The sequence below is a fragment of the Acinonyx jubatus genome, chromosome C1 (assembly GCF_027475565.1).
Source record: "Acinonyx jubatus isolate Ajub_Pintada_27869175 chromosome C1, VMU_Ajub_asm_v1.0, whole genome shotgun sequence".
NCBI classification, from domain to species: Eukaryota; Metazoa; Chordata; class Mammalia; order Carnivora; family Felidae; genus Acinonyx; species Acinonyx jubatus.
In genome coordinates, this window is record NC_069381.1 from 168,013,611 (window position 1) to 168,157,789 (window position 144,179).

The following is a 144,179-nucleotide window of genomic DNA, read 5'->3' on the forward strand; positions in this document are numbered from 1 at the left end:
CATTTATTTCCTTTTTCAATAATAATGCTTTTTCTTTTGGTTGGTTTCTGTGATGATGAAAATAGTGATTTATAAATTAAGACATACTACATCAGAATTTATACAATATTTAGTATTTTCACTAAAAGAATCTTTTAAACAGAAACAGGATTTTGGAGATCTTAAGTAGCTATTTTTTATGATACATATGTTATGATTGCAAAACACTGAACTTGTTAGAAGTCCCAACTCCAATAGCATGTAATATATATCCTTTCTAAATTAGTTACCTCATCTTTATATTCCCATAATAATCCTTGGCCAAATAATGAATATTAGTGGCTTGTAAATATCAAGGTAAAATAACTGTAAATTGTTGTTATTGGCCCCCTTTGTTGTTTCTTATTCAACTTTTTAATTATTTTCAAAACTATCCTATAGTAAAGTTGACTTGGTATTCAGTGCTGTGAGGTTTTTTGTTTTTGTTTTTTTTGACTTCTGTGAGTTTTAACATAATTATGATTCATGTAGCCACTTTTATAATAATAAAATTCTTAAAATTTGTATGTTTTTAAAAATTAAGATATACATAAAAGGATAACATTCTACTTTTTTAAAACAAAGGTTTAAGTAACACATTATCATAATATATGATTTACAGTGTTTATTTCTTTTAACCATGTGTTTTTCCAATAAGAGTTTACTACAGGACTGTCACACAAATCAACAACTTTAAATTGGAGGAAAGCTGATGTTTATATCTAGAATTTAGAATTGAACTGTAATACTAAGTATTAGATGAAACACACAAGCCAATTACCTGAAATCCATTTATGCTAACTAAAATTGTTTCCCCACACTATTAACACTAATATAATTTTATTATTTGAAAAGGCAGAGCACAGAAGTTGTATTTTTTTTTTTTTTGGCTTCAAGAATACTAAATTTGTTTCAATATGGTTCATATTCTGGAAGGGACTTTCAAAATGGGGTAGCTAATTCTGAAATATATAATCAACCTGTTCTGTTTGGTGTATGTTGTTCAATGGAAATGATCTAAGTATCCAGCTTTGATAAGTGTAATAATGATGGTTTAGGGTTCGAAGAAAGAATTTCATTTATTCATGTTTTTTTGTTTTTTTTTTTTTTGCTATTGTAAGAAATAGGCAGAGTGGAATTAATTATTATTTAAAAGATGATATGTATTTAATTTATTTGAAGCCATTTTTCCCCTGGAGGTGGTTAGGACTTCCTGCAGAAAATTGAGAAATTATTTTTTTAATTTAAGTATTTCAAATGTGTAGAAAATTACAGACAATAATATAACAGCTGCATATCCACCATCCAGCTTTAACAGATATTAATATTTTCATAGGCTAACTTTTAAGTATAAAGTTAAATGTAGGCTCAGTAAGGAGCCCGCGAGTTTCCGATTACCAATTACCAGGGGAATATTGGCCAACCAGTGGATTTGCTGGCTTTTCAGCTACCTAAAATCAGTTAACAGAAGCTGGCAGATTCCCCAGATAGGTAAGAAAAACATTGTTTATGGAAATGGATCCTAATCTAGAGAAGTAAAATACTTGAAATCTTTAAAAAAGAAATGCCCTATATTTTTCAATTGTGTAACTCACTTTAACTAATAATCTCATGTTTAAACTTGGTTATTAGCTAGAGTCATTTTCCAAGTTTGGTAGATATGGGGAGCCAACTTTAACAGGAGGAAGCTGTAAAAGGGGATAGCCCTATTGGTGCAGGGAATGTGGGTGGAATCTATAAACCCAGCAGTGTTTGCTCTAAGCTATTAGATATTCCTAAACCAGAGTCATTTTGTGGGTGTTTTTTTAACATCTTTTTTTAAGTTACAAAAGTTGTAGATATTGGGGTGCCTCAGTGGCTTAGTTGGTTAAGCATCTGACTCTTGATTTTGGCTCAGGTCATGATCTCACGGTTCTTGAGTTTGAGCCCCATGTTGGGCTCTGCTCTGACAGCACAGATCTCTCTGCCCCTCCCCTGCTCTCTCTCTGACTCTCAAAATAAATAAATATTAAAAAATCTTTTTAAAAGAAATAGATATGTAGTGTAAAAATACAAATGAGTGTAAAGAAGAAAATCACCTGTAATCCCACTATCAACATTTTGTTCTATATCCTTCCTGTTCATTTTTAGGCATATACGTATTTTTTGTTTTCACAGAAATGGATGATGGTGTTTTGTAATATAATAGTATTATCACCTAATATGTTGAGAATATATTTCCATGCCATAAATATTCTTCTACATTCTTGTTTGTTTGTTTTAAGTAAACTCTGCTCTCAGCGTGGGGCTCAAACTCATGACTACAAGAGTCACATGCTTTACCAATGAGCCAGCCAGGTGCCTGAGCATTTTCATTTTAATGGGTGTATGTATTTAACTACATAATAGTATCATATTTTATTTAACCCAACCCCTATTATTAGGCTTTTTGTTGTTTTTTACTCGTTTTGAGGGTTTGGAGTTTTTTTTTGTATTATAAACAATACTACAATGAACATCCTGATGGCTAACCTTTGCAACATCCAGGGCTTGCAAGAAATTGTTCGAAGTGAGATTTCAGAGTATGAGATATATATACAAGATGAATATTTTTTAATGAGTAGTTCCAAATTGTCTTTTAGAAAGTTGGAATTAGGTCCTCCCAAGTTGCATTTTTTATTTTTTATTTTATTTATATATTTTTTATCTTAGAAAGAATGCATGAGCATGAGCCGAGGAGAGGGACAGAGGAAGAGAAAGAATCTTTTTTTTTTAAATAATGTTTGTTTATTTTTGAGAGAGAGAGAGCACGCAAGTGGGGAAGGGGCAGAGAGAGGGAGACAGAGGATCCAAAGCAGGCTCTGTGCTGACAGCAGCAAGGCTGATGTGGTACTTGAACTAAAAAACCACGGCACCATGACCTGAGCTGAAGTTGGGCTCAACCGACTGAGCCACCCCGGTGCCCCATTTTTATTTTTATTTTTAAAAATTATTTATTTGCTTGTTTATTGAGAGATAGAATGAGAATCTTAAGCAGGCTCCACGCTGAGCACGGAACCTGACACAGGGCTCAATCCTATGACCCTGGGATCATGATCTAAGCCGAAATCAAGAGTCAGACATTCAACTGACTGAGCCATCCAGGTACTCTCCGAGTTGTATTTTTTAAAATAAATGAATAACTAATAGAATTCCTGCAAAAATTATATTAAAAGTCCGGATGATTATTTTCCTGTTGAAGGTGATATGATTTATTTCTTATAGGGTCACAAGATGCTGCTCACGATCTGGATACTCTGAAAAAGCACAAGGTAAAAATGCTTCAGGTCTGCAGCCATGTATAGAAAATATTTTAATTGTTACATTTTTTTAAATTTGAATTTTAATTTTTTTGAATATATTAAATTTTTAAAAAATAATTATTATTATTTTCTAAATTTACATCCCAAGTTAGCATATAGTGCAACAATGATTTCAGGAGTAGATGCCTTAATGCCTTTACCCATTTAGCCCATGCCCCCTCCCACTACTCCTCCAGTAACCCTCTGTTGTTCTCCATATTTATGAGTCTCTTCTGTTTTGTCCCCTCCCTGTTTTTGTATTATTTTTGCTTCCCTTCCCTTATGTTCATCTGTTTTGTATCTTAAATTTCTCACATGAATGAAATCATATGATATTTATCTTTCTCTAATTTAGCTTAGCATAATACCCTCCAGTTCCATCCACATAGTTGCAAATGGCAAGATTTCATTCTTTTTGATAGCTGAGTAATACTCCATTATATATATATACCACATCTTCTTTATCCTTTCATCCGTAGCTGGACATTTGGGCTCCTTCCATACTTTGGTTGTGGTCAATAGTGCTGCTGTAAGCGTTGGAGTTCATGTGCCTCTTTGAAACAGCATACCTGTATCCCTTGGATACACACCTACTAGTGCAATTGCTGGGTCATAGGGTTGTTCTATTTTTAATTTTTCGAGGAACCTCCATACTGTTTTCCAGAGTGGCTGCACCAGTTTGCATTCCCACCAGCAGTGCAAAGGAGATCCTCTTTCTCCACATCCTCGCCAACATCTGTTGTTGCCTGAGTTGTTATGGTTAGCCGTTCTGACAGGTGTGAGGTGGTAGCTCATGGTGATTTTGATGTGCATTTCCCTGATGATGAGTGATGTTGAGCATTTTTTCATGTGTCAGTTGGCCATCTGGATGTCTTCTTTGGAGAAGTGTCTATTCATGTCTTTTTCCAATTTCTTCAATGGATTATTTGTTTTCTGGGTGTTGAGTTGGATAAGTTTTTTATAGATTTTGGATACTAACCCTTTATCTGATAATGTCATTTGCAAATATCTTCTCGCATTCCATCGGTTGCCTTTTAGTTTTGCTGATTGTTTCTTTCACTGTGCAGAAGCTTTTTATTTTGATGAGGTCCCAGTATAGTTCATTTTTGCTTTTGTTTCCCTTGCCTCCAGAGACGTGTTGAGTAAGAAGTTGCTGCAGCTGAGGTCAAAGAGGTTTTTGCCTGCTTTTTCCTCTAGGATTTTTAAAAATTTTTATTAAAATTAATATTTTTTATTTACTTTTGAGAGAGAGAGACAGAGACAGTGCAAGCAGGGGAGGGGCAGAGAGAGAGGGAGACACAGGATCTGAAGCAGGCTTTAGGCTTGGAACTGTCAGCACAGAGCCCAACAACGGGGCTCGAAGTCAAGCCCACATGATCTCATGTGAGATCACAACCTGAGCCAAAGTCAGACACTTAACTGGCTGAGCCACCCAGGCACACCTCTTCTCTAGGATTTTGATGGCTTCTTGTCTTATGTTTAGGTCTTTCATCCATTTTGAGTTTATTTTTGTGTATGGTGTAAGAAAGTGGTCCAGGTTCGTTCTTCTGCATGTTACTGTCCAGGTTTCCCAGCACCACTTGCTGAAAAGACTATCTTTATTCCATTGGATATTCTTTCCTGCTTTGTCAAAGATAAGTTGACCATACGTTTGTGGATCCATTTCTTGGTTCTCTCTTCTGTTCCATTGACCTGAGTGCCTGTTTTCGTGCCAGTACCATACTGTCTTGATTACAGCTTTGTAATACAGCTTGAAGTCCAGGATTGTGATGCCTCCTGCTGTGGTTTTATTTTTCAAGATTGCTTTGGCTATTCCGGGTCTTTTCTGGTTCCATACAAATTTTAGGATTGTTTGTTCTAGCTCTGTGAAGAATGCTGGTGTTGTTTTGATAGGGATTGTATAATTGTTACATTTATTTAGGAAACTATTAGTCCATTTCAGAATTTAATTGGTAACATTCTGGCTGTCATTTTAATAAAGTTGCAAAAATTATTATACCTAATTAAATATATGGATTTATAATTCATCTTTCCAATTTTATATTCTCTCAGTCTCCCTTCATGGACCCTCACGAACCTGACTTTGAGGCATGTTTTCTTGCCTCTGCTTATGTACTTCCTTTGTGTGGGATGGACTTTCCTCTCTTCTCTTCTCATCCAAGACATACCCTGCCTGAGTCCCAACTCAAATACCACTTCTTCCCCAATGCCATCTTCCCCCACCCTTCCCGCACAACTGATGTGATTTATTACTTATTTTAGCCCTCTATTTTGTCCAGCAGTGTTTTGGCATCATGGAATTGCTGTGGTTTATTAACATGAAGCTTCTGGAGCAGAGGGTAGAGGAGAGAACAACAAATAAGCACCTTCAGTCCAGGGTATAATGTGCTTTGATGGGGAAATGCAGGTGCTACTGGAGAGCATGTGAGATGATGCCCTCCATGTTTGGATTGAGTTGGATTGGGTAGGGGATTGTAAGGTCAGGGAAGTGATGAAGGAAGTGCTATTGAAGTTTGCTCTGAATGGGGTGGGGAGGGAGCAGACAGAAAAGTGTTCAGATAAGAGAAGTGGTTTGTGTGCAGCCCCAGAAGAGAAAGGCTGACGTTTTCAGAGACGGAAAAAAAGTTCAGTAACCCTGGAATAGAGAGTGACAAAGAAGGATACCCAGAAACAAGGCCAGGGATGTAAGCATGAATCAGATCACAAAAATCCATGTAAGCCTGGGTAAACTGTTGGACTTTATCCAAAAGTATGTGAAAGTCTTTACCCAGGGAAGTAACAGGATCAAATTTGCAGTTTAGAAAGGTTGCTTGGTAGAGGCCATGTGGAAAATAGATCGGAGTGTTGCATAAACTAAAGATGGGGAGAGTAGTTACAAGGCAGTTGCAGTAACAGTTATAATAATAACTGGCTGACAAGAAGAGATAATAGCCTGGAATTGCATAAGGATATGAGAAGTACTGTGTTTCCTAATAGCATCCATCTTAGATCAATATTTTAACATAAGTAGGACAAGTTTCAGAGTCTTGTTTACACTAGCAAATTAATACTTCTCAGAGAAAAAATGGAAACTAGAAAAAATGATAAAATTTATTCATTGGCAAATGTTTCATTATCTATCCCCTTTTATGATACATTAGTTCAAATTCACTTTCATCTGGCGATGTGAAGCAAGCAGGTGTTTAAAAGATCCTCTTAAGGTAAACTGACCAGCTGAATAGAGGGTTTATTGAAAAATTTAGTGACTCTACAAAACATGATTATTGATTTAAATGCGTGGCACATTTCAAAGGCATATTATTCTAAGACTTAAGTGCTATAATTAATAGAAATTCTTTTGAGGATCATTTCAGAAATTTCATTAGGAATTTCATTTTAATGTTTAGATATAGTAATAATAGTTGCTTTGTTAATAAGGTACCCAAGTGCTTGGTGTGTGTCCAACAAAGTACTATGGAAGATAGAAAACTGAAACATAAAATGTCCCAAGTTACTTATTGTTGCATTGTTTATTAACAGCAAATCATTGACAAAAACTCACATGTTCATAGATAGGGAATTGGTTAAATAATAGTACACTCACACTACAGAACTATATAGCTATAAAAAAGAACACCAAAAAAAAAAAAAGAGTCTGTAAATACTAATCTAAAAAAATTTCCAGGACATTTATTTTTTATTTTATTTATTTATTTTTAATTTTTCTTATTCTTTATTTTTGAGAGACAGTGAGACTGAGTGTGAGTGGGGGAGGAACAGAGAGAGAGGGAGACACAGAATCCGAAGCAGGCTCCATGTTCTGAGCTGTCAGCACAGAGCCTGACACAGAGCTTGAACCCACTAACCGTGAGATCATGACCTGAGCTGAAGTCGGATGCTTAACCGACTGAGCCACCCAGGCAACCCTTACTTACATATCAATATCTATATCTATCTATCTATCTATCTATATCTATCTATATCTATAGATAGCATAGATAGCATATAGTGCAATAATGATTGCAGGAGTGGATTCCAGTGATTCATTCCCTAAGTATAACACCCAGTGCTCATCCCAACAAGTGTCTTCCTTAATGCCCCTTACCCATTAAGCCCATTTCCTCACCTACAACCCCTCCAACAACCCCCAGTTTATTTTCTATATTTAAGAGTTTATGTTTTGCCCCCCTTTCTGTTTTCATATTATTTTTGCTTCCCTTCCCTTATGTTCATCTGTTTTGTATCTTAAATTCCAGATATGAGTGAAGTCATGATATTTTTCTTTCTCTGACTAATTTTGCTTAGCATAATCCCCTTTAGTTCGATCCATGTAGTTGCAAATGGCAAGATTTCATTCTTTTTGATTGCTGAGTAATACTCCATTGTGTGTGTGTGTACATACATATACCACATCTTCTTTATCCATTCATCAGTAGATGGACATTTGACCTCTTTCCATACTTTGGCTATTGTAGGTAGCGCTGCTATAAACATTGGGGTGCGTGTACCCCTTCAAAATAGCACACCTGTATCCCTTGGGTAAATAACTAGTAGTGCAATTCCTGGGTCGTAGGATAGTTATATATTTAATTTTTTGAGGAACCTCCATACTGTTTTCCAGAGTGGCTGCACCAGTTTGCATTCCCACCAGGAGTTGAGCACATATTTAAATGAGAGGAGAACCCAGGGTGTTGTCTTTGTGTAGGAAAGGGAATAAACAAATTTGCCTGAAGATGCTCTAAAAGAATACACAAGACACCAACAAAGGTGGTTACCATTAAGGTAGGAGAAAACGGAGTAGATAGGGACAGGGTGAGATCAAAACTTCGTTTCTTTTTTATAATGTTCTGAGTTTTGAACCAGTTCACAATATGTAAGTTTACTAAAATTAGAAATAATAATGCCTATATGTGAGGATTAGGTGAGATAACTTATAGGCCTAGCATACATTAGGTTTGCAATAAAGTGGTTTTTCTTATTATCCCTATTACAAAGGGTATCCCAAGGGCAACCATTGTTAGGACCTCCATACCTACATTTTGGAAGTATGCTTAATTACTAGAAAGGGTTTTAGGCTGGGTCCCCATCACCACCACCACCTGTGATTCAGTACAATTCTTTTCTATCAGGCCCAGTCAATACACATATAAATTGCACTTCCCAACAGCTATACTACCCAGGCATTGGTAATCCATAATATTTGTAAAGCACTTTTACCTTTCAAGAGGTTTTCCTAAGATTCTCATTTGGTTTTCTTCATAATCGTGTGAAGATACATAGGTAATAGGTAATAAGTTATATATATCTTATATTGTGGGTGTGTGTGTGTGTGTATATATATATATATACACAATTTATAGATATAAATTTTATATATATATATATATATAAATTGTATATATATATATGCACATTGTATAAATAGATACAATATATATATTGTATTTATATATATTGTATATATTATCCAGGGCAGAATCATATAATCCTGGTCAGAAGTACACTGGCAATGAGTGAGTTGACATAGACAAGACTTCACTGGGGAAAGCAGAAGGACATTTCAGACTTTATCTTCTAAAAATGTTCTTACCTTTCTAGTTTCTCCCATCTCATCTCTATATAAGAATGTCTCTTGAGTAGACATTTGAGGTTTTTTCTGTTGTCTGTCTTCTACAAGGCAGTTAGGTCAGTAAATGAATGGCCTGTGGCTCTGTCTTCATGGGGCCTAGCTCCCGGAATGTTTTAATCAATGCTCTTTGGGTTGGGAGGCACAGAAACCCTAGCAAGAAAAGAGAATGTGTGTATAGTAATTTAGGGGGAATCTCTGGAATCTGAGGGCAGAGACTGGCTGTGCTAGAGAATAGAAGGCTCTCCAAGATGGTCCCTCTCTGCTGCTGGCATCATGGCCCCTTTCTGCACAGGTATCTACTCTGTTCTTATTTAGGAGCAGAAATTCTTCAGCTTCTTTGGGCACATAATAGAAAGCAGCTATCTTAGACCTCTCAAGTTTGCGGACCATTCAGCTGTCTTGTGTACCTATTTTAAATTTCTGAAAATAATTTGATCAGTGTTGTTTAAGTCTGGTGTCTGCCTCAATCTAGTTAGCTATACTAGGTGGAGAAGTGGGGCGCTGCCACAGCCATGTCTATGAGGGTAGTGGAGGCAAGAGAGGCAGAGCTGGAAGATACTCTAAAGTGTGTAAGGGGCACCTGGCTGGCTCAGTTGGTGGAATGTGTGGCTCTTGATCTCAGTATTGTGAGTTTGAGCCCCACTTTGGGTGTAGAGCTTATTTAAATAAATAAACTTAAATTTTTTTTTTTAACGTTTTATTTATTTTTGAGACAGGGAGAGACAGAGCATGAACAGGGGAGGGTCAGAGAGAGGGAGACACAGAATCCGAAACAGGCTCCAGGCTCCGAGCTGTCAGCACAGAGCCCGACGTGGGGCTCAAACTCACGGACCGCAAGATCATGACCTGAGCCGAAGTTGGCTGCCCAACCGACTGAGCCACCTAGGCACCCCTAAATAAATAAACCTTTAAAAAGTTTAAAAATTAAAAATAAAATACGTGTGAAATACACGAAAATATCGAGATCAGGTAAAACCGAACACCCATGCTAAGAAAGAGAATATGGTGAGGCATGTCATGACAAGAAACAGTGCCCTATTTTCTTTATCCATTTAACTTTTGGATTCTTTTAATTAACCTTCCACATGGCCCCTTCCATATGCTTGGTAGACTGTAGGAAAGAAGCTTAAATGCATAGATGGGTAGAAGGTTGCTTTTGTGGACCATTTGAAATAAATGACCATCCTTTCAACCAGACTAATTCATTGGAGTCTCTAGGTTTGAGGCCCTGTGGCACTGACATTTTAAAAGTTAACTGGGTGATTCTAATGTGCAGCCACACTTGAGAACCGTCATACTACTAAAGAATATGAAGGAAAATCGGAAAATAATTATTGAAAAAGAAGTCTGTGTTATTGATGTACTTCCCTTACTCAAGTTTTTTATATGCATATTCATTGATTTATCCAACAAATATTTTAAGTACTTTTTGTGCTAAGGTCATTGCTCACACACAGTGCTTACTCATAATACTGAAGAAGCCAAACATGGTTCCTCCCCTCATGGAGTTTCTAGTACCATGAGGGAGACAAATAATGTCAAAGTGGTAAGAGCTATAATTAGGGCAAGTAGAGGGTGCTGTGAGAGTGTACAGAATTAGCACTTCTGGTGAGGGATGAGGCAGTCAGAGGAAGCTTCCTGTAGGAAGTATTATTCAAGTGAGTCATGCTTAAATTGTTTGTTTATTCTTATTACAAATCTCAACATCTCATTCTCTTTTTAATTAACCTAATTTTAATTCATTAGAGAATTTTTAAAAATCATCTTTCTTTTTCCCCTTTAAGGTGACACATATTCTCAATGTTGCATATGGAGTTGAAAATACTTTCCTCAGTGACTTTATATATAAGACTATTTCTATATTGGATCTGCCTGAAACCAATATCCTGTCTTATTTTCCAGAATGTTTTGAATTTATTGAACAAGCAAAAATGAAGGTAAGTTTTATTTTGATCCACAGTTCTTCAAAGACAGCAATTTTAAAATACAGGTCCGTTATCTAAGCTTTATTCTTTTTCTGATTAATACATAGAGAACCATTATGAAATTTCCCCTCCAACAATCTTTTAATTCTTACAGCTCTTTAGTTCTCTGATATTTTTTTCTCAATGAGATAACTTATTTTTTATTTTTTAAGTAATCTCAATGCCCAACATGGGGCTTGAACTCATGATCCTGAGATCAAAAGTCACATGCTCTACTGACTGAGCCAGCCAGGAGTCACTCAATGAGTTACTCACTTTTAACCTTAATATATTATCTTCCTAGGGCTTCCTGAGAAATGTTAGGAGATAAAATTCTCCATTTACTGAATTTTCCTGTGTTTATGTTTACTTAGATTTCCTTTGATGGTTTATAACCACCTGCCGTATGTGATAGATACTAGTATTGTCCTTTTAGTGTATTTATGAAGATTAATATGCATTCATTTTTATGGCTGTGATAGGGACAGTGAATCTATGCATTTTTAACAATAGAAAATTATAGGGTACTCCAGGACTAAATGTATTGCTTTACTGAGATTGTGTGAAAATGCTGATCAGAAGCTGTCCATTGGTTCTCTGACTTTAAAAGACCAACAGATAATACTTCAACATTGGTAATAGATCCAGGTCAAACTGGGCTTCTAAGTTAGCTATTACCAGTAATTATACCTTGAAATGACACCATTTTAAAAAAAAATTTTTTTTTTTAACGTTTATTTATTTTTGAGACAGAGACAGAGCATGAACGGGGAGGGTCAGAGAGAGAGGGAGACACAGAATCTGAAACAGGCTCCAGGCTCTGAGCAGTCAGCACAGAGCCCGACGCGGGGCTCGAACCCACAAGCTGTGAGATCATGACCTGAGCCGAAGTCGGATGCTTAACCGACTGAGAAATGACACCATTTTTAGTTAGTATACAATTCTTACAAAACTTATGTGAGGTAAATAGATGGGAATGTAGAAGCACTTAGAAAAGTTTATTCTCCTAGAAGACCTAACAATTAATGACATGAACATTAGAATCCAGCTTAATTGAATTCTGGCTAATGATTTCCCTTCTACCTTTCTCCTCTCATTTCTCCGTCTCTCTCCCTTCCTTTTATTTAGTAATATTTAATGAATGCCTTACGTGCCCAGTACTATTCTAGGTACTTTCCTTTAGATTGTCTGAAAAATGTAGAACTATTCACCTCTACCTTTCAGCTTTGTTTAATAGCGGATATTTAGACTAAAGAAAACAAAGAGGTTTTCTAATTCAAGCCCTAATATTGGCCAGTGTTTTCTCTTATGAAAGATTTTATAGGGTCTAGATGATAACATTTCAGTGTGTCAGTTGATAGTGTCAGAAATAAAAATGATAATGTTTCTGTATTAGCTGCTTCCCTAAGGCGATGTGAGATAGGCCTTAAATGGTAAAAGAAAAATTTAGGCATAATCCATATTGATATTCATCATTAAAAGATACGTACATGTTGCAAGTAAAATGTGAAAAGGGTAATAGTTAATTAAAAGGGTCCTTTGCTTGGGTTTCCTAAAAAAACAGAACCTGAGACAAAGATTAGCAGCTGATGCTTCATTTGAGAGAATCCATGGGTGGTGAAAGTGGGAAGAACGGGAATCGATTCAGGGACTGATGAGAAGCAGCACGAGATGGTGTGTTCACCCTACTGAGCACAGCCGCACAGTTGAGCTGACGGTGAAATAGCTGTGTGCTCAGCATGTATACCTGCTTTACCACTTAAGGCATCTCCAGGCAGGGAGCACAAAGGAACTGTACCTCAGTATGGACTTTGGGAGGGAAAGAAGAGAGAATTTATCTGCCTGGCTCTCTGTCAGCTCCTGTTTTCCCCTGGGGAAAAGTTTACCCATGGGATGGTAACTAATCCCACAGTTCCAGGTTACAGCACTCCTCCAGCAGCTGCCTTGAAGCCAAATTCAGTGGCCTGTGGTGTAACTTTTCATCCAAGTTCAGAAGCAGCAAGAGAATCCAGAACTTGGGGTGTACTTGTCTATGCAGAGACCATAATAGGGAAGAGCCAGGCCTTCTTAGGCAAGCAAAACTCATTAGGCCTAAGGGGTGGTTCCACAGAAGTGGAGGCTGAGATGGAGCAAGCTTGGGGCCCATGAGATAATAACACTAAGAGAATCTGAGGAGGTACCTAAAATGTTTCTGCTACAAGACATATTAGAATTCCACAATTTGTTCCAATCTCTCAAGCGTTATATCTTACACTGCAGTTGTAACCTCAGCCAATATTTCCTTAGCCTGAAAATTCTTTACTGTTTAGATTAATACTTTCTAGTTTCAGCATTAGCATTCTTGAATTTTATTCATTTTTTGTTTTTTCTGGAAGAGATCTTTTCATAACCTTGTCTGTTGTATATGCAGGTTTTATTAAATGTGATTACTCAATGAATTACATATTTCAAAACTACTTTTCTAGGCCATAGTTTCTTGTTTTATCTTTTTATACACAGCTGCCAAATGGAATCTCTTCTATTTCCCCATGTCCTTCCTCATTCTGTAGTTGTAAAACCCTGTTGTTTGGTTTCTCTGTCTTCCTCTACCTCTGACCCCAACATCAGTTGTTAGGTATATGCCTTAAGTAACAGAAATACACATGAGAGGAAAGAAGCAGTGTAACTTCTATAGCCTCAGGAGTTCTTTTATGAAAATTTACTTGTCTTCCCCCCTTTTTTTAAGTTGTAAAAGGTTTTGTTTGTTAATATGAAAATGTGTTATTTGATATTCCAAGTTTACTTTATTACTCATTTTATAAGATGGGATTTCAAAGACATGATGTAAATAAGGTATGTCACTGAAGAAAAATTGGAGAATACAGATAAGTAGAAATTCGCCCTACTTAAATCATTTAGACATAACTACTGTTAGCAGTTTGAGAAATTTTTTTATATATCAGAAGACTCACTTAAAAAAGACCTACACTTGGCTCAGTTAATCTGCCAACAAATATTAATTACTTATTCTGAGAAGATATGAAGGATACATAGTGCTTCCCTCAAGGAGCTTGCAATCTAGTTGAAAAGCTACTCCTAACAGCACGAGAACACAGAACACTTGATAAAACAGGTACACTGTCACACAATTCCTGTCTGCCCGTGGCAAAATGGTGGTTCAAATTTTTAAGAGAACACTTCCTCCTTAGCAGAACAAAATTAATTTATTTTCTTAGCAAACATTTATGGAATATCCACTATGTGCCTAAAATTGATTAATTGATTATTCCATTCATTGCTCACAATGAATTGTATTTTGGTAATTGAATATGTTGAATCAAACAAATTGATAAAATGAATATTTTTATTTTATAATTTCAAGTAGTATAAGAATGTGCAACTGATTTAACAACTTTCTAGGTGAATAATGAAGATTTTTGATTGATTTTTATTGCAGGATGGCGTGGTTCTTGTTCATTGTAATGCAGGAGTTTCCAGGGCTGCTGCAATTGTAATAGGTTTCCTGATGAATTCTGAAGAAATCTCGTTCATCAGTGCTTTTTCTTTGGTGAAAAATGCAAGGCCTTCCATATGTCCAAATGCGGGCTTCATGGAGCAGCTTCGTACATACCAAGAGGGCAAGGAAAGCAATGAGTGTGACAACATACAGGAATTAGAAAAGGGTGACAGTTCATGAGTTACATTCCGGCAGATAATGGACAACTGTAATTTCTGAACTGGCCCCCACAGCCACCTGTCCGCATTTTTGAAGAGTAGACTAGTAAAAACTTCCTTTTGTCTTGCGTTTTTCAAGTGGAAGTGGAGGTTAATTGATTGTCTTGAGCTAGTGTACAAATATGTTTTTAAATCATGTCATGTTTTCCTTGGTATTATAATGTGGGATTGGATGCTTCTTTGATTTGCTAAGAGGAAATAATGTATTACCAATAATTGGTTTCTGTAGAAGAAAAAGGTTTACATTTGAAATCTTTATTAGAGCATGAAAAGATTAAGTCAGTTGATGAAGACTTTTAGTATTTTTCTATGCCAGCAACCACTTCCATGAAGGGAAAAACCACTTCCAAGTGCTACTTGACTTACTATTTCAGAGGGAGGTAAATTTCTATGTAAAGAATTTGGGATTAAAAACTAATATCTTAAACCTCCCAAAAGAGATAACCAAAATCTGAAGGTTGACACAATATAGGCATACTTCGTTTTATTGCGCTTCACTTTATTGTGCTTCGCAGACGATTTGTATTTTAGAAATCGAGAGTGGTAACCCTGCATCAAAGAAGTCTTTGGGCACCATTTTCCCAGCAGCATTTTCTCACTTTGTATCTCTGTATTGCATTTTGGTAAATCTCACAATGTTTCAAATTTGTTCATTATAATTCTATTTGTTATGGTGATCTGTGATCAGTGATCTTTGATGTTACTGTTGTAATTGTTTGGGGGGTGCCATGAACCATGCCTCTGTAATATGGTGAACTTAATTGATAAATACTGCATGTGACGTAACTGTTCTACCAGTTGGCCCTTCCCCCATCTCTCCTTCTTGGGCCTCCCTATTTCCTGAGACACAACAATATTGAAATTAGGCCAATTGACAACCCTACAATGGCCTCTAAGTGCTCAAGTGAAAGGAAGAGTCGTATGTCTCTCACTTTAAATCAAAAGCTAGAAATGATTAAGCTTAGTGAGGAAGGCATGTCAAAAGCGGAGATAGGTCGGAAACTAGGCCTCTTGCGCCAAACTGTTAGCCAGGTTGTAAATGCAAAGGATAAGTTCTTGAAAGAAATTAAAAGTGGTACTCCAGTGAACACGCGAATGATAAGAAAGCGAAACAGCCTTATTGCGGATATGGAGAAAGTTTTAGTGGTCTGGATAGAAGATCAAACCACCCACAACATTCCCTTGAGCCAGAGCCTAATCCAGAGCAAGGCCTTAACTCTCTTCAATTCTATGAAGGCTGAGAGAGGTGAGGAAGCTGCAGAAGAAAAGTTTGAAGCTAGCAGAGGTTGGTTCATGAGGTTTAAGGAAAGAAGCCGTCTCTGTAACATAAAAGTACAAGGTGAAGTAGCAAATACTGATGTAGAAACTGCAGCAAGTTATCCAGAAGATCTGTCTAAGATCATTAACGAAGGTGGCTACACTAAACAACAGATTTTCAATGTAGATGAAACAGCCTTATATTGGAAGAAGATGCCATCTAGGACTTTCATAGCTAGAGAAGAGAAGTCAATGCCTGGCTTCAAAGCTTCAAAGGACAGGCTGACTCTCCTGTTAGGGGCTAATGCAGCTGGTGACTTTAAGTTGAAGCCAATGCTCATTTATCATTCTGAAAATCCTAGGGCCCTTAAGAATTATGCTAAATCTACCCTGCCTGTCCTCTATAAATGGAACAACAGGGCCTGCATGACAGCACATCTGTTTACAACATGGTTTACTGAATATTTTAAGCCCACAGTTGAGAACTACTGTTCAGAAAAAAAGATTCCTTTCAAAATATTATTGCTCATTGACAATGCACCTGGTCACCCAAGAGCTCTGATGGAGATGTACAACGAGATTAATGTTGTTTTCATGCCTGCTAACTCAACATCTATTCTCCAGCCCATGGATCAAGGAGTCATTTCAACTTTCAAGTCTTATTATTTGAGAAATACATTTCGTAAGGCTATAGCTGCCATAGATAGTGATTCCTCTGATGGATCTGGGCAAAGTAAATTGAAAACCTTCTGGAAAGGATTCACCATTCTAGATGCCATTAAGAACATTCGTGATTCATGGGAAGAGGTCAAAATATCAACACTAACAGGAGTTTGGAAGAAGTTGATTCCATCCCTCATGGATGACTTTGAAGGGTTTAAGACTTCAGTGGATGAAGTAACTGCAGATGTGGTAAAAATAGCCAAAGAATTAGAATTAGAAGTGGAGCCTGAAGATGTGACTGAATTGTTGCAATCTCATGATAAAACTGTGATGGATGAGGAATTACTTCCTATGGATGAGCAAAGAAAGTGGTTTCTTGAGATGGAATCTACTCCTGGTGAAGATGATGTAAAGATTGTTGAAATGACAACGAAGGATTTAGAATATTACATAAACTTAGTTGATAAAGCAGCAGCAGGGTTTGAGAGAATTGACTCTAATTTTGAAAGAAGTTCTACTGTGGGTAAAATGCTATCAAACAGTATCGCATGCTACAGAGAAATTGTTCGTGAAAGGAAGAGTCCATCAATGCGGCAAATTTCATTATTGTCTTACTTTAAGAAATTGCCACGGCCACCCCAACCTTCAGCAACAACCACCCTGATCAGTCAGCAACCATCAACATCAAGGCAAGACCCTCCACCAGCAAAAAAATTACGGTTTGCTAAAAGCTCAGATGATGGTTAGCATTTTTTAGCAATAAATACTGTATTTTTAAATTAAGGTATGTACATTGTTTTTTTAGACAATGCTATTGCACACTTTAAATAGACTGCTGTATGGTGTAAACATAATCTTTATATGCACTGGCAAAACACAAAATTCATTTGACTCACTATTGCAACATTTGCTTTATTATAGTGGTCTGGAACTGAACCCACAATATCTCTGGGGTATGCCTGTATTTCTATAGGGGTTACAGTGTTCACAAAGTTTTTATGTCCTTTTATGAAAATGTACCTACTTTTCATTTTTATTTTTAACTTAATTCTATTGCCTGTATTTATTTTTTTTCTTTTTAAAACTTTTGTATAGATGTTCTCTCTTACATGATTGTGACCTAATGGTTCTTCAGGTGATCTAGTCTTTTACAGTATGTTTTTTATATCCTAGCCTTCTGTTTTGGGTTACATGTCATAATTTTTGGTATCCTTGGGTCTGTGAGAAAATGTTTTACACTGAAAGATCATTTTTTAGGTGTAATTGTTCAAATTTGTTTTCCAGTTTGGTATTCTAGAGAACGTATTTTTAAGGAAAGAAGAGTTATGGTTTTGTAAGAAATTTTAAGTATTTTGTTAGAAAGCCTAAAATCATGTACATTTTATCTCTGGTCAGAGGCGTAATAGTTTTCTTTTTATTTTTTTTTAATTAAGTCTCCATATTGGCAAGGCTGAACTCTGTACATTATAAATTTGCTTAAAGATATTCTTTGAATTATGCAGCATAAAGTGTACTTAAAATTAATTATAATAAGTAAGATAGAATTTATCTAATAGCTTTCAAATAGCCTTTCATGACTTAGAAACTTTCATTGACATCTAGATTTTATTAAGAAAGTCTTGAGCTCTTCTTCAGTAACACATTACAGAGAGCAAGGACATTCCTAGGTGTAAGTTGGAAAGTGCGCATTGAGTACATTTGTGCATTTGAGAAGGCAGTCTTTCTTATGCTGTCATGATCAAAGAGTAGAAATGATAAATACAAATTATGTTTTGAGATTGCTTGTAGCCTGGCAAGATGCCATTACATGCAAAGCTATGAACTTTGCTTCTGTTGAGAAGCAGCATAAATGTAATCAATTTACAGTGAGCTCTTTGAGGCAGGCCAAGGAGACAGAATCCTCCTGAAGTATGAGACTGATCTGTAATGTTGTCTTTATGGTCAGTATTGCTGAGGGTTTGCTAAGTGAACCTTTTCTTTTCACATGAAAGCATTTATTTAAATACATTTTCTTTTGCTAGGTGTTCCTTAGTTTTCAGCCATTAAATGTTGTGAAGCCTTGACTAGAACTTGTTCATAATGGATAGTATATTATTTATGCCTCTGGTTTGTGTGCTTAGTTGTTGCCTATAGTTATCTGGTTATGGTGCAAATGCATATTTTCTGTATCATTTACAGAAATGCTTTGAACATCAATACTTTTTTAAATGTTAATTTATTTTGAGAGAGAGAGAGAGTGCACACATGTCTGTGAGAGCTGGGGAGGGAGAGAATGGGAGAGAGAAAACCCCAAGCAGACTCCACACTGACAGCACAGAGCCTGACACTGGTCTTGATCCCACGAAGTGCAAGATTACGACTTGAGCCAAAATCAAGAGCTGGAGGCTTCACTGATTGAGCCACCCAGGTGATCCTCAGTATTGTCTTGTTTTAAATGATAGAAGTTTGTTGTATTTAGAATAGGTCAGTGAATGTAATTCAGTCTTTTAAATTAGGAGTACTGTATAACGCAATTGTGTGTCATCTGTATGTCATACACACAAATGTATTTCTTATGCTTCCCATGGATATAAGTCTCCGTCAGACCTGTTTATAAAAAGGAAATTGTTTCATTATGATCCTCTATCTCACATATCATAAATAAAATGTATACCAAATATAGGTCTGTTTTGAGGAGAGGAAAAATGTTTCAAGGAGTTTTTGCTTCTATTTTAAAATAGACTTTTCTACCACTTTTAAAGAGGAAATATCATCTGCTTTTAAATATTGAAAAGAAATCTAGAGCCTTCCTAGCAAGCTGAAAAAGATGAGTAAAACAAAGATACTAGAACATATGATAAAACTCTATTTGAGTTTAATATTTTTTAAATGTTTTGGTAACTTTGTGCTTTATCTTGTTTTAATGTTCATTTATTTTGAGAGAGAGAGAGAGTGTGCGAGTACACACACATACACGTGGGCCGGGGGTTGGGGAAGTGCAGAGAGAGAGGGAGAGATTGAATCCCAAGCAGGCTCCTTGCAGTCAGCGCAGAGCTCGACATGGGGCTCCATCTCACAAATCGTGAGATCACGACCTGAGCGGAAATCAAGAGCCATTTAACTGAGCCACCTAGGTGCCCCTAACTTTGTGCTTTTTTTTTTTTTTTTTTAAACTTTGTGCTTTAATATAGGTGTATGAGGGGCACCTGGGTGGCTCAGTCGGTCAAGCATCTGACTCTTGGTTTTAGTTCTGGTCATGATCTCCCAATTCAGGAGACTGAACCCTGCATGGAACCTGCTTGGGATTCTGTCTCTCCCTCTCTCTTTGCTTCTCTTTTTCTCTCTCTCGAAATAAATAAACTTTAAAAATAATAATATAAGTTTGTGATTACATATAATTTGAATTGAAAACCCAATAAGTATTTAGATTTTTGGAAAATTGAAGAAATATTTTTCTTAGTTTCTTTTGGGCAAAATGTAGACCATTATACTAACTCAAAGATTTCAGGGAAAATGTATAGTATTTAAAATTCTTATTGCAGGGTATCTGGGTGGCTCACTTGGTTGAGCTTCCGACTTTGGCTCAGGTCAGGTCATGATCTCACTGTTGGTGGGTTTGAGCTCCACATTGAACTCGCTGTTGTCAATGCAGAGCCTGCTTCAGATGCTCTGTCCCCCTCTCTTTCTGCCCCTCCCCTGCTCATGCTCCTTCTCTCAAAAATACACATTAAAAAAAATAAAAATAAAATTGTTATTGCAGTTTTACTTTTACATCCCTTCTTCCCTTTTGAACCTGATTGAAATGTATGGGTATAGAACTTGGAAATTTCTTTGCCTGTGACATAGGGAACCTATTTTAATTCTAACGAATAATTTTAGTGATGGTGGGGAAAATTTCTGAATTTGTCAATGTGATTATCAGTAACTCAAATGGTTCAAATGTATAAAGTTCCCTCAAAAGTAATTTCTCCAAATATTCCAAATGTAGCAAGTTTAAGAATCCCGTCTTAAATATTAACACCTTTATAAGCAAAACCACAATACATTTAAAAATAATAGAAATATAGCACAATGGATCGATCCTCCTTGAATACCACAAGGATTAAGGGCTTTGACTCCCGCCCCCTGCCCCAAATTTAACTACTAATAGCCTACTGTGGACTGGAAGCCTACTGATAACAAACAGGCAATTAACACATTCTGTATGCTATATGAATTATATACTGTATTCTAACAATGGAGAAAAGAATGTTATTAAAATCATAAAGACAAAATACATTTATAGTATTGTACTGCCAAAAGAATCTGCATGTAAGAGGGCCCATGTGGTTTAAATCCATGTTCAAAAGTCAACTGTATTTGGTTTGCTAGGTGACTCTAAGTAATTAATTTTTGTACCCAAAGGATCCTGAACATCTTTAGTCACTCTGTAGTTACAAATTTAAAGAACATTTTAAAGTTTTATGTTCTTAAAATCCATATACTGACACTTCAAGGTAACAAACTTATGGTTTGTTTCCATTGACACACTTTTAAAAATAACTTCTAGCTAAACTTTTCCATTTCAAGTGATGTTTTGACCTACTTATTTTGTATCCATGTTTATAATGTAGCCTTTATTATTTCTAGGTATTGATAGAATTTAATAAAAATAATACATTTACTATTTCCACCTATTAATACCTTTATTTGAGGCTATTTTTTTTAAGGTTTATTTATTTTTGAGAGAGAGAGAGAACGAGAGGCAGAGGGGCAGAGAGAGAAGGAGACACAGAATCTGAAGCAGGCTCCAGGCTCTGAGCTGTCAGCACAGAGCCCGACATGGGGCTCAGACTCACAGAGTGCAAGATCATGACCTGAGCTGAAGTCAGAGGCTTAACTGACTGAGCCACCCAGGTGCCCCGAGGCTATTTGTTTTAAAAGATCTACTACTTATTGTCAAATTCTGGGTTAAAGGTTCTGTTGGCAAGACACAAAATTATACGTTTTGGAATATAAGTTAGTTTAAGGTCTATGGAGATTTGTGGTGCCAGTCACTTGAGGAAATGAAAAACTAAAGATCATATAATTGGCATTACAGTGGATAAATTGGCAATGAAAATTCAATAGAACATCCTAGTATTTTAAATCAAGAGAATGTGTTGAGTCACTCTTAGATTAAACTACTGAATATTCTAACCATGACAGCGTTGAGATTATTTGGACACAGTCTGACTCCTACCTCCCATGTTCACTATCACCTCTCTGGCTTCATTGCTGACTGCTTTCTTCCTCTCTCTGCTTCAGCCACACTGGCCTCTGCTTTTCCTTAAAAATGCATAATCAAGACCTCACTGCATTACCAGCTTTTCCCTCTCTACTTGTAACACTTTTCCCCCAGAAACATCAGATCTGAGCTCAAGTGTTAACTCTTAGTAAAGCCTTATCTGGCCACCTTATTCAAAATTGCCCCATCCCTACTACTTGGATCTTCCTTTCCGGTTTGTTTACTGCATGCCCTAATTATCACCAACATTCTATATATATTTTACTTATTTGCTTTGTTGTTTTTTCCACCAAAACTTGGGCTCCCAAAGAGGGCAGAGACTTTTACTATGTTGTGTATGTATACCAGTGTGTATCCCATTGCAGATTTTCAAAAATTGCTTGTTAGAAGGAGGGAGGAAGGAAGGGGAAAAAATGATACATGTTGTGGCAGTTTAATACTAGCCACTGCAGATTACAATTAAAGCTATGGCAGATGGTCCACAATGTACATCGATGGCCATATCTGTTAGTGCATGGAAGTGATAGTTTGGAATGATAGGTCTGAAACAGGATCCACATAGCACTCGAAGCAGCAGCAAATAGTGTCTTTTTCCTAAGGTAAAGTCTTCCACCAAAATTATTTAGAAATCAAATAATCACCAACAGTATTCAGTATATGGTATTTTGCATTCACTCATGATATGAAAGAACAATGTTTATGTGCCAGTAATCAATTTATTGTCTCTCAGCTCTAAACCCACCCTTCATTGCTCCTGCAAAAAGGAAGATGGGCCATTGGAATATTTTTCCATTGACAGCTGGTCTGATGCTGAGTTTTGTCAGTGGAAGGCAACTGTGTTGGAGAGAGCTTTCAGGAGGAAGGGGCATCTCTATCTGGTCCTGGTGGGCTCCCACAGTACAGTACAGTTTTCTGGCAGTACAGTCAGGCTCCCACAGTGTCGCAGCTTCTCCCACCACCTGGTCTAGTGCAGCTGGCTTCTCCACTACCTGGCGCCTGTAGCACCCAGCACCCAGCAGCTTTCAGAAAATGCCCTGGGGCGGTGCTGTAGTAATGCCTATGGTGAGACAACTCCCCATCAACAGTTTTTCCTGGCACCTTAGAGGGTGGACTTCCGTAAGTTCTACCAGTCAACATCACAGCACTTTCTCTGCCCTCCAGTGAGCTATGGCTTCACTCTTCAACGAGATTCAGATTTCAACCCTGAGAATGTTCTCCCTTGAACTCTCATCCTCATGGGTGGTGGCTGTTCTTTGTATCTGTATGTCTGCTGTATCCCTGTATTGTTTAGGGTTCTCTTCTTTCTAAACAATCCTCATTACTCCAATCCTATTATAGTTAATAAACCTTTATATTAAACTTGTTCAAATTAGTGTGTGGTTTATCTCACACACCAATTGGATCCAGACTGATCCAGTCTACAGTTTACAATTATTTTAGTAATGGTTCTTGTGGAGTATTTCTTTAACACCACTACCAACAACAAAGTTTATTTTTGAGAGAGGGAGAGAGAGAGAGAGCACAAGGAGGGGAAGGGCAGAGAGAGGAGACAGAATCCCAAGCAGACTCCAGGCTGTCAGCACAGAGCCTGATCTGGGGCTCAAACTCACGAACTGCAAGATCATGACCTGAGCCAAAATCAAAAGTCTGATGCTTAACTGACTGAGCAGCCACCCAGGAGCCTTTCTTATGGAGTATTTCTAACAGCATGCCAAGCTATGCTACAATCATGCAGATTATGATAGTAATTGATAATGATACTAATGTTGTAGGATTATTTTTTGGAGTTTAATTCTATCAATATAAATGATGCCCAATGTAAGTATATATACACAATGACCTGATTTTGTTAATGCTTATTATCTACAGGGTGGTGATTCTTCAGTTAAAAAAAACAAACAAATAGTACAATTTGCTTTTGCTCTTGTTTTTTACCCACTCTTCCACTTGCATATCAGCAAGAGAGGAAATGTGTTCCATTGCTTGTATTCTGAGCTGCCATTTCCCTCTGTCTATTGCTCAGTTCTTCTACTAAATTTGTGAATTTACTTAATAATCACTGTAATTCCTACTGTGCAGCTTCATGAACTCTTAGGGGTACATGAAAACAGATAATGTCTTGCCACTAGAGATATGTCTGTATGTACCTTTTATAAAAGCAAATGTGTGTGTGTGTGTGTGTGTGTGTGTGTGTGTTTTCCTGAAATAAGAGTCTGAGCTCTGAAGTCAGATTGTCTTAATTTAAATTTCTACTCCAGTGCTTACAGGGGTAAGTTAACATCTCGAGGCCTCTTCACCGAGTTGTTTTAAAGATTGAGATAATATAAACTAATCTTTTAGCACAGCACCTGACACATTGTTATTAATAAGTGTTAGTTACTATTATTATAGTAGTAAAAATATAATAGTTATCGGGGTTGGATCCAGTTGGCAGCCTCATCTGATAAACCTATTCCCTTAGAAAGATAAATACGTAAATCTTTAAGAGCACAAGAAAGCAAGAAACAATGTCATCAGTGGAATAGAAATTGTGAACAACTTCTGAAAATATGTAGTATTAAGGATAAAAGGAACCACATCTCAAATCATATGTACTTAGGACTCCTTTGAAGATGGAATCATTCCAGAATTGCTCTAAGCGTAGAGACTATGGATGGATATTGTCTGGGGAAAGAGTATGTTGATGTGGGCTGTGTATGAGGGTTGAGGAGTTACATGGACATTTGGCCAGCTCCTCCACACTTTTGCTGAAGAATTAGCAGTGGAGGCCTTTAGCCACTAGTTGTTAAAACAGGGATGTAGGTGCTTTGCCTAGTGAGGCAGATAGCTACTGAGAATACAGGAGCATTTCCCCTATCCCCACCATTAAAAAGACCACTAATGTCCCTAATGGCAATTAGCATCACTCAAATAGTGTGATTTTCACACAAAAAGAGACAAATAGATCAGTGACACAGATTAGAGTACAGAACAACATACCTAGGTATATGTGAGGATGACTTCTCTTATTGTGGTCACTGATAGATGCACTAGGGCAACTCAAAGTTATATGCTTTCTCGGGAGCCTCATCACATTATAGTCTCATATTGTAATTACAATTTTTTTGATCCTGCTTTTTTTTCACATCTCCATATTGTATTTTTTTTTTTTTTTTGCCCCCACCTCCAGTTTAAATAGAATTTAAAAATAGCGGGGAAGGGGTACCTGGGTGGCTCAGTCGGTTAAGCGTCTGACTTTGGCTCAGGTCATGATCTCGTGGTTCGTGAGTTTAAGCCCGCATTGGGCTCTGTGCTGACAGCTCAGAGCCTGGAGCCTGCTATGGATTCTGTGTCTCCTTATCTCTCTGCACCGCCCCTCCCCCCCCGCTCTCTTTTTCTCTCTAGAATAATAAAACATAAAAAAATAAAAACGGGGGGAAGATGCCATACTCAAAAAGGACTTAAAGAGAATGTTATAAAGGGTTTATTTACAAAGGTGTAGAGGGAACACTCAGCAGATGGAGAAGCACCTTGAATCTAACAATAGTGGACAGCCATTGCAACCTCTTGGACAGAAAGTGCAAAGGGTAAGAGAAGTTACCTGAATGTTGGAAAAGTTGTAGCCATGGAGAGGTACTGCTACATAGGAGGGGGCAGTGGCCGTAGGTAGAGGCACAGAGCCATTGCCAAAGTGTGGCCTGACAGGGAGGGAGCCCTGGAGATAAATACCTGGACTTCTCTTTCTTTTCCTCCAATCTCTTCCCTGTGACTTTAGTTGGCCAGACTCTGCCAGAAGCAGGAAGTCAGTGGAAGCCAGAAGACACAACCTTTATACATAGATCTCCTCACAGGGGCATGGCAGGACAGAAAAAAGAGAAAATCTGTAGGATCCACGAGAGAACATCTAGGATACTTAACACTGAAAATCATTTGGGATCCTGATTGTCACCCACCATATTTATTATTATTTTCGGTTTCATAAAATCTGTGAACTCTGTAAGAATGCCATGTTTACAAATTACTGACAAAAGGGTTGGATTACCTTGGACAGAGCAATTCTACATATTAGTACATATAATTAGACAACAGCTCTCTTAGCTGAATTTTCCTTTTCATATCGTAAGTTAATCAACCATTTAAACAAGTATAAGTCATCCCCTAAGTAAACTCTTTCATATGGTTAACAAGGCTAGTGTGTGTGTGTGTGTGTGTGTGTGTGTGTGTGTGTGTGTGTGTGTGTTTTCATACACCTAACCTTTCTCCGTCCAGCAACCTAGTAATTCCATCACTGAAAGAAGTGGTTCTTTATCTGACATGACTTCATAAACCAAAGCTATCTATGGTGTATCCTTTTTTTCAGAAACAAAAAGATTTATAAATTTTTCCCAGGATTGGGAAATGTATACTTTCCCATAATGATACTTTTTATATTTAATTTATAGTGTTCTCCTTTCCCTTTTTTGAAAAGAACTCATATAATCATTGCCTATCTTCAGCTGTATGGAACTCTCACAACATGTCTCCAATATGATCTGGCTTTGAGGACATTATTAGCAGTTTTTCTCAGTACTTCTTCAACACATAGAACTAGTTTCATATTAGGGGCTCCCCTGTAGGCTCTACTTTTTCATGGAACAAATATTTATTGGTGATGACCAATAATTGGTCTGACCACATGTCAGACACTGTGTTTTAGGCACTGGGGATACAAGGGTGAGCAAAACACAAAAATTCCCACTCTGTGGAGCTTGTGTTTAAAGTAATACTGTTTAGTAATAATCAGACATCATCTACATTGATTATCTCCAATTTTAAAATGTCTGAACCATGGAGCCCTTTTTCTTAGGAGAAGTAGATAAACTGCAAAGAGTCTTGGCCTGCAGGGGCAGTATTTTCTAAGGATCTCCAAACACAATTACTCCCGTCCTATTGAAGGGAACAGAAGCCTTAAGAAGAAATACAAAAACTCCTCCTCACCAGTAACTTCCTACAAAGGTAATGTCAATTAAAACCAAAAAGTTTAAAGAAAGCAAATTCCTGGTTTTAGCATCACCAGGAAAAACATTTGTCTACAGATACCAATTGTGTATTCTTTTCATTGTAAGAAAAGATCCGTAAAAATTACAGGTTTTTTTCAGGTTTTAATTTAAATTGTAGTTAACAGACAGTGGAATCTTGGTTTCAGGCATAGACTTTAGTGATTAAGCATTTACGTATAACACCCAGTGCTCTCCCAACAAGTGCCCACCACCCATTTAGGCCATCTCCTTGCCTATCTCCCCTCCAATAACCCTCAGTGTGTTCTCTATAGTTAAGAGTCTATTTTATGTCTGCCTTTCCTTCTTTTTTTTCCCATGTCCATCTGTTTGGTTTATTAAATTCCACATGAGTGAAATCAAACAATATTTGTCTTTCTCTGACTTATTTTGCTTAGCATAATACACTCTAGCTCTATCCACATGGTTGCAAATGGCAAGATTTCACTCTTTTTTATGGCTGAGTAATATTCCATTGTATATGTACCACAACTTCTTTATCCATTCATTAGTCGAAGGACATTTGGGCTCTCTCCATAGTTGGCTATTGTTGATAATGCTACCCTAAACATAGGGGTGCATGTGTCCCTTTGGATCAGTATTTTGATATCCTTTGGGTAAATACCTAGTAGTGCAATTGCTGGGTCCTAGGTAGTTTTATTTTTAACTTTTTGAGGAACTTCCATACAGTTTTCCAAAGTGTCTGCACCACTTTGCATTCCCACCAACAGTGTAAGAGGGTTCTTGTTTCTCCGCATCCTCACCAACATCTGTTGTTTTCTGTGCTGTTAATTTTAGCCATTCTGAAAGGTGTGATATCTCATTGCAGTTTTGATTTGTATTTCCCTGATGATGAGTGATGTTGAGCATCTGTTCATGTGTCTGTTGGCCATCTGGATGTCTTTTTTGGAAAGATGTCTATTCATGTCTTCTGCCCATTTCTTAACTGGATTATTTGTTTTTTTTGGGTGTTGAGTTTCATAAGTTATTTATAGATTTGGATACTAACCATTTTCTGGATATATTGTTTGAAAATATCTTCTCCCGTTCCAAAGGCTGCCTTTTAGTTTTATTGATGAATCAGTTTGACAAGACCTAGCATTCATAATTGTGTATGTACAATACAGATGCAAAATATGCAAAGCAAAAACTTATAGAACTGAAAGAATAAACAGACAATTCTACAATCATACTTGGAAACTTCATTCCTTTCTTACCAAGTGATAGGACAAATGTACAAAAAATAAATAAGGATATAGAAGAACTCAATATCATCAACCAACATGATCCAGTTGACATTTATAGAATTCTCCACCCAACTGCAGCAGGATATTCATTTTTTTCAGGTGCCCATGCAACATATGCCAAGATAGACCATATCCTGGGCTATAAATCAAACCTCAACAAATGTAAAATCATATAGAATGTATTTTCTGAAGTTAATATATTTATTTTGGTTTTTTTAAAAAAAATTTTTTTAACGTTTATTTATTTTTGAGACAGAGAGAGACAGAGCATGAACGGAGGAGGGTCAGAGAGAGGGAGACACAGAATCTGAAACAGGCTCCAGGCTCTGAGCTGTCAGCACAGAGCCTGACGCGGGGCTCAAACTCACGGACCGCGAGATCGTGACCTGAGCTGAAGTCGGCAGCTTAACCGACTGAGCCACCCAGGCTCCCCTTAATATATTTATTTTGAAAGAGACTGAGCATGCATGTGAGTTGGAGAGGGGCAGAGAGAGAGGGAAAGAGAATCCCAAGCAGGCCCCATGCTGCCAGTGCAGAGCCCAAAATGGGGCTTGATCCCACTAACAGTGAGATCATGACCTGAGCCCAAATCAAGAGTCAGATGTTTAACTGACTGAGCCACCCAGGTGCCCCTGGAATGTATTTCTTGACCACACTGGAATGATATTACAAATCATTAATAGAGCGACACCAGGAAAATCTCCCAACACTTGGAAATTAAGCAGCATACTTCAAAATAATCCATAGGGTAAATAAGGCAAATATTTCAGAGAAACAAAACAAACATTGAACTGAATGAAAATAAAAATAATCATAGAAAAATGTGTGGGGCATAGCTAAAACAGTGCTGAAAGGGAAATTTATAGGAGACATGAAATATATACATTAGAAAAAAGGACAGGTCTCAAATTAATAATCTAAGCCTTTACTTCAAGAACCTAGAAAAATAAAAAAAATAAAAAAGAACCTAGAAAAGGAAAAGCAAAAGAAATACAAAGAAAACAGAAGGATGAAAGAAATCAATGAAGTTGAAAACAGAAAAACAATAGAGACAATCAATGAGACAAAGAGTTAATTCTTTGAAAAGACCAATACAATTAACAAACCTTTTATAAGATTGACAAAGAAAAAAGAGAGAAGACACAAATTACCAATAACAGCAATTAAACAAAATATCAGACTGTGGACATCAAAAGGACAGTAAAGAGGTACTATGAACAACTCTATACATATAAACTTGGCAACTTAGACAATGACAATTTCCTTGAAAAGTACACACTACTACAACTCACCCAACAGGATTAAATAATTTGAATAGCTCTATAAACTATTAGGTAAATTAAATTAGCAATTTAAGAGCTGCTAAAAAGATAAATCTCCAAGATCAGATTTTCTTATAAAACTTCATTGGAGAATTCTACCAAGTGTTTAAAAGGGATTAACACTACTTCTACACAATTTTGTCCAGAAAACACAAGAGGTGTGAATCAAATAAAAAGAAAACTACAGCCAATATCACACTTAAAATATAAATGTGAAATTCCTTGACAAAATATTAGCAAATAGAATTTAGCTATATAAAAAATGAAGTGTATACCATGACAGAGAGGGGTTTATTTCAGATATGCAAAGCTGGTTCAACATTTGAAAGTCAACCAGTATAATCCACCATGTTATCAGACAAAGAAGAAAGGTCCCATGATCACAGCAATCAGTGTAAAAAAGGCATTTGACAGACTTCAACACCCACTCAGCATCCTCCCAGAAAAATAAGAAAAAGGAAGAACTTTCTCAGCTTGATAAAGAGGAACTACAAAAAACCTATAGCTAACATTATAATTCATGGTGAAAGACTGCATGTTTTTTGTTGTTTTTTTTTTTAAATTGGGAATACAGCAAGGATGTGCATGCTCACTGCTTTTCTTCATCATATTGGTTCAATTTCTAGCCAGTGCAATAAGTCAAGAAAAGGAATTAAAAGGTATACGGATCAGAGAGGAAGAAATAAAAGAGTCTGTTTTGTAGACAGCACTGTTGTCTACATAGAAATCCCAAAGAATCTATAAAAAAAAAATGGAACAAGTGAGTTCAGCAAGGTTGTAGTGTACCAGATAAATATCTAAAATTAATTTAATTTCTACATACTTGCAATGAACACTTGGTCACCAAAATTTAAAAGGCAATACCAGGGACGCCTGGTGGCTCAGTTGGGGATCTCATGGTTTTGAGTTCAAGCCCCACATTGGGCTGTCTGCTGTCAGCACAGAACCAGTTTCGGATCTTCTGTCTCCCTCTTTCTCAGCCCCTTTCCCTCCCCTGCTATCTCTCACTCTCACTCGCTCTCAAAAAAAAATAAATAATAAATAAACAAACTTAAAAAAAAAAAAAGGCAATACCATTTATAATCATTCAAAAAAACAGAGAGAGAGAGAAAGACAGATGGACAAATACTGAGATATAAATCTAACAAAACATGTATAGGACTTATATGCCCCAAATCTCAGAATGCAGATAAAAGAAATCAAAGATCTAAATAAATGGAGAAATATACTGTGTTCATGGATTGGAAGATTCACCATAGTGAAGATGTCAATTTTTCCCAGGTTGATATACAGGTTTAATGCAATTATTATCAAAATCTCAGCAAGAATGTTTATAGATATAGATAAGATTATTCTACAATGTATACAGAAAGGCAAGGAACAAGAATAGCTATAGGAATTTTGAAAAGGAAGAAAAACGTGTGCTTATTATATAGCAGTACTTATCACATAGCTGTAAGATTTACTATATAGCTACAGTAATCAAGATTGTGTGGTTGGCAGAGAGACAGGCACATTAATCAATGGAAAAAGAAGAGAGAAGCCTGGAAATAGACCCACATAAACAAATTCAATTGACTTTTGACAAAAGTATAAAAGCAAAGAAAGAAAGATAGCCTTTTCAACAAATGGTGTTGGAGTAACTGGATATCTGGATTTCCACAGTTTAAAAAATGAACTTTGTTGTAGTCTAATACCTTCAACAAAAAATAATTAAAATATGGACAACACAGGTGCCTGGGTGGTTCAGTCGGTTAAGCGTCAGACTTCGGCTCAGGTCATGATCTCACAGTTCGTGAGTTAGAGCCCTGCATTGGGCTCTGTGCCTACAGCTCAGAGCCTGGAGTCTGCTTCGGATTCTGTCCCTCTCTCTCTCTCTCTCTCTCTCTATCTGCCTCTCCCCCGTTAATGCTCTTTCTCTCTCAAAAATAAATAAACATCAAAAATTTTTTTTAAATGGAGCACAAATTTTAACTTTAAATGTTAAATTATAAAAATTCTAGAATAGAATAGGAGAGACTCTTTGGGATCTAGCACTAGGCAAAAAGTTCTTAGACTTGACACCAAACTCATGATCCATAAATGGAAAAATTTATAAACTGGACTTAATCAAGATTTAAATTTTTACTCTGTGAAAGACCTTATTAAAGGATGAAAAGATAAGCTACAGAGTAGAAGAAAATACTTGCAAACCGTATATCCAACAAAAGACTTGTTATATAGAATATATTAAAGAACTCTCAAAACTCAATAGTAAAAACTCCGTCAAATTAGAAAATGGACAAAAGACATGAGGAGACATTTTACTGAAAGGATATACATACGATAGATAAGCACATGATAAGATGTTCAACATCATTAGCCATCAGGGAAGTGCAAATTAGAACCACAATGAGGTATCATTACAGACCTATCAAAATGGTTAAAACAAAAAATAGTGACACCATAAAGTTTGGCAGGATGTGAAGAAACTGGATCACTTTACATATTGCTGGTGGGACTGTAAAATGGCACAGCCACTCCGGAAAAAGTTTGGCAGTTTCTTAAAAAGCTACATATACAACTACCACAAGACCTAGCAATGGTAATCCTGGTCATTTTCCTCAGAGAAATGAAGATGTATATTAATACAAAAACCTGTACATGAATGTTTAGAGCGGCTTTACTTATAATAGCCCAAACTGGAAACAACCTAGATGTTCTTTAATGAGTAAGTGGTTAATGATATCATGGTGGTAGTGCATCCATACCACGGAACACTACTAAGCAATAAAACCGAATGAACTACTGATACCTGCAACGACCTGGATGAACCTCCAGAGAATTATGCTGGGTGAAAAGCCAACCCTCAATGTTATACACTGTGTTATTTCTTTAATATAACATTCTTGAAATGACAAAATTATAGAAACAGGGAACAGATTAGATTAGTGGTTGCCAGAGATTAAGAAATTGGTGGCAGCAGAGGGAAGTGGCTGTGGTTGTAAAAGGGCCACACGACAGATCCTTGTAGGACTGGATACGTCTTCTGTCTTGATGTATCAATGTTCAATATCCTGCTTGTGTCATTGTACTATAGTTTGGCAAGATGTGACCATTGGGGTAAACTGGGTAAAGCAGATATAGGATCTCTCTGCATTATTTTTTACAACTTTCTGTGAATCTACAAATATTTCAAAATAAAAACAGTTTCATTAAAAAAAAAAAGTTAACAAGGGGCGTCTGGGTGGCTCAGTCAGTTAAGCGTCCAACTTCAGCTCAGGTCATGATTTCACAGTTAATGAGTTCGAGCTCCACGTCGGGCTCTGTGCTGACAGCTCAGAGCCTGGAGCTGCTTTGGATTCTGGGTCTCCCTCTCTCTCTGCCCCTCCCCTGCTTCCACTGTGTCTCTCAATCTCTCTCTCTCTCTCTCTCTCTCAAAAATAAACATTGGGGCGCTTGAGTGGCTCAGTTGGTTAAGCGTCCGACTTCAGCTCAGGTCATGATCTCACAGTTCATGAGTTCGAACCCCGCGTCCGGCTCTGGGCTGACAGCTCAGAGCCTGGAGCCTGCTTCAGATTCTGTGTCTCCTTCTCTCTCTGCCCCTCCCCTACTTGTACTCTGTCTCTCGCATTGTCTCAAAAATAAACATTAAAAAAGTTTTTTAATAAAAAAAATAAACATTTAAAAAAGTGTTAACAACAACAACAAAACCCAAGTACCTGGCCTCATAGAGTCTACAATCTAGTTGGGGATAGATATTATTCTAAAATTTATAGAAGTGTATAATTCAAAGTGTGATCTTGTCTAGTTACACAGGAAAGCTTTCCAAACTTTTGAGTGAAATTTGAGATCAGTTCTAAAAGAGAAATAAATGTTAACCAACTAAGGGGAGTGGGGTGTCAGAGATCTTACAGAACTGAGGGAAGAACATGTATAAAGACCCAGGAGTGGGAAGAAGCATGGGACATTAGAGTAATGGAAAGAAGGCTGAGTGGCTGGAGCAGTGAACAAGAGGAGATGAGATGGGTGTCAGAAGCGGCTGAGGTGTTAGGCCAGTCAAGTAAAGGCTTGCAGGCAGCTTTAGGATTCTGCTCTTTTAGAGCAGTGGAAACAATGGAAAGGTTTTAAGCAGGAGAGCAACTTGCTCAGAAAGTTATTTTTCAAAAGGTCACTCTCTTGGGGCGCCTGGGTGGCTCAGTCGGTTAAGCGGCCGACTTCGGCTCAGGTCATGATCTCGTGGTCCGTGAGTTCGAGCCCTGCGTCGGGCTCTGTGCTGACAGCTCAGAGCCTGGAACCTGTTTCAGATTCTGTGTCTCCCTCTCTCTGACCCTCCCCCGTTCATGCTCTGTCTCTCTCTGTCTCAAAAATAAATAAAAGTTAAAAAAAAACAAAGAAAAGGCCACTCTCACTACATTGTGGAGAATGGATTAAGAAGAAGGAAGAGCAATCAAGAAGCTAAGTCCAGGTATCAGATGATAAAGCTGGGATTTGGCTATAGCAATAAAAACATTAGGGAGTGGATATATCTGCAAGGTATTTAAAAGCAAAATTCACAGGACCTGGCACCAGATTGGTGTTGGAAAGAGGTTTTCAAGACCATTCCAAGGTTTTCGGCTTTCCCAGCTAGATAGCTGGTGGTATCTTTCTCTGAGATAAATATATTCATGTTTTACAGAAAAGACTTTAAGTTTGGGCTTTTATATTTGATTTTGGGGTGCCTTTGAAATATCTAAGAGCAGATGTTGTAGAAGCAATTGAATATATAAATTTGGACCTCAGAGAATGATCTGGTTTGGTGGTATGAATTGAGAGTCACTGAGGGTAATGGACACAGATGACATCACATAGGAAAGAGTTTTGAGTAAGATTGAGCCTTGGGGAACAACATTTAAAGGCTGGCTAGGGAAGGATGAATCAAGAAACGAAACTTAGCCATATGATCACAGAGGTAGAAGGAAAACCAAGAGAGTATAATGTCAGTGAAACTAAGGAGAATTTCAAAGAGTATTTAATGTGAACTGATGCTGTTGAGATTTATTTAAGATGAGCACTGAAAACGTCTGGATTTAGCTTCATAGAGATCTTTGGTGACCCTGGCAAGAGCTCTTTGGTGAATTAATGGGGAAAGAAGCCAAATTAGTTTATTAAAAGCTATGTAATATACTGAATGACAGATAACATTAGTGTAAACTTCAGTTATTGTGTATATATTTTATGTATGTATTCACTAGCTGAATAAGTCAATGTATGACATATGAATTAGTTACTATTATTTAAACTATTCAGATTAAAAAGCTAACTTTTGGAGATTTTAATGTCACATAACTATGGAGTATTTAAAATCAGGCTTGCTCCTGTCTTAAACAAAATGCTGCCGCTTCTCTAAATGAAGACATTGTCAAGTAAGAAAAGACTTACTTTTCCATTATTTTGCTCTTTTTTTTACATAAACTGGGTAAAATGTATGACCTTTGAACACCCTAGAATTTAGGCTTATTGAATTAAAAAAAAAGAATTAGGGAAAATGTCAAACATACACAAAATTATAAAGAATAGCATAATCAATTACCCATCAGTAATTATCACCCCGTGGCTTTTCTTGTCTAAAGCATTCCCTTAGCCATTATTTTCCTTCCCTGCTCCTGCCCTCACCCATCCCAACAGATTATTTCAAGGCAAATCCTAGACAAAGCCCTTTCTAAAATCAATCCTATTTTTTTTCAAAGTTGTCTACTTTGCCTGTTATAAACTTCCACAGGGCTTTCAAATATCTGATTAAACCTATATGACAGTTCAAATATAAAAGCAGGAAATAAAATTACACCTGAAAGTTATACACATTAAAAAAAATATACACCTTATTTTTTAGAGCAGTTTTAACTTTACAACAAGTTTCCCATATGCCCCCTGCCCCCTCCCCACATATAGCCTCCCCCATTATCAACATCTCCCACCAGAATGGTACACTTGTGATGATGGGTGATACTACATTGACACATCATTATCATCCAAAATCTATCATTTATATTAGGGTTCTAGGGTTCCTCTTTGTGTTGTACATTCTCTGGGTTTGAATACATTTGTAATAGCATGTATCCACTATTATGTAGTGTATTTATGTATTATATACAGGGTAGTTTCACTGCCCTAAAAGTCCTATTGCACCTACTCATCCCTCCTCTCAAAGTTATGTAAATTTTGAGGTTACTTTTTCACTTCCAACAGATGAAAGGAACTATTTAATTGATTTAAAGGCTGGGGTACCTGGGTGGCTCAGTCGGTTGAGCATCCAACTTCAGCTCAGGTCATGATCTCACACTCCGTGAGTTCAAGCCCCACGTCAGGATCTGTGCTGACAGCTCAGAGCCTGGAGCCTGCCTCGGATTCTGTGTCTCCCTCTCTCTCTGTCCCTCCCCCGCTCATGCGCTGTCTCTCTGTCAAAAATAAATAAACATTAAAAAAATTTTTTTAATTGATTTAAAGGCAACAGGTGAACCAGCTAAACCGATGTTTCCTTTGATATTTGGCTGCCCCCTTTCTGCCAGTTGTTTACAAAAATTCATACACTTCCAAATGTAAGAGTTTATTTTTAATTTATAAAGACATGGCTTTGGTAATTATATTTGTAGAAATCAGATAATGCAAATCGTTATTAATGGATTTATATTTTTCTGAACATGTTCCCTATGTCCTAAACGTTATAAAAGTCTCTAGGAGATAATTTATCTTTGGCCCTATGAAGTCATGGTTCCTCTGTGTGCTTTACATGACATCACAGTCTAAGTGACTTGCAGCTCATGCTATACCAAATGCCAAAGTCTGAGATAATGAGAACGTGAGTGATAAGATGCTTTCTCTCCTTGCTTTCTTTCTGAAGGTGACAAACTCTGTCTTTTTCTTAAAGTTTGACTAGAGGTGGATATCTTTTTCTTCACTTTAATTTAAAAAAATTATTTGTGTTTATTTTTAGAATAGATGGAGAGTGGGCTTTTAGGAGAACGAATTTACACTTATATACAAATGTTGCAAATTAATAAATATTTACAAATAGCTACTGAGTTATATATATGATATACACAAGCAGTTTGGCTGTGAATATATCAAATATATTGAACATAAATAAATTTTGAGATTTCACATATTTCTGACTTTTAAAAAATTTGTTTTGGCTTTAGAAAAAAATTGAAATATATATAAAGCCCAGAGCTAATTTTCAAGTGGGCTCTCTGTAGCCCAAGGTACTCCATCCAAGTGTTTCAGGGCATTTGGAGGTGTGATAGTCAATAGACACTTTAGGGCACAAGAACCCTGAGTTAGTGGGGCTTGCATTCTTCCCTTTTTTTCCAACCAGAGCAGTTCTGTTGTATGTAATAAGTATCTGCACAATACATTGTTCAAAGAAAGGGTTTCTCATCTAAGTTTGAATATCCACTTTCTACAAAAATAGCACTTTGATGAAATCTTATGTCATCAGAGGGCAGACTTCAGGGAACCATGAGTCCAGAATAGAAACAGGGAATAGATGTTCCACTTTATTTTTAAAAAGAATTTTATTTTTATTTATTTTTTAATGTTTATTTTTGAGAGAGAGACACACAGCATGCGTGGGGGGAAGGGCAGAGAGAGAGAGGGAGACACAGAATCCAAAGCAGGCTCCAGGCTCTAAGCTGTCAGCACACAGCCTGATGCAGAGCTCGATCTCACGAACCATGAGATCATGATCTAAGTAGAAGTCAGAAGCTTAAGCGACTGAGCCACCCAGGCACCCCTTAAAAAGAATTTTTTAATGTTTATTTATTTTTGAGAGAGAGAGAGAAAGAGAGAGAGAAAGAGAGAGAGAGAGAGAATGAGAGAGTATGAACAGGGGAGAGGCAGAGAGAGAGGGAGACACAGAATCTGAAGCAGGCTCCAGGTTCTGAGCTGTCAGCACAGAGCCTGACATGGGGATTGAACTCATGAACCGTGAGATCGTGACCTGAGCCAAAATTGGACATTTAACTGACTGAGACATCCAGGTGCCCCGTAGGTGTTCCATGTTATGTGAAATCTTATTTAATATGTTCAGAAAGGAAAGTAGGAAAACAAGTATTGCAATTAAGATAATAATATTCATGTACAGAATATGGTGAACATGGAATATTGTTAAAGATAATAAAAATAAAGATAAAATAAAAATAAAATAATATATAAATAATAAAATATGAACAATAAATAAAATAAAATTAAATTAAATTAAATTAAAGTAAATCATGCCACACAAGTTTCCCATTCAAGTTAATGCAAGTTATGATCATTTCATTTTATCAAAAAGGATAGTTAGAACTATAAACTTCATTGTATAATATAAATAGAAGTACTTATAATAGACTTAATGTCCAAAATTATAATTTAAAAAATCTGAAAACATATAAAATTATATCAAAATGTCAGATAATCTTTATTCTAAGTTTATTTATTTAGAGCTCATTCATTCATTTACTTTTTCATTATATCACTCATTTACTTTTCCAATATATATTTACTGAAAATTGATGGAAACACAATAAAGAAAGTAAAGTTATGGTCCCTACCCCCAAGAAAATCCATCTACTAGGGCTGAGGAAAAAAACTTAAGGGGCGCCTGGGTGGCTCAGTCGGTTAAGCGTCCGAGTCTCGATTTTGGCTCAGTTCATGATCTCATGGTTTATGAGACCCAGCACCACATCGCCTGCTTGGGATTCTCTCTCTTCTCTCTCTCTGCTCTTACCCTTCCTAGCATGCGCAGACTCTCTCTCAACATAAATTTAAAAAAAAACAAACTTAAAAAATAAGTAGTTTATAGCAAATGAGTTCCAGAAACAATGCATCAGACATTCTGAAATTGAATGATGGCTGAGGGCTGGCACAGCTGGGGCAGGCTTCATGATGGAAGAGAGGCTTGAGCTGCTACTTGTAGGAAGGACAGGACTTTGTAAATTGGGGTGAAGGGAAAGAGTTGGTAGCAGAGGGATTGCTGTGATCAAGGAATACAGTGTGACTATCTTTCCCAAGAGGTTGAAGGTTTGCCAAGGAAAATAATGGGAGAATTGATTAGAGAAGTTTAGGGTCAGAGGATAAAGGGACCTGATTTTTGAAGCCAGAGTTTTCAACACTTTAAGGCGAAGTTAGGGTGACAATGTGTATTCCCTTTAGGGTGCCTATTGCAGTCTCTAAAAGAGATACTCCTACTCTTCTCTCTCAGTCTGTTTGGTCTGTTATAACAGAATACCATAGATGGGAAGACTTATAGACAACAGACATTTCTTTCTCATAGTTCTGGAGGCTGGGAAGTCTGAGATCAAGGCATTAGCAGATTTGGTCTCTGGTGAGAGGCTGCGTCATGGTTCACAGATGGCAGTCTTGTCACTGTATCCTCACAAGGCTGAGACAGGATGGGGTAGAGAGCTTTGTTAGGTTTCTTATAAGACTCCAAAGACTCACTTCCAAAAAGCATCATATTGGGTGTTAAAACTTCAACATATGAATTTTGGGGGACACAAACATTCAGTCTGTAGTGGCTTCCACCCTGTGATTCTGGTTTCCCCACCCCCCCTTTCCCTTTCTGCCCAGGTGAGAATGTATGTTATGTAATGAGGGACATCATTGTTTGGTATGTGCTGCACACGTGAATCTTATGGAGTTGAGGATAAGGAGGTTTGCTGTAGGGAATAGGAAATCAGTGAGAGCTTTTGAACATCTGGGTAATATGTACAAAGATGAGAGTATTGGCTATTGGTATGTTAGATTTGGTGGGAGAGATGGAAGGCAAGGAAATGTTAAGTGCTGACTACAATTTAAGAATTGAGGAGGCAAAATAAATAAATAAATAACACTTGGTATCTGAATGTTTGATAGCAGGGAAGATGGAAGCCAGAAAAAGAAAAGTGGACCAGGGACCTATATTAAGCATAACCTCCCTTTTAAACGTATTTTTTTTTTTATTATTTTACAGACAATAAAATCTGGAGATATTTAATAGAAATCCAAGCAATATAGGATTTAAGTGGAAAAGTTGGGCTCTGAATTTAAGTCTGTTTGACCTTAAATTCTGCTTTAATGTGCAATGGTTTTAATTTGGGGTTTCTAAGACTCTAAAAGAAAAAGGGACAAACGGAATGGTTTTAGGGATACGATGAGTTTCTGAGGTTTGATGTACTGGTAGGTTGTTCAGCAAGCATCTAGAAAAGTAGCATTTGGCTTTAGAGAGTGGTGGGGCATTAATTGTTTGCATAGATGAGAAGCGAGAGAGGATCAAGTTTTAACTAACAATAACATGTCCAGGTTAGAATGAAATGGGACCAGGTATGGAAAAGTTAGGGAAAGAGTAGAAAGTTATAAGGAGAAATAGGAAGTGTAGCATCACCAAAACAAGAAAAACACTTGAATTGAGGAAAAGATTGTCAAAGCTGTTGAATATTGCAGATGTCATAGAGACAGACCTTCACTTGGCAATTAGGAGAAAAGGAGTTGCAGTCAGTGGTTTCAGAAGAGGATTTACCCAGGAGCAAGTGTGTAATGAATTAAAAGACAAGATGGTGAACTTAGGGAAAGAGATCGTCTACTGAAGTCTGTAGACCCTTATTTTGAGATCTTAAAAAAAAGAGAAGAATGTGAATGCAATTAGTGCATGGTATCCAGAAGAAGGAGCAAGGTCTAGAGAAGGTTTTTTGATAGGGCAAACTGGGCATTTTTATAAATTGATAAGGAAAGAGCCAGTTTAAAGGTAGAATATTGAAATGCAAATGAAGAAAGGAAAATGATTTTTTTCTTAAAGAAACCAAGTTTTTAATTTGAAGAACAATAACAACAGTAAATAATATCTATAGTCAACCATTAGTTAAATAGAATAAGCTAAAGGCCCTTCTTAAGCCCTCCAACTACAAACGCCTTTCCTCCTCCATCTTCCCTGTTAATAGTTTGGCACAAATGTTTTCCAGCTTCCTTCCTTCCTCCTTTCCTTCCTTCCTTCCTTCCTGGCTTCTCTCTCTCTCTCTCTCTTTTTTTTTTTTTTAAAGTTTATTACTTATTTTGAGAAAGAGTGTGAGCGGGGGAGGGGCAGAGAGAGTGGGAGAGAGAGAATCCCAAGTAGGCCCCACACTCAGTGCAGAGCCCAACTCTGGGCTCCATCCCACATACCATGAGATCATGACCTGAGCCGGAACCAAGAGTCAGATGCTCAACTGACAGAACCACACAGGTGCCCCACTTCTTTTATTTAATAAGCATTCCTCCCCACCCCTTTGCATATGTATTCAAATATGCTTTTTAGTGGCACCTAGGGGGTACATGTGCACTCTCTCTCTCAAAATAAATGAATAAATGTTAAAAAAACAAATATACTTTAAAAAAATAAAATGATGCCATATATATTTTTTCAAATTGCTACTTTCAGTATGTTGATCATGAAGACTTTTCTACATCAACACACACACACACACACCAAATATAGCTCATGCTTTTTAACAGGTGCATAATGTTCTTTTGTTTGGACAGATCATAATTTATATTTATAAATATAATACATATTATAATATAATATTTATATTACTCAGAAATCCTTCATTTATAAACCCTTCTTGGAATCTTCATTCTAAAAAGGGGTTTCGTGAGCATGTTGGGCTGAATGACAGCCCCTGAAGATATCTTCACTCTAATCTCTGGAATCTATGAATGTTACCTTACATAGTAAAAGGTGCTTTGCAGATAGGACTATTGATTTACTCAGCAGAGTTGGCTATTGAAATGAGAAGATTATCCTGGATTATCTCAGTGGGCCCTAAATATAATCACAAATGTCCTTATAAGAGGAAGGGACAGGGAAAGTTTACTACAGAAGTTCATGTGATGACAGAAACAGAGAGAAACAGTGCCAGACAAAGAAAAGATGCTGTACCACTAGCTTTGAAGGGGGAAGGAGCTACAAGCCTGAGGAAATGGATTTTCCCCTGAAGCCTCCAGAAGAAACCAGTCTTACTGATACCTTGATTTTGGGCCCTTTAAGACTCATTTCAAGTTTCTGCCCTCAGGACTATACAAGATAAATTTGTGTTGGTTTAAGCTGCCAAATTTGTTGTAATGTAGTATGACTTCATCTGAACTTGGTTGCATCTACGGACCTTATTTCCAAATAAGGTAACATATGTATTGGAGGTTAGACCTTGAACATACCTTTTTGAGGGATGCAATTCAACCCACACACCTGTTAAAAAAAAAAAAAAGTCAATTGGTTTTAAGTTTGATTTCTGGGAACTTGCCAGAAACTAAGTAATGCTGGAATTGTTATTGCCTCATTCAAATTACAACATTCTTGCTGGATTTGGGATTTCAGGAAATCCCAGAGGAAAGAGGGAGAGAAGATGGGTGGGGATTTAGAGGATAACGAGTTTGTTATGGACCAGAGAGCATCTCAGAATATATACATGCTGCATATCATTTTTATAAAGTTAGTGAACAAAACAACGTATAGAATGTGAATATGCGTAACCTATATTTGAAGACTAAAAAAAAGCAGCAAAGTAGGAAGAGGACGGAAGAGATGGGACAGTGAGGAGCACACAGGATTCTCCAGTGTTATTAGCCTACGCTGTTCAATATCTTTTGTAAGTATATAAAACAATGTATGCGTTACGCTTAATGTAAAATTGTGCCTTTATAACAACATTTTTAAAAAATGGCATAGAGATGGTAGGAAATATACTTTGAGAACGCAACTCATATACTCATATACCAAGCCTGAAATCAACACTGGAAAGCGGCACCGTTACTTCGTTAAGGTAATTTTTTCAGGTGTTACTTGGAAAAGCTGACAGATGACAGAGTGCTGGGTAAACTCACTCTAATTATGAAACCGTGAGTAAAAGAACATGTGCTTCCATGAAACTTAAGCACCAACAGTTCAGGAGGCGCACAGCGTTAGCAAAAACCATTGCCGGAACCATCGTTTTCACCATAGTTCATCCCATTTCCTGCGAAATTCTTCTCGAAAACGCAGACTCTGCGAAAAGACGTTTGCCCGATTCCAAAATGACTGCTGCGGCGCCCACAATAAAAGTACAGCGCAAGACCGGAAGTTACGCAACCTCATAAGGCAGCGCGCCCTTACCCGTGAGAGAGTTTCCGCCATTTTTGAAAATCGGGAAGGTCCGGGGCCAAGTGTGGTTGCAGCTGCGATGGCAACCTTTGCCGTGGAACCCCAGGCGCCCTCGTTGGGTGAGTGAAAAACTGCGTTTCCTCGCTGGCGCTGCGATCCACGCCGTACGACTAGGAGCAAGCAAGACTGAAAGCCAGTAGTCATCAGGCTCTTTGCTAGTTTCAGTCGCGGGTACGAGCCCCTGGTTCACCCACAAGTTTTCAGTTGTCCCCCTGCTCAGGGCGTCATCACCCTGCCGCCAGCAAGGCGGCTCCGGGAAGTTGCGGGCCTGGGTAGGGGGTGGGAATGGCTGTCCAGTGGTGACTAAGCCGTTTTGCCCCCCAACACGCGGTCCGCATTCGTTCTGCCCATACCTGAAACTCTCCGAGCGCCGAGGACGCGGTGCTGAGTTCCTGGATCCGGGGAGGCGTCGGTGTAAAGGAACGGATCCGCGTACACGTGGGTGGGCGGTGACCTGGAGTGTGGTTACAGCTCACCGTTCTTTGGTCACTTGGGCTTTTAGTTTCTGTTGGATTCCTACCTGCCCTGGGCTTAGCAAAAGGAGTCTTATTAGTAGAAACTACGGTTGTGCGACGTTTAACGATAGTAGCCATGGAGATACTGGCGTTAATAGGAAGCCGGGAGTTGGTACGATTTTCCCGCCTTTATCTTGGGGAAGTGACTTTGTAGGAGGTCTTTTTCTCTAATCAGTTACGTAATGAGTTTTTTAAAAATTCATTCCCATTGTTTAACGGAGAGCCTTGCTGAAAGTGTTGTTCAAAAAAAAAAAATCTATCAAGTTAACAGGATGTAGATTTCCTTTTTGTTTGCTGAGTTTCGGCACTTGTGAGAACCGTCAAAATTTTTAGCAGAAAATTGCTATCAGAGACGCATTTGAAAATTAGGTTACAACTTTTGAGTTTGGAAAAGAAAGCAAGCGCGATATTTGTAGAACGAGGTTTTTTGTTTTTGTTTTTTTTACATTTGAAGGGTGTAATAGTGCTTGCTATGCTTTGTGCAAAATGTTTCTTTTGGGAATGGAGTTAACTTGGACTGTTTTAGAATTAGTCATAAAAAACTAAATGCATAACGTCAGTGCAGATATTCTGCTACCTTTAAACTTAAGTACAGATGTTTGTCTAGGTATTTATGTTTTGTATTATTTTAGAGATCAGGAAATCATTTCCAGTCCCAAAGTTTTCTATTCAACAAAAACATTTTGGAGTGCATATTTCTTGGGGTTGTAAATGTGAATAAACCCGTCTCTGTTTATTGCCTCATCAGAAATCTGACATTTGCTGATATTAATTGTTCAAGTTCATATATTGCAGGTGAAGAATAAATAATTTTTCCAGCACCTAATGCTATATGAAAATCAAGGATTATTTCAGCAAACAGTGCTAGCTGAATTAAGACCTAGTATTTAATAGATTTTAGGTGTGCAGACTGAAGTCGAATTTAAGACTTGCATGATGGTTGTTCTAGCTCTCTAAGTGAAATTTAGCCTAAGGGGTGATAAGTGACAGGCGGATTAAGACCTCTCTGTGCTCTCCTCACTCTGGTGTTTAGTGTTACCACAATATATATACAGATATATCAGAACTTTTCTTAATTCTTCTTACAATGCCATATATGTTTTTTTCTCTTTGGGGGGATGGGAGAATGAGGTAGTTGGTGGTACCTAAAACTTTGTATTTACTACTATAAGTTTCTAAATATCTTTTCAGAATTTGCTTTTGTTTAGGCTTTTGGTGTGTATATTCTTTGGAAATATGTACTAGCAACGTAGTAACAGCGCTTTAAAACAATTACAATATAGTTATGGTTCTTCATACCTTATTTCAGTATTTGCTTCATTTTTTTCCCCTGACTTTGCCTTTTTCCTCTTTTATACACTTGCATTGGCATTGTTAATACCTAAGTCTACTATAATGAGGAAGGATAAATAATTGACACCATTTGGATAGCAAGAAACAAATTCTTGAGACTGCTTAGAACTTAAGGAATAGTTAACCATGTAAATAATACATCAAACGTTTGGCCTTTCTGAGTGCAGTGAATCACGTTCAGTTTTGTTACATAGTTGAAAACTTAAATTTTAATAAGTAGAAATTGCAAATTCTACATTTACACTTAAGCACTCAGTTTTTGCTATCCTAGGATACCCTTAGAATAATAAGGGTTGAGCACTTACTGATATTAGATACTGGGTCAAGTGCTTAATTTGCTGTAATTCTAATCAAAGCTCTGTGAGTGGATGCTGTGATTATGCCCATTTTGCCAAGAGATACGAACCCAGGTCTCTGAGTCTAGGGCCCATTTTTTTTTCATACTGTGCTAATTTGCTCTGAAATTAGAGTAGGTTATAGCTTCCTTTTCTTCATAATGGGAATAATAATACCTATCCTGTAAATTGTGAAAATTAATTTTAAATTGATGATTGTGAAGTATCAACTGTCTTTAAATTGGTTTTATGTTAGGGAGATTTTTATTGATTATTCCTAACTTTAAAATGATTTTTAAAAATGATCCAAAAATAAAGTTTCCAAATCTTTCAATGTTTCTTAGTTTCTAATCATCACTATTGTTTCATGTGTGCTCTATGTGCTCTAATGTATGCATGATTACACTTTTATCGCAATAATGGTTTATAGTTCTTGTTTATGGAAAAGAAAAAAATGGAACATATAGCAAGCTACACCCGTTGTGTTTGATTTGCTAAAACTTCGTGTAACTAGTGCACCCACTCTTTCCTTGTTTTTGGTTGTTGCATAGGTAGAAGCTGACCCAGAAGTGGAAAGAAGTTATTCTGTATGCATTAAGAATTTTTTAAAGATAATACAAAAATTTTCCATTTAAAACTAAATGTTAATTCTCTTTTTGAAAAATGTTTATTTATTTATTTTTGAGAGAGAGTGGGAGAGGGTTCGAATACGAGCAGGGGAGGGGCAGATAGACGAAAAGAAACCCAAGCTGACTCCCTGCTGTCAGCGCAGAGCCTGATGGGAGGCTCAAACTCATGAACTTGAGCCAAAATTGAGTGGGCCGCTTAACCAGCTGAGCCATCCAGGCATCCCAATAAAAGTGGATTCTTAAATCTGTGAAATAATATAAACAGGAACAGGGGTACCTGGATGGCTAAATTGATTGAGCAGTTCGCGTCATAATCTCACAGTTGTGAATTCGAGCCCTGTGTTGGGCTCTGTGCAGAGCTTGCCTAGGATTCTCTCCTCTCTTTCTGCCCCCCCCCCCCCCCCCCGCTGCTCTCTCTCTCAAAATAAATAAATACACTTAAAAAAAATGAACTAGGACAATTGTAAGATTAGTATTGTTAATAAAAATACTTTTACATTTTTATAAAAAGAATTTTTGTTGGTTTTTAAAATCTCAACTTTGCTTCTGTAATATGTAAGTTTTGATTAAAGTCTCAAAATTTTTTATGCTAGCTTCTTACATCTTTTTGTTAGATATTGTAACATTAAAGTCCTTTGTTTTACTTTATTTTTTGATTAATTTAGGATCTGAACCAATGATGCTAGGTTCACCCACATCTCCAAAACCAGGGGTTAATGCCCAGTTCTTACCTGGATTTTTAATGGGAGATTTGCCAGCTCCAGTGACTCCACAACCTCGATCTGTCAGTGGCCCTTCAGTGGGGGTAATAGAAATGAGATCACCTTTACTTGCAGGTGGGTAAATGCTTGAAATGGTTTCTTAGTACTATTAAACCATGTATTAGAATTTTAAAAAGAGTAATGATGCAACATTCACCCTTATCAACACATTTATTAATTAAAACAAATAAGCAATGCCTCTATTTTTTATTTTTAGACTCTTGGAATAAAGGTATAAGTAGTATAAGCTACTGTAATTCTAAGAACCACTCATTAAAACTATGTATACTGTATTTCATCCGATCTAAGATGCCCTTGATTGTAAAACTCACCATTATTTTAAGTAGTAGTAAGAAAGAAAAGCACTAAATATGATACAATGCCAAGATACTGTTTTTTATAAATCATCCATATCAGAGATGTTAAAGTGTGGGGGAAGAAATATCATTTACCTTCAACTGAATAACTTAATGCATTTAAATAGTTCATCTTAAATGTGATAATAGCAAATATTCAGTCAAAAGAAACTAAGTGAAGTGTAATCAACATACAGTGCTATATTAGTTTCAGCGTACAGCATATTGACTTGACAGTTCTGTATATTACCCAGTGCTCACCATGACAAGTATAGTCAGTCACCATCTGTCTCCATACAACGTTATGACAATATTGTTGACTGTATTTCCTATGCTGTACTTTCATCTCTGTGGCTTATTTATAAATAAATAACTGTAAGTTTGTACCTCGTAATGCCCCTTGTCTATTTTGCCCATCTTCCCACTTACCTCCCTGTGGCAGCCACCAGCCCTCTGTATTCAAGAGTCTGGTTTGTTTTGTTTTTTGTCTGACTTCACTTACCACCCTCTAGGACCTTGATAGATGAATGGATAAAGAAAATGTGATATATATGTGTGTATATACACACACACACACACACACACATATATACATATGTATGTATGTATATATATATATACACACATATATATGTATATAAATAAAATGGAATGATGGAATGTTAGCCATAAAAAAGAATGAGATCTTGCCATTGTGGTATAAGAAATGTAATTTGAAATGTGTAGATATAAATTCTACTTCTAGTCATAGTGAATTAAGATTCTCAGCATGTTTAGTGGAAAGATTTATTCTACAAACTATGGGGAAGTTTTTTACACAGAATTTGCAGTTATCAGCACAAAATATTATCTAAATGCAACACATATCTTACAAGACTCCTTTAGCAAAGAAATATTTTAAAAGATAACTTTGGGGGCGCCTGGATTGCTCAATCAGTTAAGCGTCCAGCTTTAGCTCAGGTCTTGGTCTTGCAGTCTATGAGTTCGACCCACGTTGGACTCTGCTGACAGCTCAGGGTCTGGAGCCTGCTTCAGATTCTCTGTCTCCCTCTCTGTCCCACCCCCACTCTCACTCTGTCTCTCTCTTGCTCAAAAATAAATAAACATTAAAAAAAAGAGAGATAACTTTGAGGTTTTCACTATGAGTAGTGAGAATTAGCTACAGAAATGGTTGGATTCCAAATGTGAGCTGATATCTTTTTAATAGATGTTTAAATGGAAAACTTCTCACTTTGTTCTTAAGGTATTATTTGGTTTAAAGTGGTTTATTATTTTAAGATTGATCAGGGACAATATAAATTATATTCATAATTGACTTATTGTTATTCTGGATAGGTTTTTGTTTTTTATACATTTGACCCTTGAACAACACAGGGGTTTGGTGTACTGACCCCCTGGACACTTGGAAATTCTAGTATGATTTTGACTCCCCCAAAACTTAACTAATAGCCTGTTTTTGACTGGAAGGTAATCTTCCCAATAACATAAATAGCTGATAACTATATATGATATAGTTGATACACTGACATATAACTATATATGATATAGTTGATATACTGATAACATAAACATTTTGTGTATGTATTATAAACTGTTCTTACAGCAAAGTAAGCTAGAAAAAGAAAATGTTACTAAGAAAGTCATAAGGAAAAGAAAATACATTTACAGTACTACACTGTAAAAATCTGTGTATAGGTGGACCTACATGTGCAGTTCATACTTGTGTTTGTCAAGGGTCAAATATGTATTTCAAATGTGTTTTTGTTGTAGTTACTATATATTGAGTACTTATAAGCCAGACAATACCCTAAGCATATTATATGTTACTTTCAATTTTTCATCAGTCTTAAAGGTTAGGTAGTAGTATCCCTGTTTTTCAAAAGGAGAAACTGAAGCTAAATGCAATAAAGAACTTCCTTAAGCCTACTTTTTTTTTTCTTAACTTTTTAAAATGTTTGTTTTTGAGAGAGAAAGAGAGAGACAGAGTGTGAGCGGGCAAAGGGTAGAGAGGGAGAGGGAGACACAATCTGAAGCAGGCTCCAGGCTCCGAGCTGTCAGCACAAAGCCCGATGCGGGGTTGAACTCAGGAACCGCAAGATCATGGCCTGAGCCGAAGTCGGACGTGTAACCGACTGAGCCACCCAGGTGCCCCAAGCCTACTTGTTAGTAAGTGACAGAGCAGGAGGTTAAAGCTCAGATTAGTTCTGTTTTATAGTCTATGCTCAAAACAGCTTATGATGTACTATCTAAGCTTAGACATTAAGTCATAACAGGTTCAGGTCTGTTTCACTATTTGGCATTGATGATTCTCTGATTTATAAAGGCATCTTTTTTTTTTTAAATATTAATTTTTGAGAGAGAGAGAGAAAGAATCCCAAGCATGCATCTTGCTATCAGTGCAGAGCCCATCCTGGGGCTTGAACTCACGAACCATGACCTGAGCTGAAATCAATAGTCGGATGGTTAGCTGACTGAGCCATCCAGGTGCCCCTTTAAAGACCTTCTCATGTCCCCAAAGTTGTTTCTTTTCCTATATATATATATTATGTATTTCAATATATTTCTATTATGAGGAACATGAATGGGATCTCTTTAATTTTGACAAATTCCACATTAGGCGATTATATTCAAGTGTATATAAACTGGAGCTGTTTACCTACTTTCAAGTGAGAAATGCGATCAGATTTTGTATTGAAATGTTAAGGATTTGTAGAGAAAGCAAAAGCTACATGTGTTTACAAAAAACTAAAATTTCTGTTTTCTTATTCTGAAATTTTTTATTCACACACAGTCTATGAATCACCAGCTTTGGCGTAGCTGGAAGCTTGTTAGAAATTTAGTGTCAGGCTCCACCTCACATGTTCTGAATCAGAATCTGAATTTTAACAAGATGGACTCTTAAGTGTATTAAAGTTTGAGAAGCCCTAGGAAACAAGAGTTTAAGTTGATATTTTAAAGATACAAATGAAAAAGGGGCACCTGGGTGGCTCAGGCTCTGATCTTGTGGTTCATGGGATTGAGCCCTGCATTGGGCCCTGTGCTGACAGCACAGAGCCTGCTTGGGATTCTGTCTCTCTCTGCCCCTCCCCTGCTTGTGCACTCTCTCTTGCTCTCTCAAAATGTATAAATGAACATTTTTTTTTAAATGTGTAAATGACAAAAAAATCTTATCAGAAAGGTGGAAGACTTGTTTTCTCACCTGCTGTTTTTTGTGCTTTGTAGGTGGATCACCACCACAACCAGTTGTGCCAGCTCATAAAGATAAAAGTGGAGCCCCACCAGTTAGAAGTATGTATGATGATATTTCCAGTCCAGGACTTGGATCAACACCTTTAACTTCAAGAAGACAGGTAATGTACACACTCCCATTTATGATCCACAGTAATTTCTTATTTTTATGCGGACACACAGCGAGGATCAGTAATTTGAAATGTTTTTCTGAGGTCTACTTTAGTGTAACTGTGTTGCACAGAATAACTATTAAGGACATTTATCATAAAATCTACTTACATTGTGTTTATCATGAAATGTTCTTAAAAAATATAATAGAACAGCCGATTGTTTTCGCATATTGGTGATTCTGTGGTGTATTATAGGTAGGTCTTATTTACTTGTCCCTGCCCTAAACCTAGCAATACACACATAGAAAATGATTATGGTTTCAGTGATTCCAATTGTTTAAAAAATTCAGTATGCATAATTTTGTGAAGGAACAAATAAAGAGTTAGGGTTTCATCCAGGTGTAGGGTACTTTGTAATGATTTGAGATCTTTGTTTTAGGAATGGTTTTATTAATATAAGACAAATATCCTTTTAGAGCTATGTTCACTGTTTACTTATTTTACTGAAAACGCAGCCTCCCATATTTATGAGCTGATGGTTTAGTTTGTTCCAGGTGCAGGTGTTCTGATGATGATGTTTAATTTTGGTTGGTGTGGGTGTAGGCAATCTGATGGAGTTATTTTCAGTCATAGATTATGCAAGGTAGAGATCCTGTGTTTTGATGGGACTGATAGCTATAAAAGAAAATGATACTTTTGAAGTACCTCTGGTATACAGGTCTGATCTTAAAACTTCCTGTTTTATGTATTTTTTTCACTTCTTCCTCATGGCAAATTTGTGAATTAGTTGTTATGAGCTTCATTTTATCATTGAGGACACTAGGGCACAGAAAGCTTAAATAATTTGTCAAGAGTAAGGCAACTAGTCTAGTGGAGCCAAACTTTAAACCCAGGCAGTCTTCAATCTAGAGCCAACGTTTGTAACAGCCATGCTGTCCTGACACTACTATAGTAACTCTGGATGGTCAGTTTAAAGGTAGTATGGATTTTTCTTTTAAGTAGGAAGGTTAGTAGCTTATATAGTCACAAATATTCTATCCCTATTGTGCTTCAGCAGGACATACAGTTACATACAGTGTGTCAGTTAAACTGATAAGTTGTTTGTATAAGGATATTTCTGCAGTTTGGTTTGGTTTGCCTTTCCCTGAATCAAATACAGCATAGTTGCTAGAAAGTTTAAGAATGGTAGAAAGCATCTTCTAGTAAATTTTGACTATTTTTAGACTTGGTATGCCTAGCATAGTAGGCCTACTTGTCAAGCAAAGCAGAATTAATTCACCGTGTAAAACACATTACCTTCTCTTTCCGTCACTTTTAGAACTGCCCTACTGTCCAATACAGTAGCCATTGGACAAATGTGGCTGTTGACACTTGAAATATGGCTAGTCCTATACATAATTGAGATACGCTGAAGTGTAAAATACACACTGGATTTTGAAGACTTAGAAAGAATGTGAGCTATCTCATTTAGTTTTTTATGGTGATTACATATTGAAAATGATGATAATTTGGACCTGCTAGAATAAATAAACTACTTATTTTTACTTTTTTAATGTGTCTCCTATAGAATTTAAAACTACTTATATTGCTTATGTTCTATTTGGACAATGGTATTCTAGCCAAATCAGAATATTCTGGCCTGGGATACTTTTCTAAAAGGTTGATAAGTAAATTTCATGTTTGGTTTGAGAATGACTGGCTTATAAATTTATGCTAGTTTTCATTACTTCTCTGATAACCAATGAAAACAAAGGTAGTTTACAGTTATTACTATGTTCAAAATGTTTAAAAGTCTTGTGTTATAATTTCTAGAGAATGTTTTTCATTTAAAAGTTGGTAAGAATATTATTATTAGTTAAAAGCCCTCATTACTTTTGCCCCAAGACTTTGCTTAGCCTCTCTCTAATCGTGAAAGAAAATGGCATTAAGAATTGAACAGTACATTTTGTATCTCTCTTAAAGTTATTTCAACATTTGGTTCTGGTTGCTAGATAATAGCTAGATTTTAGATTTCCTTAGTTTAATCAGAATTTGTTACCAAAAAATCTATTTCTGTATATTTACTTCTAGAGAAAAGTCTGTTCTCGATTAGATATTGCCTTTGTTTAATCTTTAATTTTCTCACATTTAAAGTAATTAGTATTGATAATTTTCTTGCTTTGTAACTTTCTACTAGTAGAGACAGAGGCATACTGTCTTTTTTATTATATAGACTGATTTGTTTAAAAAAATTTTTTTTTTTAACATTTATTTATTTTTGAGACTGAGAGAGACAGAGCAGGAGCAGGGAAGGGGGCAGAGAGAGGGAGACACAGAATCCGAAGCAGGCTCCAGGCTCTGAACTGTCAGCACAGAGCCTGATGCAGGGCTCGAACCCACACACCGTTAGATCATGACCTGAGCTGAAGTCAGAGGCTTAACCAACTGAGCCACCCAGGTGCCCCTATATAGACTGATTTGAATCTGTATTATTTCATGGTTTGTAAATGTCTGCTTAAAAATAGAATTCTGCCATCTTTCTGTTTTTCTGTGTGTTATTTCAAATATTGTGCTTTAGGAACTAAAAACAAATAGCAAAGTTATTTTCTACTAAGAACAGTGTCTTTTTATTTAATGTAACTTAACTTTAAACAAAGAATATGCTAAAGGGTATAACATATTTTAGAGTAATACTGCTCAACTTAAAGAAAAAAGTTGGAGTACTCTTAGATTGTGAACTAATTAGAGGCATCCTTAGTACCTGGTAGACATGCTTTGGATGCAGTTGTCTATTGAATGAAACCTTTCAACACTTACTGTGTTTATGTTCTGGTTAGAACTTTGCGTTTTTACTCTAACACTTTATTCTATTTTCATGTAGCCAAACATTTCAGTAATGCAGAGTCCTCTTGTTGGAGTTATGACGACTACTCCTACTCCTGGAACAGGTAAAGGCCTTTTAATGTCAAAGACTATTCTGTCTTTTTTGAATGAGATAATATAAGACTTTGTTGATAATTGGCCAAAATTTTTTCTTTCATATTTCAAACTTGGAGACCTTGTCAAATGTTAATAACGTCATTCAGAAGGGAAATACTTTGTATATTGATTTTTTTTTCCTGAACTTATAGTAGGTAGGATGTGATATTCTCAAAATATTAAGAGTTTAAAGAAAATATGTACTTAGTAGTGTTTCCTCAGTTACTAAAAACTGTAATTTAAAAAAGAGGTGTTGCAGTTGGGAAGAAAAGGAATACAGAGTCTGAGCAATAAAGATGTTTTGAAAGCTTTTAATGTATAGCTATAAATCTAAATGTCATTGACTACAAACAGCCACTGATTATATGTAGTTTTTCTTTAAGATTAATGGTATTTTTATCATCATCATTAGCACAACTCTTGTTACATATTCATATAATCTATCAAATGATCTCTCAGTAAACATATGAACACATAACCATATGTGCCAGGCCCCGGGAAACTGAAGAAAATAGGTAATCCATACCTTTATCGAGTTTGCATCTATTTACAGAATTTACATTTATAAATGAAATAATTAAACTATAAAGTTTGTTAGAAGGTGATATACTTTATGGAGGAAAATGAAGCAGCAAAGAGGGAGTTAGCAGGTGAGGGCTTATAGGTTTAAATGGGGGGTAGTATATTAGTTTTCTGTTGCTGCTGTGACGAACTACTACAAACTTAAAAGTGGCTTAAACAACAGTTCTGGAGGTGAGAGATCTCAAATGGGTCTCAATGGACTAAAATCAATGCATTTGTAAAGCTGTGTTTAGTTTATGGAAGCTCTAGGGGATAATCTGTTTTCTTGCCTTTTTCATCTTCTACCCACATTTCTTTGCTCATGATCTCCTTTCTCCATCTTCAAAGCTAGCAACTTTGCATCTCTCTGATCATTTTTCTGTAGTCACACCTCCCCCCTTCTCTCTTTTAAATACCCTTGTGAGTACAGTGGATCTGTCTGGATAATCCAGGATCATCTCCCTATTTTAAGGTCAGCTGGTTAGCATCCTTAATTCCATCTGCAACCTTAATTCTCCTTTGTCATGTAACATAGCTTATTCCCAGGTTCCAGGGATAAGGACATGGGCATCTCTGGGGGCCATTATTCTGCTTCCTACAGAAAGGTAGAGGAAAACTGACATTTACTCAGAAACCTAAACTAAGTAAGGGAGGGGCGCCTGGGTGGCTCAGTCGGTTAAAGCGTCCGACTTCGGCTCAGGTCATGATCTCACGGTCCGTGAGTTTGAGCCCTGCGTCGGGCTCTGTGCTGACAGCTCGGAGCCTGGAGCCTGCTTTGGATTCTGTGTCTCCCTCTCTCTCTGCCCCTCCCCTGTTCATTCTCTCTCTGTCTCAAAAATGAATAAACGTTAAAAAAAAAATAAATGTTAAAAAATTAAAAAAAAAATTAAGTAAGGGAGGTGGGGACAGTGTTCTAGAAAGAAAAACGTAGAGGCACTGAGGTGGCAGTGTGTCTTGGGTGTTCAAGGGGGCTAGTGTGAAATGGAGTGAGTGAGGGGTAGAATACTAGGAAATGAGGTCAGAAAGATAACGGGGGACCCATAGTACAGGGCCTTGTATGTCATGGAATCAACTGGTTTTTACCCAGAAAAGGCAGAAAACAAATAGGATGAGACTGCTGCTGTGGTGATTACAGACTTTTGGTTAAGGGGCGGGGTAGAAGCAAAACCAAAATAAGAGGCTACTACTGCATTAATCCAGTTGAGGGACAAAGCAGGGTGGGAAGGAAGAGAAAGAGGAACAACAACGAAAAAGATGGGACAGAAAAGCCCAGCAAGACAGTAGATTTAAAAGGAACCAGATCAACCATTATATAAAATGAAATCTACTAAACACTGCAGATAAAAGGCAGAGGTTATCAGAATTGTTAACAAAAGCAGTATCCAAAGACAAGTTGTTTTTTTTTTTTTTTCATCTTCTGAGTCCAGAGTTTTTCAAGCGTCTGAATCTTCACTGGTGGCAGTGGTTTTATAGTCACTTACAGGTAGATTTCTGCTACCAGTTTGATCAAGGCTATTTAGGCTTTTTCTGTACATTCCTCAGATTTCTTCTATCCAGCCACTGCCTGGTTCCAAAGCCACTTCCACATTTTTAGGTATTTGTCACAGCAGCACCTGGCTTATAATCAGAATCTGTATTAATTTTTGTAAGTTTATTTATTTTGAGAGAGAGCACACACGAGTGTGGGTGGGACAGAGAGAGAGGAAGAGAGAGAACAGCTCAGAGCTTGACTCTGGGGCTTGATCTCAGAAACTATGAGATCATGACCTGAGCTGAAATCAAGAGTCTAACGCTTAACCAACTGAGCCTCTCAAGTACCTCATAATCTGTGTTAGTTTAAATTTGCTGCTTTAACAGATTATCACAAATTTAGTGGCTTAAAACAATACAAAACTTTTTTTTTTTTTTTCAATTGTAAGTAATCTCTACAACTGTTGTGGAGCTTGAACTTGTAACTGTGAGATCAGGAATTTCATGGTCCACCGACTGAGCCAACCAGGCACCCACCCCTGTTTTTTCTTTTTAAAGATTTTAAAACAGATTTATTTTCTCACTTTTTTCCTTTGCTTTAGAGCTCGGGTGTCAGCAGGGCTGTGTTCTCTTCGTGAGGTTCTGGATATTAATGCACTTTGAAGCTCATTCATGTTGTTCAAATTTACTTCCATGTGGTTGTAGGATTGAGGTCCCTGTTTCTTTCCTAGCTGTTGCCTGGAGGTGTTTCGTGCCTTGTAGAGTCTGCCCTTATTCTTTGGCTTGTGACTCCCTTTCCATATTCAAAGACAGCAGTGGCAGATCAAGGTCTCTTTTATACTTTGAATCTCTCTGACCTCCCTCTTCTCTTGTATTTCTGACTTGACTTTCCTGCCATCTGCTGCTATTAAGGGCTCATTTGATGATACTAGGCCTACTGGAATAATCCAGGGTAATTCCTTATTTTAAGATCCAGCTAATTAATAACCTTCATTGTATCCAGCAGTACCTGGACTAGTGTACTAGTAATTCATTTGAATTACCAATGAATTAAACCAGGGGACAGAAACTTTGGGGGTATATCTTTAGATTTCTGTCTGCCACCTATACCATAGTGAACAATTTAGGTGTGTTACCTCAGTCTTAGTTACATATGTGAGGTGGAATGTTCTGGGGGAGTTCAGGTATTAATAGTCTTAATCTGATCATGCAAATAGGTAGATGACAATGTTTTGTTACTTGACTAGTTGCTACAATAGTGACTCTTCATTATTCAATTGAGTCAGTTAAGTCATCCCAGGGACATTGAAAATGCAAAAACACAATGTTAAGTAATGTACTTCGTACTTTAAAGGTTCTCTTAGTTGTTTGAAAAGCATACATTATAATATTCTTATTGTTGTCAAGTAGAAGAGCACATGATTAAAGTTATTTAAACATCCTTTTGTTATTTTTCTCAAATAGTGTTAACTTCTGTGAGGTTCTTGTACTTTTAGAATTTTTTTATGAAAATACAAGAACCATGGTAGGAAAATAATATGTATCGTAAATTGGCCACTGGGAGCCACTGCTGCTTCTACTTTGAGGTTAAGGAATTTATGTTTAGAAAGTCTTCATGTGGCATATGTGAAAAAGAATATTTTTGAGAAGATATGATGGGCATGAGGATCTATCGTGTGATCAATAATAAGCAAAAAAAAGGGGGAAAAGAAGTTGACTTGAGAAAATTGAAAGGAAAATGTAGACTTAAAACTTAGAGCTATTTTTTTTTAGCTCCTATAGTGTTAACCAAATGAAAATTTCTTGTATAATTTGTAAATTTTAACTTTCTGAGATAGACAACTTTTATAAAGAGATATCATGGGGTTTAGTGATGTTAGTGTGTTTATGCTTAGGTCTTTGTGTCCAATAAGGAGTTTTTTGTTTGTTTCAATTTTGTAAGTGATGTTAAAATCTTTTTAAAAATTTTATTTCTGGTGCAGGGAAACCTTGGTCATATGATAAAGTGAGAAATCTAGATTAGAGAATTTCAGAAACTGTTTTCAATCATGGCATATTATTGCCCTGAGTATGTTTGGCCTGTTTCCCTGTCCGCACCTCTCAGTTTTCTTCTGCTGCTATTTAAATATTCCTCTGTTTTTCACACTCTTTTAAATTTTTCTTAATTTTTTTGAACTGCTTTCATGTATCTATCCGTTTTCTTCTCAAATGGTATACCACTTTTGTCTACTGAATTAGAATCCTTATTTATGTTAGCATATTGTTAACGGACTAAGTGTGTTATTCAGACTATAGTACTTTCCAAGTGTTTTTGTTGATGCTAGGAGCTCAGAGTTCTGATAGTGTTCCTAGGAGAGGAGGAAGAAGACTAATTTATCTGTGAGGGACCTTTTCCTGACACTTCTTTTTCTGATCTGGGTTAGCTGCTCTTGCATGTGCTTCTGTACAGCTGTCTCTGCTTAGCTCGTATCTTTCTCCACTACTGGACTATGAACTCCTTCAGGACAGAGATTCTTTCTGTATTTTTCATTATTTACCCATCACAGAGCTGGTTATAAAGGGACCTCAGTAAACATTTGTTGACTGAATGAGTTGATGGATATAAACTGTAGTGAATTGAATAGTGGCCCTGAAATGGTATGTCCTTGTCTTAATCCCCAGAATCTATGACTCTTACTGTGTGGTTCAAATAAATAGTTAAGGTCTTGAGAGGAGGAGCTCCCAAGGAAATCTTGAAAATTCAGGAGAGAGCAGAGTAGGGAGAAGGTAATCTTGATAATTACCTGGATGGTCCCTAAATTCAATCATTAGTGTCCTTAACAGGAAAGAGAGATTTGACACAGACCTCCAAAACATGCAGTGGATTAGGTGATGTGAAGACAGGCACAGATTGGAGTGTTGTCACCACAAGCCAATGAACACCAAAATATGCCAGCAGTAACCAGAAGCTAGAAGAGGCAAGCGATGGATTCTCTCTGAGTGCCTTTGGCACACATTTGGCCCTGATGAAAATTTGATCTTGGGCTTCTGGCTGTGACAAGAGCTGTGAGACAATAAATTTCTCTTGTTTTCAGCTACCCAGTTTGTGGTAATTTGTTAGAACAGACACAGGAAACCAGTATATATGTATATAACGTTTTGAGGTGATGACATCCCAGTACCAAAAAGAGGATTGGAATATTTGTGTCCAACTTGACATGGCATAGTTTTTAAAAAAATTACAATTAGAGTAGTGAATACTAACCTTACTCCAGATTGCATTAGTTTCGGATGCTGCTGAAACAAATTATTGCAGATTTATGGCTTAAAACAACTCAAATTTGGGGTGCCTGGGTGGCTCAGTTGGTTAAGTGTCTGACTTTGGCTCAGGTCATGATCTCACGGTTCATGGGTTCAAGCCCCGCATCGGGCTCTGTGCTGACAGCTTGGAGCCAGGAGTCTGCTTCAGATTCTCTCTCTCTCTCTCTCTCTCTCTCTCTCTCTCTCTCTCTCTCTCTGCCCGCCCCCCGCTCACTCTCTGTCTCACTCTCAAAAATAAATAAACATTAAAAAAATTTAAAATAAAAAACTCATTTATTACATTAAAATTCTGGAGGTCAGAAGTCTAATATTGTCAATGGGCTGAAATCAAGGCATCAGTAGATCTGTGTACTTTTCTGGAGGTTCTAGGGGTTAATCTTTTTTTTTTTTTCCGTCTCCTTTCTAGCTTTTAGAAGCTGTCCATATTTCTTGGCTCATGGTTCCCTACCATCTTCGAAGTCTGCACTAATCAGTTGGGCCTTTCTTCTACCACTCTTTCTTTCTCCATTTAAGGAATCTTGTGATTATGTTGGACCTACTAGGTTAATCCAGGATTATATTCTCATTAAAGATCAGGTGATTAGCAGTCTTAATTCCATGTACATCCTGTATTTCTTTTTACCATGTAATGTAACATGCTCACAGCTTCTGGATATTAGGATTTGGACATCTTTGGGAGACCATTTTCTGCCTAACATACTGATTTTTTAAAATTAGTCACCAAAATTTATTTAATCTCATGCCAGACTAACCATAGTACCATTGAATAGAGTCTAGCTTTGGTGGGGATAATATTTTCTATTTTAGTCAAAATAATAAAAGCAGATAGTTTTTAAAAATCAAACAGTACTAAGAAAAAAAAAATCAAACAGTACTTAACTATGTACAATGAAATGCAGCATTCTTTAGCCTTATTCCTCCAGAACCAGTCCAGACCTTAGAGCTATTCCTTTTGGAATTTACTTTCATTTATCTAAATGAGATGCTATGTTAGTTTCAAATTACCACAAATTTAGTGGCCTAAAATAATTCAGATTTATTCTGTTGCAGTTTTGTAGAAGTCAGAAGTCCAGAATCAGTTTCCTTGGGCTAAAGTCAAAGCGTTGGTAGGACTAGTTTCTTCTGGAGGTTCTAAGGAGAATTCATTTTCTTTTTTTCTCCCAGCTTCTAGCAGTTACCTGTATTCTTTGGTTTGTGACCCCTTTCATCTTCAAAGTGTATCTCTCCAATCTCTGTTTTCATCATCACATCACCTCTATGGAGTTAAAAAATCTTCCTCCCTCTCCCTTTTTTAAGGGCACTAGTGGATATATTGGGAGCCCACCTGAATAATCTTGGATAATCTTCCCATTTCAAGATTGTTAAGCACATCTGCAGAGTCCCTTTTGTCATATAAGTAAAATATTCACAGGTTCCAGGTATTAGGATATAGTCATGTTGGAGGTCCATATATTGTTGGAGTCCACCATATATGATTATGTGGCTAATCGATTGTCAGTTTTCAATGTTGGTATATTATCTTAAGGTAATTGGAGTTTATCTTACCTCCACATTATCTGAATATAATTATATCAGACTTTATTCCTTTGTCAATGTTTGTTATGACTATATAAACACTTTTTTATGCTTAACCAAGTAGTATAATTTATCTTTTCTCTAAAATTTTTCTAAGTTAATAATTGTATTTTTTCCCATTTGTCTAATTTTCTCTGTGCCATCTACTCCTTTGATTTTAGGCAAATGTCGTTGCTAAGATACATATCTGAGCATTTTAAAAATGCTCAAAGATAGTTTCAAATAGTTTTTTGTTTCACTTTAAACTGAGAACTCTCTTTTAGCCTCTGTTTGGGCTGTTTCCTGTTTGAGCATGATACACAGCTATCTTCCTAGGACTTGCCTTGGCAAGTTTCTGAGCTATTTGCTCATTTTTGTAGGGAACATATTTGAGTAGCTTTCTAAGCTTGTGAGGGAAATGAAATTTTAGACCTCATGTTGACTGAAATGCTTTTTTTTCCCCCTCCCTCCCCTGTCTTCACACCAGATTGCTAGTTTGGCTGGGTATTGTATTTTAGGTCAGAACTTTGGAGTCATCATTCCATTCTCTTTAAGCCTCTAGTGTTTTGTGGAAGTCATGTGTGGTAATGATTTCTTAGTCTTTGTATATGGCCTGGTTTCAAAAAATTTAAGATCTGTGGTTAGTATTCTCAATTGCACAACTGTGCTGTCGCGTGGGGCTTTTTCATTTGTTTCTCTGGGGAATTAATTGATCCTTTAAGTCAAGATACTTACCTACAGTTTGGGGAAATTTTCCTGTATTTGTTCAATAATTGCTCTTCTTCTTTCTGTTTCCTACTTCTGGAATTCCTTTGGTTTGTAAGCACTGCAGAGATACTTTTTCTCCCTTACATTGTCTTTCATATATGTATTCTACTTTCTGAGGCATGTCTTCAGTCTCAGCTTCCAACTCTTGTAATAATTTATTTTGTCATTTTTAATTACCAAAAACATTTTTGTTGTTGTAGATCTCTGAATGTCTTTAAAAACATAGTTTCCTTTTCTTGTTTCATGGGTAAAATGTCATTCCAGTGAGAATAATGTTGGTCTTTTTTATTCTTGCTCATATTGTCTTGTTTTTTAAGCTTTCTTGGTAGAGGCATATTTAATTGAATGAGACACTAAAAAGCTCCTTGGAATCTGTGCATGTGTATGGATCAACATTGTCTGGAAAGTGGAAATTGGTGGCTTTTTTGTCTCTTACTGGACTTTCCTGTAAGAGGAATGGACTGTCAGTTAAATTTTGTTGGGGAAATCTCTGATTTCAGCATATGTAGGTCTTTTTTTCTTTTAAGTTTTCTCAAAGAAGAATTCTTTATATTGAGCCTTAATGTCTGTGTAGGTGGTCTGAATTTAGAAAGGGGAGAAGTCTCCTTTTCAATATGCAGACTTTCACTTAATCAGTTTCCATACAGTTGTTCTCTGCTGTGATTAGACTCACTGGGTCCTGAGCCATTTAGATTCCTTTTCCTCAGATATTAAGTCCTTGGTGTCATTGGGTCGAGTGGCTGAATGATAGTCATCTGGCTGCTTAAGATGAGGTAGGACCTATCCTCTCATTTCTTATTGTATACACTTTCAACTAGTTTTCTTTGATTTCAGATAGCAGCCTCTTTCATACCTTCCATAGTTCCTGTGTTCTCAAAACCTGAGGCTTTCTAGAATGATTGTCATTGGGTGTCTGACAGGGATTAGAGGTGAATACAAGTGTTCACTTCACCATGTTTGATTGGGTGTTGTTATACACATTGTTCATTATGTTCTTGGGTACAATGAGTTGTTAAATTGAAAAGTCTGAGGACACATTCCCTACAAGATTGCCCTCACTTCTGATGCCAGTTACAAATTTGGAGGTCCCCAAGCCTACCCTCACTTCAGACCAACTGGCTACAAATGCAGGGATTTCCAGCCCTACTCTAAGATTTGATAATTTACAGGAAAGACTCAGAACCCACTGAAAGTGCTATGTTTAAAGTTACAGTTTTATTAGAGCAAAACAGTATAAATTAGAGTGAAAGAAAGATGTATAGGGCAAAGTTTGGGAGAGTTCCAAATATGAAGCTCCCATGGCATGTTACCCTCTATGAGAAATAAGCCCGCTAACCCAAAGGAGGGACGTGGAGACTCAGAGCACAGTGAAGTGAGGCTTTAATCAAGATTCTTGCAAGAGTGGGTGTCTGATAGGCATGCTCCCTACAGTTACAGCAGACAATGTATCTTCTCGTGTGCAAGTCCCTCCCCTGATTCCTCATTAGCTGAGTTACAGAGGTTACAGCCTTACCCAGAAATCACTTATGCCCATGTAAGGCAAAAAGTACATTCCTTAAGGTGATGCAGAGACTTCAGTTCAGTGGCGCATGCTCATTGCAAAGCCCGCAAAATGGAGATGGGGGCGGGGAAGAAGAACCCGGAAGTAAGTGTCTAAGGGTTTGGGACTCCATGGGGGGGGGGGGGGGTTGTACATGTTTCCAATAGGTTGTAAACCTATTGTTAACCAGACAGCACAGTCTTTATTTGGTATTTCTGAAAGTGAATCATTTCACTTCCAACACCCTCCAGAATTGGTATATGGTGCTTATACTGGCAGCTAGGGAAGTTCACTGAAGCCTTCATGTCCAGAGTTTTTATTAGAGTTTCATTAAGTAAACATGACTGATTGAGTCATTGATCAGGTGGCTCAAATCAAATTTCAGGCCCCTCTGCCCCAAGGTGGGATGATAGCATGTGGCTCAAAGCTCCAACAAGAATCACATGGTTGGTTTTTATGGTGTGACCTGCCCCCCATCCTGAATCACCTTGTTAGCATAAACTTATCAGGTGCACTTGAGGGGCCTGCCATGAATAACAGGGGAAAGTCTCCTGTCTCTGGGGAAGTTCCTAGGGTTTAGAGGTTCCCTCCCAGGAACCTGACAAAGGTCAGACCTCTCTTTGGGCTGAGGCCAAATTCTTTTTTTTTAACGTTTATTTATTTTTGAGACAGAGAGAGACAGAGCATGAACGGGGTAGGGTCAGAGAGAGAGGGAGACACAGAATCTGAAACAGGCTCCAGGCTCTGAGCCGTCAGCACAGAGCCCGACGCGGGGTTCGAACTCACGTACAGGGAGATCGTGACCTGAGCCGAAGTTGGACGCCTAACCGACTGAGTTACCCAGGTGCCCGAGGCCAGATTCTTTATTGCACATAGAGCTACTTGGTTTCATGGTAAGAAGGAACAGCACTGTCAGGAACCACTTTTTTCCCAAGTTTCTTGTGCCGTATATCTGTTTAAAATTTATCACTCTTTTTATCTCCATTTATGTTAGTGGCCTATTTTGAAATAATTAAATCTATTCTTTAATTGAAGACATTTCATAAAGGGTAATAAGGTCTTTTGCCCTCTACTTTAATTTGATCTTATGAAGAGTGTTTGAATAGTAATTTACCAAGGGAGACACATTACAGTCCAATTTGATGTGGTTTGATAGGTGTACTTTATTTTCATCTTATAAAGCTTAGCATGTGGGTACAAGAGGTTTGATTGAAAGGAAGTAAAATCAGTGGAGCAATTAAACATTAACAAGGTGGGGGGCAATTATGCTAAAGTTATGTAAATAGTTTTAGATTATGTATAAGTAATTATGTTTTTCAGAGTAGTTGACAGGGCAAAAATTAGATTGCTTATTCATTTGAGACTTAATTTTGATTTGTTTTATTTTTAAAGGTCATAATGGTTGTCTCATTTTGAGCCTTCATTTAATTTCTTGCTTGAAGGTTATTACATGATGTAGCATAACTAAATTGAACCTTTTTAATGGTAATACACAACATAAAAAATTGGAATTGGCTTTAGATTTTATATTAAAATGCTCTTTACCATCTTTTGTATGTTAAAGGCATGTCTTTGTGGTAAGAACTAAATTCATTTAAAAATATCTTTTGTGTGCTTTTGCTTATTTCCTAAAGGAATAGTTGATAAGTTAGTTGATAAGCAGACACTTGTCAAAGTAGTGAGTTACATTTTAAATCATCCTCATTTTTTTTAAAGTTTACTTATTGTGAGAGAGCATGTGTTTGCACGTTTGCACCATCAGGGAGGGGCAGAGAGAGAGATAATTAATCTCAGGCAGGCTCCACACTGACAGTTAGATGCAGGGCTCGAACCCCCACAAACTGGGAGGTCATGACTCGGACTGAAATCAAGAGTTGGATGCTTAACCAATTGAGCCACCCAGGCACCCCAAATCCTCATTTAAAAAATGTGTTGTACTTATTAAATGCATCTGTGATGATGAGGAAAAAGAATAATTGGTAGATAAATGTATTATAGCATGTATGTAGTTTGATTCTTTTTTTTAAATGTTTATTTATTGTTGATAGACCGAGTACGAACAGGGAAGGGGCAGAGACAGAGGGAGACACAGAATCTGAAGCAGGCTCCAAGGTCTGAGCTGTCAGCACAGAGCCCAACGCGGGGCTAGAACTCATGAACTGTGAGATCATGACCTGAGCCAAAGTCGGATGGATGCTTAAACAACTGAGCCACCCAGGCACCCCGCAGTTTGATTTTTTTCAATAAATTGTATTATCTCTTTTATTAAGCATGAACTTGGTTTTAAAATTTAAATCTATAAGACTCAGCCATGTAATACACTGAGATTCCATTTCCTTCTTGTATACCTTTTGTGTTCTCTAGAGTTAATAATGATTGCATATCATCATTTTCTTGATTGCTTTTATAAAAATATTTGAATATTCATTTTTCAAGCTTTCTGGCTACTGAGCTATTTTTTGTTAACCTGGTTACTTGATGGCTGAACGTAAGCAATCTTGAGCATCTTTCCTTGTTTCCTAGTAATGTCTAAGAATGTTCTGTTCTGAATTAAATAGATTCTTCAATAATCGTTTATAGAGCTGAGGTGATCTGAAACTTTTTTCTGAAAGAAAGGCTGCATTACTAGGTTAAATTAGATTAATTGTGGGTTTCTACATTTGAGTCCAATTAAAGGACATGGATGCAAGTTGTATGACATAGTTAGAAGAGTTAAGAATTTTCAAATCTTTAGGTGATCGTATTTTTTCTCTTTATTTAGAATCACATTGTTGCATTACAGTTTTTACTTGATTGATTAGCTTTAACTTTTGATACTGTTGAGGGTATAGTTTTGGTTTACTACTTTTTGTAGGCATGAGATGGACACCATTCCTGGAAATCTTTCAGACTTTATATATTTGTGCCTTCAATGTAAAAGAAGTACCAATGTATGTACCAAGTACATCATTTATATTGAAGTTTAGTATTGTTAAAATAGTTAACTTTTGTGAGTTTTTGTCTAACACTATTCCATTTTATTACTGGAGTAACAGGTAAGTCTTGTGGGTATAATAACTAAGGGAAACTAACATTTATTACAGGTTTAAGATACAGTTGACATAAAACAAGTATATGTTTAAGGTATACAGTATGTTTATTCAACAAGCGTATGTTGTAGAATGACCATTGTGTTAACTTTCAAGTATATAAAATGATACTATTAACAATAACCACCATGGCGTTGTTTAGATCCCCAGTACTTATTCACCTTATGACTGGAAGTTTGTACCCTTTGACCAATATCTCCATATCCTTCAGCTCCTAGGCCATAGTAACCACTACTCTACTCTCTGTTTCTCTGAGTTGGGCTTTTTTACATTTCACATATAACTGAGATCATACAGTATTTAGTATTTGTCTTTTCTTTGCTGACTTCTTTCACTTATCATGCACGTCATGTTAATGGCAGGATGCCATCCAAATGGCAGGATTTCCTTCCTTCTCATGGCTGAAAAACATCCATTGTGTATATGTACCATCTCTTCTTTATCCATTCATCCACTGAGGGACACTTCAATTATTTTCATATCTTGGCTAATGTGAATAATGCTGCAAGGAACATGGAAATGCAGATACCATTTTGAGATCCTGTTTCCATTTTCTTTGGATCTATATCCAAGAATGGGATTGTTGGATCATGTGGTAGTGCTAATTGTAATTTTTGAAGAATCTCCATAGAGTTTTCCATAGTGGCTGTACCAATTTATATTCCCACCAGCAGTGTACAAGGATTTCCTTTCCTTCGAATCCTTGCCAACACTTAGCTCATGTCTTTCTGATGATAGCCTTTCTAAAAGGTGTGAGGGGATATCTCATTGGGGCTTTGATTTGCATTTTCCTGATGATTAGTGGTTTTGAGCATCATTTTGGTACCTGTTGGCTATATGTATGTTGTCTTTGGAAAAATGTCTATTCAGTTCCTCTGCTGACTTTTTTTGCTGTAGAGTTGTATGAGTTTCTTACGTATTTTAAAGAGTAACCCCTATCATATACGTGGTTTGCATATACTTTCTTCCATTCCATATGCTGCCTTTTCATCTTGCTAATGATTTTGTAGATGCTTTGGGTAAGTATGGACTTCAACAATATTAATCCTTCCTATCTGTGAACGTGGTATATCTTTCCATTTGTTTTTTCAGTTTCTTTGATCAGAGTCTTGTGGTTTTCAGTATATAAATCTTTCATCTCCTTGGTTAAATTTATTCCTATGTATTTTATTATTCTTGATGGTATTTTAACATTTATTTATTTTTGAGGGACAGAGCATGAGCAGGGGAGGGGGAGAGAGAGAGAGAGAGACACAGGATCCCAAGCAGGCTCCAGGCTCTGAGCTGTTTGTTAGCACAGAGCTAGACACGGGGCTCGAACTCACGAACTGCGAGGGTATGACCTGAGCTGAAGTCGGAGGCTCAACTGACTGAGCCACCCAGGCGCCCCTTCTTGATGGTATTTTAAAGGGGATTATTTTATTTGTTTTTTAGTTCTTAAATTGTTGTCAACGTGTAGAAATGCAACTGATCTGTGTGTTGGTTTTGTATTCTGCAACTTCACTGAATTCATTAATTAGTTCTAAAGGTTTTTTAGTGGAGTCTTTAAGATTTTCTATGTATAAGATTATTTTATGTGCAAAAACAATTTTGCATCTTTCTTTCCGATTTGGATGCCTGTTATTTTTTATATTTTTCTTACTTGATTGCTTTGATAAGGACTTCCAGTACTATGTCAAAAGGAATGGTAAGTGGGCACCCTTGTTCCTGATTGTAAAGGAAAAACTTTCAGCCTTTTCATCACTGAATATGATGTCAGATGTGGGCTTATCGTATATAGCCATTATTATGTTGAAGTATGATCCTCCTATATCCAGTTTGTTGAGCATTTTTATCATGAGAGAATGTTTTGTTTTTGTCAAAAGCTTTTTCTGCATCTGTTGATGATCATCTGATTTTAATCTGGCATTTGTGTCAGAATAATGCTGCCCTGGTAAAAATGGAAACTAACATTTATTGAACCTATTAAACATACTCTTTCAGTTAATCTTCTCTATGTTGGATAGATGTTAGATACGCATTTGTGTTTTGTGTTCTTCATATGTAAAAAGCAGAAGCTAGGTTCTATCTCATAGAATTGCCTTTAGGATTAAATATGAATACATGCAAATAACCTGTAATCCCACCTTGAACATAGTATAAATGCTCAATCCTTGTTAGCAATTATCATTAATATTGTTACTGTTTTTTTATTTTTTGTTGTAATATTTGGGAAGTAAGGCTCAGTAACTCTCTTTAATTGTGACATTAAGTTATAGAACTATAGTGTGAACTAACTACAAACCTTTTACTCTATTCCCACTCATCTTCCCATGATGCTCTCTAGCAAGGTGAATGATTGGTTCAGGGGTAGCAACACTAGCCTTCTGCCATCCAGTCCAATCCTTTCTGGGCTTCTGACACAATTACGTGTTACCTTCCTCAAAGCAAGGTGTTGTACTTCCTTCTCCCCCTATACATTAAAGATATTTTCATTATTTTTTGTAATTCACTAGCAGTTGGAACATGAGGATCTAAAATAAAATAAGAATGTTCCAAAATAGATTGCATGGGGGCTGTTTAGGTTTTTCGTTTTTAAAATTTACTCTGATCTTTTAAGTGTTGTATCTGGAAAGTAACTTGATTCTCCAATCCTTCTTTGTTACGGATTAACAGCGTGTCACTGTGACTGGTCGTTGAATGTGTTTCTTTGTTAAGAGAACTTCTTTTTGTGTGGTTCTAAGAAAATCATTCTGTATTCATGAGTAGGAAAACTCAGTTACCCTTTTTGCATCTCAGCTTTGTATTTGAATACTAGCTTTATTGCTCATTTCCTAATAGCAGTTCCTATGTGCATTAATCAAGCATTTTTAAGGTATATACAATGTACTCAATCCAAGATCAGCATTTACCAAAGTATGTGTTTTATGAAGGTAAAATGTAGTCATTATAGTATAGGAAATTTTGGGTTGAATAAAGTTTTAAATATTTCTTTATTGACTAATTTTCACAAGTTTTTTTTATGTGCATTATAAATCTCCCATCAGGATAGTATATTATATGGCCTTTTATAAAACTTAACACACTAGCTCTCCCCCACCCCCCCGCCTTATTTTTTTAAGAATATACTTTGAGAACTCCATTTGACTACAGACACTTTGGAATGATAGGTTGATTTTCAACTCAACTGGGAATTCAGGACAAATGACATGACTAAGCAGCAGATACACAGTTAGAATGTATTGAGCAGAGAACCTCCAGAAAATCAGTAAACGTGGGTTGTGAATGATGTACAAGGCCCTGTAAAACAGTTGTTCTCAGGCTTCTTGGTTGTAGGATCCTTAATACATTCTTAGAAATTAAAGGCCAGAGAGGTTTGGGGTTATACCTATTGGTAGTTACTGAATTAGAAATTAAAAAAATATTTTACAGTATGTATTAATTCATTTTAATGTAATTTGTTTCATGTAAACATAAGGAACTTTAAAAAATAACTTTTCTACAAGAAAAGATTATGATGAGAATGACATTGCTTTGTGTTTTTCAAATTTTAATGTCTGGTTTAAAATAGAGTTGAATTCTCATATCTGCATATTTTTCTTTAAACATTTATTTATTTTGAGAGAGAGAGCATGCGCAAGGATGGGAGGGGCAGAAAAAGAATCCCAGTAGGCTTGCGCTGTCAGCATAGGAGCCAGATGCAGGGCTCGAACCCACAAACCATAAGATCATGACCTGAACCGAAACCAAGACTTGGATGCTTAACCTCCTAGACATCCCCTTATATCTGCTTCTGTATTCAATCTCGGTGCTTGATTGAATGTTTGATTGAATTGCATCAAGCATCCTTTGGAAAGGTCCATTGTACTCATGAGAGAATTAAGAGTATAAAGGCAAATGAAACCTTAAATCACTATGAAAATAACTTTGACTTGGCTGATCCCATCAAGAGAGGTTGTAAGTTATTCAGAGTCTCCAGTCCATACTTGTAGAATTGCTGGTGTAGTAAATACAAATGTTAACTAGATTACTTCCTAAGAGCTTGTCCTTTGAATTTGGATTGCATAGATTGGGATTTTGGCTGCACTTCTTGACATTAACATCCCGTTTCCTAATTCGTTAAGTGGAGTTACTAATAGAACCTACCTTGTAAGATGGTTAGAATTAAATAAACTTAGACCTGTAAAATGGTATAATAAGTACCATGAAATAAATAAATGAAATGTTGCTGTTCATTATTATTTCAAAATTTTAGTCCTGTTATGACACTTTTGTTCACAATTTTCCATTGTCTTGCCAGCTCGTTTGAGGTAAAAGCCAAAGCCTTTACTGTGGCTTACAAAGTTGTTTTTTTGGGGGGGATCTGATTTTGTTGTTACCTCTCACTGTGCTCATATACTTGTTTTGACCTCACATCCCCTCTTCACTGTCTTGTTCATCAAACACCAATCATATCCTTTCTTAGGTCCTTTGTATGGGATTTTTTCTCCATTTAACGTTTATTTCTTCAGATACTGGCATGTTTTGCCCTCCCCCTTCTTTGGGTTTTTATTTTAATGTCACCTCAGCAAAATCTTTGTTTCATTTAACGCTTCCGTGTATGTATATAGGTACACACTGCTTTATTTTTCTGTAGGATTTTCCTTCCTTCCTTCCTTCCTTCCTTCCTTCCTTCCTTCCTTCCTTCCTTCCTTCCTTCCTATTTGAGAGAGAGTGTGAGTGCAGAAAAGGGAGAGAATGAATCCCAAGCAGAGCCTGACCCAGGGCTCGATCCCACAACTCTGGGATCCTACCCTGAGCTAAAATCAAGAGTTAGACACTCAACCAACTGAACTGCCTAGCTGCCTCAAGGAGTTTCTGTTTTCTAATGTACTAGGTATTACTTATTTGTCTCTTTTCTACTAGAATTTAAGCTCCATTAGAGATAGATGGGGTTTTGTTTATTTTTTTATTTTTTGTTTTTTATTTTGGTCTTACTTTTCATTACTGTGTCTTCAATACATACCTATAATGATGCTAGGTGTGTATTTAGGCACTGAAAAAATATTTTTTTTTGAGTGAATCATTATCATTACTGCAAAGAGGAAAGAATGGTTTCCACTTCTCAGAAACGTGTGGTTTCAATAGGACAGTGCCTCTGAAATAAAATGAACATGTAAAGCAGTTAGTTTGGCATTTTGGACATGTAGAAGTACTCATTAGTTGGTAGCTGTTATTGAAGGATAAGCAAAGAAAGAACAGAATTAGACATTTAAGTTAGAAATTACCTGAGTAAAAGAAAACTGCATTTGCATCTCAGGATGTAGGGTAGATACTGTTTAGGGACATATTGAAAAATATAGGTTGGAACTATATTGTGGAGCTTCTTGGATTATTCTGTTGGTAATGAGTTATTGCATAATTCTAAGGCAGACGTGCTGTGATGAAAGTGGTAGATTTGGAAGATGAATCCGATAGTAGTCCTTGAGGTTGATTGGAGACCCTTTTGATATAAGCTTAACTGGAAATTAAAACATTAGCAAATTTATAAAAAATAAAACTTTTACAAAATCATAAATTATGCTCAATTATTAATGACATGAAATTGTACAGTGGTATAAAATGATCATTTGATTACAAGTTGCGTATCTTGAACTATTTATGCAATTGCTAACTTTTAATATATCTTTTCATTTACAACCAAGAGCTTTGATTTAAAATAAACCAAGATGTTTATATTGGTAACTAACTTACTAAATATACTAATATAGGGCAAAGTATGTTTAGTCCAGCAAACATTGGTCAGCCACGAAAGACAACATTATCTCCTGCACAGTTGGATCCTTTTTATACTCAAGGAGATTCTCTGACTTCTGAAGATCACCTCGATGACACTTGGGTAACTGTGTTCGGGTAAGGTTTCTGAATCATTTACCTTTCCAAAAAAACTAAACACTAAACACTCCTTAACATTTCATAATAAATATTATCAAATGTCCCCCCCCCCAAAAAAAAATATTGCACAGCAAACACGCATGTACCCACCACCTACCTTCTACAGTTGTTAATATTTTACTTCATTTGTTTTATGTTCCATTAATTCATCTTTCTTTGTTGGTACATTTCAGAATAAGTTGCACACATTAGTACAAATCATGCTGACACTTCAGCATGCTATTATTAATTAGTGTTCAGTATTTGTTGATACTTTAAAAAAAATTATCTGCTTCTCAGATGTATTTTCTTTAGTGTATTTGCTGGATAACGGAACAGAAATCCTTCTTTAGACTTACGAAGCTCCCTTCTTTCTAGTGGTTATTCTCCCAATTGGACTTAACCAGTTTGGAACTAACAAATTGAATTTCATTTGTGTATAGATGTGTGTGTGTGTGTGTGTGTGTGTGTGTGTATGCATATATGTCACAAGGTTGGTACTTTATAGTCACAGGATATTGGATATTAGTACACATTATACATGATATTCCTGGATACATTTTGAATAGATTTTTAGATCCAAAAAAGTACTTTAAAGCATTTTGGAGATCATATTGCATCATTTCCATATGAGAAAACTGAGGTGTTAGACTAAGTGATTTATTCAGGGGTTTACATATAGTAATTAGTAAAGTGTCAGCAAAAAACCTTAGGTCTTTTGATTTTTAAGTTGTTACTGTTCATGCCATGCTACATAAGGTTTGCTTCTGAAAGTGTGATAGGTCCTACTGATATTGGACCTTACTATATTTAGTTTTGGGGTAAAAAATATAACAATAACACTTGAGCTTCTTGAAGAAAGAACAATGCACAGTAAATGTTAGTGCATTTGAATAGACTATGTATATTCAGTTTATTTAAAATTTAAAAATTCAAAAGTAAATGTATAAGAATATACAATGAAAAGTTTTCCTTCCCATTTGTGTCCCCAACTACAGTTTTTCTCCCCTTTAAGGCAGTAATTGCCACCTGTTTTTTGTGTAACCTTCAGAGAGAGTCTATGTGTTATTGATTCTGTTTAGGTAAAAAAGCAAGATCATTGCTTTCCTTTATTCCCAGAAAGCCCATGCATAGCTCATAGCAATTGGATGGCTTCTTGACCTTTTTCTTTTTTTGTGTGTGTTTAAATTTTCATACTCTCTCACAACATGGCTGTGTTTTTGAATTTGGGTGTCCCATCCCAAGTCTGTCAGGCTCAGTAATGTGTCACTTTTAAGATTCCGTAGTAATTGGATAAATTACTTGAATATCTTCTGCTAGTCTTTTTCTTCATTTTTAAGATACACACTTTTCCACCTATTAACTTTCTGTTGGTTTTATGTTTTAGTAACCCTCTGTATGAGTTTGATTGCGAGAACTGAAATGTTTTCTTCTAAGAGATAAAATATTTTATTTTGACTGTTTATAGGATAGTACATCTAAAATATATATGTTCTTTGATAATTTAACTTTTTCCTACTGACTCAAGGTCATCATTATATATCATTCGTTGTTTTGGGGTGGTTCTTTTATAGGGTATTGAAATGTTTCCACTCAAAGTGGTCGTAGAGTCTTAGAATTACATTTTATTTTTCAAGTACCTCCCCTCTCTTGGAACCATTATTTCTCTTTCATTTTTATTTTCTTCAGCTCTTCTTTGTAGGCACTTTGCCTCATTTATTGCTTTTCTTTGAGGTTAGAAATTTTATATCCAAACATACATAACATAAAATAAAATTTCAGTCCTGAATGCAAGCTCTCGATAACTAAAGCTACTAGTTAAGGAAACTCTAGATTTTCAACTTAAAATAGCTTCATTGTTTGGACTATAAAAGTAATAATACCTCATAAAATATTTTTAAACCGTAAGGAACTTTATAAAGAAGAAAAGAAAAATCACTTAAAAATTTTCAGAGATATATGGCTATTAAAATCTTGGTAACCACCCTTTTAAATGTTTCTATACTAATGATGCTGGTATTGATTTTCATTTTTGATTTAGAACTAAACTTCTGAATTTTCAGTTGGTACTCAGTGTGTAAATAATATGACCATATAATTTAAAATTCTTTTCCTTTTAATAGCAGTAGTACCTAAGTATTTCACACACACACATAGACACACGCATATATGCCGTCATAGAATAAATTATATACATAGCTGTGACATGATAATTCTTTTCTAAGAGTGAGAGTGGAATTTTAGAGAATGGCAGTGAGAGTGGAATTTTAGAGATTTCATATGTGGAATCTGGGGATGGGGAAGAATGACTGAGTCAAAACTAATTTTAACATATTTGCTTTCGAGTAATGGGCAATGATATATTTAGCTGATACAGAGGAAAACAGACAGGGATCTCCTATTAATATTCTAGTCTATTGGGGGAACTTATCTTGAAATACTTATACGTAGGGTAATTTGCATTTGTATTTATTATGGAAGTTGACTGTTTGGACAACTCTTTTTTCAGGTTTCCTCAAGCGTCTGCTTCCTATATATTATTACAATTTGCACAGTATGGGAATATCTTAAAACATGTGGTAAGGCTTACTTCTTTTCAGTTCAAGATTTAGTGTGAAGAAAGAGAAGCTGTGAATTGAGGGAGACTTTGCTCCTGAATATTGTCTGCTTTTTTCCAAACTTAAAAGTTTTTCTTTCTTTTTTTAAGTTTTCATTGAATATGTCTGTTAGAGTCTAGAAGGCTAGAGGTTGCATAGTAGTTAATAAAAGGGATAAAGAGAGAAGATAAGAGAGCGAGAATTTCATGCTCCCCCCCCTTTCCTTAAATGCTTCATAGTCTCTTAACAAAAATTACACCAAATATTATATAACTGTCTTCCAGTATCTGCTTGTTTTATTGGAGATGAAAGAAAAGAGAAGTTCCTTATTTACAGAGTTCATAGGGCTTTTTTAGCTTGTAGAGAGCTTTTTAAAAAGTATCTTACCTTGTCTTACCTATAGCAAGTTATAAATAACAAATCTTTTTTCTGTTATCAGGGATTGACTTAATTCCTACAGAAATAATATTGATGAATACAGGTTTTAACAATTTCATAGCAAGGGTTAGTAGATCTTTTTATAAGAAACAATTATCTTTTGAGAATTACTTTCAGAGAATTTTTGCCACATATTCTTTATATTGGAGAATTGAGAGGTAGAAATTATTGAAACTGTTTAATAGGATTTTTGTTGAATCCTAGCATTCAGTTTGTTATGGGGCATCAAATAAAAAGTAGAAGCATATATATCTTCTTATCTTTGTATTTTCTAATAAAACTCATGGTTAGGTTTTATATATTTTATGTTTTAAGGGACAACTTCATTCTTTGCAGATGTCTAACACAGGAAATTGGATGCATATTCGTTATCAATCTAAACTGCAGGCTCGGAAAGCCTTAAGCAAAGATGGGAGGATTTTTGGAGAGTCCATCATGATTGGTGTAAAACCATGTATAGATAAAGTAAGTTATTGCTGATGTAAGGAAAATGGCTTCATCTGTATGAAGAGTACAAGTCTAAGTATAGACATTGGCAGTTATGTCACTTTGCTTCACTGTGCCCCTTTTTCTTACTTCGTAAAATATGATGATGTTATAGTATTGTTTTCATGGGAAACCAGATTTTTAGTCATGGGACTTTAGAATTTAGAGGTAATCCATCCTGACTCCTTCATTTTATAGATAAAGAGGCCAATGGGACTTGGGTAACTTATCTAGAGTTGTTAAAGGTAAGATCTAGATTTTAGGTCTCCTAACTTCTAGCTCATTCTCCTGTGCAAAAGCAACATAAAAATCTTTAAATACTTCAAAGGAATGCTGCTCTTTCAAAATGAAATACTTCACATGAATGGTAACAGGGTTAACTATTTAATGGCTGAAACTTTTTAGTCATTTTATTTTAAAATGTTTAAAAACTATTATATGCCTATAAATAATACTGAGAACAATTTATACCTCATGGCTTGTAAAATCATCATAATTGTTCTTTAGTAATTATACATGAACTTCTGTCTACCAGGCACTGTGCTCATATATACACATTAATGCGCAAAGCAGGTCTGGCTCCTGTTCTTACAATCTGTGGTTACTTTAGAGTTCTATAATTATTATATTATGCTGTAACAGATGTTTGTAGAGGCCAGAGGAGAATCTGGGGTTCCTGGCTACTAAGTAGCACTGGAATTTCATGCCCTACTTCCCCCAGGATTTCCCCAAGAATCTTCTTTTTTCTCCTTTGAGGGTTTTTCATAGTATTTTTTAGGAGATTTTTACTCTTGTGAGTCTCTAGTCATCTTGAGGATGTTTGAGGTCACTGAAGTGAGCTTTCTGGTTGAGCATCAGATCTCAAATACTAGCTAAGAAGCATGTATTGCTTTATCAAGCCTAAAATTGTTTGAAAGTTGAATTAGATCAAATAAAGTGTGCCTCTTTCAATAAATTTTTTTTTTTTAAGTAGGGTGTAATAGTAGATAATAGCATATTATGTTTATAAACAGAGAAGTTCTTTACCTTTCTTTCTCCAGAGTGTTATGGAAAACCATGACAGGTGTGCTTTGTCATCTCCACCTCTAGCCTTTACACCACCAATCAAAACTGTAGGCACACCAACCCAGCCTGGAAGTGCTCCTAGGATTTCTACCATGAGACCTCTTGCTACAGCATACAAAGCTTCTACTAGTGACTATCAGGTATTTTAAGAATTAGATAAAGATAAACTTGAAAAAGTGAAATGCATAGCATGTTTAACCATTGGATTGTGTGCCATTAAATATTTCTTATGTGATTGCCTTGATGAAATCCCTATAAATTTGCATTCTTAAATTCCTTATTTTAAAAATTATAGTTTTGGCCAATTGAAAACTTACCTTGAATTTAAAAAAAATTTTGCCATTATTTAAAACATTTTGAGAGTTTTAGTTTTTTCTAAGTTATACTTGCATACATTAAAGTTTCTCTTATGAACATCTCTGGTGTGAGGGAATATTAAAAAACTTGTTGAACTGATGACTAAATCTGATGGTCTCACAAATGAAGAACCTCACTCATGTTGGAGTAGCTGTGGTTATCAAAGAGACCATTGACCAGCTCCCATTTCACTGTTTCTCGTTTCAAAAAAGTTTAAAGGGAAAGTTCATTATATTCATTGAAGAATGATAGAAGTATTATGACTCTCATTCAGTATGTTACTGTCTCCTACTTAATTAATCAGGTTCTGAACTTGCCTAGTCACAGACACAGGTCCTGAAACAGCAAATAAAACATTTTTAATTTAGTAAGATAGAGAGTGACAATTTAGTCTTTTGATTTCCCCTGAAATTTGGAGACTAGGACTGGATTTTTCATTAAGGTTTTCTTTTAAACCAGTCCTGTCTCTTTTATAGTAGGCTCCATGCCTGGTGTGGGGCTTGAACTCATGTCCCTGAGATCAAGAGTCAGATGCTCTGCCGACTGAGCTAGCCAGGCACCCCTAAGGATTTTAAAACCCTCATCTCTTGTAGCTTTTGTATTGTTTGTTCAGTTTTCTGATATAAGGAGAAGATAGAATTTGTCTTGCCAAAGGAATAGTATTTTGTGCTTTAAAGCATAAAGTTGTTCTAACTAAATCCCTGTCGTCTTCTTTAAATATACAATTCGGTACCACAAATGCATTTAACTGTTTGGCTCTTTTAAATTAGCCATTAACTCTAGAATTGACATGATACTTAAGAAACCATAGCCTAACAATTGTGTGTGCTTTTTTAATAGGTTATTTCTGACAGACAGACGCCAAAAAAAGATGAAAGTCTTGTATCCAAAGCAATGGAGTACATGTTCGGCTGGTAGTATAGTAAGAGCTACCACGGAGGAGGCTGCTACACTAAAACAGAGTTAGCCCAGTACTGCCAACTTGCCTTTGGTTAGTTATATAACCACTCTTGGCAGTGCTGAATCGCTCTCTCTCACTTTTTTAGAAGCCTTTTTTCTTTAAGGATACAGCATATTTGTAGCTTGCACTTTAAAAGATGATTGAGATACGTTTTAAAGAAAACAAAAAATCCCTGTAAATAGGATTTTGTGCTTTCTGTGTTAGTGCATGCTTTAAGCACAAAAAACTCAGCATTGATTACTGTAAATTGTATAATTGAATTTGTGGTGAGGTTTTGTAGTCTTCATGAGTTGGTGGGGTGAATTTCATGAAGGGTAAACTACACAACTCCTAACAATACACAAAGATTATAATCAACCAATTTGAATTATGGTTTTTTAATTTAGATAGTATTTAATATTTTAATTATCCTTGTTTATATATGTCCTGTCATGGATTGTCATCTTTCAGTATTCTAAAGTCAAAAGTCTTTTTAAAAACCTACTAAAGTTTCGTGATAATAAACTTTGTCAATTCTATATATTAAACATTTTTTGAAAGTGATTTGTTATTTTATTAACTATTTAAAAAAATTTGAAGTGTCTGCTGAAATAGAGAAAATACATCATGAATCTCCACATACTGTAATCTAGCTTTAATAACCATATAACCATAAATATTTTGCCATAGTGGTTTCTTCTCTCTCCCTTGTGTTTAAAGCATATCTCAGATGTGATGTCATTTTAATCTAAGTACTTGAGGATATATCAAAAAAAGAACATTCCCACTTGTAATTACAGTATCAGTATCATACCTAACAGAATTAGTAAGTTTCTTAATATCTAATATATAGCCCATTAAAAAATTTCCCAGTTATCTCCAAAATATATTCATGGTTGGTTAGTACAAATCACTATCTAGAGTAGGTGTACATGATATATTTGATTATTTTGTCTTTTAAGTATCTTGAAATCTAAATTAGCTCCTGCTCTCTTTACACCGTGACTTCTTGAAGGAATTGTGAGAGTTGCCTACAGTGTCTCATAGACTGAATGTGGTCAGTTGCTTTTTTTGTTTAACTTGTTCTGTCATTTATCCCATATCCTAAAAGTTGGATCTAGGGAAGATTAATTAGATTCTGATTTCTTTTTTTTCTTTTTTGAGCAACAATACTTGATAGTATGGTGCACTTTAATTTAATCAAGAGACATTTAATTTGGTTGTCCCACTTTTACTGAGGCTCAAATTGGTCATTGGGCACATGGGTAGAAGCCCAGCACCTTGTTGGAAAATTCCTCATAACGTTCTTGCATTATGTTTTTGAAAGCATACATTAGTGATATTTGCCTGAATAAGTTATTTCATTAAGGTTTGCAAAATGATTTTCCAAATCTATTATTTCTGTTGCATTTATTACCTGGAATTCTTTTATATATAAAAACTTTGCTCCACCCACTAGGGCTATTTTGTTACATGGAATATATTCATACCAAAATGGCAGGATAAATATTTGATCCTTTTCCTTTGTTATTTTTCAGAATAACTGTTGGTGCACTGGAAACTCTAATTGGTGTCCAGTGAGTTAAAAAAAAATGTTTTTCTCTGCAGTATCACTATGCACTTAGAGCGTTTTTTTGTTTTTTTGTTTTAAATTCATTGTGTTAGTCACTTGGTGTCATTAGTCTTTTGTTCAAATTATCACCCTTGACCAGTGAGAACCTCATTAAGCTGGCTCTTGAGTGAAAAGGCCTTTAATTGAAACAATATTTCACCGTAGTATAGGTATCTAGGTAAACAGCATCTCTTTATCTTCAATACTTCTTGATAAAGAATAACTAAAATAACACGTTGTATGGAAAGTATTGATATGCCTTTTAAATCACAGCAAACTACCATTAAAGATTTGTTTAGTTCTCTGAGGTGAAGTGTGATACTAAGGACTGTACTGGCCTGGTGAAAATCCATTTATCGTTATAGAGAATTTTTATTCTGATACTTACATATTGAAGTCTTTCTATTCCAACTTAAAATAGGATTTTATTTTATATCTTCTAACATACAGAACTCAGTTATTCAAAGTAGAACTGTGGCTACTAGATCCCATTAAACCCTAGCATTTGTATTTGAGTTTTATACATTTTTGTAAAAGGATTTACTTTTTGTTTCTTTTGAGAGGTCATTTTATTTCTGTAGACCTTCGTGGAGCATGAAGTTTGCTTTCTGACTAAAAGTACTTGTTTGCTATGTTTGGGTTTGTGTTTTTATCCAGTGTTTTATCTTACTTGTCTTTATCTCCATCACATCATTTACTTAAAAAGAGCCAGGAAACCTATAAATCTATCAGACCAACACATCTATGACATAAACTTACACAATGTTACATGCCAATTCTATCTCATTTTAAAAAGTATATAAAATAATAAAACAAAAAACAAACTGAACAGAAAACAGCTAGGAAAATCTAAGAAAGCAAACTCCCATATTTTTCAATGCTACAAAACACAACAGAATTGGGAACTGAGAAAGCTAAAAAAGTTACCCTGAACCAAGCCTCTTCCTAAAAGTTCAGAAAAGCTGATTTCACACAAAAATAAGTAACAAAAAACTACAGTCATGCAAAGTTGTTATACAAAATAAGAGGATAAGGAACAAAGTATCATATAGACATTGGAAGCACACCAGAAAGGCATGCCCATAATAGATCAAAACTATGACCTGGTTATTTAAAAATGACTTCTAAGATGTTTTGGGGTACCTGAGTGGCTCAGTTGGTTAAGTGTCCGACGTCAGCTCAGTTCATGATCTCGCCGTCCGAGAATTCAAACCCCGCGTTGGGCTCTGTGCTGACAGCTCAGAGCCTGGAGCCTGCTTTAGATTCTGTGTCTCCCTCTCTGCCCTCCCCTGCTCACGCTGTCTCTCTCTCTTACTCTCTCTTTCAAAAATGAATAAATGTCAAAAAATTTTTTTAAATGACTTCTATCATTTGAAAGTGATCCGAAGTATGAAAGAATACCAATAATCAGAATTTTTAAAATTTGGGAAAGTACTAGAAATAAAAGGAAGAATAATTTGGAAATGAAGACTAAACTAGACTAAACACAAAAGCAGGTAATGCCTTATGGGAACTAGAATGTCAAAAAGTAGGTTGGCCTTAGAAATCAGAAAAGATATAAAAAGGATTTGTGGGAAAATGGCAAATTAAAAAATATTTATTTTATAACAATTCTATAATGAAATATATATAATATATACATATATGTATGTATATATATGTATATATGTGTATATATGTATATATGTGTATATATATGTATATGTGTGTGTGTGTGTGTGTATATATATATATATATATATATATATAAAACAAATTACATGAAGAATACTTTGCTAAAAAAAATACTTGGAGCTACATACTGAAAGAAAACCCTGCCTACCTGAGAATGTTCTCCTATGTAAAAACTCCTCATTTAGCTTTAGACAAACAGCAAATGACTTAGAAGAGCAAAACTTATATGACACTATGCCAGGAGCAAATACTACATTTAAGATACTTGGGAGGAAAAATATGAACAAAATATTTTATTTCTAACAAAACTGATTTTGAAGTGTAAAAATTATTTCTTACATACCAGTTTGCAGGAATTCAGGAAACATGTTTTCCTTGAGTGCTTCCTGCGAAATGGACCACAGAATGTGCTCAGATGAGCTAAATAACTGGAAAGCTGTTGACACAAAGTTTTTGGTGAGCATTACATCATGACCAAAGTGCTGACCAGGTTCATTGCTTGAAGCTTAATCCGCTGGGTGGATTTTCCCTCATTACTTTCAAGTCCACTCTGTGTCTAATATGGCATCAGTCAGTGTGGTTGGCCTACAGCAAGCTGATCCTTCTGTGAATAAAGCCTGGATTTCCTTTCCCCTATTGGCTGATGGTAGTGAACTCCAATTAAGTCATAGATTGTGAAAGGGAGAGGTGTTAGTACCTTGGAGGTAAGTGATTTAGAGTTCTGGGCCATTTTTTCTTGAAACTTGGGAGCCTGTGGACCTGCTTGGGAGCCATCGTGAATGTACCATGGATTATTACCATGCTGGCCAGGCTGGTGGCTTGGTGAATCTGACAGTACTGAGCTTTTGTGATGGGCAGCTTTGGTTGATATACTATGTAACTGATTAGTTACTAAGTCACTTGGTGTGGTACCCTCTCTCACTGTGGCCCCACTAAAACTTAGGAATAGGTTAAAGCATTGTCCCCATGTATTTTGTGTTGTCTCAAAAATCCAGAAGGCTGCCGAGTGCTGTAGCTTTTTTAGTGGTAGTAGGAGCAAGATACAATAATTTATTCTTTGGAGAGAGATGTCTCAGCATGCCCCAGTGGTAGAACTTAATAACTTCACCAATGTAGTAAAACTGAGTTTTTGTGCTTTACCTCCTACCAACTGGCATACATTTGTCTTTAGAGGATGTCTTGAGTATTTGCCACTTACCTTCTTGCAGGTTTAGTGAACATGATGCCATCAAAGCACACTATTTGAATAATCAAGAGTTCTCTGACTGGAAGACAGATTTGCCCACTGTTAGACAGGGGTGGGCCAGGGCTCCATTTATCACCAGACATTATGGCCTCATGCTAACAGGAACCATGAGAACATCTGGGTTCATCAGTGTCACCCTATGACCTTGTATCAGCCCCTAAAATCTCTGGACATTTCTCTTTGGTGCACTTTGAAAAATGAAGACTGGAGAATTGTTACTGTATATACTTGCTATGGCATTGAAAATTCCTTTCTCAGTTGGAACTTGCCTCCCATTTCATTTGGGTCTAACAGTTGAATCCTATCTACACTGGGCTGTGGGGTGGCTGACCTCAGTCTTCTGCATATCTGGTCTTGATTTTTTAGATTGTATGTAAAACAAAACCTCTTTTGGCTTCCTTTCCCTTTCTCCTTTTTAAGAAACATTTAGTTGCCCAATAAGACATAAATACAGAACATTAAAATACACTTTAATGAATTATAAGGTGAATAATCTTGTAAGTACCACTCATCAAGAAATAGAATCTTAACCAGCAATGTCCATATGCCCCATTCCAACTTCTATCCTCTTCTTCCCCCACAAAATTAAACACTACTATAATTGTATTTTTTGTAGGTCCAGGTAGTAGGCTTTAAAAGAGTTGGGATTTCTACCAGATGTAGAAAGCTGGTGAAAGTTAAAATTCTTAATGAGGTGGTAAGATTTTTGAATGTTAATGAAGCAAAAGTATAGCTGTTGTAACTCCAAAATCCAGTTTTGGAAATTAACTGGTTAGTAAATAAGTTGGATCAATATTATTTTAACTTACAATTTTTTTACATTTTATTTTTACTTTTTTAAAATTTACATCCAAATTAGCATGTAATACAACAATAATTTCAGGAGTAGATTTTTTAGTGCCCCTTACCCATTTAGCCCATCCCCCCTCCCACAACTCCTCTAGTAACCCTCAGTTCTCCATATTTATGAGTCTCTTCTGTTTTGTTCCCCTCCCTGTTTTTATATTATTTTTGTTTCCCTTCCCTTATGCTAATCTGTTTTGTCTCTTAAAGTCCTCATATGAGTGAAGTCATATGATTTTTGTCTTTCTCCAACTGACTAATTTCACTTAGCATAATACCCTCCAGTTCCATCCTCATACTTGCAAATGGCAAGATTTCATTCTTTTTGATTGCCGAGTAATACTCCATTGTGTATGTGTGTATGTGTATATACATATACATATATATATATATATATATATATATATATATATATACACACACACACACACATATACCACATTTTCTTTATCCATTCATCCATCTATGGACATTTGGGCTCTTTCCATACTTTGGCTATTGTTGATAGTGCTGCTATAAACATGGGGTTGCATGTGTCCCTTTGAAACAGCACACCTGTATCCCGTGGATAAATGCCTAGTAGTGCAATTGCTGGGTCATAGGGTAGTTCTATTTTTAGTTTTGTCAGGAACCTCCATACTGTTTTCCAGAGTGGCTGCACCAGCTTGCATTCCCTACAACAATGCAAAAGAGATCCTCTTTCTCTGCATCCTCGCCAACATCTGTTGTTGCCTGAGTTGTTAATGTTAGCCATTCTGACAGGTGTGAGGTGGTATCTCATTGTGGGTTTGATTTGTATTTCCCTGATGAGGAGTGATGTTGAGCATTTTGTCATGTGTTGGTTGGCCATCTGGATGTCTTCTTTGGAGAAGTGTCTATTCATGTCTTTTGCCCATTTCTTCACTGGATGATTTGTTTTTTGGGTGTTGAGGTTGATAAGTTCTTTATAGATTTTGGATACTAACCCTTTATCTGATATGTCATTTGCAAATATCTTCTCCCATTCTGTCAGTTGCCTTTTAGTTTTGCTGATTGTTTCCTTCACTGTGCAGAAGCTTTTTATTTTGATGAGGTCCCAGTATAGTTCATTTCTGCTTTTGTTTCCCTTGCCTCCAGAGATGTATTGAGTAAGAAGTTGCTGCAGCCAAGATCAGAGAGGTTTTTGCCTACTTTCTCCTCGAGGATTTTGATGGCTTCCTGTCTTATATTTAGGTCTTTCATCCATTTTGAGTTTATTTTTGTGTATGGTGTAAGAAAGTGGTCCAGGTTCATTCTTCTGCATGTCGCTGTCCAGTTTTCCCAGCACCACTTGCTGAAGAGACTGTCTTTATTCCATTGGATATTCTTTCCTGCTTTGTCAAAGATTAGTTGGCCATACGTTTGTGGGTCCATTTCTGGGTTCTCTATTCCATTGATCTGAGTGTCTGTTGATACTGTCTTGATGATTACAGCTTTGTAATACAGCTTGAAGTCTGGGATTGTGATGCCTCCTGCTTTGGTTTTCTTTTTCAAGATTGCTTTGGCTATCCAGGGTCTTTTCTGGTTCCATACAAATTTTAGGATTGTTTGTTCTAGCTCTGTGAAGAATACTGGTGTTATTTTGATAGGGATTGCATTGAATATGTAGATTGCTTTGGGTAGTATTGACATTTTAACAATATTTGTTCTTCCTATCCAGGAGCATGGAATCTTTTTCCATTTTTTTGTGTCTTCTTCAATTTCTTTCATAAGCTTTCTATAGGTTTCAGTGTATAGATTTTTCACCTCTTTGGTTAGATTTATTCCTGGGTATTTTATGGTTTTTTGTGCAACTGTAAATGGGATTGATTTCTTGATTTCTCTTTTTGCCACTTCATTGTTGGTGTATAGGAATGCAACTGATCTCTGTGCGTTGATTTTATGTCCTGCAACTTTATTGGATTCATGAATCAATTCTAACAGTTTTTTGGTGGAATCTTTTGGGTTTTCCATATACAGTATCATGTCATCTGCGAAGAGTGAAAGTTTGACCTCCTCCTGGCCGATTTGGATGCCTTTTATTTCTTTGTGTTGTCTGATTGCAGAGGCTAAGACTTCCAATACTTTGTTGAATAACAGTGGCAAGAGTGGACATCCCTGTCTTGTTCCTGACCTTAGGGGGAAACCTCTCAGTTTTTCCCCATTGAGGATGATATTAGTGTTGTGTTGTTCATATATGGCTTTTATGTGCTTGAGGTATGCTCCTTCTATCCCTACTTTCTAAAGGATTTTTATTAAGAAAAGATGCTGTATTTTGTCAAATGCTTTCTTGGCACCTATTGAGAGGATCATATGGTTCTTGTCCTTTCTTTTATTGATGTGATGAATCACGTTAATTGTTTTGCGGATATTGAACCAGCCCTGCATCCCAGCTATAAATCCCACTTGGTTGTGGTGAATGATTTTTTTAATGTATTCTTGGAGCTGGTTGGTTAATATCTTGTTGAGTATTTTTGCATCCATGTTCATCAGGGAAATTGGTCTATAGTTCTCCTTTTTAGTGGGGTCTCTGTCTGGTTTTGGAATCAAGGTAATGCTGGCTTCATAGAAAGAGTTTGGAAGTTTTCCTTCCATTTCTATTTTTTGAAACACCTTCAAGAGAGTAGGTGTTAACTCTTCCTTAAATGTTTGGTAGAATTCTGCTGGAAAGCCATCTGGTCCTGGACTCTTGTTTTTGGCAGATTTTTGATTACTAATTCGATTTCTTTACTGGTTATGGGTCTGTTCAAATTTTCTATTTCTTCCTGTTTCAATTTGGGTAGTGTATATGTTTCTAGGAATTTGTCCCTTTCTTCCAGATTGCCCATTTTATTGGCATGTAATTACTTATAATCTCTTATTATTGTTTTTATATCTGTTGTGATGGTGTGATCTCTCCCCTTTCATTCTTGATTTTATTTACTTGGGTCCTTTTTCTTTTTGATCATACTGGCTAGTGGTTTATCAATTTTGTTAGTTCTTGCAAAGAATCAGCTTCTGGTTTCATTGATCTGTTCTACTGTTTGTTTTGGTTTCGATAGCATTAATTTCTGCTCTAATCTTTATTATTTCCTGTCTTCTGCTGGTTGTGGGTTTTATTTGCTGTTCTTTTTCCAGCTCTTTAAGGTGTAAGGTTAGGTTATATATCTGAAATCTTTCTTCCTTCTTTAGGAAGGCCTGGATTGCTATATACTTTCCTCTTATGAGCACCTTTGCTGCATCCGAGAGGTTTGGTTGTGGTGTTATAATTTTCATTGGCTTCCATATACTTTTCAATTTCCTCTTTAACTTCTTGGTTAGCCCATTCATTCTTTAGTAGGATGTTCTTCAGTCTCCAAGTATTTGTTACCTTTCCAAATATTTTCTTGTGGTTGATTTCGAGCTTCATAGCATTGTGGTCTGAATATATGCACAGTATGATCTCAATTTTTTGTACTTGCTGAGGGCTGATTTGTGTCCCAGTGTGTGGTCTATTCTGGAGAACGTTCCATATGAACTGGAGAAGAATGTATATTCTGCTGCTTTAGAATGAAATGTTCTGAATATATCTGTTAAGTCCATCTGTTCCAGTGTGTCATTCAAAGCCATTGTTTCCTTGTTGAGTTTTTGATTAGATGATCTGTCCGTTGCTGTGAGTGAGGTGTTGAAGTCTTCTACTCTTATGGTGTTACTATCAATGAGTTTCTTTATGTTTGTGATTAATTGATTTATATATTTGGGTGCCTTCACATTTGGCGCATAAATGTTACAATTGTTAGGTCTCCTTGGTGGATAGACCCCTTGATTATGATATAATGCCCTTCTGCATCTCTTGATACAGTCTTTATTTTAAAGTCTAGATTGTCTGATATAAGTATGGCTACTCCGGCTTTCTTTTGTTGGCCACTAACATAATAGATGGTTCTCCACCCCCTTATTTTCAATCTGAAGGTGTCTTTAGGTCTAAAGTGGGTCTCTTGTAAACAGCATATAGATGGATCTTGTTTTCTTATCCATTCTGTTACCCTGTGTCTTTTGATTGGAGCATTGAGTCCACTGACGTTTAGAGTGAGTACTGAAAGATATGAATTTATTGCCATTATGATGCTTGTAGAGTTGGAGTTTCTGGTGGTGTTCTCTGGTCCTTTCTAATCTTTGTTGCTGTTGGTATTTATTTATTTATTTATTTATTTATTTATATTTTCATCTTTTCTCCCTTTACAGAGTCCCCCTTAAAATTTCTTGCAGGGCTGGTTTAGTGGTCACAAACTCCCTTAATTTTTGTTTGTCTCGGAAACTTTTTATCTCTCCTTCTATTTTGAACGATAGCCTTGCTGGATAAAGAATTCTTGGCTGCATATTTATCTGATTCAGCACACTGAATATATCCTGCTACTCCTTTCTGGCCTGCCAAGTTTCTGTGGATAGGTCTGCTGCAAATCTGATCTGTCTTCCGCTGTAGGTTAGGGACTTTTTTCCCCTTGCTGCTTTCATGATTCTCTCCTTGCCTAAGTATTTTGTGAATTTGGCTATGATATGCCTTGTTTATGGTCGGTTTTTTTTTTTGAATCTCATGGGAGTCCTCCGTGCTTCCTGGATTTTGATGTCTGTGTCCTTCCTCAGGTTAGGAAAGTTTTCTGCTATGATTTACTCACATAACCCTTCTACCCCTATTTCTCTCTCTTCATCTTCTGGGACCCCTGTTATTCTGATATTGTTCCTTTTTAATGAGTCACTGACTTCTCTAATTCTTAAATCATGCTCTTTTGCCTTAATCTCCCTCTTTTTTCCTTCTTCATTATTCTCTATAAGTTTGTCCTCTATATCGCTGATTGTCTGTTCTGCCTCATCCATCCTTGCCACCACTGCATCCATCTGTGATTGCAGCTCAGTTATAGCATTTTTAATTTGATTCCATTTTTTACTTCTTTTATCTCTACAGAAAGGGACTCTAATCTATTTTCGATTCCAGCTAGTATTCTTATTATCGTGATTCTAAATTCTGGTTCAGACATCTCGCTTGTATCTGTGTTGGTTAAATCCCTGGCTGTTGTTTCTCCTTGCTCTTTCTTTTGGGGTGAATTCCTTCATTTTGTCATTTTGAAGGGAGAAAAGGAATTAATGATGTAGAAAAAATGAAATTAAAAAGAATTAAAATTTAAAAAATATTAAAATTAAAAAATTAAACACACACACACACAAATTGAATAAATGATTGGTAGATCCTAAGCGTGTTTTGGTCTGAGTGTTGATAGTGGTTTGACAGATTAGAGAAAAAAGGGGGGGGAAGGAAATCGTTTGAGAATTTGAAAAAATGAATACGCTGAAGTAGACTAAAATGAGATGATGGGAGTAAAATAGAATTAAAAAAAATTTACACAAAAGTAAAGAATATAGTGGAAAAGATTAAAGAAAATATTTTTAATAAAAACTAAAATACAAATTAATTTTTTTCTCTTTCTGCATTCAAGAAAAAGAAAAGAAAAAGAAAAAAGAAAAAAAAATCATTTGAAAATTTGAAAGTTAATACACTGTAGTAGATTAAAATAAAATGATGGAAGTAAAATAGAATTTGAAAAAATTTACATAAAAGCAAAAAATATAGTAAAAAAATTAAAGAAATATTTTAATAGAAATTGAAAGTAAAAATGGAGTTTTTCTCTTTCTGCATTCAAGAAGAAGAAAAGAAATGAAAAAAAAAGAAATCGTTTGAAAATTTGCAAAGGTGAATACACTGAAGAATACTAAAATAACATGATGGAAGTAAAATAGAGTTTGAAAAAAATTACACAGAAGTCAAAAATATAGTAAAAAATTCAAGAAAAATATATTTAATAAAAATTGAACATAAAAATGAATTTTTTCTCTTTCTGTATTCAAGAAAAAGAAGTTTAAAAGAGAGGAAAAAAAATTGAATAGATAAACCCACTAACAGATTGAAGTAGGACTGAAATTACTTTGTTTTCCCCTAGAAGTCAGTCTATGTAGTGCTTAATAGTCCATAAACTAAGTGGGCGGTGAGACTCGTGTTCTTGAAGAGTGATGTTGGCCCACTTGGGCTGGACTCAGTGTAACAGCTCCACTCTCCACTAGATGGCGCTGATAGCCTACTGGGGTGGTTTTTTGTCGTGCTCATAGGGGCCTGTGCGCTTGCACAGGAGCAGTGAAAATGGCGCCACCCAGCTACCCAGTCTGTTCTCCCGGATCAGCAATCACTCACCCGTCCTCTGTCTTCAGCTTTCCTCCACTCCCTGCTTTTTCACTCTCCGTGACCAGCCCCCAGGCAGTACCTCTCTCCCGAGTTTTGTCTCAGATGCGGCTGTTTTCCCCAGCCCCTTACTTCTGAAGGACTGCAGCTTTGACCTGTTCCGCCCCTTTGCAGGAGGGTCTCACCGAGCAATGGCCAAATGAGCAATGGCTGAATGTCAGCTGCACCCAGGAACGCTTGCTGGACCCTGCTGCTGCTGCTGGTGCCCCGAGACTGCGGCCAGGTACCAGCCCTCCCCAGAAAAAGTTCGCAAGACAGTGTAGCAGCAGCATTTCAGGGATTATGGAAAATCACAACCCACATCTGGCACCAGGCTTCACCCTTAACCACCTTGCTCCAGCACCAGCAAATGCGGCCATTTTCTGGGGTCTGCTGGGACCAGGTGGCTTCAACAGTCTCTACCAAACGTCCTTCCAGCAGTGGAACTGCTTCTCCCCGTGTGGCCCAAGAACCTCCCGGACCCCACTCTGTTCCTGGGGATTCGCCCTTCCCACCAGAGCACCACCAGGTATCACGAGCTCCAGAGTGGCAGCCTTTGCGCTTCCCTTGTTTACAGTCTTAATGGAATTTAAACCTTCTCCTTTCTCCTTTCTCCCTTTTTAGTTTAGCCCCTGCGGCGATTTCCAATCTTCCACTTTCTCTCCAGCTGCTTCTGGGGAGGGGTGCTTTTCCCGTATTCTCCCCCTGTGCCCCCCCACCAGTCTCCGCCCTCTCTCAGCTCGCAAAAGCACCTCCCTTTCTGCTCCGTCTCACTCCCCAAGTTCACCTCTCCGTGCCGCGTGCCTGCTGAATTCTGTGCTTCAGGTTGTGCAGATTGTTGTGTTAATCCTCCAATCAGTTTTCTAGGTGTGTGGATGGTTTAGTGTTGGTCTGGCTGTATTTCATGGATGCGGGACACACAAAAAAACTTCCATGCTGTTCCATCATCTTGGCTCCTCTCCTACAATTTTTTTAAACTAGGTTATGATTTAAAGGGAAAGTAATCTATCTGACATAATTTTAAATAGCTTTCTAAAATGATTATCTGACTAACTCTAAAACTTAACTTTTTGACTCAATGTCCTTACATAATTATCAGAACGTTAACTAAAAATTAATGCAGTTCAGAGAAATTGTAGTATTTGCTGGTAAATTAAAAAGTAGTGGTTAAAGTTACTGGAATTTTATTTTTTTATTGTTTATTCTTTATTTATTTTTGAGAGAGAGAGAGTACAAGCAGAGAGGGGCTGTCAGTGCAAAGCCTGATGGGTTCAAACCCACAAACCATGAGATCATGATCTGAGCTGAAGTCAGAAGCTAACTGAGCCACCCAGGTGCCCCAAAGTTACTGGAATTTTAGAATTTGTTTTATACAGTGATTAAGAGCATGGGTTTTGGAGTGAAACTTAAAATCCTCTCTCTGTCTACCAGCTTAGCTATTTAACCTTGGACACTTAAGTTACTGAACCTTTTTGTGCCTCAGCTTCATCATCAATAAAATGGTAATAATGATAGTGTCTTCTTCATAGAGTTGTTAGGATTAAATGAATGAATACAGTAAATCATTTAGAACAGTGCCTGGCTGTACTAAGCACCCATTAAACATTAACCATCATTAAGTAGTTAGCAAGATTAGTTCACATGCTAGCTTATTAGCCTCATTAAAAAAAAAATGAATATGTGGTAGATTAAAGATGACTTCAAATTTTTGACTTTCCTGCCCCCTGAGAGGCAGAATCTATTTCTCCTGTGTAGGTGTTTTTATTTGCATTTTACTTTTTATGAAACCAATGTAGTACAGGGAAAATGATGTTATGCCAGTTTCAAAACACGTATAAGAGGACCAGCAGCTTCTACCTTGGTCTCTTGAAGTCCTGATCTGCCACGCAAGAAGACTCCTGCGGGGCAGAGCTGGGAAGGGCCTGAGACCACATGGAGTGGACAGAAACTCAGCTAAGCCCAGCCTTCCAGTTGCCCAAGGCACCAAGTATGTGAGTGAGACTGTCACGGACGCTTCACCACAGTCCAGCTGCCAGGTCACTATCACTGAGAGTCCATTTATAAATACACAGCAACTGGAACAGAAGGTGAGAACACATAATGTCTCCCCTAAGATCACATAGACATATACTGATAGAAATAGGACAGAAATCTAGATTCTTTACTCCAGTGTGCGGTGGTGTGGAATTATAGTGTGTTTTCTTTAATATTTAGGTTGATTTTTAAATCACTTAAATTTAAGGTGCACTGGAGAAGTGTTTTAAATGAATTTCCCACATTCCAGTTGTAGCTCTAGAATCAACTTCTGTGTAAAAGAATATTTGAAAAGAAAGTATTAAAAAGAATATAAAACCAAATTATTTTTGGCATAGAAATTATTTTTGGACATATAAAGTTAAAATCCTTATAATATGCAAAGTATTAACAAATGACTGCACACAATTGTTAATTGAATGTTTAAACATTAACGGTTGCTGAATTCTTCATATATTTTGTTTGTGCTAGCATTTAGGCATTAGCATAGGGAACGTCTTGGGACAAAAAGGTTCCAGGTTCTGCTAACTGGGAGAAACCTCAGGGCAACTTGTTCTGGAATAGGGACATGGACTCTGGAAAGGGGCTCAAGACTGTTTTTTGGTTTTTTTTTAAGAGGTGGGTCAGCAAATGGGGTTTTTGGAGACTTTGGGTCATATTACCAGGTTATTTCTTGGTTAATTAGTGGAAGATATTTTATAAATTTAATTAATCTGTCACTCCTGGTTGTTTCTTATAAGCAGCTGCTAATTCTTGCAGAAACAGTTTTTGAAGTGGAATTTAAATAGGTTTTCTATTGTTGAATAAGGGGCACCTGGGTGGCTCAGTCGGTTAAGCGTCCGACTTTGGCTCAGGTCATGATCTCACGGTCTGTGGGTTCGAGCCCCACGTCGGGCTCTGTGCTGACAGCTCAGAGCCTGGAGCCTGTTTCAGATTCTGTGTCTCCCTCTTTCTCTGACCCTCCCCTGTTCATGCTCTCTCTCTCTGTCTCAAAAATAAATAAACGTTAAAAAAAAATAGGTTTTCTATTGTTGAATAAACTTCAGAAACAACTATAGATGTACCCATCTTGTGGTGACCATCAGAAGTGTCCAAAATGGAAAGGTTTTAGAGTAAAAACAAGCTGGAATATCTGAGATTAAAAGCATTAGCTATTTACATGTTTGGAAGTACTGACCACTTCTTTTTTTACATTTTTGTTACTTTCTGCCTTTTTTTTTTTTTTTGAGCCCTCGTGTTAGTTTTACTGAACATATTTACTTTAATAATAAAAGATAAAAAGTATTTTTTGGAGGGAATGAACAGGTCATTTTTCTTTTTCAAAGTTTTCTTTTGAGCCAGAATAAAAGGAATATTGATAAGTTGAAACATGGAAACCTTGAGTTATGTCATTGGTTTAAAAAGGAGAAATTGGTATCAAGGAGATGTAATCTGGTATTTCAAGCAGCTGTACTATAGTTTATATGACCTACAAAAAGTACGTAGAACATATACCTGTAATCCCACCCATTAGTGTTTGGAAATTTTTTCAACAACCAATTCAAGTAATAATTGAGCTCTTAATATGTGCAGGAGCCTTGGGATATATGGGATGAATAAAGATAGGCACCCACTTTTGTGGAACAAACATACCAGCAGAAAGAGGTAACAGGAAATAATCCTAGTAAATAAGTCATAGAGTAAGTTAAAAGGTAATAGGTGCTGTGGGGGAAAATGATCAGAAATGCTGGAATGTTAAGCAGCACTCAATGGTAGACCTCATTCATAAGGTGAGATTTGAGCAGACTTGAAGGGGATGAGGTTGTTAGGGTGGAATTTGGGGAAGAACATTCCAGGCAGAGGGAACAGCAAGAACAAAGACAGGAGTTTGCCTGGTGTGTTCAAGGAACAGCACAGGGAAAGGTTGAGTTGAGTGAGCAAGGGGAGGAATAGTAGGAAAATAGATCAGAGGTAATGAGGGCTCAGATCACATAGGATCTTCTAGACCTTAGTAAAGATTGTGACTTTTATTCTTTGTGGTAGGCAGAATAATGGCCCCGAAAGATGTCAGTGTCCCTATCCCCAGAACATGTGAATATGTACATTACATGGCAAGGGGAACTATGCAGATAGGATTAAGGGTGTGGCCATTGATGACAGGTACGTGTAAAGATGCTCACCATCACTAATCATGAGAGATGCAAATCAAAACCACAGTGAGATAACACCTCACGCCTGTTAGAGTAACTATTATAAAAACAAGAAATAAGGGGCACCTGGGTGGCTTAGTTATGTGTCCGACTCTTGGTTTTGGCTCAGGTTATGATCTCAGTTCATGGGATCAAGCCTCTCATGGGCCTCTTTGCTGACAGGTTGGGGCCTGATTGGGATTCTCCCTCTCTCTCTGCGCTTCCCCTGCTCATGCATGTGTGTGTTGTGTCTCAAAATAAACATTAAGGCACACACACACACACGAGATAATAAATGTTGGTGAGGATGTGGAGTAAAGGGAATCCTTGTGCACTGTTGGTGGAAATATAAATAAGCATAGCCACTATGGAAAACAGTATGGAAGTTCCTCAAAAAATTAAAAATAGAACTACTACATGATCCAGTAATTCCACTTTTGGGTATTTGTCCAAAGAAGAAAAATATACTAATTCAAAAAGATGTATGCACTCCCATGTTAATTGCAGCATAATTTACAATAGCCAAAATAGGGAAACAACCTGAGTGTCCACCAATGGATGAATGGATCGAGAAAATGTAGTATACATACACAACAGAATATCACTCAGCTGTTAAAGAATGAAATATTCTCATTTGCAACAACATGGATGTACCTTGAAGGCATGCTCAGTGAAATAAGTCAGAGAAAGATAAATACCATATGATCTCATTTATATTTGGATTCTAAGCAAACAAGGACCAACAGAAGAACAAAAAAAGCTCTCATAGGTAACAGAGAAGAGGTTGATGGTTGCCAGAGAGGAGATGTGTGGGTGGGGAGGGCAAAATGAGCGGAGGGAGTAAAAAGGTACAAACTTCCAGTTATAAAATAAGTCATGGCATGTAATGTACAATATTGTCCTTATAGTTAATAACGCTATAATACGTATTTGGAAGTTACTGAGAGTAAATCTTAAAAGTCCTCGTCAGAAGAAAAAAAATATTTTGTAATCATGTATGATGATAAATGTTAACTTACTGTGGTGACGATTTCATAATACAAATAATGAATCATATTGTACACCTGAAACTTATATGTTAATTGTACCTTAAAAAAGCCAAAAAAACAAACAAAAGGGTATGGAACTCCAGGTGGGAAGACTGTGTCTGATAATTCAGGTGGGCCCATTTTAATCATATTAGCTCTTAAACTTGGAGGAGGCCCTCCTCCCTGGAAATCAGAGAGTCTCCAGAATCTGAGAAGAGCGCTCAGCTGACAGCCAGTAGGGAAATGGAGACATAGTCCTACAGCGCGGAGAAACTGAGAAACTGAATTCTGGCAACAACCTCAGTGAACAAGGAAACAGATTTTCTCCTTAGAGCGTCCAAAAAGAGGCACATCCTTGCTGACTTCTTGACTTTGGCCTCGTGAGACCTAAGCAGAGAATGACTCATCCCAGCTCACCTGACTTCAGACCTGTGAGAACTGTAAGATAATACATTTTGCCCTGTTTTAAGCCACCAAATTTGTGATAATTTAACAGTAATAGAAAACTAAATACCCGGAGTGAAACAGGAAGCAATTGGATACTTTTTAGTAGAGGAGTATCATGATATAACTTGTTTCCTTTTTATTATTTATATAAATTTCTGTGATCTCTTGATGACACAGGTGGTTTTTCACAATTAATCTCTCAGCAAGGGTAATCACCTTTCACCTTTGGTACTTGAAAGCCAAGTAATTTATATTCTTGACAGTATTTTGATAGTTTGAAAAGGCTTTTACACTTTCTGAATTTCAGTGTTAATATATGTTTCTTTTTCAAGAAATCCAGATTAATATGATCTGGAACGGTTAAGTGAATTTAAAGCTATTTTACTCATTTAGGGAAAAATGATACCTATCATCTGTAGCAAAGCCAACCTGAATTATCTCTGAAGTTAATTTTAATCCTCTATTTCCTCTTCTCCTGTTTTTTTTTTTTTTTTCATTTTCTTCCCACAGACTAAATCTTTGTTAAAACCAAAGTGCTAAGGCTTAAGTGAAGAATAAAAAGATACTAAGATTGTCTTTAAGCTCCTGTTTCAATGTTTCTTAACATTTGGGTATATTTTCCACAGCATTCCATTTTGGCTATCTCAAGCAGAAGCAGCATAGAAGTTTAGTGAATGAATCCTCAGTAAATAACTATTTGTCTTCTAAATTTGCATAGAATAGTAGCTCAGTAAAACCTAGCTCCATTCAAGGTAACACGTTTCAGCTTGGGACCACAGAGCTTTTCCAATCAGCTAGAGATAGGAAGTTGTAGCTGTAGGAGAATATGACAAAAGAAAACCTCTGGGCCAACCTGCAGAAAGGCCAAAAATGGGACTTAGCAGTTACTAATAGAATGTTCCTAAAAAGAGGTTTCCTCAAAATTATCTGTATTCAGTATCTAGTATATGCAATGATGGAAGCTAATCCTCTGTTGTGCTTTTGTGTTTCAAAATAAATTGACCAACTCTGTGCACAAGAAGGCCACTAGCTTTAAAAAATAACTTAAGTGAGGAGTGCCTAGGTGGCTCAGTTGGTTAAGCGTCCGACTCTTGGTTTTCGGCCCAGGTCGTGGCCTCACGATTCTTGAGTTGGAGCCCTGTGTGGGGCTCTGTGCTGACAGTACAGAGCCTGCTTGGGATTCTCTCTCCCTCTCTGCCCCTCCCCCACTCACACTCTATCTCTCTCTCACAAATAAATAAACAAAAACTTGAAAAAAAACCCTTAAGTGATAGAACTATAACATATAAGTATTCTTAGGGAGAAATTGAGAAATTTCCATGTCCCTAGAGAGAAAAAGTTTAATTCTCTTTTTTTGTGTGTGGTAAAATGCTGGACACAATGTATGCACTGCTTTGACAATTCTTTCTAAACTAAAAAAGATAAAGTCACTTAACCTAAGATTAAATTCACTTAGGCATTGTAAATTGCACCAAACATCAAGGCAATTGGCTCTCGAAGGGTCAAGAAAGCCTGTTCACTTTAGCATAATGCAAATTCTCATAGCAGCAAGTTCCTATTCCCCATGAAACCCAATCTCAATGTAACATTGTCAGATTTAAGCTAAACCTTTTAAAATATTAATGATTAATATTATGATTAATTTAGGAAAGAAAATTAGTACTATAGGTTTTGAAATATTAATGATTAATATTATGATTAATTTAGGAAAGAAAAGCTGGTACTATGCAGTGTTGAAAACCAAGGAGACTGAGGGCTTGTAAAACTTAATGTAAACTTGTTCATAATGAGTTAAGAGGCTTCACTCTGGGACTTTGTTGGGTGACTCAGAATCATTATTGTTGTGATTCAAGTCAGACCTAGTCTACGTCTACAAATTAAGACTTTACACACCTGAAATTAATATAACACTGTATGTTAACTAACTGGAATTAAAATAAAAATTAAAAAAAAACATGCAAGTAAATTGCCCATCTTATTCAGTGTTAGGGATGCCATGTTAGTTAACATATAGTGCCATGATCAATTACCTGTCCCAAAGATAATCTAGGTCAAACTATTCTGATTACTGCTTTGCCTTTTCTACCCATCATGGCAACCATGTCAGCTCTAGCATTCCAATCTACCTAAGCCTTGGATATCTTCCTCTTCCAGTTCCCAAAAGTATTGTGTGGGGACCAACGGGAGTGGCTGAGAGCCTTTCTGGGTGTCCATGAGCTCTTTTTTTTCATAATTCGAGGACATTGCCTTTTCTATTTTTATGTGAGTGCACAGTGAAGTTTTTCAGAGGCTACATGACATTTGATGATAATATCTCTATGATGGCTAATGGAATATGGGGGTGTGCATTCTTGTGTTTTAATTTTTTAGGGGGATGTTATCAGTAATTTCTAAGACTATAAAGGGGTCCTGAGACTAAAAAGTATGAGAACTAATGCCTTATAATATCTCAAGGAAGATCTCATTTCGACTTCATTTAGTGTGAACTACCTTTGATTGCATAGAGTTTTCTCAATTATTTTTGTATTTTTAATTTCACTGATTTATGCCACAATGTTTATTATTTCATTATTTGTGTTTGCTTTAGGTTTAATTTGTTCTTTTTCTGGTTTATTCTTTTTTAATAAAACTATTTAATTTTTAAGTAATCTCTACACCCAATGTGGGGCTTGAACTCATAACCCTGAGATCAAAAGACAAATGCTCCATGAACTAAGCCAGCCAGGCATCCCTTTTTTTTCTGGTTTCTTAAGGTAGAGCTTAAATTATGGATTTTAAATCTTTGTTCTTTTTTAATACAGGCATTTGATGCTATACATTTTTCCTTAAGCACTGCTTTAGCTGTATTAAACAAATTTTGAAATATTGTATTTTAAGTTTCATTTAGTTTAAATTTGTAAATTTCTATTGCAACACTTTTCTTTGACCTATGAGTTATTTAGATGTGTGTTGTTTACTTTTCATGTATTTGGGATTTTTTTTTCAGATATCTTTCGATTATGATTTCTATTCTGTTATGATCTGAGAAAGTACTTTTATGATTTCTTTTGTTTTAAATTTGATGAGATTTGTTTTATCACTTTGAATACAGTTTATCTTGTTGCATGTTCTGTATACACTGTATACAGAAGTATACAGTAATTGGGAATTGGCCATATATTAGAATGCTTCAGAATAGAAATGGCATGTGAAATAGTAGGTAGATCACAAAAAAGCCCAATTCTTTACTTTACATCCATATCCCTTGCAATGTGACTTTGCAGTTCCTTGCATCACAAAGCAGGGTCCCTTTCCCCTAAATCTTGGGTGGCTTAGTGAGTTGCTTTGGTCAATGGAATGAGTGGAAATGATAGCTGCAAGTCCCAAAGTTAGGCCTTAAGAACACTTGGTCTCTTCTTACTCTCTTGCAACCCCGCCATCACCCTAAAAGCAAGCCCAAGCCTAATGGAGGATGAGAGAGTAGGTAGAAGAAACCAAGTCATCTTAGGTATTTGGAATCAACCAACCTGGCGTGGATCAACAGAACTTCCTGCCTGACTCACAGCTGACTGCAAAGGTCTGAGTGAGACTAGCCCAGACCAGGGCTTCCTAGCTGACAGACTTACGAGAAACACTAAATAGTTGTTATTTTAAGATTCTAAGTTTTGGGATAACTTTGGGATAACAGCATTCTTATGACAATTGGTAATTGATAACATGCCAGCCTCAATTTAGTTACTCAAAGTAAGTTTATTATGGAAACATATAAAGACACTAAAAAAATTACAAAGCCTTTCAAGTAATTCAATGTATCACAGATTTTGTGGTGACCAAGGGTCATTTTTCCTCCTAAAGGCACATCTCTCCCTCATCCTACCTTTGGTCAGCTACCTTCGTAAAAGAGGCATCCTATTCAGTAATGCTTCTAATAATAATAAATGTTCCCCAAACAGAGACAAATGAAAGACAGTTTAATGATTAAGCGTGTGGCCTTTAGGGTCAGATTCTTCTATGCACTAGCTGTATGATCATGGGAGATGTGTATCTATCATATGGGACTGTTGAAAGAATTAGATAAATTAATGTAAGGGTGCCTGGCTGGCTCAGTCGGTTAAGTGACCAACTCTTACTGGACTTAGGTCATGATCTCGCCTGTAGTAGGATAGAGTTCAACGTTGGGCTCCCCTCTGAGTGTGGAGCCTGCTTGGGATTCTCTCCTCCCCACCCCCCAGACTTGCACTTTCTCTCTCTCTCAAAATAAATAAACTTAAAAATAATAAATAAATAAATGGATTAATGTATATAAAGTGCTTAAAAAAGTGTATAGTATGTAGTAAATATCATATAAATAAATGTTAAGCAAGCTCTTAGTATTAAGTACAGACTTCTTATTGCTGGGAAATGACAAAGCTTATATACTTTAAGAAAATTATAAAGAGGTCAGTATTCAAGAAATAATTTCATTAGTGAGTTGGATAAATCTTAATGTGCTTGAAATATTTTATTCCTTTTGTAATCACTGCACTCAAAATGCTATTTAGACTTACTTGCTGGTAGAGAGTGGTGAGCAGGCAGGAGAGAAGTAATAGCACTTATAGATCCGTTCAAGGAGCAAATGTACATTTTGTTAAATGGCCTAAAACAACTTCTCTGAGTGATTTTAGAGCCATAAAAGTTTGAGATTGACAATTCTGTGACTGTACAAAAGAAATATGAACCCATATAACTTTACAAATGTCCTTGTACACTTATCACGATGAAATATAATAAAATGAAATAAAATGATAAAAAAAAATAAAAACATCCTTAAAGTGTTAGCTTTAGTTCTTTGCTGGGAATAATGCTAATTATCTTACCAATCAGCTACAAGGCCCTTTACATGCTGCTAAAGATAGTGATATTTGAATCACCTAAAATAGTTTTTATATTTATATTAAGCTTGATAGATACTGCTTTAACCTTAAAAAAAAAAAAAAAAAGTCTAAGGAAGATGTTTTCCCAGAGTGGGTAAAAATATTCTTCCAGGGATTAGAATGGGAAGGGTCAGAAGAAAATATAAGTATATTATGTAAGTATTCATGACTATGTTTTTACTCTGGTCTTTTTCAAAAAGCATTTGAAGTAGTCTCTAAAAATATATAACATAAAGTGGGGCTTGGGTAGCTCAGTAGGTTAAGCGGCTGACTCTTGATTTTGGCTCAGGTCATGGTCTCACAGTTTGTGAGGTCGAGCCCCACGTCCGGCTCTGTGCTATAGTGCAGAGTCTGCTAGGGATTCTCTCTCTTCCTCTCTCTCTGCCCCTTCCTTGTTCATGGTCTCTCTGTCAAAAATAAAATAAACATTAAAAGAATAAAAATACATACCATATAATAGAGTGACAATCATTTAAAGGGAACATCAGTTGAATAACATAAGCAGTTTCTTCCCTTATCTGTCCCCTTTTGTTTTTGTTTTTCTGTTTGAGAATTATTTGCATAGTATAGAAAATCAGGCATTGTGTGAAAGCTGGTATCATCAGATGAGTAATAAGGAGACTATATACTAGTTTTGATAAGTGGCAGCTGATCTTTTTGAAGGTTGAACTATTTAAGCAAAGCAGAACTTTCAGGACTAAAATGTCATATATAGATAACAATATAGATATTGTATTATCTATCTCTATCCATCTATCTACCTATGTAATTTCCAGTTCACTCTACTGATTACTCTTTGGGAACAAATTAAATCAGAGCAAGGTGTTAGGGAATTCTGTGACCCCCTTAATGTAGCTTGTATAGCACTCTTCTCAGTAGGGTGCGTATTTCTAGTTACAATGCTCAGTCATGTCTTCCAGATATGAGGTCTCCTTTGGGCAATGCTGGACAGAAACTATAATTAATCTCATACTGCTTAGCAACAGAGACAGAAAAGGCATTTATTTAATTAGCATTGAGTCACAAAAAGGTTTTAATTTTTTTCTTTCAATAAAAAGTATAAATGGGTTCGCAATAAATAATACCTTAGAAAATTTTTTAATGAATATTAAATGGTCTCACAGTTAAGAAATCAAAAGCAAATGACAAATTCATAGGAAAGGAGAATGCTGAAGTGGTTGCTTCCTAATCTGTTTAATGTGTCTGGTTTCTGAAGAAGTGAAAGTCCATCTTGGAAGGAAGGATTTTGTAGATGTTGGAATTGGTGTCTAGGGTTCACAGAAAGTACTTGAAGAAAACAAGCCTAGAAAAAAAAAATACAAGTAGACTCTAGTGATAACTATAATGGCTCAGATATCCTATAGTATCTCAGATTTAGAAACTTCTAGTCTGGCTCATGATTTGCAAAATTGCAAGTGTTGTAGACTGATGAGGTGCAGAGGGGTCCAGAGCATCTGAATGAGATGGTCACAAAGACACAGCCAAAGCAAGGGAGCAGAAGCCTTTAACAATCAGTTGGGATGTCTGATTAATAAACCTTAATTTGGAAGCTTGAGAAGAATTTTATTTGGAAGAAATCTCGGTGGACTGGTCTGTCAAGAAAAGCAGTCATCCTGGAGTACAAAACGATTAAAGGGACTGGTAAGAAGGTTTATAGTTTGAAAACATACAGGGACCGTGAAGAAAGTTTAATAATGGCCATGTATTGGGAGGAGAGAGAAATGTCGAGAGGAATTTTAGGCAACTTTCTGTGTTATGTGCCATGTATAACTTACCCTGTGCTGCCCCCTTTCAGGAAAACTATGGTAAATAGTGATTTTTCAAGGCTTTGCAAAGCTTTTTCCTTCCCTCCCCTCCCCCTCCCCTCCCCTCCCCCTCCCCTCCCCCTCCCCTCCCCCTTCCCCTTCCCCTTCCCCTTCCCCCTCCCCCTCCCCTCCCCTCCCCCTCCCCTCCCCTCCCCTCCCCTCCCTTCCTCTCCTCTTAATATGTCACCTTACTTGGCAAAAGAGACTTTGCAAATTGATTAAATTAGGAAACTCGATCATTCTGTATTCTCTGGTTGGCCCCAATGTAATCACAAAGGTACTAATAAGTGAAAGAGGGAGGTGGGAATGTGAGGGTCAGAGTCAGAGATTTGAAAATGCTACACTGCTGGCTTTGAAGCTGGACAAATGGCCCATGAGCCAAGAAATGCAAAGTGGTCTCTAATGGCTGGAATATGCAAAGAAGAGAATTATCCTCCGGAAATTCCAGAATAAATCCAGTCCTGCTGACACCTTGATTTTAGCCCAGTAAGACCCATTTTAGACTTAACCTCAGAAATTTAAGATAATTTCATGTTGCTTTAAGTCATATACCCACTGACTGCCCATTTTCCTCAAAGTCAAACAGCGGCATTCAGACCCACAGATGCCTTCAGTTGCTAACTATTGTTTAATTGGACTCTCCCAGTTCCAAACTGAGCAAGCAAGCCAAATATAATGGTAGCTGTGCTTTTCACTTCCAGAGCAGGTACATGTAGGAACCAGAAATCTGGGCTATTCTTGTCTCTTGTTTCTTATAATAGCCATTAGGAAACACTCAAGCATAATTTGAACAAAATGACATAGTTTTCTTTACAGGTGCCCTTATTAACAGTATTCAAATTGGCTTCTTTAGGTCAGGGACTGTTTTATTTAACTGTATCTTCAGTCCCTCACAGAGTACACAGCATAGAATAGGTGTTGGATGAATGGGTATTATTTCTGATTTCAGATAGCTCATCAGAGAATTACTTGCCTTTCAGCACATCTCAAAATTTGTTCTCTGAAATTATTTAATGCACTTCTCTGGGTTTTAGAGAGAATAAATATATAACTAATCAATTTGAATATCATGTTTTATTTACAGTCCTTAAATTGCTTGTCGGTCTCCTTACCTGATTTTCTATTCCTTTAACCCTCTGCTTTTCTCTACTTTTCACTTTTCTCCATGAAGAAATGACCCACTTTTAGGGATTCAAACATTTTCTCCTCATGGTTGACTGTAACTCTTCTATTATTGGTCTTGTACCCACTCTCCCTCAAGTTCCAACCTTCCTGCCAAATATTTATTTCCAGCAGGGGATCACACTGTTATCCTAAACTTCACGTTTGGAAATGGAGCTCTGGCATTTTTCCTTTGCAAATCAGTGTCTCTTACCAATTTCTTTCATTCCATTCCCCCCATTCTTCTAGGTCTGACACTGTGGTATTATTTGGGGGATTTTACATTGCCTTTATTTTCAAAATTTAATTAATGAGAACTTTGACTCTTGTCTAGAAATATGCTTCAATTCCACCAATTATGTTCTATCTTACTTCAACTGCTTCTTGTCTATCTAGTCCTTGATAATTTCGTGAATAGATTAATATAATATGTTTTAATTTTTTGTGTATATTTTCAATTTATTCTAGACTGAATGCTGGAAGACAGATCTTAAATTGTGACTTCTTTTTTTTTCCCTATGTCACTTGCCCAATAAAGAAAACTTTGGGGGCTCTTGGGTGGCTCAGTTGGTTGAGTGTCCAATTTTGGCTCAGGTCATGATCCCAGAGTCATGGGATTGTGCCCTGCATCGGGCTCCACGCTGAGCATGGAGACTGCTTAAGATTCTCTCTCTCTTTCCTTCTGCCTCTCTCTCCCTGGCTTATGCCCTCTATCTCTCTTTCAAAAAAAAAGGTATTTAAAAAAACAAAACATTGCATAGTTCTTAGCTTTTTGAGGTGATGCATTATGCACAAACTGCTGTTTCAGAATCACCGGCAGCATTTGCTAAACGAACCTATTGCTGTGCACATACCACGTGTACTGAATCAAATCTCTGGATGGGTTCTGGGAATCAGCATTTTTATAAAGCAACACAGATAATTCTGATGTACACTAACACTTGAGAACTATTGGAAAGGATAATATTCAGCCAAACATTTAAAACCCTTTCAAATATGTCCCTGTGTATTCCAGTTTTATTTCCCACTAGTCTTAATAAAGCTCTCTGCTTAGAAGCAATCACTCTGGATATGCTATGCTCAATTTACCTCTGAGACTTTGGTCTCAGAATGCCTCATTCATTCAAAATGCCTCATGTTTCCTCTGCATCCAGCTTTCAAGTCCTCGTTTTTAATGGAATCTTTCTATGTTTTACTGAGCACCTACTGTATGTCAGGTATTTCATAAAATACTGTCACTATCCATAGAGTAACCTAGCTATAATTGTTCCCATTTTACAGGCGAGAGCATTGAGACTGAGTACAGTTAAGCAGCTTGACCTCAGCTATAGAAGTAGTAAGAAGTAGTTTAGTTGATTCAAACCCAGGACTGACTCAAAGCCCATGCTCCTTCCAGTGGTGGTTTTTAAGTTGCCTCTGCAGGACCCTCTGATGTGACTGCATAAACACAGCAGATCTGTTTTCATGTGTTTACACACTAGGACTTTCATACAAGGTGAGTTTTGGATTCAGCTTACCCATTTTTGAAGCTCATTGTACAAGGTACATAAGGGCAGTTAGGGCACTCAAATAGAATGCATTAGGTTATTATTTAACTGCTAAACATGTGTTGGCTTTTCAGAAGCTAGATCATAAGCTCCTTGGGGAATGAAAGCAATTAAAAAAAAAACCAAACATCCCACTTATTACCTAGTGTAGTAATACTTGCATTTAGTAGGTCACTAAATATCTGCTTAAATTAAATAAAATCCAGGCCATTGAAAGATGTCCTTCCATTGAGTAGGAGACACTAGTCCCAGAAAGTTAGAAATTGGGAATATCTGAGGGCGAGAACTATCAGTTTCATTAGGGCATGTATAAGATGTGAACTTAATAAATACGAACAGTTTTAATTGTTATACGTTTACCATCAACTGGCTAGATTAGAAAACATTTTCCAGAATATTTCTGTGTTCAATGTAAAATAAAGCCCAAAATATTAATAGAAAAATTCTACTAAGAAGATATAACATAAAAACTACATTGAGATATAAAATTTTGGTATTTTATAAACCTAATGTCATTAAATTTCTTCTATAAAATTTAAAACTGAAGAAAATTTTTAACACTTGTTTGTCTGTTATAAAACATTTATATTATTACCTTACCATTCTACCTAACCTCCGATATATTTGTAAGTTAGCCCAAAAAAGTCCATGTTCTCACATCACAAAAACACATTTAGCACAAATGAACTGACTTCCTCCTTCGCAAAACAACTCTGTATGATTAATGAATTATTCTATTAAAGTTTGCATTGAAGAGAAGCAATCAATGGAGTAAATATTTTTTATCTGTCAGGTACAGTGCTAACTTTCCACCAAGCCTCTTTGGCGATGCTCTATTTTCATGTTTTCAGTGTGTTGGCAAGAAGAAAAGTTTTCAGTAAGGTTGTGGTACATAAGTATTAATAAGCATTGAATTCCTAACAACACTGGCTGTCAAACCTGTGTGTATTAATGTGAATTAATGAGGTTCTTTTCTCCCAAGAGGAAAACAAGTTGTTGCAGGTTAAACCATGATAAGCAAAACATAGGCAATGTCAGTTTGATAGAAAGCCTTCAATTTACAGGAGTGACCTTTAAAAAGGGAATGCATAAATAATCTCAACATAATCATTTGATATAATATTTTGAGTTTACAGTTTAGATAGTGCTAAAGCATATTTATTTATTTATCTGGTTTTTAAAAATTGTGCCCTTTGGGAAATCACCTCAGTGCAGAATTAAGGCAAAATGACAGTAATAACAACAAACATGAACAACTAAAACAATTGTGGAATGAAGAATGGTTTGAAAAAGTCACCCTTTTAAAGACTTACCATTGTGGAAAGTCAGGGATTTTTAATAGTTCCAAATTACACAGATCAAGTAGAAAGTAGTTGTTGGTATTAAAAGGATACTACTTCAGGGCTACTCAACCAGTACATTTTCTTTTCTTTTTTGTAAATGTTTGTTTATTTTGAGGGGTGGGGAGGAGCAGTGAGAGGGTGAGAGAATCCCAAGCAGGCTCTGCGCTGAGCTGAAATCAAGTCAGATGCTTAACTGACTGAGCCACCTAGGCTCCCCTCAACTAATACATTTTCTATCTTAGTAATCCCCATTTCCAAGTTGATCCAGGGCTTCCACTGTTTTTTTTTTTTTTTTTTTAATGTTTATTTATTTTATGAGAGAGAGACAGAGTGCGAGTGGGGGAGGGGGAGAGAGAGGGAGACACACAGTCTGAAGCAGGCTCCAGGCTCGGAGCTGTCAGCACAGAGCCCAACGTGGGGCTCAAACTCACAGACCAGGAGATCATGACCTGAGCCGAAGTCGGATGTTCAACCGACTGAGCCACCCAGGCGCCCCCAGGGCTTCCGTTATTTAGAATCGTGCCAAGGGGACTCAGATCACAAATTATCTTCTATATCAGTAAAAATAACCCTCTACCATTCAGACTGAGAAGTAAGGTTTAGCGCCCAAAAGAAAAGAAGGAAGATGTCTGTGCAGAGAATACTCTGCCAGAAGCAAGTGGAAAGTCTGTTTCTAATGGTGTCAGAATTTGAGGGAAAGAGGTAGTCAGACATAGATTCCTTCTTCAGGCCGATAACTTCACAAGACAGCCAAAAATAGACCAGTTGTTGTTCCCTTCTCCTTTGGAATATTGGAATGCCACCATTTAGGGTAGCTTGTGTGTCACCATGGGAGGCAGTCAAGTGGGAATGGTTGATGAAGGTGGCTAGAGGGTTAAGCCTAAGGCAGCATACCTGGTTCCCACAGACAAGCTGTCTGGAAGGGAGCTCGCTGGGAACTTGCCTAAAGTGGTTTCCTGTAATGGGGGGGTGATGCTAGACACTCCATGGGAGCCACCTCCAGACCCTATGAGGACATCAGCACAGCAAGCAAGGCCAGATTGGGGGTTCAGTAACTGCAGGTTGGATGGGGTGGAGGGTGGAGTCTCATCCGGCTATGACTGAGCAGAGAAAACAGATCGTGTATCCCTCAGTCATACAATTTGGTATACTCAAGGATCACACCGGCCATCCTATAGTGGAGATCAGCACAAGGATGGCAGGCTACATGGAAGGGATGATCCCCTTGAATTCTTTCCAATACCCAGATGCCAGCTTTTGGGAAGAGAAAGGTGAAAAGAACATGTCTGATAGGGAGTTAAACTTTGAGTTGATTGAATTTTTATATCACAGAGTCTGTTTAAATTGCAGCTGTTAACTGGAAGTTTTGAGATAAATCTCTGTCCTCTCATTTTCTTCAAACAGGATAGAGTATTGAGAAAAATATGAAATGAGTTATGGAAAATAAAGAAGTTAGACTTTTCTTTGCTCATTTCCTGAGGAGTATACATTTGTGAATTTGTGGTGAAACTGCTGTACTCTTCCCTATTGCCTGCCCCCTTCCACTCTTCAGCTGATATCCTGGCTTGCTTTCTCACTGAGAAAATGGAAGGAATCTGAAGAAAACTTCCACAGGTTTCCATCACTACATTTTCTCACCTACAAACTTCTGTGACCGTATACTCGATTTTCACTTCTGTATGTATAGAGGAATTGTCTGATGTTCCATCCAAGGGCAAACAACTTCTTCTAGGGCACTGGATCCTATCTCTTCTTGTCCATGACAACACTTCTCACTTCTCTTTTGAGTTATCAGTTCCTTCCTTGCTATGAATTATTCCATCATAAAATAACATGGTGTTCTCTCTGTCCTGTCTTAGTTGGTAGCAAATTATCATAGACTGGGTGGCGAATAAAACAAACATGTATTTCTCACAGTTTTGGAGGCTGTGGAGCCTAAAATCAAGGTAGTTGATTTTGGCTGGCAGTTCTGGTGGCTGGTGGGAGCCCACTTCCTGGCTTGTAGATGGCCATCTTCTTGCTATGTCCTCACATGGCAGACACTAGAGGGAGACAGAGCAAGCTCTCACAGTCTCTTTCTTTATAGCAAAACTTCTCAAATGCCTCCAGTTTCTCTCTTCCAGTTCTTTTTAAACCCACTGCCATGTGTTTTTGCCCCCAACATTCTGCTGAAACTGCTCTTATGAAGGTAACCAGCGACTTCCATGTTGCTAAATGCAATGGCTAATTCTCCATTTTTATCTGCTTTGACCCATCAACAGCATTTGCCACAGTTGGTCATTCCTTTTCCTCTTTCTCTTTGTTTTATTCTCTTACCTCACTGACTGCCCTTTCTTAGTCTCTTTTGTTGGCACCCCCTCATCTTTCCAACTTCTCAGTGTTGGGGGTGGTAAGGGCTCAGTCCTTGCGTTTCTTCTCTTTTCTGTCTACACTTATCCTTTTGTGATCACTTCCAGTCTCATGATTTTTAATATCATCCCTACGCTGGTATTTTCCAATTCTTTGATCTAGCATGAAACTGTCTTCTGAACTCCTAACTCCTGTAATAAATTGCCTGTTCATCAACTCCACTGGGGTAGTTGATAGATAACTCCATCCTTATGGTTGTTCAGGCCAAAGAGCAACGGAGTCTTCCTTGACTCCTCCTTTTTTCTCACAATCTGTATCAAATCCATTAGCAAATCCAAGAATCTTCTTCTTTCTCACTGTCTCTACTACCACCACTGCCATTTTTCACTATTTCCACCTCTGTATCCCTAGAGTCTATTCTTAACTTAATCAGAGTGATGTTTTTGAGAGTGAGGTCGTGATCTCCCTCTGCTCAAAACCCTCTAAAAGTAAAAGCTAAAGTTCTAACCCTGGTTTACAAGCTCCTATATAGTTTTCCTGTCCCTTCTTTGTCACTTCTTTACCTCACCTATTACTCTCCCCCTTGCTTACTCTGCTTAGCCACACTGGTCTCCTGGTTTTTTTTTTGTCTGTCTGTTTGCTTTTTTAAATTTTTTTTTACATTTATTTATTTTTGAGAGACAGAGACAGAGCACAAGTGGGGGAGGGGCAGAGATAGAAGGAGACACAGAATCCAAAGCAAGCTCCAGGCTCCGAGCTGTCAGCACAAAGCTCTGATGTGGGGCTCCAACTCACAGACCACGAGATCATGACCTGAGCCGGAGTCGGATGCTCAACCAACTGAGCCACCCACGCACCCCAACTGGTCTCCTGTTTGTAAAAAACACTGGGCATGTTCTGATCTGAGAGCTTTTGCATTTTCTATTCCTTCTGTATGGAAAGCTCTAACTCTAATATCTGCATGACTCAGACTCTCATCCTATTTGTTTTTATTTCCCACATGTCACATTCTCAGTGGGGCCTTCTCTGACCGCCCTATTTAAAATTGCAGTTTCTACTCCCTGATCTGGCATTCTCTATCCTTTTTCTGGCTTTGTTATTCTCCATAGCTTTTATGACTTTTTAGTATCCTAAGCAAGTTATTTATTTTATTTTTAATAGAGGTGTACTTTAACATTATGTGAATCTGTCTAAGAAGTAGTGGTTGGCTTTTATAATTTGCTAAAGACAGAACATTCAGTTCACAGCTAGACAAGGGCAGGATTGAGTACATTTAAAGGGAACTCTGTTACAATCTGGGACAGTGTGAAGAAACATAAAATTTGTTCCTTGGGCAGTTTAGAGAGGGTAATCTCCAGGGGATCTAAGGAATACCATTGGTTTGTATAGATGTAAAACAAAAAGTGAGAGACCTAAAGCAGGAACTTGTGCGGTCCTCATTCTTTCTAGGTTAATTAAATTTATATTTACTGCAAATGTAAGTTTATTGTGCTATTCTAGGAGAGAGAGGAGTCCCAAAGAAGTCTATGCTCCATTTTATTAGTGATACTATACTCTTTCTAGACCAGGTCTGAGGACACAATGAGGACTGCAGTTAAGACTTACCAAATGGTTCTTAAAAATTATCCTGGGTAAGAATCACCTTGAACTGGCTGGAGGGGTGGAGAAGCTTGTTAAAAATGCACATTTCCTGGCTCTACAATGAGGCACTCTGAATCAGAAGATTTGGGGGCCAGGTGGTAAATTTATAATTTTAACAAGCTGCTGTGGTGCTTCTTTTTTTTTTAAGTTTATTTATTTATTTTGAGAGAGAGCGTGTGAGCAGGAGAGGATCAGAGAGAGAGGGGGAGAGAGAGAGAGAGAGAGAGAGAATTTCTAAGTAGGCTCTGCACTGTCAGCACGGAAGCCCCACATGGGGCTCTAACCCACGAACCGTGAGATCATGACTTGAACAGAAACCAAGAGTTGGACGCTCAACCGACTGAGACCCCAGGAGCCCTTGCTGTGCTGATTCTGACACAGGTTGTTCATTTACATTCCTTTGTGCAACATCATCCCATTGATTATTATTGTAAAATTACATTACATTGTCAGAAGAAATCTGAAAGGAATGTCTAGAGAATTTTGTTTTTGTAGAACATTGAAGGACTTAGGGATCCAGATGGCATTCTTATCTCTTCTTTCTGTTGATGATTGTTTGTTTGTTTGTTTGTTTGTTTGTTTTGTGAGGGGATGAGGAAACTTAATAGCTGAAGACATTGGTGATGTCAGGAACCCGGATTTCGTTTCTTGTATCACTGTTTATAAAATCAGCATGATGGAATCCTAGCAAGAGACTAAGTGTTTTCACAGACACCAAAAGAATGTATTTGACTAAAAACTAGCCCTTAATCAAAGTCAGTATTTGAGATGGAGAGACAAATTCCCTGAGATGACTGTGAACTGGACATTATATAGTTTAATAACTGTATAATGGAGAGTATTTGTGAAATAAGACATCAGGCCTTTCTTTTGTTTGAATTATTTATAACAAATATGCATTACTTTCATAAGTAGCATATTTAAACAAATACATGGACAACTAAGAAGATGGGCACTGGGTGGATCTAGTCAAGTGGATCATTTTCAGAGGCCTGACATTTATCTAAGTTTTGGTTTGTGCTCCAAGCGGGAGTGGCTCCATCCTGGGCCTAGAAATTTATTTCAACATGCCATCCCTCAAGTTACTTCAGCCTAAAATATTCAATATGCCAAGGTGCCATATTTTGGGGTAACATGTCCTGAGCCCTATCAGAGGCATTTCAAAATGGCTTCCTATCCCATCTAACTAGCCATGAAACATACTTCTTATCCCAGCTAACTAGCTGATTGACCTCAACAAATCACTCAGTCTCCTCTCTGGACTTCTGTTTGTTCATCTATGAAAGCACAGAAGTGGATTATGCAATCTATGTAAAACTCATACCTTAAAAGCAGATCTATGAAATTGAAATATGCATCTTTAAAACTAATTTTCAGCTCAGAGACACAGTGCATTTCTGTTGCCAATTAATTTTTTTTAATATAAATTTCATTAAAATGAGACTATTGGATATAAAAATTCCATTGTATTTCTTAAAAGAGAATCTATATATGTTGCTGAGATAATTTTTATTTATTTATTGCTGTAGGTTGTTAGCTTGTTGGTTTTGAATTTTCTATTTTGCTTTCGAGCACTAGTCAATTCTACATGTATCCTTTGTATTCCCATAAAATTAAAGTAAATGTATGTCACTTCTCATGTAGGAATGCACGAGCAAATAAACAGTATATAGCCACATATTTCAGTAGATTAAACTGAGCTGAAATTATCCCTCATGCTGGCACTGTAATAGGCTATTGATCTCAGATTGCATTTTTCTGTTTCTTTATAATTGAATTTTGTTCCCAAATGAAAGAGCATGTTCATTTTGAGATTGCGTTTAGTGAAATAAAAACTGCATCTGGGATCAGTTTTATCATATGCTCAATGGAGGACTAAGCCTTTCATAAAATTAAGTATGGAACACAGTGACTATTAAAAAAAAAAGTATACTGCCTTGTTAGAAGATACTTTTTCCAGAAAAGCTAAATTTTAGATCTCAACTATTTAAAAAATTCTGCATGATTTAATTCAAAAATTAGAATATATACTAAACTATAGATTTTTCACCTATGAATGATTACTTAGGGAAGATATGTTACATTTACATGAATTAACCCATCTATTGGAACTAAAAGAAATTAAGACTAAAGTAAATAGGACAGAGGGTTTGGAAATAAAATAAAAAGATCTTAAAGTAGAAAACAGTTGTCTGCCCAAACTAGAGATGACTTTCCGTCTTGGCTAGACCTTACTTTGATTATTGACATAGTACTCACATGGATATTTTAGGAAGCTAAAAAAGATCATTCAAAGACTTCTGCATGCCCCTGATTTTTGATTGAATGCAAGTCTTCCAATAATTTTCAGATTTTAGTCACACTGCTCTCAGCCCTCTACTTGAAGGTGAGAGTCTTCAACTATTCAAAAAGTCCTGGGGACCCAGGATCTTGGGGACCCAACCTCTTAATTTACTCATTGGTGATGGTGTGATTTCCATCCATGGGGTTACTATTAAAACAAAATGGGGCATTGCTGACCCTTTTTCTTCTCTCAGTGGTCGGGAGGGTGAGATAGAATGTCTGTGGTTAAATTCAGTTACAAAGCATTTCACTCTCTGGATTCTTATGGTTCAGGCCCCAAGAAAAGCTTCCTGACTTCTCTTGCCCAAAATCCTTAGAACTAAAAGCTTTGAAGGTGATGTGCTGTGGTGGTGTTCACTCTGAAAAGGACACAGCTTCAAGGCGTGGAAGGAATGTGGGCCAAGGAAACACTTAAGTGAAAGAAAGACAAATGACCTTACAAATCCTTCCTGTCAGGTAGCATGAATGCAGTGGATCCCATGGTGCCATTCTTTTTGTCTCCCTTCCTGTTCCGGTGTGTGGTTTGGAGGTAGTTGTGAGTTAGTGAAGTGTTCTCAGTGGTTGCATATGGTTGAAGAATGTTTTGCAATGACAAACCATTTGTTTTATGCTTAAACACAATTCTTGTGTATTTATGTTTAGATATAATATACATTAAGTATGGTACCACACTGACAACCAGATGGCTATTTAAGGTTAGACTTGGGAATGGTTCTATTTTTACAAAGTATTAAATAATATTAATTAATATCAATGATGTTAATAATATTTAAATAACTAATATTAATTAAATTTAAAAAATTAAGCTAACCCATTGACTTTAAATAATTTTGAGTTAAACATTGATTCCATTAATAGTTGTAACTTTTTATTTTAAGAAATACTTGTATTTTAAGAGAAAAATAAACTATTTGAAAATATATGAGGAATAATTTTTCAACCTTTTAACATTACGTTAACTCACATTTTTGATACAAATATATACACATTTGAACACTTTGAAAAAAATTGCATTTACTTTGTAATTTTTTAAGTCATTGGGGATGAGTACGTCAGCATGGAGATAAAAATAGAATAAAAATAGGAGAAAATGGAGTCTTAATTTTTTAAGAACTTCCCTCAAAAGTGAGGCTCAAGAAAGAAGAAAATTGAGGAAAAAAAGAAAGAAAAGGAAAACTTAGAAAAATTACAAAGAGGCAGTGTGCTTAAATTTTTAAAAGCTGGAAACAAGGCGAAAAGTATCTTTTGAGCATAAATCACATAAAAATCACAAATAGGACATGATAAATTAATAAGTTTAGTAAATTGGTGATGATTTAACTATTGATCAAAAATAAGGAAAATGAGCAAGATAATTATTCTCATCAAACCCACAACTTGAACAGGTAGTGTGAAATCCCTGAAACTTCATATTCTTTCCTAAATAAAGATATAATTAGTGGTTAAAAGATGAGAATGTGTGTTATTCTCCATTTGCACTTGTGCCCTGGTTCCTCAAATGTTAGTGATGGATCCTTCTTCCTTTTCCATTTTGTCTAAGCTCACTCCTTTCAGGCTTCTCTCCACACCCCACTGAAGTGGCATCGGATGAGGTTGCTAATGTCCTTTCCTTCCTAATTCCCTGGTCAGTTCTAGTCCTCTTCTTACTTGGCCATCAGTCACTGCCTTCCCCTTGATACACATTTTTGCTTTCTCTGAGGACAGCATGCTTTGTTTTCTTACTATCTTATTGTTTATTCCCTCTGTCTCACTTCAAATGTCTAAATTTGAACCGCTGGTACCATCCCCAAAAGTTGCTACCTCCACAGTATTTTTATCTCAGTTAGTGATAACTGTGTCCTCCTGGTTGCTCAGGCCAAGCACCTTGTAGCCACTCCTTGACTTCTCTCATTTCCATATACTCCTCATCTCCTCATCTTCTTCATCTCTCCGTAAATCCTGCTGGCTCTATTTTCAAAATATATCAAAAATCCAGTGGGTTGTTGTTATTGTTGCCTTCCTCCTTCTCCTCCTCCTCCTTCTTGAGTATAGTTGACACACAATGTTACATTAGTTTCAGGGTTACAACTTAGTGATTTGACAAGTTTATACAGTAGGTTCACCACAAGTATAGCTACCATTTGTCCCATTCCATTGCTCTCACAATATCGTTGACTGTATTCCTGATGGTCTGCATTTTAGTTCTGTGACTTATTTGAAAACTAGAGGCCTGTATCTCCCTCTCCCCTTCACCCATTTTTTTCCAACCTTCCATCCTCCCCTCTGGCAACCATCCAATCAGTTCTTAACATCTCCATTGCTCCCACCCCATTCCACCCTACTACCACCTTTCACTGCACTAGCCTCCTAACTAGTCCCCTGTTTCTACCCTTGCCTTCTGAAGGCTTAAGTATATTCACAAACTCTGAGTCTTCAAAAGGTTGAGCTGAATTCCCTTCTCCTTGAATATGGGCTGGACTTAAATATTTGCTGCTGATGAATAGAATAAGGCACAAGTGACAGTATTCTGAGGACTGGGTCATAGAAGACATTGCAGTGCTGGCCTCTTTCCCTTGGATCACTTACTCTGGGGAAAATCAGCTGGCATGCTCTGAGGACACACAAGCAGCCCTATGAAGAGAGCCCATGGCAGGGAACTGAAAAATCTCTTGCCAACAGCCAACAGAGAGCTGAGACCTCTTGCCAGCAGCTATATGAATCTGCCATCTTGGAAATGAATCATCGGGTCCCAGTTGAGCCTTGGGATGACTATAGCCCCAGTTGACATCTCAAGTGTATCTTCATGAGAGACCCTGGGCTAGAATGACCTAGCTTAGCTGCTTCCAAATTATTGCCCCATAGAAACAATAAATACTTATTGTTTTAAGTTGCTATGTCTTTTGGAAATTCATGTAGAAATAGTTAACTCATAGACCCTCCTTTAATCTGCTCTTTTGTTTTTTTGAGACACAGAGAGTGTGCATGCATGTGAGCAGGGGTGGGGCAGAGGGAGAGAATCTCAAGCAGTCTTCACAGTCAGCTCAGAGCCCCACAGCAGGGCTTGATCTCATGACTGTGAGATCATTATGGGAGCCAAATCAATAGGGACACTTAACAGACTGAGCCACCAAGGTGCCCCTTTTTTCAAATTTAAAAATTATTTAAATTTTTATTTATATATTGAGAGAGAGCAAGCATGCACAAGTGGAATCTGTTCTTAAGATAGCAAGCCACAGCAGTCCAATGGCTCTCCATTTCCTTCAGGGTAATATGTAAAGTCTTTAATAGCAATTATGGAGTTAATGTTTACATCCTCCCAGAATTCATGTGTTGCTTGCTCCTGGGGATGCAAGCATAAATGAATCATAGTTTAAAGGAAATTATAGTTTAATAGGAAGGAGAGTCAGCAAATAGTTAATTATAGGAGATAGGATAGGGTGAAAGTGGTAATTAGTTTAAAATTATACATGTTAAATTAAAGGTGCTTTCAGGATATCCAAGTAGAGATAATGGGTCTTGAGTTTATAAAAAAGTCTTAGGCAAGACATGTAGATTTGGTATTATTGTTATCTAGTGACAACAGGTGTCATGAGTGAATGAGGTCACTCAGGAAGAATGTACACAGTAGAAAAAGTAAGTTAAGAGTCTAATTTTGTGAAACATTTACAGTGGAAGGGAGAGAATATAGTTACAGGGGCTTTTTATACATATTCCTGTTCTTTTCCTTCTGGGCATAGAGTCGTATTACATTTCTCTGGCCTCTGGGAAGTTATGGCCGTGCAACTTGCTTGGGTTAATGGAATGTGAGCAGAAGTGAGCACTTCTCCGGTGCCTTAGAAAGCAATGCCTGAGTCAGCTGGTTCCCTTCTTCTTGCCTTGATGATTATGAAATGTGTTGAGATGAAGGCTCTGTCACCCTGTTTCCTTGAGCGATGATCAATATTGAAGCCCCTCAAGACCCATCTTGGACTTGCAGTGAGAGTGAGGAATACACTTTTTTTGGGATATGCTGTTTCTTACCACAGGAAAACCTCGTTGGTCCTACTGATTCGGGAAGGGCTTTGAGGAAAGCAGACTTTCAAGGAGATGAAAAAAGAATGGTGAAAAGGTTTCAGGAAGATGAAAACGTCAAATGCTCCATTGCAACCTAGAGGTTGGAAAGTATTCATTTGATTTGGCACTTAGGAGAGCATTGGCGATTTTAGTAAGTTACACAATATGAAAAAAAACACAGTCCCTCTCAAATGGTTAATGATGAGGGAGCATAAGGCAAGCTGACAGGCTGCAAACACCCCCTCCCCCGCAACCAGGTGGGATATGTGTGATATTCCTCAGGCACTCCTGGCTGCCCAAGAACAAAGGAAAGGGGAAAAACAAATGGTTAACTGATAGAGATCATAGTCCTGTTGATAACCTCTCCTTAGTGGTGTGGGGAAAAAAAGGCTGGAGGAAATGGCAGATGGAAATAAATTTCCTTATAACCTGCAGCCCATTGACAAATACTTGAGGCAGAGTAAAATGTTTCTACAGGAACTCCTTATTGTCTTAATGTTAATGTTTTGCTAGAGGGAAAAACAACTAGCCTGACAATAGCTAGTCCTCCAGCATCCTGTGAGTCTTCTTTAGCATAAGAAAATCTCACTGGAAACTTCCCCTGGACTTTACCTCCCCCAACCCTGTAGTATATAATTAGTCTCTCCTGTTGATCCCAGGGCAGCTCTTCCAGCCCACAGGTCCTGTCCCTGTGCTTTAATAAAATCACCTTTTTGCATCAAAGATGTCTTAAAGAATTCTTTTTTGGTTGTCACTCCAGACCCCATGAACCCCACTGTCAACCCAAAAAACCTAATCAGTTAATACTTGCAGAAAAAAAAATTAGAGGTCTGGGCTGTAGCAGAAGTGAGGGAGGCTCTTGCTGTTGGTATTTCCTTGCCTCTCATTTAATTCGCAAACATCTGATCCCACCGATTTCTCCCCTCCCTTTTCCCTGCACACTTTCAACTTCTGTACCTCTGTACTTTTCCTTCCTCTCCTCCCTCCCACCTCTGTAGGCTTCTATCACAGCCTCCTCCATCTTTTCTCACTGGAACTTCTTAAAAGAGAAGCATGAAATTTCAATTTGCAATTCTTCACCTCTTCAGCCTACTGCAAATTGACTTTTGACCTCAGCAATCTACTGAAATGGCTCATGCCAAGGAGATTTTTCATGAAAACCATATAATTAGGTTTTTTTTTCCTTCCTGCATAAATCTCTTTAATTTTATATTATGACACAGTGCACGATTATTTGCTGAGTAGTTCATTTTGTATTAGCCAAAGAGAAAATTGAACCTGTCCATCAAACTGCGTGGAATAAGAAATAATACATTTTTGTTAGCAGTAAACAGAAACTTGCACAATAAAAATGTTTTTGTGCCACTTGAAGTATTACCATTGGTTGCAAGTTTTGAAAGTATGCAAAGTGTTTTCTATCCTTATTTATTTTGGTAGGGACTTTGATTGCAGGCAGCATACCTTTTATTGCTTTTTTTTTTCCTTTTTGGCTTATAGTCACAGCACTTGAACACAAATATAATGAGGGCTTGTTCAATTTGAGACTTCCCTATAGTAATGCAATAATATTACAGAGATTTTTCATAGACATTTCCTCATTTAATCCTCAACTTTTTTGAAGGGTATTTAATTTTCCCCCTATTTACACATGAAGAAACTGAAATTCAAAGAGAAATATAAATGGCCACATTCACATTGCCACAGGTTGTGAGTATGCTTGCTCAACTCTAGCTTTTCTGATTCCAATTTAGAGCTGTTTCTGCTGTGACCCAGCTATGTGAAAGCAGTACATGTACACAAGGAACAACAGAAATACGGTGACTCTTCAAAGTAAATCTACTTTTGGGGCACCTGGTGGCTCAGTTGGTTGAGTGACCAACTCTTGGTTTCAGCTCAGGTCATGATCTCACAGTTCTTGGGTTCAAGCCTCCATGCTGACGGTGTGGAGCCTGCTTGCGATTCTCTCTCTTCCTCTCTCTGTCCCTCTCCTGATCTCTCTTTCTCTCTCAAAAGAAATAAACCTAAAAAAAAAGTAAATCTACTTTTTAAATTGGCATTTTTGTTAAAACATTATAGGACCATACATTTCCCATAATTTAAAGCTATTTGGATGGCTTATTAAAATGTTATATATTGAATGCATTTACATATTCAGTGAGCTTAGGTTGGCAATAAGGAACCACCATACATTTTAATAGATACTCTTTCACACCACTCTGCTCTGAACAGAGAAGTTTACATTGTCTTTAACATAGTGATGGGTGTCTAACGCTCTTTGGCAATGAGAAGAGGTTAAAAAGTTTGGGTAGAAATGATGAGAAAAGAAACTGGATAAGACTGTTATCCTAAGTGTAGCCACCAGGCTGTTGATTTAAGTTTCATGCTGTCCTAAAATATTCACAACAAAATTTCATGAGCACCCTGGCTCACGTATCCGTGTCTGTGAGTCTACAAAATACTACTCTATCGGTAAGGTTGATATGTATATGATAAACTAAAATGTAGACTTTCTAGATACTTTTAAAATTTAAAGAGCACTTAGATTCTAAAGTCTGGCTTTGCTTTTCCCAACTCAAATTTATATTAATAAAATCCTTCTTAAAGTCACCCTCCTTGAGAACTTGCACAGACGCTGGAAATAATCAAGACAGTGAGATTAAGATTAGTTGGCTGACCCAGCAAGAACAGGAAGTCAGAGAATTTGGCTCTAGAAGGGAACTAGAACAAGTAAACAGGATGAGCAACACTTACAGGAATAAATAGAATTTTTTTAGTTTCAGGAATATTTAAATTGGGGAAAGAGAGAGTTATTTTGTTTTTTTTTTATTGTTTTGTTTTCAGGAATTAAGAGCATAATTGAAAGTATGGAGCCGCAAGGATAGTGGGTGTGGGAGACAATGAGGCTACCTGCCTCACTCCTCTAGGTGAAGTAGATACAGGACGGCCAGATTGTAGAGGCTGCTGCAGGTGTTGAGATACATTGAATACAGCAAAGAGCGGTTGAAGTTTCTTTTTGCCCCTGATTTTATTTAGATCTAATTGACATACAATGTTGTATAAGTTTGAGGTGTACAACAGAATGGTATTATGATATCACGGATATGTTGACATTTGAGACACGTGTTGATATATTTATATAGGTAAATATTACAAAATGATTACCAAGATAAGCTTAGTTAACATTCATCACCTCATATAGTTACAAACTTTTTTTCTTGTGATCAGAACTTTTAATATCTGTTCTCTCAGCAACTTTCGAATAAATAGCTATGGTATCATTAACTATAATCATCATGCCATCCATTACATCTGTTTGGCCTCATCCTGGGGTTTGGAATTTCGAAGGAGGTAACCAGCTCAGGGAGATCAGCTACTACTGTTTCACAGAATTTTGGATTTTATCTATCAGTAAAGTTCATAAAAAAATTCTCGAGATCTAACTTATATAGTTGTCAAATATTTGTTTTGTTAAGGAAGGACGTTAAGAAAGAAAAAGCAACAACAAAGATAAAAAGTAAATGACCACATGCTACCTTCACCATTTCAGAATGGAACCAAATTTTAACATCAAATTAGTGGGAAGGACACTCTCCCAGAGCAAAGAACAGAACGTTAAAATGAATACAGTTGGTGTTATTAAAGACTTATTGCATTGTTCTTATTTTCTCATTTTCTCTTGTACCAGTAAAACTTTGTCACATGCCTACATGTCTCCTCAGACTGATATCTGAGATCCACTGAGCTAAGAGAATATCATCATTATTCAGGTATAAGATGATGACAATTGGGGAAAGAAGAAGAAAGAACACTAGAGGCAGGGAGATGGTGATGGAGGAATGGCAGGTTTTGGAGACAGATTGAATCGAGAAGATAAAGGGAGAGAGTGAAAGATACCTTCAGAAATTGTGCTATGACCAGATACAGTTTTTAATAGTTGGTATTGCACATAGCCTTGCCCTAATGCATCTCATAAATATGACACAAACATATGACATCCGTTGGGGGGTCCTGTCAATGGATGGATGGCTTGCTGTCCTCAGTAGCACCAGAAACTAGAAATGCAATTTACCAAAAGTATGAAGACCATGTTTTTATCAGTAATTGATGGGTTAAAATATTTTTCCATCTGAAGCCAAACTGATCTTCAGTAGCATTTTAAAGGAGGCCAGAAAGTTGATTTTAAAGGAGATGAAAAAGTTCACAACCATTACATAGTACTATCAATCTTTCAAAAAATTCTTAAACAATTATCAGGATTCTTAGAGCTCCTTAGTGATGTTTTGTTCCTGACTCTTAAAAATTGACATTTAGTAGTTGCCAGGTTTTACGGTTATAGAGTTTCTGACTTTTTCTTTTTCAATGGAATGATGTTACGATATAAGCAGAGGTGTTAGAATTGTTCTATTTGCAGAAAAAGAGCAAAGATGCTCTGTGGTTTTGGAAATTATATTTCAAAGCTACTCACAAGAGGATATCTTGTTTAGGAAAGAAGGCAAATTCTTTTCTTTCACGAAGGAGATTTCTTCAAAAATAGTTAACAGCAAATGTGTTCTTGACTGAATGTTAACCTACAGCATTAATTTAAGATGTTCTTAATCTATGTTTCTGGACTTCTTTTAAATGTCAAAACTTCAGAAAGTCTAAAGCGACTCACCCCTCTGCTAGGTAATAGCTAGTATTGTCTTTGCTGCAAGGCATTTAAAATGAAATTTTGAGGTTTATTGAAAAATGTTACCAGTTCACTCACTGTACAAGAACTTGGAATATGAATACCTGAAAGAAGAAAAATTCAATAAATGGCTGTGGAGTTATTTGCTGGAATTCACAACATAATAGCAAGAAAAGGTTTGCAGCCTTGATCATAAAGGAAATGAGTCATTTAATTTTAATACCCTTAGTGCTGGTGCATAGTTTCAACACTCGGTAAAAGTCTGCATGCATTTAAATAACTTAAACAATTATTAAAAGAAAGTTGCAAGAAATAAATGGCATTTATTTTAAAAGGAGATTGGGTTCAAACTTCCAGTGCTTTAAGATTTCCATAAGAGCCAATTCAAGTTCAGAATAGGATTTAGTAACAATTAAAGGGATTTCAATTCCTTAATCCCTTTGTGAAGGAAAAGAATAAAAATGTTAATGTTGATTCATATGAGCACTTGTAACTGAAAAATTTATTATATATTGTAAATACTTATGACCCCAATAGCTATTTGATTTATAAGTTAGGTATTGAAATATAATGAAACACTTGCTACTGATTTGTAATCACTGAAAGAGCAATATGAATCATCCTTCAAATAAAAATACTTCCTTTTTTGACCTTTCCCAAAAATGCTTCTAAGTAAAAGAATGCCTTTTTGTTTTGTCTGATGTCTGAAGACCTTTACTCATCATTTGAAAGGTGATTATTTTCTTGGTTGATCCTAGCCTCACAAGATAGAGCCTTGATCTATCTAGAGACTTAAATATATTATTAAGTCAGAAAATAAATTTCAAACTACTCATACTGTTTTGCCTAGAATTATTACATTATTAAGAGTAAATATCTTATTAAACTCAATAGGGAGCCACAAAACGAATAAGCAAGATTTCTAAAGGAAGTACCGAGTGTATATAAAATAACTAATACAAAATAAAAGTTAATAAAATGGGGCAGCTAAATCATATAAGTCAACAAAATTTATATTAAAATGACCCTGTACATATTAACTTAAAATTTTCCTAGATTGCCATATGGAATTGCTATTACTTGAAGTCAAAACAAAACTTGGGGGCTATCTGACATTTTATTTAAATTTATTTAAACAAAGTTTGTATGTGTTCTGAACCGGCTACAGGTTTTGACACACTGTTCCAAGTGCTCATATTTATTAGCTGTTTGATCCTCACAGCTCCACCACGATCTGGAAACCCTAGTTTATGCTCATCTAATAGATGAGGAAAGTACGAAGCAGAGCTCCAAATGGACACATGCCATTTAGCGTCTGTGTGGTCTTGGGTCTGAGTCACATCGCTCTTTGAGAATTATATTTCATGAGTCCTTCTTGTCTCCTCTAGCCCTTTTTGTCACCAAGTGCTATAATTTCACTATGTCTTTGGAATATTCTTTCTTCTCATTTTTTGGGTTCTCACTACTTATGCCTGACCATGCTATTGTACTCTCTCAGTTTAGTGAATCTCTGGCATCAGTCTCAGGATTTAAGCAATTTGTGATGAAATTTCAGCACCCACTCTCTTAACCTATTGAGATAGTTCTGGGCTTCAAAAAATGTTTCCTATGGGACAGCTAATATTTATATACTGTTGTAGGAACCACTATTAGCATTTGCAAGGACACTTTATAACCTCCAGAATGTTCTCCCTGCATCCATTCTTGTTCCTTCTATTTTGTTCTGTATTATACAGCAGCCAGCATTACCCTTTTAGAATGTAAATCGGATCATGTCGCTTCCTTTCCAAAATCCTTCCAAACTTTCTGCTGCACTTAGACTGAAATCCCAACTACTACTCAGGATGCAGGAGTAAATAGCGCATTCCTGAATAAACACATTCCTGCCTCCTTCTTTCATCTCCTCTTCTGTACCTCTGTCCTTCTGTTCCCTCAAATGCACATTTCCACAGTCTTTCCTTTTTGCTCTTTCTAATGTTTAACTCTTTAGCTCCTTTGTGTACTCCACCGCTCACCTTTCCAGAGAGGCATCTCTTGAGTCCCCTGGCTCAAGTAGGCCCCCCTCTATTCTCTCTTACTGCACTTTGGCTGTCTGTTCTTTTCCTTCAGAGCTTTCACTTCAGTTCATAAAGGAAGTTGCTTACTTTTTTTTTATATCTTATGCATCAAACCGTCAGCTCGCTGAAGACAGGGGCGGGCAGGCAGTCAGTGTGCTTTGTTCTCAGGGCATTTTCAGTGCATAGCACAGTCTCCTGTATCGAGTGGCCTCTGGATAAATCCTTGTGGAATGTGATTACAGTCTGATGTGTTTCGATGTGTTGCAATAATGTGAGCAGAAATATGAGCCTGATAAAGATTTACAGAGTCCAAATTTGAAGTGAGTTAGAGATGGGGAATGCAAAAGCCTCAAAAATGGTGGAGGGAGGATAGGTCTTTGAGAAGGCTGAGCTTTATGCTTCTGTCCCATTCTGTCTCTGCACAAATTATTTTAAACAGGGAAGAAATGGAAAAGAAAATTATCATAGAAAACAAAAGACTTTGGGCTGCTGGGTGGGTCAGTCCGTTAAGCAGCTGACTTCAGCCCAGGTCACCATCTCCATCTAGCAGTCTGTGAGTTCGAGCCCTACGTTGGGCTCTGTGCTGACAGCTCAGAGCCTGGAACCTGCTACCGATTCTGTGTCTCCCTCTCTCTCTGTTCCTCCCCCGCTTGTGCTGTGTCTCTCTCCCTCTCAAAAATAATAAACATTAAAAAAAATTTTTTTTAAAAATGCTAACTAATTTGGATGTAAATTTAAAAACTTAAAAAACAAAATTAAAGAAAAAGAAAACAAAAGACTTTTGCTTATGCAAAACTCAGTAGTGATAGCAGAGGCATTCAGAATATGTCACCTCAAAATGTGCCACTTTTGCAGGAGAATTGTTTTGAGCTGAAGGCAATTAGAAGCAGTACAGGCAGAAGTCTCTCTGTCTTCTCCATCTGCCTAATAGCAGGACATAAATTTCCCTTTGTGAAGATCTTCCTTTTACCCTCTCCTTTACCAGGAAAGGGGGAAACAATCATTATTACTGGACACAGAGGTCAGCACTGAGATGGGTTTGTACAAACAACCCTTACTAATATTACCTTTATTACAAAAATGTGTATACACTTTCTTCTGTAATCTGTCCTTTGTCAGTTTAATTCACAGGTGTTAGGTATTGAACCTAAGAGGGTAGAGAAAAAGTTTTTTTCCTCTCCTACAATAGTAAGTCTTAGATGAGCTCCAGTTGTATGAATAGAGGTATGGCTCTTGCTTTCTTGAGATGGCGTTGAAGGCCTCTTGCCTGACAGCTACAACTTTAAGGCTTCTATTTGTATTGTGCTAAGAACATCCCAACTACATTTCTTTACTATGCTACATGGGTTCTTTTGCCAGGACCTTCCAGACTTCAATTTTCTGTCTCTTTCCTTTGCCTAACAGGCATGTATAGCTATTCAAATTTAAATTAATAGAAATTGGCTAGTGGCTACCCTATTGCACAGTGCACATAGTGAACACATCCATTATTGCAAAAATTTCTGTTGAATAACACTGCCTTTAATGTGTTCTAAAAGACATGAGTTGGGGCGCCTGGGTGGCGCAGTCAGTTAAGCAGCCGACTTCAGCCAGGTCACAATCTCGCGGTCCGTGAGTTCGAGTCCCGCGTCAGGCTCTGGGCTGATGGCTCAGAGCCTGGAGCCTGTTTCCGATTATGTGTCTCCCTCTCTCTCTGCCCCTCCCCCATTCGTGCTCTGTCTCTCTCTGTCCCAAAAATAAATAAATAAACGTTGAAAAAAAAATTAAAAAAAAAATAAATAAAAGACATGAGTTGTAAATAGAACAGATTCTCAGAATTAAGTTCAAGATGGCTATATTGCTTTTTTGACATCTAAATGACATAGTCTGGGTGCCTGGCTAGCTCAGCCACTCAAGTGTGCAACTCTTGATCTCGGGGTTGTAGGTTCAAGCCCCACATTGGGTGTAGGGATTACATAAAAAAATCTTTAAAAAAAAAATAAGTGGCATAGTCACACAGGATCAGCTAATGGGACAATAATCCATTTCAGTTGTCAGATAGTTTTGAAAGATAATGAAAATGGTAAAATATTAACTGCAAAACACTAAGGAACAGGAATTGTTTTGTATGGAGTTTAAGATGGACGAGATGAGGGGCGCCTGGGTGGCTTGGTCAGTTAAGCGTCTGACTTCGGCTCAGGTCATGATCTTGCAGTTTGTGAGTTCGAGCCCTACATTGGGGTCTGAAGCCTGCTTCAGATTCTGTGTCTCCCTCTCTCTCTGCCCCTCCCCCCCTCCGTCTGTCTCTCTCTCTCTCTCTCTCTCTCAAAAATTAACAAACATAAAAAAAAAAAAAAGATGGAGGAGATGACATGAATGTAGTGCTCAGAGGACAGGGAAAGCCGTTACAGACCTGTCATGCCAAGGTTGAGTTGGCTTATCCAGGCTGGCGGGGCAGGTGTTCATTTCCTCCCGTGCCAGTCCTGATCTCTCCAGTAAAAGAGGGCTCCTAGAGACAGTTGTTTTGATTAAGATCTAGAAGTGGTCATAGTTTTTCAGGGTACAAGATTGATCTAGGTGTTGTGTGGTTGATAATGCTGGCTGCAATTACTCTGTTTTAAGAACTGACACTAAATGTAACAAAATGATGTATCTTTTGTTTTGCAGAATTTTGCTAAAGGAAAGCTACATTGAGGCCAACCAGGGTTGGCCTGTGGCCTTTCTTCCAGCAAAATCTCAACAAGAGTAAACAAGGTAGTTAAGTGATTCTAAGGGTTATATTATATGAGCAGTTCAATTTGCTTTATGTAAGGGTTTAAAAAATTCTTGTTGAACAACTAATTTGTTTTTTCTTTGTAACTCTATTCAGATTTACCCCCATAATGACTGTTCAGTGAATGAACTTTTCTCTGAGACTACTGTTGAAAAGTGATACCATTTTGGACAGTGATTCTTTTTATTATTTTTTTCCTGAAATAACTTGTTCACTAAAAAATACACTAAATAAATACACTATAAAAATGACATTTCAACATTATGATTTCAGGCAAAGACATATTTGACAGTTTACTTGACATAAAAATTTCTAGTCAGAGGTTATCATATGGAACCCATTTGAACTGATGGCCATGTACAAATGAATCTAAAACCATTTTGTTTCATATGTGTAAGGGAGGGGAAAATATCTTTTCTCTTTCCTGCCCCAGGTTCTCTGGCTGGGGCCCTATAAATTAGATTGACAAAAGCCAGATTAAAAAGAGAAAGGAATACAAGTTTATTTAATATGAGTTTTATGCAACACAGGAACTTTGTAAGGAAGTGAAGACCCAAAGAAATGGTTGGATCTGAGTGTTTTTATACTTGGCTTGATGAAGAGTGGCAAACTGTGGAAAAATATTATAGGACAAAGAGTGTGAGCTAAGACTAGTAAGCTGGGGGAAACTTGTTAAGTCCTGTTTGTTCAGATTCCTCTCTATAACCTTCCATCTTTGGAAATAAGGATGATCCTTTCCTCTGGGAATAGGGAGGGCACGTCTCACAAGAGGGTTACATGACCTGCTTCACGGGAGGAAGGAAGGTCGGGGAATCCTTCCTGCACTGCTGTTTCTCAAATTCCTTCTGTTTAAAATATTTGACATTACAAGGCACCATATTTTTGGTAGCGTGTTCTAAACTTCATTGTGCACATACTCTAAGGAGGTCGATGATATAGTATCTTTTATGAATCTTTAGTCTGATAGTGTCCTCCTATATTTTGCCAAAAGGTGTTTTTCTGCGATAGGACTTCGTTTTTAAGTGCCGTTTAAGTGCAAAATGATCGATCATGAGCCCTCAAATCTGATAGGCTGGTGAAGAAAAATGTTTCAGAAATAAGGAAAAAATACCAATGGATTTTATGTACAAGCGATATCTGTTTACCTTCAAATTGCTTTTTATTACTAAAGTAAACATGTTTTCATTCAACTGATATATTTTTCTAGCTGTGAAAATGATTTGAGTATTTTGTGTTGAGATGAACCACATCTCAATTTTCTTATTAAACTTAATGGAAACCTTTTTTTTTCTTTTCTTTTCTTTTCTTTTTTTCTTTTTCATTTAAAAGCTCTTTACTTAACCACAGGGTTTCAAGTACTAATGAAAATCATTCAGCAAGGGACCGGTGTACTTGAAAAACAGCACTTTGATTGGGTAACATAATGACTAGAAGACCCAGCAGTTTGAGAAGCCATCACTGTAAAAATGAGAAGTCTTGACAATTTTGTTATTGTTTCTGCCTAACTTTTATCTGGGTTGAATTCTTTTGCCATAAAACTGTCAAATTTCCCATTTTGCTTTTCTATCTGCAACTTGTCATGGACTCCAACAAAAGGAACAAGTTACCGACATTCTTCACCTTTGCTAAATTTATGGTATTCTCACTCCAATTCCCCAGCATTTGTGAAGTAATTCAGATGGCTGAGATCTTTCTATTATTCTCCACATTTTAAATGATTCACTATAAATCCTTATTTTCTATGGGTTTAATCAAGTAACACATTTTGTCTGAAGTTATTTTCTTTCTCAAGACGTCTTTGATAAAGGACGGAAATGCTTTTGAAGAATCCTTTGCTATTTTTCAACAGACTTATTTCTTAACATCTTATTTGTAAAAATAACACAGGGACAATTTAGATACCATAAAACTATATATAACTATATATAGCTACAATTATATGTACATATGTATGTAGTTTTCCTTTCTACAATTTTTAGGCCATATTTTCTCTTTTGTTTTAGTGTTTTTTGTTTTTGTTTTTAATAATCTCTACACTGACCATGGGGCTGAGATTTACAACCCCAAGATCAAGAGTCACATGCTCTCCTGACTGAGCCAGTCAGGTGCTGCTAGGCCATATTTTCAATAATGCATTAAAAAAAATCCTGTTTAGGGGTGCCTGGGTGGCTCAGTTGGTTAATCGTCTGCTTTTGGCTCAGGTCATGATCTTACAGTTCCTTGAATTCGTGAGTTCGAGCCCCACATGGCTGTCTGCGGTCAGTGGAGCCCACTTCAGATCTTCTGTCCCTGTCTCACAGCTCTCTCTCTGCCCCTCTACCGCTCATTCCGCCCCCTCTCTTCTCTCCCCCCAAAAAAATCCTGTTTAGTGCTTCTAATAGATGCAAATATGTCTCTGTAAGTCTTATTTACTTAGCTGCATTTGGGGAGCTAAATAACTTTGACAAGCTTTATTGTAGGTGAATATGAAATGTGCTTTGCTTCTCCATATGTAGCTCTTCCTATATGCAAAAACGCTTTTTTTTGCTCAGGAGTAGTGGTCGTTTTGTTGTGGTCATTTATTTGCCCTCTAATACAGTATTCAAGGAAAGGAAGACAAAGAGAAAATCTCACTCAGTTACTTATTTGATGGAGGAAGTTAAAGTTAATGACTGATAAGATACACCAGAGCTTCCTGGACATAGATTGTTTAATAGTAATTTTTTTTTATCTCCAATGTGGGACACCATTAATTTTATCAAAAATGATTTTAATCAATGATTGTATCACATTGCTTTGTTCAAAATAAGCCTTCAATAAATAATTGATGTATTGATTTATACAAACATATGTTATCTACTTTAATAGGCATTTTATTTATTGAATGTATTTTATATAATGATATGAAGGTATTAGTATTAAAGTTAAATTGTGAACATTCTGTATCATAGTATCATATACATTTTTAGGTTTACATTTCAATAATGTATATATATTTTTTCCTTCTCTTTAAAAAAATTTTTTTTAATGTTTATTTTTGACAGAGAGTGAGAGACAGAGCACAAGGGGGGGAGGGGCAGAGAGAGAGGGAGACACAGAATCCGAAGCAGGCTCCAGGCTCTGGGCTGTCAGCACAGAGCCCGACACAGGGCTCGAACCCGAGAACTGTGATATCATGACCTGAGCTAAAGTTGGACGCTTACCTCACTAAGCCACCCAGGCACCCCTCTTCTCTCTTTTTTTTTTTAAATAAAGGTTTTATTTAAATTCCAGTTAGTTATCATACAGTGTAATATTAGGTTCAGGTGCACATTATAATGATTCAGCACTTCCATACAATACCTGGTGCTCATCACAAGTGCACCCCTTAATCACCATCACCTATGTAACCTACACCCCTCACCTATCTCCCCTCTGGTAACCATCAGTTTGTTCTGTGTAATTAAGGGTCTAAAAATGTGTCTTTAAATAATTTCAGCTGATTTTCTTCTTTTAAAAAATTATTTTTTTACATTGATTTATTTTTGAGAGACAGAGAACAGAGACAGAGCACAAGTGGGGGAGGGGCAGAGAGAGAAGGAGACACAGAATCCAAAGCAGGCTACAGCTCTGAGCTGTCAGCACAGAGCCCGATGTGGGGCTCAAACTCACAAACCATGAGATCATGACCTGTGCCTACGGTGGACACTTAACCAATGCAGACACCCAGGCGGTCTAATGTAGTTATAATTTTTCTGAATAAGCTGTTTAAAAAATTCAGGCTCATTCAATAGTAACTCTTTAAAAATTATATAATTAATTCCAATGTAGTTTTATACTAAAGATTTTATTTGACTAAAATGCTTACTCAAATGTATGCATTATAAATTATTTATAATATAGTATGACATAAGTTATTAGCCAAACAAATAAAAAAGCCACAGCTTTTACTGAACACTTGACATGATATAGGCTGACATTTTAAAAATAAAATTATTTCCATTGCTATTTCCTTAAAGACGCTTGAACTGCTATCCTATATCACTGAGATATAATTAAGATTTTATAGAATTTGAAATTCTTTATGGACTGGATAAAAAAAATCAGGACTCTATGGCCTGTCCTCTATAGGATAAGGGAAAAGTGCGAGGACAGATTTGACTTTAAGTTAAGACGGATTGCATGCTTGTCACATGTTTTCAAGAGTAAATCTCATTTAATTTTTCTAACAGTCCCTTGAAGTAATTATTATCTATCCCCATTTTACACAGGAGAAAACTGAAGTTCAGTGTGGTTAATTAATTTGTCCAAGGTCACACAGTTAGTAAATGGAGTCAGCTTTTGAACATAGTTTGTCTGACACCATGTATTTTACATCTTAACAAATTACCTTCATTCTTTAATTGTTGGAAAGGGATCTTTAAATTATCTTTGCACAAAATATAATGTCATTTCAGTTTCACATAATAAAAATTTCACTTTTTAAGCACTAATCTAATACTGCAGCTTAGAAAGACTTGCCCATAGTTTATTATTTTACTCTTCTATGTGTGGGCATATAGGTTGTTTCCAATATTTTGCAATTTCAAACAAAGCTGGAAAGAATAACTTTTTGCACTTGCAATTCTGTTTCTTAATTTTTTAAAGAAAAAGAAGCCCACTCTCTAGGATTTACATACATTTTTATAATGTTACATAAATATGTATATATATAATATTAGATAGACTCTTTTAATTCTTATAGCTCTAACACAACCATAAAATCAAAACTAATTTATACATGAAATGTCATTCAAACTATAAAAGCAAATAAAATTTAAATTAGCAATAGTAATTTAATATGCTAGAGGGTAGAGTTTTTCTGAAAATAAGTCATTGTATTAATGGCTATATTGTATTAATGACTATTTTATTAATGGCTATATTGTATTAATGGCTATTAATGGATATATCATATCTGATAACTCACATCTACTACCTTTTTAATGTTTTTATTTATTTATTTTTGAGAGAGAAAGAGAGAGTGAGAAAGGGGGAGGGGCAGAGAGAGAGAGGGAGACAGAGGATCCAAAGCAGGCTCTGGTTTGCATTGTCTCTGCACTGACAGTAGAGAGCCTGATGTCGGGCTCAAACCTATGAACCATGTGATCATGACCTGAGCTGAGGTTGGAAGCTTAACCAACTGAGCCACCCAGGTGCCCCTCTACTACTTTTTTTTTTTTAAGATTTAATTTTTTTTTAAGTAATCTCTATGCTCAACATGGGACTTGAACTTACAACTCCAAGATCAAGAGTCACATGCTCTACCTACAGTGTTAGCCAGGTGCCACTCACATCTACTATGTTTTGTCCACTGAGAAATTTTATTCATATAGTAGCTCTGTGATCCTTTTTGGCTTCACTTGGCATCATTTTGGTGTTAAGTCCACTTTTGTCCCTATCTTTTTGGTCTGTAACAACTAAAGCTACAAATTTTGTACTCTAATATATTTTTGTTTCACATAAAAATCAAGTCTCATTCTTATCAAATACCTTAGAAACTAAACTCTTACTCTATGAAATTCTTTCACTTGTGAATTATCATTATAAGATGAAAATTTGACTTTATAACCAATAAACCAATTCAAACTGTGGGTGCCTGGGTGGCTCAGTTGGTTAGGTGTCTGACTTTTGCTCAGGTCATGATCTCACAACTTGTGGATTTGAGCTCCACATCAGGCTCTGTGCTGAAAGCTCAGAGCCTGGAGCCTGCTTTAGATTCTGTTTCTCTCTCTCTGCCCCTCCCCAGCTTGTGCACTGTCTCTCTCTCTCTCTCTCAAATAGAAATAAACATAAAAAACAAAACAAAACAATTCAGCATGCATACAGAATTAAAAGCAAAATGATTGTTCTCAGTTTCATATGAAGACATCTCAACTTTATGGCAGCCAGACCTGCTTATCAACTCATTAAATGTTAGTATTGCTACTTATGCTTTCAGAAAGTTGATGGAAATTTTCCCACCACAAATACCTAGAAATACCTGACAAAATAATAACACAATATTTTTTATAATATGCAGGGATGAACTTAAAAGAGTATAAGGGAAATCCTCAGGTGATTGAGCAAATAGGAACATGAGCATTGGAGAGATAGGTACAAACAGGAACACTGAAACAGCCTGGGAGATGTATTGGACCAGAAAGCAATGAGAAGCTTGGATTTGAACACCTCTACACACATGTGAGAGTAGGCCTTGGGCTCTTGAGATGGAGAGCTGGAGGCTGGGCCCATGCATACAACCCTGACTATACTCTAAGAGAAAGGACTGAAAACATCCACCCATTAGGGTGGAGGCTGAAGGAGATAAAAAGGAAAATTCCCTTTTTATTTGGATGGGAGAAAAATTTCCTGTGAGACATTTAAACCTTGGTCTATCCTTCATATGGATTTGGAATTAAGTTATGGTGTCCTGATGGCTTATGAAATTCTAAAATGAGAAATAACATAAAAATGCATTGTAAGCTGTGACATGTTGGGACACGTGGCTGAAGGAAAAGAAAACTACTCAGGAGAAATATTTCAGTGACCTGTAGTGCACCATATTCTCTTGGGGTTGGGATGATAGGTGCCCAGTATATAGATGAATGAGCACACACATACACGTGCACTCAAGAAAATCAGCAAGCCAGACTGATTCAATAAATAAGATTTATCTAAGAACTTGAGATAATAGTGCAATAATCTGTAAGGAATTATAAAATAAATATGTTTATAATAATCCAAAAGATAAGAAAATGGAAGCTATTGGGAAATAATAAGACAATTATGAGGGAAGAGGTAAAATGTCAAAATAGGATTTCTAGAGATGAAAAAGTATAGTCGCTAAATTTAAGAGTTGAAAAATAAGTTAAATAATAGATTGACTGGAGAGAAAATGATCAAATTGGAAGACAGATTTGAGTAAATAAACCAAATAATCATAGAGAAACCAGAAAGTGGAAACTGTGAAGGTGAAAGTGACAGACATTGAAGTTAACAATGTTGAACATTGAAGTTCAACATTTAATTGCATACCCAGAAGGAGCAAAAGAGATGAGCTAGAGAAAATATTTGAAGGTATAATGACTAAGAATTTAGCAGAATTCATGAAGGACACAAAAAGTTTTGTATTTAGGAAGCACAATTAGTTTCAATGTGCTATATATAAATGCATGGATGTAGGACAGCTTGTATCTAACACTACATTTCCAATAGCCCTATACTTAAAAAATTGCTTTCTAATATTTGTCCTAAGAAAAATATTTTCAAACAAATTACCTAATGAAGCTCTGATTAATGAGTATTAAAATTATTATAAAAACTTTCAAATATGAAAAAATTAGGAAAAATAGTTCAATGAACTTACTATATCCATCACTCAGATTATCAGGATTTTGACATATTTGCTTCGTCTACTTTCCCCCTTCCCTGCTTTGCCAATTTAAGGTACTTTCTACACATAACATCTATGAACTTTGGTATTCATTTCTGAAAGAAAAACTATATTCTTACAGTGTCATTCTCACAATAAACATTGAAAATAATTCTTCAGGGGGTGCCTGGGTGGCTCAGTCGGTTGAGCATCTGACTTCGGCTCAGGTCATGATCTTGCAGTTTGTGAGTTCAGGTCCTACATCCAGCTTGCTGCTGTCAGCCTGTCAGTGCAAAGCCTGCTTCAGATCCTCTGTCCCCTTCTTTCTGCCTCTCTCCCACTTGTGCTCTCTCCCCGATAATATTGAAAAAATAACTCTTTGGTATCATCTAATAAACAGTTCATAATTACACTTCTCCGATTTAAAAAAATCTCTCTACACATTTTTTAAAGAATATTCAAATGAGTTTATGCTTTTGGTGGTTGTTTCTGTTAAGTCCCTTTTCATTCAAAGGCATCTCCTCATTAGCTTTCTCGCCATGCCACTGACTTGTGGTAAGTGCCCTACAGGTGATCATGTTCTGGATTTGTTTGCTTTCTTTCAATGTTATAATTGTTCCTTCTTTCCACATACTTCCTATAAATCAAAGTTAGTGCTTGGCATTTGATTTTATTCACATTCAAATTTTGGCCAGATTATTTCCTAGGTGGTCCTTTGTGTTTCCTACTGCATCACATGTGGAGGCACATCAGGTTGCCCCACTTGTTATAAAAACTGAGACTGATCAGTGGTTTCTGGTGATGACAGCCTGTTGCCTTCCACTGAAAAGTTCACCATCACACTGTTAAGTAATGGTTTCATCCATTAATGAGTATTGCTTGAATCAATTTTTCATTTGGGTTGAAAAATGGTGATATTCTAATGTTATCATTCCTTTGGTGTTTATTAGCTGGGATACTTCTTTTTTTGTTGTTGCTATATACTCTTATTTATTTATTTATTTATTTATTTATTTATTTATTATTTAAAATTTACATCCAAGTTAGTTAGCATATAGTGCAACAATGATTTCAGGAGTAGATTCCTTCATGCCCCTTACCCATATAGCCCATCCCCCCTCCCACAATCCCTCTAGTAACCCTCTGTTTGTTCTCCATATTTAAGAGTCTCTTATGTTTTGTCCCCTCCCTGTTTTTATATTATTTTTGCTTCCCTTCCCTTATGTTCATCTGTTTTCTGTCTTCAAGTCCTCATATGAGTGAAGTCATATGATATTTGTCTTTCTCTGACTGACTAATTTCACTTAGCATGATACCCTCTAGTTCCATCCATGTAGCTGCAAATGGCAAGATTTCATTCTTTTTGATTGCCGAGTAATACTCCATTGTATGTATATGTGTGTGTGTGTATGTATGTATGTATGTTTATGTGTGTGTATATACTTGAACATAAACTCCTTCAATATATACACACACATACATAGCATAATACCCTCTAGTTCCATCCATGTAGTTGTAAATGGGAAGATGTCATTCTTTTTGATTGCCAAGTAATACTCCATTATATATATATATATATATATATATATATATATATATATATATACACACACACACATACACACACACACACACACACACACACCACATCTCCTTTAACCATTCAACCATCGATGGACATTTGGGCTCTTTCCATTCTTTGACTATTGTTGATAGTGCTGCTATAAAGATTGGGGTGCATGTGTCCCTTCAAAACAGCATACATGTATCCCTTGAATAAATACCTAGTAGTACAATTGCTGGGTTGTAGGGTAATTCAATTTTTAATGTTTTGAGGAAGCTTCATACTGTTTCCCAGAGTGGCTGCACCAGCTTGCATTCCCTCTTTCTCCACATCCTCACCAACATCTGTTGTTGCCTGAGTTGTTAATGTTAGCCATTCTGATAGGTGTGAGGTGGTATCTCATTGTGGTTTTGATTTATATTTCCCTGATGATGAGTGATGATGAGCATTTTGTCATGTGTCAGTTGGCCATCTGGATGTCTTCTTTGGAGAAGTGTCTATTCATGTCTTTTGCCCATTTCTTCAATGGATTATTTGCTTTTTGGGTATTGAGTCTAAGAAGTTCTTTATAGATTTTGGATACTAACCCTTTATCTGATATGTTGTTTGCAAATATCTTTTCCCATCTGTGGGTTGCCTTTTAGTTTTGCTGATTGTTTCCTTCACTGTGCAGAAGCTTTTTATTTTGATGAGGTTCCAATAGTTCATTTTTGCTTTGGTTTCCTTTGCCTCTGGAGATGTGTTGAGTAAGAAGTTGCTGCGGCCAAGATCAAAGAGGTTTTTGCCTGCTTTCTCCTTGTGGATTTTGATGGCTTCCTGTCTTACATTGAGGTCTTTCATCCATTTTGAGTTTATTTTTGTGTATGGTGTAAGAAAGTGGTCCAGGTTCATTTTTCTGCATGTCACTGTCCAGTTTTCCCAGCACCACTTGCTGAAGAGACTGTCTTTATTCCATTGGATATCATTTCTGCTTTGTCAAAGATTAGTTGGCCATACGTTTGTGGGTCCATTTCTGGCTTCTCTATTCTGTTCCATTGATCTGAGTGTCTGTTTTTGTGCCATTAGCTGGAATACTTCTTTTTTTTTTTTTTTAATTTTTTTTTCAACGTTTATTTATTTTTGGGACAGAGAGAGACAGAGCATGAACGGGGGATGGGCAGAGAGAGAGGGAGACACAGAGTCGGAAACAGGCTCCAGGCTCTGAGCCATCAGCCCAGAGCCCGACGCGGGGCTCGAACTCACGGACCGCGAGATCGTGACCTGGCTGAAGTCGGACGCTTAACCGACTGCGCCACCCAGGCGCCCCTAGCTGGAATACTTCTATAGGGAAACACTTTCTCTTATATTAAATAGAACTAACTTTCTTTCTTTCTTTCTTTCTTTCTTTCTTTCTTTCTTTCTTTCTTTCTTTCTTTCTTTCTTTCTTTCTTTCTACAAGAGAACAAATCTATACCTTTATGTATTTACTTTTCAGTTAGTTTAAATCCTTGAGGGGGACATCATCACACGGATTCTGTGGCCAATAGCTTTAGTGGGCAGGTTGCTTCGGAATTTGGCATGAACCATGCCACTGTTTCCAGGAGCACGAGGTACTTCTTCCCAGATTACTCTGATTTTACTCTGTTGCCACCAGGAGTCACTGTGTTGTTGTTTGCTTTGTATACATAAACACATCTCTTGCTTAGATAGAATTCAGTTTCCTCTTGAGCATAAACTCCTTCAATTTTAAGAAGAGCTTAAAGTCTGGTTCCAGAGACCCTACTTATAGCCACCAAAAATGGCTTTGGACCACAACCTTACAGACATATTTTTGTCGTTTTAGGAGTCCTGTTCTCAGTAGGCCTCCACAGGTTTCAAGATGATGGAAAGAGCTTGAATAGAACTTTCATAAATATTTTAATACAATATAAAGGAAATATAATCTGATATTTTTTATTTCTATGAATGTATCTATGTTTATCTTCAGATTCAACATTTAGATTTACGATGGAGTGTTGGAGACTTACCTTATCATGAGTTCAACTACACATTAATATTAGAATTTCAAATATGCATTAAAAGAGAATCTAGCCTTGTCACTTGGTATAGCGTTTTCCTCTGATTCCATTTTTAGAACTGTTCTAACTTTTTGCAAATCTATCACTTTTCCCCCTCTAAGATGCAAGGTGAAAAGCAATCATCCTTAGCTTATTGCCATAACGCTTATACAAAGGGATATGGAAACCAGATTAATTGGTTAGATTAGCATCTATCATTTTTCTCTTTTGTCTCCCAGCTGTCTTCTCATAGAGGGAAATATCCAGCATTTTTGCACCACTGCCTCTAAAACAGCTCTGCTAACAGATGGTGACTTGAAGGAATACCATAGTTCATCATTAAATGTGGATGTCAAAATTTCTGAACATGTTGTGAGGAAATTGTTTAATTTTTTCCATTCTTAGGTGCTAACTCAGTTAAGAAAGTGCTGTAGGTCAGTGCTGGGAGCATCTTAGGGAATGAAGTGTGAAAAATATGCCACACCTCTGTTCAGAGACCTGATTTTATGATCCCAGCAAGTGCTGTCATTCATCCCTTGTGTGACTGAAGACACACTTTGAAGAAACTTCACTGTACTTTGGAATCACCAATGTCCTTAAAAACAGGTGAATGGATGAGTGTTTGAATTGTTCCAATGATGTCATGGATAAATGATATTGGAGATAAGACAATGCTCTACAAAAACTTTTTAGTGCATGACGGTAAATTATCAAAAGTCAAGTGAATGACCTTTTAAAGAAATGAAATGCTTCCAGATAAATAAAAGGCTTTAAAATGAAAGTTTATGGATATTAACTGCATTGCTTACTTTTGTGGCAGTGTTCTGCTCTTCCTAATTATCTGGGCTTCAATCATACTGGCCATTTGTGGGTCCTCAAATATGTCAGGCATTTTGTCTCATGGCTTTTGTGCATACTGTTTCTTTAGCTTAAAAGAAAGATGGTTTTGTCCAAAGCATGGTTTTTTCCCACATTTTATTTAGGTCAAATGTCACTTCCTTGGAAGTGGTAAGGTATTCCCTTACCTTATTGTTCTATTCCCCTGCTTTATTGTTCTTTATAACACTCAAAATCCTTCACTTGCTTATTTGTTGAATGTCTTTTCCATGAGAATGTGAGTTCTGTGAAAATGTTTGCTGTATGCACCGGAGTTAGGAAAGTGCCTGGAACCTGGCTAGCACATGTATGAGTTTGAATTGTCTTTTGATTCTGAGTTACAAAAAATGCAGCCAAGGGAGCCTTTAACTATAAGGACATTTACCTACACTTTACAAGACTGCTGAGTGTTGACTGTCACAAGGTTAGGCGGACTTTTCCCTCTATATCTGCACTGCCATCTTTCATGTGTTGTACTTTGGTCCTTAGGTTTTTTGACTGTCAGACACAAGATGGCTGCCTCAGTTCTAGGCATTATGTTTATAATCTAGGCAAAAAGAGAAGGAAAGGGGTGACACTAGCAACCTTTGTCACTTTTATCAGGCAGTGGAGATGTTTGTACAGACTCCCAGGTGACTTTTGCTTACATGTTATTGAACAGAATTGTGTCATATAGCCACTCCTAGCTGAAAAGGAGTCTGGAAGGTAAATATTAAAAATGTCCAAATGCTTTAGCAGAGGTAAGCAAAGGGGAAGAGGGTCTTGGGAATGGCCTATGGGATAGCTAGCTAATAGCATCTACTACAGTAGTCAACAAAAATTCATTGAATGAATGTTAGTCAAAATGATAAGAGCAGGACTGCAGTAAATGGCTAAATTCCTGTTCATCAATACTAACTTCTTTAAGGAACTTGGATTTTTGGACAGTTAACTAAACCTAAGGAGAGCATAAGTATAGAATCAAATACAATGAAAAAAGCAAATGAAAGAAAATGATAAAAATGATAAAAGTGGGTAGCCATCATTTATTAAGGGCAAAACTTCCTCATAAAATTTCATAATTTAAACTATTAATTAGCTCAGGGAGGTCATACAGCCTAGTGATTAAATGAATCAGTAAACCTAAGTTTGAATTTTAGCTCATCTGGGTGAGTTGCTTAATTTTTCCAAGCCTCGGTTTTTTTCATCATTAAAGTGAAGATAATGAAGTAAGTCTTCAATTAGAAAATCCATGGGAACTAGGAGAGCCTAGCACTTAGCACTTTACTGAAAAAAGCCCAAAATTTACATATAAAACTAAGTAAAAAATACATGCAATTACTCAGATTTACTTTTCACAATCTTAACTATTCTTTAGAAATAGTATTCTGTTTGGTGTGGTACTTAGCCTTTTTAACCTCTCAAATAAAATCTGGTCATATTTCCATATTTCTCGTATGCTTACTTTCAAAATGGCAAAAAACACTCGAGTAGATTATTGGACAGTCTCTTAAGGTAATTCTGCTTAAAAGAACAAATGGCTTGAATAGTTTAAATTATGAAATTTTATGAGACTAATACAAAACTGTAGTCTGTCATTAGTTTTTTGTGGTTCATTAGTTACAGTGCTTAGAAGTTGAATGCCACCTGGGTAAGGACGCATTAGATTATTTTCTGCAGGCATGTCTATCTTGATATAGTGCTGACTCTGTTATTCTTGCATCTAATGTATTCAAGTTGGCGTAGAAATGAAAGACATAATTCTCATTACATGTGCTAAGCCAGGCAGCAAGGGAAACAAGCCTGACTAAATGCTTGGATTTCACCCAATGGTGCAGCAAACTAATGTTGTTTCTGAAAATGAAAACTGTGTCTGTATTTGTCAGCTGGAAATGTCCAGGGCTTTGGAGAAAGTATGCAATAAATGGAGGACATTGTTCACTAAGTTAAACCCCTTTAACTCAAAGGCATTGAAATGAAGTTCTCTGTGAATAATAAAGGTGCTTGTGTTAATAACATAGAACACTTTGGTGATTTTATGCTGAAGGACACATTGTATGACATTTTTATTTTAACATGATGCATTCCTTGGCAGCAGCAGCTAATAAAATTAGATTTTTTTTTTAAGTTTCAGAAAGTGTTCGAATAGCTCTTGCAGGTCAATAACATTGTCTGTAGTTTAAAAATTGGCATCTTTAAGGATTTCAGTTGTCTTTCTTTATTATAAACTTTGAACTTGACAGATTTTTTCTGTGATTAAAAAAATTAACCCACTGTATTTTGGTTAGATTCACTCTTATTTTAAGTACTAACCTGATTTTGAAGTAATCACTTCACAATTCCACATTTCTATTTCCTTCTCTGCTTAAAGCTTTCCAACCTTGTTTCTCACTATCTTGTTCTCCATTCAGTAAGCTTGTAAAATGCATGATTATTTATTAGAATATGTGATGGGTCAAATGCCTGTTATTAATAATTACCTATTATAAAGTTGTAGGTTTTATTTATGATATTACAATGAAAACTGATTTCCATAAAAATTCTTTGTATTTCCTTCAAATATGGAACAATCTCACAAATGAATATTGTGTGAGAATAATTAACTGTGCATTAAGTAGCTGATGCTGGCAATAGGATTAAGACTACCTATTTCTTCAGGCAATTTTCATCTCATATTAATTTAATAAATCTTTTCTTTTAATGTACCTAAAACTCTTTTTCCTAAATAAAGTGTTCTTGGGTTTCATGCATACTTACTAACACAATGAACATTTCTATCTAGAAAATGGGAAAGACACAAATGTTCTTTGACGTGTGTGAAAAGAGTCCCAAATTTTATCTTTCATGGAATAAAGTGTTCATGGAATTATCATTACTGGTTGCCCATTCATTCTGGAAGGTTCTGAGTAAGTAAATGGAGTAAATGATTAAAGTGACTCATTACACGCCACTTTATGGAGTTTATTGAAAGTTAGGATCAACATAATTCCACTATGTCTGACTTTCAGTTGGGGCCTTTGGTGTGAAGGATTGTAGGGATTAATATGGCTTTTGTAGTAGTACGTCTACACACTTAGAATTCAATAGTATTTTGTCAATGCTTCCAAAATCTATATTTCATGGTCAGGTTTAGGAATGGTTGTTAGGACTCAAGCCAGGCACATATTTAGTCACCTTTATTCAATCAACAAACACTTATTGAGCATCTACATTCATCTATGGACTCTACTGAACCTGGCACTCTTCTACGATTTCTCCCATCTATGCTTTCTCATTGTGAATCATGGAGTGTTTATTTGGGAACTTGTGGTAAATTGTGCCTGAGTCCCACGCTTTAGTCTCTTCTCCCTTAACTCCACTGATAGGACAGTCACAGGAAGTAACTGGTAAAAATTATTGTAGATGGTAAGAACATGAGTTTTGAGATCAAATACTTTTTGCAGGTTTGAGGATTTTGGAGTTCCATTTCAATTCTTATTTAACATTTTGAGAAATATGCGTGTGCCTAGAATCTGCTGTAATTTAAGTACTCCAGAAAAAATAAAGCTAAAAAAATCAGAATGCCAATATCCTTCACAATCTCTTTTTTTGTTTATAGCTGTTTGCAGCAGCTATGTCAAAGCTCTGCCCCACCACATCTTACCTCCTCTGGCTCATGACCTTAGAGAATGCTTCTTGACTCTGCCGAGGTGACCTAATCATCTGCTTTGGGATCCTTTGCAGCCACTTTCCTTCAGATGCAGTTGTTGCTTTCTTCAGCCCAGAATTATCCTTTCTTCCCCGAACTCACGTTCACATGGACCCATATTTCTATTTTCCTGGAAACCATGGTCTGGGACAAAGACCTGGGCCTTCTCCTTCCTCGTGGGTCCATATCAGCCCCCAAATAAGCCTACAATGATGAACATAAATTAGAAAATGTATTTATTATGTACTTTTTGTGACTAAGAAAAAAATTTGATGAGTTCAAATATTATTTCAATGATTGACATTACTCTGGTGAGGTATTTAGGCTTTACCAGATTTTTTGGTACTTACCTTACAGATTGGAAGAGCTTAAAGAAAACATTCAATCGTAAAACATCTTATCTAAAATTTTAATATCTCTCCATCAATTCTGAAAAGAGAGCCTTTTAGAAAATGGCCTACCTGTAGTTTGTCTATGTGTGCCAAAGTCTATTAAAATGACATCAGGAATAAGCGCAAGGAGCCAAGTTTCCAAAGGCTTGTTGTTGTGCAGTATGAGCCAAAACACAGTCTTTTAAAATGAAACAGATTTATTTAATAATAGGATAAACAGAACAATAGGAGTCTCAGCAGGAGATAAGTAGAGAATGGTGGCACTGAACTGTATGATCACTTCGCCAAATGAAGGTTGATGATCTTACTAAATCACCAGTATCAATCAGTGTGGGAGCCATTATAATCTGTCACACTCCTGGAGAGGGAAAAAACCCTGTTAAGACATCCATCTGAAAGGGATGTTGCTTACTTGCTGCATATCCTTTGGCCACAAAATATTGACTGCAATTGTCAGGGAACTACAGTGCTTTCTTGTTTACTTTTTTATAACAGCTTTATTCAGATGTAATCTACATGCTGTAAATGTTACCCATTTAAAGTTTACAATTCAACCATTTTTATTATATTTGCAGAGTTGTGCACAATTTTAGAATATTTTCATTACCCCATATAGAAACTCTGTACCAATGTAGCAGTCATTCCCCATATCCTGCCAATGTTCCAGCCCTAGAAAATTACTAAATCTACTTTCTGTCTGTATAGATTTACCTATTCTGGAAAATTCCTTATAACAGAACCATGCAATATGTGGTCTTTTGGGACCAGCTTCTTTAACATAATGTTTTCAAGGTGTTAGTAGAAGCTAAACCTGAGCAGTAGAAGGAACACCACTGACAGAGTCCCAAGTCCTTGAGGGGGAAAGATAGAGACGTGAGCAGGAGGCAAGGACCGTGATAAATAAAGTATACATTAAAAGGCCGGAAGCAAAATCCTGACCTTGTGGATTCCAAAACCTTGGGGCTGACAGATCAAGAGCTACCTCTACTCTAGGGTAACCCCTAGACTCATTATAATGCATTTGCATCACAGGCATAGATCCCCGCCCTCCCCACCCAGCATTGAGAAACCACCCACTGTACTTCACTTCTCCAAGCAGCCCTGAGAGACCCAATTATATCCAATTCCAAAACAACCTGTGGCCCAATCCCATTTCGCAGATCCTGCCAGCTCTCCCGCCTGGAGAGTATACTTTCTTTTAATAAACGGCTCTGTGCTTGCTACTTTCCTTCTGGGCCATCTTTATTCCAAGTGAGGATCCCCTAAATCTCATGGGGAATCCAAGGACTGAGACTCCATTCACACAACGCTGGCACTCTTTCATCCATCCCTGACAAAGGGCCATCATCGTGTAGCATAAATTTGCAGTTTATTCCTTTTTATTGCCGAATAATATTCTATTGTGTGGATATATCACATTTTACTTATTCATCATTTGATGAATGTGGATGTAAATGATGAACAGAGATATATTCTTTCTGTAGTAAATTGAAGCAAATGTTTTAAGTTGTGCTGTAGCTTGTACAGAAAGTGAAATGGTTGAACAAAAGAGTGGAAAATTGGAACCTGAGTTGTAAAAAGTCAATGGATTTTTTTTTTTTTTGCAAAAACAAATGTCTAATACTTCATTTTAAATCTTCTGCAATGTTGATTATGTTCTACCCTTCACTCTTACCTCCAACTGTCTGTTGAAAGTCAGTCACTGGCAGCTGACTCATGTGTTGAGAGTAGGTGGAAGAAATCAGAGAGACAGGCTGTATCCCTTGTTTGGGTTGTCAGCATTGAACAGACTTATGGTAATCATAGAAAGCAGAGAAGAGAACAAAAATTCAGATGCAAGAAATGATTCAGAGGCACCTTAAAGGAAACTAAGCCTCTCAGACTTCACAGAACTCTTAGGGAGGACACTGGAAACCCCAAAGGCCACAAACAAGAGTTCTGATGGTATTCATCTCCACTTTTAGGTGCAGGGAACCCCTATCTGACATGCTTTGCTATGAAATATGACCAAAGTTTTAAAAAAACATTTATAAGTAAATGGGTCATTTTAAAAAATCGTGGTTTTGGTTTTTTTTTTTCTTTCTTTTTTGAGTAGATGATCTTGTTTGGCTTTGAGCATGCATAGGCCTGGATTTGGTTTAGGAAGAGTATGAATAAATGCAAGGAGAACAAAGATAGTATTCAAGTGTTCATATTTAAAAATAAGATTTTGCAGATTTAAAAGCTAAGCTATTATCTTCAGAAAGGATTCTCTAAATTCATTTATCTTTCTTTTTAACTTATCATAATCTAGGTCTGTGACTTATCTCTCTATATACAACTATTATCTATTATTAAAGTATATCATAGTTCTGATACGAATCAAATTTTCCTTACCAGGTATTTTGAAACTTTGTGGGGATGTACCCAAGGAAAACCTTGGCTCCACTTTGTTCTGTCATTATATTTTCCTCTTCAATTTACTAATTGTTATCCCTAGCTGTCTGGAGCCTAAAGAAACAGGTGGCTGGCAGTGCTGGTGTCCTGGGTATGAGAGGGGAATTTCATTTTTTTTTTTAAGGTTTTTTAATTTGTTTTTGAGAGAGAGCAAGCGCGAGCGAGTGCACGCATGTGTGAGCTAACAGGGGAAGGGCAGAAAGAGAGGGAGAGAATCCTGAGCAGGCTCAACACTGTCAGCACAGAACCTGATGTGGGGCTCAAACCCACAAACCGTGAGATAATGATCTGAGCCGAAACCAGAGTCAGACGCTTATGCTTAACTGACTGAACCACCCTGGTGCTCTGAGAAGGGAGTTGCTTTCCTTTTTTTTCTTCTTTTTTCTTTTCTTTTCTTTTCTTTTCTTTTCTTTTCTTTTCTTTTCTTTTCTTTTCTTTTCTTTTCTCTTCTCTTCTCTTCTCTTCTCTTCTCTTCTCTTTTCTTTTTTCTTTTCTTCTCTTTTCTTTTCTAAGTGTATTTATTTATTTTGAGAGAAGAGAGTACAAGCAGGGGTGGGCCATAGAGAAAGGGAGAGAGAGGAATCCCAAGCAGGCTCCACACTGACAGCACAATGCGGAGCTCAAACTCACGAACCCGTGAGATCATGACCTGAGCTGAAAACAAGAGTTAGCTGCTTAACTGATTGAGCCACCCAGGCACCCCTTCTTCTTCTTCTTCTTCTTCTTCTTCTTCTTCTTCTTCTTCTTCTTCTTCTTCTTCTTCTTCTTCTCCTCCTCCTTCTCCTCCTCATCCTTCTTCTTCTCCTTCTCCTCTCCTCCTCCTCCTCATCCTTCTTCTTCTCCTTCTTCTCCTCCTCCTCCTCCTCTTCCTCCTCCTCCTTCTTTTTAATGTTTATTTATACTTGAGAAAGAGAGTGTAAGCATGGGAGGGGCAGAGAGAGAGAGAGAGAGAGAGAGAGATGGAGAAAGAATCTGAAGCTGCCTTCAAGCTCTGAGCTGTCAGCACAGAGCCCTACTAGGGCTAGAACCCAGGAGCCGTGAAATCATGACCTGATTGGACACTTAACCTACTGAGCCCCCCAGGCGCCGCAGCCCCCACTCCCAGAAGGGAATTTCAAATGAAATACCTCTCCATTCCAAGACTGACTCTTCGTTTCCAAAAT

The 144,179-nt window shown here is 36.8% G+C and overlaps 2 protein-coding genes across 10 annotated transcripts in view; both read left to right on the forward strand.

Annotated features, from left to right (window-relative positions):
* Nucleotides 1-14,593, forward strand: part of DUSP19 (dual specificity phosphatase 19) — a 17,394-nt gene extending 2,801 nt beyond the window's left edge. The window contains exons 2-4 of the mRNA XM_015086959.3: nt 3,262-3,308; nt 10,731-10,883; nt 14,347-14,593. Of these exons, the coding sequence (XP_014942445.1) occupies nt 3,262-3,308; nt 10,731-10,883; nt 14,347-14,586 (440 nt within the window). The 3' untranslated portion in view covers nt 14,587-14,593. The remainder of the gene's footprint in view (nt 1-3,261; nt 3,309-10,730; nt 10,884-14,346) is intronic.
* Nucleotides 14,594-36,212: 21,619 nt separating this feature from the next.
* On the forward strand, nt 36,213-94,684 carry NUP35 (nucleoporin 35). 9 transcript variants are annotated; one of them, XR_008295472.1, is made up of 11 exons: nt 42,471-42,582; nt 46,021-46,191; nt 49,695-49,822; nt 52,674-52,740; nt 70,783-70,924; nt 73,455-73,524; nt 74,317-74,445; nt 75,507-75,671; nt 80,461-80,570; nt 88,788-88,955; nt 90,223-94,684. XR_008295472.1 is itself a non-coding variant. In XM_053215413.1 (9 exons), exons 2-9 carry the CDS (start codon nt 46,032-46,034, stop codon nt 76,804-76,806), a joined length of 939 nt encoding a protein of 312 aa, XP_053071388.1. In that variant the 5' UTR covers nt 36,213-36,232; nt 46,021-46,031; the 3' UTR covers nt 76,807-77,497. The 9 variants fall into 9 exon arrangements, 3 of the variants coding, with proteins under 3 accessions (XP_053071388.1, XP_014942434.2, XP_014942439.2); XR_008295471.1 differs by having other exon boundaries at nt 90,299-94,684; XR_008295470.1 differs by lacking the exons at nt 80,461-80,570; nt 88,788-88,955 and adding an exon at nt 76,729-76,879 and having other exon boundaries at nt 90,299-94,684.
* The last annotated feature ends 49,495 nt before the right edge of the window (nt 94,685-144,179 follow it).

Bases quoted from the DNA above. Each gene is read 5' to 3' on its own strand.
- NUP35 (XM_015086948.3), top strand. From the start codon at position 42,543: ATGGCAACCTTTGCCGTGGAACCCCAGGCGCCCTCGTTGG. The intron at 49,823-52,673 runs GTAATGTACACA...ATTTTCATGTAG, and splicing joins CTTTAACTTCAAGAAGACAG to CCAAACATTTCAGTAATGCA. The intron at 70,925-73,454 runs GTAAGGTTTCTG...CTCTTTTTTCAG, and splicing joins ACTTGGGTAACTGTGTTCGG to GTTTCCTCAAGCGTCTGCTT.